Source organism: Acomys russatus, chromosome 3, assembly GCF_903995435.1.
Source record: "Acomys russatus chromosome 3, mAcoRus1.1, whole genome shotgun sequence".
Classification (NCBI taxonomy): Eukaryota; Metazoa; Chordata; class Mammalia; order Rodentia; family Muridae; genus Acomys; species Acomys russatus.
Window position 1 is genome coordinate 82,022,311 of NC_067139.1, and position 126,727 is coordinate 82,149,037.

Sequence of the window (126,727 nt, forward strand, 5' to 3'; positions counted from 1 at the left end):
GATGCTCCAGCACACAACAAGAAAATTTGCCCAACCATGTTCATAGCAGCCTTATTCATAATAGCCAGAACACAGAAACAGCCTAAGTGTCCCTCAGTAGAAGAATGGATAAAGAAACTGTGGTACATATACACTATGGAATACTACTCAGCTATTAAAAACAAGGAATTCCTGAAATTTGTGGATAAATGGATTGAGCTAGAAATGATCGTAATGAGTGAGTTAACCCAGAAGCAGAAAGAATCAAATGGTATATACTCACTTATATCTGCATATTAGCCAAGGGGCATGTCCCATGAAAGCCTTCACTTACCAGGAAACTGGGACAGAGGGGAGGACATCCTACTGGGACTCTAGATGAGAGAAGCATGGGAGAATAGCAAAGTAGAAGGATCCAGAGGGTCCTAGAAACCTACAAGTAGAACATTATGATATGCAGATTTGGGCCCAGGGGTCCTGCTCAAACTAAGGCACCAGCCAAGGACAACACAGGCGGTAAACTTTAAACCCCTACCCAGATCTAGCCAATGGTCAGAACATTCTCCACAGTTGAGTGGAGAGTGGGATATGACTTTCTCACATACTCTGGTGCCTCACATTTGACCATGTCCCCTGGAGGGGGAGACCTGGTGGCACTCAGAGGAAGGACAGCAGGTTACCAAGAAGAGACTTGATACCCTATGAGCATATACAGGGGGAGGTAATCCCCCTCAGGAACAGTCATAGGGGAGGGGAGTAAGGGGAAAATGGGAGGGAGGGAAGAATGGGAGGATACAAGGGATGGGATAACCATTGAGATGTAACAAGAATAAATTAATAAAAAAATAAATAAAATTAAAAAACTACTATTTATAAATATTTTAAGGTATAGCAAAACTTTTAGTAGTTATAACTTATTCCAAGCACCAACTTAATTTCTTTTAATAATTTTTTTAAGTCATTTAAAAAGTACACAGAAAGAGATAACAAAAGTCAGGGTTGAAATGAATGAAAAAAACCATACAAAGAACCAATTAGCTAAAGAATTGTTTCTTTGAAAAGATTAACAAGTCAGACAAGTATTTGGATAAAATAACCAACAAACAAAATAGAACAAAACAAAACAAAACAAGCCCAACCAACTAACCAACCAACAAACAAACAAAAAAGAAAAAAAGAGAAGATACAAATCAGTAAAATTAAAAAGGAAAAGAGAGACATTGCAACAGAGACCAAAGACATTTAGACAATTATAAAGATGGACTTAAAGAAATCTATATTCTACCAAACTGGAAAATCTAAGAATAACAGACCTGATAGATAGGTATGATCTACCCAAGTTAAATTAAGACAAAGCAAATAATTTAAATAGATTCATAACATCCGATGGGATAAAAGAAAAAATTAAAAATCTCTACCAAAATATAATCTCAATGACAGGTAGGTTCAGCGCAAAATTCTATCAGACCTTCAAAGAAGAACTAACACCAGTACTCAAACTATTCTGCAAAATAGACAAGGAAGAGACATTTCCAAATTCTTTTACAAATCTGGTATTATCTAATGCTAAAACCAGACAAAGACTTAACAAAAATGAAAATTATAGGCCAGTATCTTTGATGAATGTAGGCATAAACATTTATCAACAAAATATTTGCAAAATGAATTCAAGGACATCAGAAAGATTATCCACCATACGGAAGTAGACATCATTCCAGAGATGCAGGGCTGGTTCAAAATATGCAAATCAACAAGCATTATCCACCACAGAAACAGGCTCAGGGACCACATGATTATTTCACTAGATGCAGAAAAGGCTTTCGGAAAAAAAAAAATCCAGTTTCCCTTCATGAGAAAAGTCCTGAGAAGTCTAAGGATACAAGAGACATATATCAATATAATAAAGACAATATACAGGAGACTAGCCAATATCGTCCTAAATGGAGGAAAATCTCAATGCATTTCTACTGAAAATCAGGAACAAGACAAGTGTATTCACTCTCCCTGCTGCTGTTCAGCAGTAGTCTTTGCTAACGCAGTAAGACAATTTAGAGATAAAGGGGCCATAAGTAGGAGAGGAAGAAGTTGAAGTATCCTTGTTGCCAGATGATATAATTGGATACACAAAAGACCTTACAGTCTCCACAAGAAAACTCCTATAACTAATAAACACATCTAGCAAAGTACTATCTTAATTAGGGTTTCTATCTGTGAAGAGACATCATAAAAGTAGACATGGTGCTGGAGAGATAGCCCAGAATTCTACATCCAGATTGACAGGTAGCAGGAAGTGAGACACTGAGTCTAGTTTGAGTGTCTGAAACCTCAAAGCCCACCCCTAATGAATCACTTCCTCCAACAAGGTCATACCTCCTTTTCTCCTCAAACTGTATATTTTGTTTTTTTTCTTGCTCAGCTTTCTTTTTTTAAAATTATAGATCTGCATAATACTATCCACTAATAACCAAGCAACACAGTCAACGCTAGGTCACTGTGAAATATCATCTGCCAAGGTTGTTAATCCATAACTCCTCAACTCAGCCTCAGGCAGATTTTTTTTCTGGACAAAGGCAGAAAGCAGCCACATTCTTTGCCCAAATATCACAAGAATGGTCCCTAGGTCACATAGAAACATTCTTCTCCTCTGAAACCTCTTTAGCCAGAACGGCAGAGTTCAGATCACCCTCAGCACACTGTCTTAGATGCTTCTACTAGGATGGTCCATTGAGCCACACTTAAAGGATTCCACTGCTTTCCCAACTCAAAGTCCCAAAGTCCACAGTCTCCCAAACAAAAACATGAAGAGGGCTATCAAAGCAATACCCTAGTCCCTAGTACCAACTTCTATCTTAGTAAAGGGTTTCTATTGCTGTGAAGAGACAGCGTGACCAAATCAAGTCTTATAAAATAAGATACTTAATTGGGGATGGCTTACAGTTCAGAGGTTTAGGCCATTGTCATCACGGTGGGAAGCATGGCGGCATGCAGACAGACGTGCAGCTGGAGAGGTAAGAGTTCTACATGAAGATTGGCAGGCAGCAGGAACAGAGAGTGACACTGGCCTGGCTTGAGCTTCTGAAACCTTATTAGCTGTTAAGGAAGTGCATATTAAAGCTACTTTGGGAGTTCATCTTACACGAGTTGGAATACTTAATATATAACAAAAAGACTACAAATGCTGGTGTGTGTGTGTGTGTGTGTGTGTGTGTGTGTAATGGGAACATTCGTTTACTGTCAATAGGAGTTCAAAATCATACAGCCATTATGAAAATCAGCATGGGGCCTCCTCAAAGAGTTATTTACCCATTCTTTGGTACATAACCTCAAAGACTCTGTATCCTACAACAGAGATCCATGCTTATTGCTGTTTTACTCACAACAGTCAGGGAATGGGAACAGCATGGATGTCCATCAGTGGATGAATGGTTAATAAAAACATAGTACATCTATACAACGGGATATTATTCATCTGTTAAGAAAACTGGAATCATGAAGTTAATTTGCAGGTGGAGGATGGAGCTGACAATGGCCACTCTGTGTATGGTGGCCCAGGCCCACAAAGTCAAACATCACTTGTTTTTCTCATTTGTTTCTTTGAAGCTTAAGATTTGTGTATTTCATTAGGAAAGCCTACTGATGCCAGAAAATTAATAAACGGCTATGGAGGGGGGATTTCAAGGAGGGAAGAAAGGACACAATTATATAAAAGAGGAAGGGAATAATGGGATAAAAAGGATTAAATGGGGTGGGTAATGGGAGGGCAGCGGGGAGGAGAGACTATGGAGTGGGGAAAGTAACACTAAGAGACCACTTGAAAAAGTCTTATGAAAAACTGACTTCACATAAGCTTCCTACAATATAAACACGTGTCTATATGGAGAACTTGAATGGAGTTATCCTATACTGGGTCAACAGTGGTATACTTGATAACGCAGGCTAACAAATAAAAAAACCCAGTGCTAGGAGTTGATTACCTTTAAGGAGTTGCTGTCTGGTGACATCACATAGAACCACAAATTTTATAGGCTAGTGTCATTGCTCTTGGTTATTCTCCATAACTTGGTGGTAAAACCCCACTGCTGAAAATACCACATACTTGACTAATAGGACATGGAGGAATCAGGCTGTCCCTGACTTGGAAGGCTCATACTGGCTAGCTTTCATAGTGTTGGACAATGCTATGCACACTACTGGATGGGAAAAGAAGAATCATCAGTTTTATGCAGCTATGAACCTCGTGAGCTACAATAGTGACCAGTCAGACAAGTCATGCTCATTGGTGCAATAGTGGCACAAATGTCATGGGAATAACCCTCAACCATCACTCCAAAAGATGGAACTTATTCCTGGAACAGTTACTGGGGCCAAGAACCTGTGGCTAGACAGATCATAGGCGCTAGGGAGGAGCTTACTTCAGTCATGTTACTCTGCTAATGGCACAAAATATTAAATCTACTCCTAACAACTTATCGTTGTTCCCATAGACTTGTGTGCCTTTTGGCCTTCATCATAGGAGAGTTTTTAAAAAATGACTATTAATGCAGAGATGCACCCTGGCCAAGCTGCAGAGAATAAGTAACTGTGGGATGTTCAGTCCTAAAGGCACACATCTTCCTCTTAAGGTTCAGGGATCATTGCAGAAGAGAGGCAGAAAGATTTTTAGAGTCAAAAGTGGTATAGGACTACAAGGAGTCAGAGTTTTCTAGACAGACATAGTAGGGCAGCTTCACATGTGAACTTACAGTGGCTATGAGAGCACGCACACACCTGTGCAAGCTCAAGCCCATCCAAATCCCAATGTGGAGAGGGGAGGCAGGCATGAAACCACACACTCCTAGATAAGGAGCGATTCGTAGTTGCCAGGTGCTGAGGAGGGAGTGTTAGTTTGCTTTATAGGTGTGGCTACTGGTAAATCTAACGCACATCATTGGGTGGGCACATACTCAGAAGTATATAGACAGCAATTATTTGACTCAATAAGTGAAAAAAATAACACAAAGTTGGGTGGAAAGGAGATGTGGAAGCTTGGTGAATATGGCCAAATGTACGAAGTTCTCAAAGAATTAATGAAAACAATAAAAAGTATATTAGAGAAAAAAATCAAGCTTATAATTGGATGATTTATTATCATTGACAGTTTAATAACCTTATTGCTATCATTCACAATGTAATATTTTTTTAAGTATACTCATGAAGTCTTAAAGTCAAGCTTAGTTTTTGAATACCTTCAATATCTCAAAGAGGAACCCGTGCTGTCTGTCTGCTTCATTCCTCTATCTTTTCAGCCCATGGAAACCATTAACGTACTTTCCACGTTTACAGATTTGTCTATTCTGGATATTTCATATACATAGAATTCTACAAAATATCTTCCAGTTCAAGGTTGCTGTTCTACTTGTGAATGGCCTTACCATCCCTAATGTGCAGTGCAATGTTTGGTACCGTGTCCACACAAACTGTTGTCATGGAAACCACAAAAGCTTTGGAACTCTTCCTTGTTTAGAGGCTACTGGGTTTACTGTCCATTTATTAAATTGCTAAATGAGTGAGACTAATAACAGGAAATGCATTACATCATGAAACTTTTAATAATGCCCCTGGGCGTCCACTGATGGCAAGTTCAACTAGAGCCATTCAACCACGACTTCAAGTTCAATCAGAGCCATCCTACGATCACCTGGAGGTCTTGTGTTAGGTGGGTAAAACCCCAGAGCTTGCAAGCCTGAAATATATGCAGTGCAGGGTTCTGTGCCCTGTGCTGCTCTACGCTAGGTATCTGTAACGCGTACAGGAGAGCTGAAACACCAGTGGAGGTATGAAATAGATGCTTTTCTGTTGTCAGCTGGGGGAATTGATTTTAAACAGGTAGATCTTACATAGAAAGATGCATTTATTATTTATTGCTTTGGGCCTTACAGAGAGTTTAACAGAGCTCTTGGGTTGACTGAACACAAGTCTTTCTATATACCCCATCTTTATAAAGAGTTTGCTGTTATTTATTTAAAATGGATGTTGACCAGAGCTGAAAGGAGAGAAGTCATCTTCTGGGGATGGTTCTCTTCCGAGGGTGAACAGGACAGTGCTCTCCCTTAGTGCACTGTCATTTTTCAGAGCATTGAAAGCATCGCAAGAATGGAACTCTATTAGCCAGAGTTCTTCACATAAAAATAGTTAGGTAGGTAGGTACATAGATGATAGATAAATGGTAGATGGATGGACGGATAGATAGTTAATGAATAAGTTGAAGGAGGAATCTTTTCTTCTTCTGGAAAATTTGGCCTTGTAAGGTTTTCCTTGTAAGGATCACCTGAATTTTTTGAAGTCTACTGACTTAATTGTGTATAAAGATTTCATCACAGCAGTAGCTAGGTCACTAACCAGACATCTGGGTTCCGTGGCAGAGCCGAGTTGATGCATAATGCTAGTTATCATAGTAATTTAAAGTATTAATTTTTTCCTACTTTCTTAATCAGAGTAAAGTGACTTGCCCAAGTGTATTTTTAAATATATAAACTCATAAAAATCTTCACTTGATGTTTATGAATTCATCTGGACAATAAAAGAGCCTAAGATTAACTAGATTAGATTTGACATAGATTCCTTAGTAACTTATATTTTACTAGAAAAAAAATTTAAACCTAATGTTGGCATCATGTCATATCTACTCAAGTATGCCACATATTTACATTACCTAGAACAAATACTTTTCTTGTGTTTAAAATTTGCATAATAAGTGTCTTACCAATGAGTGACAATTCTGAGGAGGTATGTAGTGATGGCCATGCTTGCTGACTGCTTAAAATGATACTGACAAGGAGGCTTCATTCTACTTTTCCTGGCCAGAAAGAAGGGGAAAAAAAAAAACAGATGGAAAGAATAAATTAGAATTTTCAGATAAGGAAAATCTTAAAAAAAACCTCAAATAATCAATATTACAATAATGTAATTATTCACTCAGAAGACCAGTTAACCTAAATCAGAGTGTTATTTATTTAAAAATGTTTCACTGTGTTTTAGTTCTAGAAGTGAACAAAAGAGCGTAATTCTACTCAAGAACCAGGCAGAGCATCCCTGGACAGCTGGAGCGCACTGGTAAGTGTCAGCACCTTCATCTACATTGCGTCTCATGCTCTTGTGGGGCTGCACCTGACCACACTGTGGACCAGCACCAAACAAGGCTCTTTTCTAGGTATTTATCTGGTAAAGTATATCCACATGGCTTAGAATCTTAACAGGAGTACTTCCAACTTAGACTGATTTTGATGTGTCTTCCGTATTCAGAATAGGCCATTAAAAATGTGCTGCTTTTTATAAGGACTTGCATACTGTTCAAGATTCCTTGAGATGTTGGAGGCTATATGACTTGTCCCCTTTTTCTATTTCACTGTAGCGATTGCTTCTTTTTTCTGATTATTGAAAGAAACACTGGACAGTGGGGTCTGGGGTAGGGAGGGGACAATACTCTCCTTTCTTTTTGCTTCTTCAGTTTTGAATCTCTGGCACAATTCATAGAGAAGAGTTCATAGAATGAATGCTGAGCTTGACAACATCTTCCAAAGAAGAAGCCTCCTTACTGGCCTGTGGTCACTTATTCTTTGCTTCTTTGCATCATCACCCTAGGAAAGTTCTCCGCTGTGCTCTGAAAGCCAGCTCAGAGATCAGCTTTAGGATGTTCCAGGGAAGATACGGAGGACTAGTTGGGGCATGGTGGCTTACTTTGGCTGCCTGGGCTTCCCTGTGAGGGTCATTCTCTGGGGCTTGTCATGACTGCACCCCTACACGTGGGATGTGAAGTTGAGGCATTTCTCTGTGTGCAGAGTGGAAGGCACTGTGCCTCTTTGAGCGAACTTTTCTTTCTCAGAGGCTTCTTTCCCTGTATTGGTTGCCACCAGGCACATGATCTCATTTATATGGCAGAGTCAAGTCTTAAACAAACAAACATCCAACTCGATACAGCCTATTGTAAAGAATTAAAAAAAAACAAAAAAAGAAACTAAGTACAATCTGGTAAAAGATCTAAGAATTAATTTAACTCAGTTGTCTACAGCAACCGCCAAACAGAGAAGGCCTGTGGCAGAGGTGATGGATGGAGTTCTAATCTTGACATGATGAAGCCAGGCTCAAAGCATTCCTGAAACCTACTGCAGCCCATTAACTAGAATGTGAAACTGCCAGAAGTTTAAAGTGTCTCTCTGTGGTGCCCCGGGTTATTTAACTAGAGCAGGGCGTTCTCTCATACTGGATTCTTTCAAGCAATGCCTTGGCAGCCCAGCACTTTACAGATCTACCTGAAGCTAAGGCAGTAGGCGACTGTAATGGACGCTGCAGCTTCTCTTGCAAATGGGAGCCTCTTCTAAGTGTGTCCTTGCCAAGGTTTTGGTCCTGCAGTGTTCAAATAGTGGCCAGGTGGAAACAGATAAGGCAGAGGACAGACAAATACACTTAAGGGTTTCTGATACAACGACAGATACTAAAACTGGGGAGTGTGGAAGGGAAGGCCTTTGATCTCTGGCAGCTCAGTAGTTTCTTCAGAGGAGTCATGGAAGGAAGAGAAAGTCATCACTGCCTGTGTTTGGGCTAAACAGGCAAGCAAAGGCCCCGAAGACACCGGTTCTCACTGCCTTACTGTGCACACCTTGGCACACGCCTCCCGCGCCATTGTGGATTCTGGCCTTTTGCTTCTCCTGTCCCGTTATAGACGACATGTCTACTATGGCATAGGTCATCTTGTCCACCCCCTCCCCTCCGCGCCCAAAGTTTTGTCTTTTTACATTTAAAAAAATTGTAACATTACTTATTTCCCCAACTATGAAGTATTTAATGAGCCTCACCTCTTTGGTGGCAAACACTTTCCTGTATGGATAGAACAAGAAAATATTTCTCATGCACCCCTCAAGGGGTGCACGCTTAGAGCCCATCGTCCCTCAGAGGCTGCTGCATCTTTGCTTCCTTGCTCCTCACCTTCTGTGCTTTAAGCAGCATGGCGCTGTGTTTTAGCATGCAGGCTTTGGGAAGTCTGACCCCACTCTTCAACTTTCAAAGCGCTAAGACCATAGGCGCACGCGAGCTACAACACCCAGACGATCATTTTTGTTATTTTAAAAGGCCTATCACTAAGTCAATGAAAGAAGAGGAATTCTTCCCTTTCACCCTCTTCATCCCTCTCCTTCCATTTCTTCAGAGTAGCAAACCTAGGGCCTTGTATATGTTAAGTGAATGCTTGGCCACAGGGCTGCACTGCAGCCCCAAAGAGGCATTTCTTAGATGACTTAAAAAAAAAACCTCACTAATTTGAATTTAATGTTTTTTTATTTAACATCCTTATTTTGCAAGGCACTAAGTCTAACTTTTTATGTATTTCAAAGTTTTCATAGGTTGAGGATATAACTTAGTAGTAAAGTCCTTGTCTAGAAGCATACATTAAATAGGTTCAGTTGCCAGTACCATTAAAAAAAAAATACCAAACCAAAATGGCTGTGTGACTTCATGTTTCGGTGATGGTAGAGAAGAGGCTCAGTACAAGTATATTTCTTTATAAAAGAAACAACAGTAGCTAGGTGTGTTTGTGCATGCCTGTAACTCTAGTGCTTATGGGGCTGAGGGGGGAAGGTTGTATGTTCGAGGCCAGCCTAGGCTGCAAAGGGAGTTCTGGGCCAGGCTAAGCAGCATGGTGAGACCATTTCACAGACCAAGACAAAAACTATATACTAATCCCTTAGACACAGACAAGGAAGAAAATTACTCTATGAAGTCACCATATTATATATATATTTTCTCCATGCATTTTAAACATTATCTTTTTAAAATATGCTTAGTATATAAAAATTATAGTAGCATATAAAAATTAATAAAATCTTCATATTCCTTTCAATTCCATGCTTGTGGAGTTAGGCAGTATTAAAATGGATATTCTTCAACATCTACTATTTTAGAAATACATACAAATAAAAATAATGAATACATACATATATTTGCATGTTTAAAAATATATGTCCATCTATGCATGCACAGATGTCTCTTGATACCTTTCTTTGTCCCTTTCTTCATTCATTTCTTTCTTTTTCTCTCCCTCCTTTTCCAAGACTTACAATATATTCATAATAGATTCTTTTATTGAACTTTCTTTGGAATTAGTTGTTTGTGATCTTGACTATATATTAACATAACCAAGGAGAGATGAATTAATTGTTTGAGGTGAGCCTAGACGTCAAAATTTATAAAATAATTTATAAATAAAACTTATAAATAAAATAAAATGTATGGAAAATAATTTAAGTAGGCCTGATCTGTAGCCATGTTGACAGCCACTTGGCCTTAGCTTACTACCCACAAACCTAATTTATTAATGATTCCACTGTATTCCATATTGTTCCCATACCAAAAATTATTTATTCCTGGGGCTGTTCAGCATTTAATAGTGCTGGCTACTCTTTATTGGACACAGGTTCAGTTCCTAGCACCCGTATGGCAGCTCACAACTGCCTGGAACTTGCATTCTTGAGGCTCTGACGCTCTTTTCTAGTCTCCACCCACATCAGGGATGTGTACACATACGCTCAAAACAGCATACCCCTAAAACAGCAAGATAAAGCTAAAGAAACTTATTGATAAGCATTGCTTGTTTCCAACACCCTCCTTTACTACTAAAAAGTATTTGGATAAGGATGTTCCTTATCCTATTAGTTACCAGTTCTATGAAATACAATCTTGATCTAGAAATATAGACATTAAATTCTCTTTGGGGACTGGAGGGATGGCTCAGCCGTTAAGGGCTAGGCTCACAATCAAAGTTCTCTTTGGTCCTGCCAATTTACTTGCCACAAAAGGTCTTAAGAACTAACTTTCAGTAACAGTAAGCGAAGAATGAATCAGTTTTTCTTGCTTTTGTCGATGTGATGAAGAGCAGTGTATTCGGTTTTAGTCTCTAACTTCCGGGGAAGCTGAGCAACTTTCACGCAGATGCACTTCTCCTTTTTGGTTCCATTTCCGTGACCTTTGTGCTTGTATTCTTTGCTCGTTTTTCAATCTGGTCATTTGTATTATGATCAAACTTGAAGGGTCTTTGAATAAGGGACGATTCTCCCTTTTCCATCGTATGTGTTCTGACGTTTCCAGTCTTCTCTTTGTCCTTTGACAACTATGTAGCACCACTTTCTAACAGTTACTGTCAGATATCACCATTATGTACTGTTCAATAGCTGTTGTGGCGGTCATCTCTGTCACCATAATTCCTGATGGCTGGCTACAAGTCTAGTCAAGTTCAGTCATTCGTTCGGCCTCCCCTGACCCCAATTCCATGAGGTTGCTTCAGGTAGTACTAGATTTAATATTCCTTTGCCTTTAGCTTTTTCTGCAGCTTGGACACTGTAAAAGATTACTTTATTAGGTGAGATAATTGGATCAAAGCTACACTTTTTTTTGGTGATTGTGATGATTATGTTACAGTTTATGGTCATGAACAATTAGGAGCAGTGTGATAGTATTTGTACATGATCTTGCCTGGCAGAAAAGCCATACTACAGAATTAAAAGAAGCACAGTTTGCGGCTTACTGGTTCCATTGATGACGGGGCTTACCGTGACTGAGAAGTTTCGTGCAAATAAAATGTTTTTTTTTTTTTTTTGTAAACCTACAATGTACAAGGCACATGCAAAGTGCTGCAAGCAGTAAGTCACATGTGCTTATTACTTTTTAAAAATATATTTTACAATTAAAATTGTGTGATTTTCCCTTCTTCTTTTTCTTTATCCAATCCATCCTATGTACCTTCCCATGCTCCCTCTCAAATTAATGGCATGTTTTTCATTAATTATTTTGGTACATATGTTATATATAATATTTATAAATGAGTACATAGATGTATAAACATGTAAGTGCAACTTGCTAAGTCCATGAGTGTTTAGAATTATCTGTGTATATATATCATTTCAGGGCTGGTCACTTGGTATTGTGCGACCAACAAAGGGGCTCCATCCTGAGGAAGACCATTTCTTCCACTGTCATTATTCCATAGATGCCCGTAGTTCTTTGTTTAGGGCTAGGGCCCCATGAGATTTCTCCCTTTTCATGTTAGCGTATCTACGGGTATTTGTACATATTCATGTTTTCTTTAGGTGGCCATATTCTCTGTCATTTCTAGGAGACAATATCTCACAGCAGGTTTTCCTTTGGTGCTTACAATCTTTCTGTTACTTTGGTACTTTTATTTTATTTGTATTTTTTTATTTTTGGCATTTAAAGATGTTTTTATTATTTTAAAGATTCATTGACAATGAGACAGGTTAATTCCTGGCAACACCCAGCCTACCTCAAAGAGGATGATGAGCATCAAAGAACCTCCTTATAGATATGAATTCAATGTCACAAACAAGCCACTGGGGAAAAATGTCCTCATTTCTACCACAGACAGAATTCTGCCTAAAAAAAGGCAAGCTTGGATGCAGACAGAGTCATGGACAAACTCTGCCAAGACAGAGTAAGCAAGTCCTCAATAGTTCCTGCTTCACAAATATGTCTGACAATGGCCTTTTCTATTGTTAGGCACTACATGTAGTGGGGGGAAAAGTAAAATGCAGCTGTCTCACTTAAAGGCATATAACACATGCTTAAAACAATAATACAATTGCAATGATTAAAATATTAATGCAGGTATTAAGATAAACCCTATATTATGATGAAATAGAATGGATTTTGGTTTCATTTTGTACACCCTTATTAGTTAAAATTTCCTATACTTATTGCGCGTTAATGTCAGATTTTTTTAAAAAATTTTTCCTGACTGCTCCAATTCAAACAATAGCTTCCTGTTTGCAGCTTTGCAGTTTAGTTAACGAGAATAAAAACTAAATCTCTTACTTTCTTTTATAGTTAAGTACCATAAATAATTATGAAAGAGAAGAAGATTTTTGTTGAATCACGGTAGTTTTCCTAAAGTCAATGCCTGAGATAAACAAAGAATGAAGCAAAAGATGAATGAATAGTATTTTAATAGCTGTAAAAAGACCCCACATTGGAGAAAACAAAACACTGTTACGGTTTGGAAAGTCAGTTATCTTAACAACAGAAGTCAAATATGATTGGTCTCAGTTGGGGACTTACAAATTTTGGAATACTGATCTGATACTATTATTGGTGGATTATTCTGAAATGAAAGAAGATAGGTAAAACAAAGGGTAAGGATTTTGGATAACTTATATATTTAGGCCAAGCCTCATAGGAAAACAGCCATTTCAGTTACTCCATCCCTGCATCACTCAGGATAATTTAAAACCCTCCCTTCCCAGATCCTCTGGAACACTCATTAGATGGGAGCTCTAAACCAAACAAGAGTGACAGAATTTGTCTTCCTGGGCCTCACGGACAGCTGGGTGCTGGAGATTCTGTTCTTCATACCATTTACAGCCACTTACGTGTTAACACTTCTGGGCAACATTCTCATTGTCGCTACCATAGCCTTCACTCCGCGTCTCCACACCCCCATGTACTTCTTTCTGAGCAACTTGTCCTTTATTGACATCTGCCACTCATCCGTCACTGTGCCCAAGATGCTGGAGGGTTTGCTTTCAGAGAGGAAGACCATCTCCTTTGACAACTGCATCGCACAGCTCTTCTTCCTACATCTTTTTGCTTGTGCTGAGATCTTCCTGCTGACAATCATGGCGTATGATCGTTACGTGGCTATCTGCATCCCGCTGCACTACCCCAATGTGATGAACATGAAGGCCTGCGTACAGCTTGTCTTCGCGCTCTGGCTGGGGGGCACTGTTCATTCCCTTGTGCAGACCTTCTTGACGATTCGTCTACCCTACTGTGGCCCAAATGTCATTGATAGCTACTTCTGTGACGTACCTCCTGTCATCAAATTGGCCTGCACAGACACGTACCTCACAGGGATTCTGATCGTGTCTAACAGTGGAACCATCTCCCTCGTCTGTTTTCTGGCCTTGGTTGCTTCTTACACAGTCATCCTCTTTTCTCTTCGGAAACAGTCAGCAGAAGGTCGTCGGAAAGCCCTGTCCACCTGCTCGTCCCACTTCATGGTGGTTGCCCTGTTCTTTGGGCCATGCATCTTCATCTATACTCGGCCAGATACCAGCTTCTCCATTGACAAGGTGGTGTCTGTCTTCTACACAGTGGTCACCCCTCTGTTGAATCCTCTCATTTACACCCTGAGGAACGAGGAGGTGAAAAATGCCATGAAACATCTCCGGCAGAGACGAATTTGATCATGAAATTGTGTGTATGTGTGTGTGTGTGTGTGTGTGTGTGTGTGTGTGTGTGTGTGGTATTGTGGTGACAGCCACAGTTGTGGTTGCATCCTTAATGTGGAAGCAACAAGTGGTCTTAAACATTGAGCCATCTCTCCAGCCTTGAAAAGCCATTTTCTTAATAAAATACTCAGAAGATCAAAAGTTAAACATTTTGATTATCAATTTTTATTCTTGTGGTTGATCCTTTCACATCGGAACCTGTCTCCCTCAAAGTCTCAAAGGTTTTTTGGCTGTTTTACTTTACAAATTTTATACTTTTATCTTTAAATTCTAGGTGTATGATCTGTTTGGGGTTTAACTTTGTATGTGGTGTGAAACAAGTTTGACATTCATTTTATTCATCCATTGACTTGGTTTGGCACAATTTGAGATGATTATTTTATTATTAAATTGTTTCTATTAAAATGACTTGATTTTTTAAAGTGTGTAACTCTTTACTGTGCTACATTGACTTACATGTCTATAATTACACACGAGCATATTGTCTTGGCAACTTTAGTTTTATAGTGGGCTTGCAGTTTTATGTGAGTTGTCCCTCATTGTTCCTTATGCTCAAGCTTTTCACAAGTTGGAAGCTTATCTGGGTGGGGTCTTCCCCTGAGGCCACCACTCCATTTATTCCACTTAGCTTCTGGTGGCTTAAACTTTTTGTCTTCTTCAGCACTGGACTTAGTTCCATTATACTTCCTAGTATTCCTTTTCTCTTAAAAAAATACCTTTTGTATTGTTTCTTCTTCAGCTTGCTCCTTTTTTATTATAGATCTGCACAAGAGTGACCACTAATAACCAGTAACACAGTCATTGTTAGGCTGTCTTGAAATATCCTCTGCCAACACTATCAATCCAAAACTCTTCAATTTACCTAAAGGCAGAATTTTTTTTGGACAAGGTTAGAAAGCAGCCACATTCTTTGTTGAAATTTCATAAGCATGATCTCTAGGCCACTTACTAATATTCTTCTTCTCTGGAACCTCTTGAGCTTTGCTGTCATAATCCACTTTGCTCTCAGTACCACTGCCTTCCACATTCCTACTAGGATGGGCCATTAAGCTCCACTTAAATTGTTCAACTGATTTCCTAATCCAAAATCCCAAAGTCTATATTCCACCAGTGAGAAGCATGATCAGGCCCATTATAGCAATACCCAATACTTCTGGTGGCAACTTCTGTCTAAGTCAAAGTTCTATTGCTGTGAAGAGACACCATGATATTAATTCTTATAAAGGAAAAGCATTTAATTGAAGTTTGTTTCAAGTTTCAGAGGTTTAGTCCATTATTGTTATGGCAGGAAGCATGGCAGCATGCAGGCAGACCTCGTGCTGGAGAAGTAGCTGAGACTTCTACATCTGGGGTGCTGGAGAGATGGCTCAGCAGTTAAGAGCACTGACTGCTCTTCCAGAGGTCATGAGTTCAATTCCAAGCAACCACATGGTGGCTCATAACCATCCATAATGTGATCTGATGTCCTCCTCTGGCCTGCAGGTGTATGTGCAGGCAGAGCATTGTATATATAATAACAAATAAATAAATATTTTAATAAATAAGTAAAGGATTATTATTTTTTAAAAAAAGACTTCTATAACTGCATCCACAGGCAGTAGGAAGAGAGAGGGGCAGGGGATAACTAGGCCTGCTTGGGATTTTGAAACCTCAAAGCCCACCCTGAGTGACACACTTCTTCCAACAAGAGCACACCAATTCCAACAAGGCCACGCCTCCTAATCCTTCCCAAATAGTGGCACTTGTGACGACTAAGCATTCAGATGTATGAGTCCATGGGGGTCATGTTTATTCAAACCACCACAATGTTTAAAAGCTTCCCCCCCCCCAGTGTTCTATCCTCCCCTCTTTTAACCTATAATCTACTAGTCTCCCTTCTTTAACGTCAAAATTTCATAAACCTGGTCTCTAGGACATTTACTAATATTCTTCTCCCTCACAGGTGAATTTCTGACTTCCATTTGTGCCCCAAACACACAAAACAAGATTTGATACAAAGACGCTCATAAGACAGAACACGAGACATTAGTCTTCTGAGGCCGAGCTGCTCCCTTGGCTTCCATGCTTGCCACTCATGAGACAGTAGTCTTCTGAGGCCGAGTCGCTCCCTTGGCTTCCATGCTTGCCACTCATGAGACATTAGTCTTCTGAGGCCGAGTCGCTCCCTTGGCTTCCATGCTTGCCACTCATGAGACAGTAGTCTTCTGAGGCCGAGCTGCTCCCTTGGCTTCCATGCTTGCCACTCATGAGACAGTAGTCTTCTGAGGCCGAGTCGCTCCCTTGGCTTCCATGCTTGCCACTCATGAGACAGTAGTCTTCTGAGGCCGAGCTGCTCCCTTGGCTTCCATGCTTGCCACTCATGAGACATTAGTCTTCTGAGGCCGAGCTGCTCCCTTGGCTTCCATGCTTGCCACTCATGAGACAGTAGTCTTCTGAGGCCGAGTCGCTCCCTTGGCTTCCATGCTTGCCACTCATGAGACATTAGTCTTCTGAGGCCGAGCTGCTCCCTTGGCTTCCATGCTTGCCACTCATGAGACATTAGTCTTCTGAGGCCGAGCTGCTCCCTTGGCTTCCATGCTTGCCACTCATGAGACAGTAGTCTTCTGAGGCTGAGCTGCTCCCTTGGCTTCCATGCTTGCCACTCATTTACCAGCAGGTTCATTATCTCGTCTTTCTTTATAATTGAATAATGTCACATTACCCGTCTATACATATGCACGCATACACATATTTATCTTACTTTTCTTATCCATCCAGTTGTTAATGAACATTTCTTTTGATTCCGTTTTCTAGCTATTGTTAGTTGAGCCTTGATGAACATATATGTGCAAGTGTCTCTTTTTAGGACATGAAGTCCTTTGGGCACATGCCCAAGAGTTGCACTGAAGAGTCACATGTAAATTCTATTTCTAGTTATTTTAAAACAATTTATTCATTTTTATGTGAATGGGTTATTGCCCACATGGGTGTTTTTGTACTAGTGCCTGTTGCCTCTGGAGGGCAGAGGAGATTGTTGGATCCCTTTGAATTGGTGTTACAGATAGCTGTGAACCACCATGTAGGTGCTGGGAACTGAATCCAGGTCTTTCACAAGAGTAACAAGTGCTTTTAACTGGGGGAAAAAGATGCAACCAGGAAAGATACCAGGAGGGTCACCATCACTGGCTTTGAAGATGAAGGGACCAACAGCTCTGAAAATGGCCTCTAGAAATTGGAAAAGGAAACGGAACTTTCAGAAAACACAATCCTCCTGACACCTGGTGCCAGGCCAGGTGATGTGTGTTGGATGTCTGTATCACAGAAGCACTGCAATGCAATGTTTATGATGTTTAAAGCACTCGTTTGTAGTAGCATCAATACAAACATAAATGTCAGTACTTACCACAAGAGCACACATGACATTTCAGGTAATGTTCGCAGTACCATTTTATAGTTTTTTGGGAAAAGTCAACAAATCAAAATAGTTAAGATGGGAACATAGTTTTGCTCAAATTCAGAGCCTGACTTCTTGAACTTGTTGATCTATTATCGAATAGTTTTAATGGCACATTTTGAGATGCAGGGTCAGAAGTATGAGGTGCATTTGGAGGATTTTGCTTATTTTGAAAATCCAATGATATTACCTGACACTCTAGTAACTTGTGGAAATGATACCCAAGTGTATTCTGGAAAATTGGACCCAGATGTTGTGGGCATAGGCACACCACAGACATACACGGTGCAGAGTTCCCAGATAGTGTGGGCATAGGCGCACCACAGACATACATGGTGCAGAGTTCCCAGATAGTGTGGGCATACGTACACCACAGATATACACGGTGCAGAGTTCCCAGATGTTGTGGGCATAGGTACACCACAGATATACACGGTGCAGAGTTCCCAGATGTTGTGGGCATACGTACACCACAGACATACATGGTGCAGAGTTCCCAGATGTTGTGGGCATACGTACACCACAGACACACACGGTGCAGAGTTCCCAGATGTTGTGGGCATAGGTACACCACAGACACACATGGTGCAGAGTGAATGGCCCACCAACTGCAACAAAAAAGGCAAAACATGACTGAAATAGGAGGGCAAAGATGAAGTCTCTTTAAGAAAACCTGGAGCTGTTTATAAAAGTATTAAATATGGAAACCATTACATTGAGAAAAATGTACAAAATATTTTCCACCTCTTAATTATCTTACAAAACCCAAGTCAAAATAGTCTTATGTGATATAGGGTGATGTAAGAAAGTTTGTATATAAATTCTAATCTTAAATTTAAGAATCTAGGAAAAAACAATCTAATTATAATAAATGCATTGCTATTGAGACCCACTGGTATTTATTATATAGAAATAAGACTCTAATACCTTATTTGCTTATTTATTTTGTGGCAATATTAAAATATCAGTTGTTTCATTGCAAAGGATGTTGTCACTGCCTGAGAAATTCAGTGGTTGGAGAAAAAGCAACTGAACAAAAGTCTTTTGAGCTTGTAAGCACAGCTCCTGAGGGGATAGTGAATACAAGGCTAGCCTCAGCTATGTAGTGCATTTGAAGAGAGCCCGGGCTACAGGAGATCCTGTCTCAAAAAAGATTAAAAAAAAAAAAGCAAAAAGTCAATATATTTTCAATTTATTGTTTACCAAGCAACTAAACACATTTTTTGTTTATCTTTTGTCTGAGTCTGAAGTAGTTTCTGTGAAATGGAGAATAATGTTTTATTTTACTTCTTCAGAGAATTGGGAAGATTAACATAATTGATATCAATCGTGACCATTCACAGTTTCAGTGGCTGCTAGGAAACACTGGCTGATGTTGCCTTTCTATCGAACAGCATGTGGTCCTCTGCTGATTGCATACAGGGGCTCTGTGCTCATCGGAAAGCTATTTCATATCTATCATTGCCTAGAAGAAAAGGACATTTGTTTTATACAAACCCCATGATGTTAAAACTTGCCTCAAGTATCACACCAGGCAGAAGAACAGACACAGTATAACGCTATCCAGGGAGTGGTGTTTGGGGAAAGCAAGCATGGAACTAATGAACTGATGTGTCTGTGGGAAATTAACATGTGCTACCTCAAAAGCTCCCCACCTCTACCCAATGCCTGCATAGCTAGAGCTTTTGACGCTTCAATCACCTAACACACATGTTGGCAAAAAGACCATTACAAGTAGAGACAGCTGTTTTGGCCCAGGGGTTTACTGATGGCAGATGGCTCAGGAGAGCCCCGCTGAACTGCAGGATGACCCTGACTGGCGGAGTCACAGTGAATGTCTTATTCCCAACATCTTATGTCCCTTCATACAGGTTCTTATGTAGTCCACGATAACCATAAAGTCAGCGAGTATCTCAGACTGAGTGTGAAGTCCTGATCCCCCTGCCTCTACCTCCCAAGTGCTGGGATGACAGCTGGTGTCACCATGCCCAGCCCCTTACTGTTTATAAATAAGTATATGAGACACAATTCTTTGTTTGCCAATTCCACTTGTCGCATGCCACTTTGCTGTGGTGCATGCCACTCCAAACAAATTAAAGGGGCTGCATACAGACCATGTACTCAACTTGGTGTTCTCTTTGAGCTCTTGAAACAACATTAAGTGACTGGTAGTAGTTTTAGCAATAAACGTTTGGTTGGGTTAATCCTCTGCATGATCAGTAGACCAACCACGACTGGTGTCTCATCCTTTAACTTTGTGCCTGGGACTTGGAGGCAAGAGGATCAGGAATTTAAAGCCAGGCTCAGTTACGTTAAAGTCTATCTCAAAAACAGCAATAAACTGGTGCGATGGTTTACGCCTGTAATTCCATCACTAGGGAAGGCAGGGGTAGGATGATCTCTATAAGTTCGAGGCCCGCCTGGTCAGAGAAACCCTGTCCCCAAAAAACTGACCCCCAAACAACAACAGCAACAACAAGAACAACAACAACAACACAAATCCAACAATAAACATTGGTGGCACACACCTTTAATCCCAGCACTCAGGAGGCAGAGGCAGGTGGATCTCTATGAGTTGGAGGTCAGCCTGCTCTACAGAGTGATTTTTAGCATATCCAAAGCTAAACAGAGAAACCCTGTCTTGAACAGCAGAAACAAACAAACAAACAAACAAACAAACAAACAAACAGAAACCAACCAACCAAATGAACAAAAAACAGCAACAAAAATCAATTTTACCTAACAAAATCCACATGTCACTTCGCATTTCTCTGCTTACCTCATTATGGCATGTTCTCATTGTATGGAAAAGACTCTAAACCCCTTAAGTTTTTTTCCACTTCTCCAATGCCTCTTTTCTGTGAGCCTGCCCCCCTGTGTAGGCTGTAACCACAGTGGTTGTCACTTCTTGGAGCAATCAGTCTCCCTACAGAGCATTTTATACCTGTTATTTCTTATGCTTGAGTGTTTGATGCCTTCGTTTTTTATGGCTGGCTTCTTTTCATGTTTCACACATTATGTGTGAAACCTCTTCCTTTAAGAGTCTTCTCTGTGTTCCAGGCTCTTCCCCACTTTCCTAACTGACTTGGAAGAATGGGGAAATAGAAGGATCCAGAGGATTCTAGAAACCTACAAGAAGAACATTATGATGGGCAGATCTGGGCCCAGGGGTCCTGCTCAAAGTATGATACCAGCCAAGGACAATATGTGCAGTAAACTTCAAACCCCTACCCAGATCTACCCAATGGACAGGACATTCTTCACAGCTGAGTGGAGAGTGGGGTCTGACTTTCACATGAACTCTGGTGCCCCATATTTGACCACGTCCCCTGGATGAGGAGACCTGGTGGCACTCAGAGGAAGGATAGCAGGCTACCAAGAAGAGACTTGATACCCTATGAGCATATACAGGGGGAGGAAGTCCCCCTCAGGAACAGTCATAGGGGAGGGGAGTAAGGGGAAAATGGGAGGAAGGGAGGAATGGGAGGGTACAAGGGATGGGATAACCATTGAGATGTAATATGAATAAATTAATAAAATATATTTAAAAAAAGAGGCTTCTCTGGACTGCTACCCCTGCCTGTCCACGACACTCATCCTGTTCTTTCTCACTGCATCTATAACTACATTTAGTAGTTCACATGTTTGCTTTTTGTTTTGTTTTTTTGTACTAGATTGTATACTCCATGTAGGAGTGTTTATATATTTACAACTACAAATCTAGTCTCCTGCACAAATTTGGTTCTCAGTAAGCTTTTGTAAAATAAGAAATAAAGTGTTCCCAATTACATTAGTCTGATTAAAGATTTCAATAAACTCTTAAGAAAATTAGTTACTTGGCAACCTGCTGTCCTTCCTCTGAGTGCCACCAGGTCTTCCCCTCCAGGGGACATGGTCAAATGTGAGGCACCAGAGTACTCTCCACTCCACTGTGGAGAATGTTCTGACCATTGGCTAGATCTGGGTAGGGGTTTAAAGTTTACCGCCTGTATTGTCTTTGGCTGGTGCCTTAGTTTGAGCGAGACCCCTGGGCCCAAATCGGCCTATCATAATGTTCTACTTGTAGGTTTCTAGGACCCTCTGGATCCTTCTACTTTGCTATTCTCCCATGCTTCTCTCATTTAGAGTCCCAACAGGATGTCCTCCCCTCTGTCCCAGTTTCCTGGTAAGTGAAGGCTTTCGTGGAGGCACTTGATACCCTATGAACATATACAGGGGAGGTAATCCTCCTCAGGAACAGTCATAGGGGAGGGGAATAATGGAAAAATGGGGGGGGGGGGAAGAATGGGAGGATACAAGGGATGAGATAACCATTGAGATGTAACAAGAATAAATTAATAAAAAAAAAAAGAAAATTAGTTACTTCAAAGGTTCAAATTCTTTCTTTGTTGCCAGACATACTTTAATGTTCTTTGGTTCATTTACATGCGTTTGATAAGTCATTTAGGCATCAGGATAAATAGGTGAGCAGGGGAAGGGCATCCAGAAATCTGGTGTTGTTTAGATCGATGGTTAATTGAAAGGCAACAAGAGAATTCAAGTTGGTATTTTCTCCCTTGGAGCAATAGTGGGCTGATGGATCTAGTTTGAAATACAGTCTCATAACTCTTGTGGTGTGTGTGTGAGTGAGTGAGAGAGTGAGTGTGTATGTGTGTGTGTGTGTGTGTGTGTGTGTGTGTGTGTGTGTGTGTGTGTGTGTGTGAATTAGGGAATTGAACCCAGGGCCTCCTGTATGCCAAGTACGCATCTTGCACTGAGCTGCACTCTGAGCCCCTTGAGTCCTGTCTTTATGGTTTTGTAGCAGGGTGACTTTCAGCATGCTATTTGCTCAGTGTGAGCTTTTGTTTCCTTGTAGTTAGATCTTCATGTTACTTCCATAGAGTTAAGTAAGCGCCCACTGCCTATGACAGTTTCTAGAATGAGGAAGATGCTTCCAGTCACAGCACTTACTTTGCTTGTTAGATATAGGGCCAGAAGGAAATGTGACAGGTCATATCATCTGGTGAATACAATATGTAGATGGTTGTTTGATTTGGATCACCAAGAATTCTAAGGACATAAAGTTTTCACTTTTCTTTTCTCCTGATTAACTTGTTTAAGGCGTTCTTCATGTCCTCATTCCTAAGGGTGTAGATTATAGGGTTCAGCAGAGGGGTGACAGCAGTGAAAAATACAGATACAACCTTGTCCTCAGGAAGGCTGGTGGATGGGCGTGAGTAGATGAAGATACAGTGTCCCAGAAACAGTGTGACCACGGTGAGGTGGGCTGCACATGTGGACAGGGCTTTCCTCTTGCCTTCAGAGATCTGTTGCCTGAGACTCACAAGAATGACTGCATAGGACACTACAAGAACCACAAAACATACCACAGAGATCAGCCCACTGTTGGAGACAATGAGAATCTCAATGATGTGGGTGTCAGTGCAAGCCAGTTTGATCACCTGAGGTACATCACAGAAGAAGTTGTCAATCTCATCAGGACCACAGTAGGGCAGCTTGATGGTGAGTGAGGTGAGGGATATAGAGTGGATGGTGCCCCCGATCCACAGGGCCCCTGCAAGCAGGCCACACACCTTCCAGTTCATCACTGTCATGTACTGCAAGGGTTTACAAATGGCCACATATCGATCATAGGCCATGACAGTAAGCAGGAAGATCTCCGTGCAGGCAAAGAGGTGCAGGAAGAACATCTGGACCACGCAGGCATCAAAAGAGATGAGCTTTTCTTCTGACAAGGTGTCTCTGAGCATCTTTGGGACAGTGACAGTGGAATGGCAGACATCAATAAAGGACAGATTGCTGAGGAAGAAGTACATGGGGGTATGGAGCCGGCGGTCGTAAATGATCGTTATGACAATGAGGATGTTACCAATCAGTGTCAGGATGTAGAAAATGAGGAACATGACAAACACAGCCATCTGTATCTTTGGATTCACAGATAAACCTCTGAGCTGGAATGACGTCACCGAAGTTTGGTTGAGGAGGACAGTCTTTTCCATTCTTTTAGTTCTCTGTCAGAAATTAGAGTAAATATGCTCAACCATGTTCATAGCTGCTTTATACATAATAGCCAGAACATGGAAACAGCCTAAGTGTCCCTCAGTAGAAGAATGGACTAAGAAACTGTGGTACATTTACACTATGAAATACTACTCAGCTATTAAAAACAAGGAATTCCCGAAATTTGTGGACAAATGGATTGATCTAGAAATTATCATAATGAGTGAGCTCATCCAGAAGCAAAAAGAGACAAACAGTATATACTCACTTATAGCAAAACACTAGGTCAAGGGATACGTACCATGAAAAACTTACCAAGAAAGTGGGTCAGAGGAGAGGACATCCTATTGAGACTTTAGGTGAGAGTAGCATGGAAGAATGGAGAAATAGTAGGACCCACAGGGTCTTGGAAACCTACAAGAAGAACTTTATGACAGGCAGATCTGGGTCCTGGGGTCCTCCTCAAACTAAGGCACAAGCCAAGGAGAATATAGGCAGTAAGCTTCGAACCCCTACCAAGACCTAGCCGATGAACATATTCTCCACCGTTTAGTGGAGAGTGAGATCTGACTCTCACACGAACTCTGGTGCCCCTTTTCTGACCATGTCCCCCGGATGGGGAGACCTGGTGGCACTCAGAGGAAGGATAGCAAGTTACCAAGAAGAGACTCGATATTCTAAGAGCATATATTAAGGAGGTCTCCCTTAATCACAGACATAGGGGAGGGGAGAAGGGGGGAAGTGGGAGGGAGGGAAGAACGGAAGGAAACAGGGGAAGGGCTAACAATTGAGATGTAATATGAATAAATTAATAAAAAAATTAGAGTAAAAACTTGAGACAAATGTAACATTTAAGATTTGCATCAACCATTTGGTCACCTAATTACTTGGTCACCTATGACTTCATCTATTTCTATAACTTGTAGGTCAAATATATTTTGTTTATTTCCTGTTTTCTTCCCACCTCATTCCTCCCTTGATGCTGGGGATTTGCTAGCAACTCAAACATACGAAGTGCTTTATTTCCCTTTGTATTTCTTAAGAAAAAATTTTCTCTTTCAGCATCTTCACTAGAAACTAAACACATACCTTGGCAACAATGCAATAATGAGCCTTGATTTATTAGGAAGTTAAAAACCACCTTGAAGAGGGAGGTGGAGACCCCAAACACTTATTGAAACAATGAATCAAGTTTCAGATTTAGGTTCTAGGCTTTTTATTTTATTCTTATTTTTTTTTGAAACAGACTCTCAAATAGCCCAGTCTTGCTATGTAGATGAGGGTGCCCTTGAACTCCTGATGCCTCTGTTTCCACTTCCTGAGTTCTGAGTTTGCCATCAGACCCAGCTCACAAATGGATTAAATTTCTCCTCACATTAAGTAGGTACTTGGTCTAAGGTCCATAAACTTGGCCTTTGAAAACGTTTTCATTGTTTTCTCATTGATTGTACTTTTCACTAGCTCCAATCACTTTTTCCCATGTTGCTTTGCCCTGTGCTGAGAGCCTAATGTCCATGATGTCAGTTTCTGAGGGTCAGAGCCATTCACATTGCTGCTGGTCAGCTGGTCATGTAGCTGTGGTGCTTGTTGAGCAGGTCTTTGGGTAAGGCTGCCCTAAGCTCTAGACAGGCTTGCCTGTGAGGGTCCAGGCTTAGCACCATCTGCACATTGACTGCATCAGCCCCAGTTCTTCAGATTCTCAGTCTGTTGCTTGAATTACTACCGGCTTATGAGTAAATCCAGAGGAGTTCTGTCTGTCTGTCTGTCTGTCTGTCTGTCTCTCTCTTTGTATCTATCTCTTTTAATTATCTATTCTATGTGCATGGGTGTTTTGTCTGTACATACTTAATGTGAATCATGTGTGTGACTGGTGCATGGGGAAGCCAGAAGTGGGCATCAGATTCTTTTGGAACCAGAGTTACAGACGGTCATGAACTTTCTGGCGGGTGCTAGCAATTAGATCCTCTGTAAGAGCAGCCAGTGAAGTTAACTTCTGAGATCTCTCTCCGCCTCCACTACATAAAAAATGACAGCTGTATCTTATACATAAGAGCAACAGGATTGCAGTTCTTGAAGGGAGTTGAGAGTTTACTTTTTCCCCATTTTACAAATGGCAAAATTGGGGCATAGAGAGGTAAAGCACTACCCAGGCTCAATGCTACACAGCAGTGCAGCGACACCTGGGTCTAGGGTTCAGGTCTCCTGGCCCCAGGCTTTATCCACTCTACCACCACTCTGAACTTCTGTGGGGTCAGCATAATAGGAGAGTACAGAGGGGAGTTTCCATGACCTCTTTCTTCTCTTGGGTGTTCTGAGTCAGCTTAAGGTATGGCTTTAGGGAACCCCATTTCTCAAGTCTGCTCAATCCTGCCATCTTTGCAGATAGCTTTCCACAGCTCACCCTGTCTCTGTTTGTCCCAAGAGCCCCTAATCCTGTGGTGTCCATCTTATAGCATTCCTCAGGATCAGACTTCTCTGGACAAATGAGTTCTCCCATCATGCCTAAGGGCAGATTCCCCTCTGTTCCAGCCATTTATAATGTTCCCTGTTAGTCATCATGCCAGCCTTGAGCAAACAATGGCCACTTTTGCTGTTCATGTCAAAATAAAGATCAATGGTAGTGTCAAACAGAGGCACTAACCAAACAGAGCTGTGACAAGCAAGATAGTTTTGCACAGAGGTCTTTCAATTAACACCTAGAATTTACAGGAACCTCTTTACTCAAGTATGGATTGACATTACACTTTGTCACTTTTCTTAAAACATGCATTTAACAGTTTTTGCTATAGGAAACTATCTCAATTTTTTATTTAGTGACTTACAGCCATAATTTTCTTGTTTTAAAATGGAAACTTGAAGGGCAAGGGGTTGATTTTTAACTCATCATGTGATATTTTTTCTGTGTCAAAGAATTCTGCTTCCTCCTTGTAGGAAGGGCATGTGCACTGTTAACTCACCCTGTCCTCCTACCAGAATTTTCTTGTACTTCTGCACACTCATAGGAAAAATGCTTTGGAAAACATGGTGTCTAAGGACATCAAATATATGATGTCAAAAACATGGGCTTGAGAGATGGCTCAACAGTTAAAATACTTGTCATTCTTGTAGGGGACTTGAGCTTGGTTCTGAGCACCCGTATTTCCAGTTCCACAGTATCTGATACCGCCATCTGACCTCCATGGGCACCAGACACTCACACGCTACATACACACACATGCAGACAGAACAATTACACACATAAAATGAGCTGAATAAATCTAAAAATATATGGTGCATTTAAACCACACATTTCAGGAAAATGTAGGAGATGATGGTTAAGAGCAAATTAAGAATAAAATTAAAATTATCTTTAAATCTCACCTGAACGTTTTCAGATTCTCTCAGTCTCTTCAAAAATATCTGAATCTTCTGCCCTGTAGTTTGAGTGTAATGACAGTTATCTTCCAGCAGAAGGAAGAACTTCCTTGAGGTTGGACAGTCAGAAGACCTTGTGTGCATTGATTTTCTGTCTGTGAAGAGGGTGAGAAGCCCTGAGGTTCCCTGGAGAGCCTGTTCACACTTGGTCATAAGTCAGGGCACAGAGCACTAGCTTTGAATTTCTGCCAAAATCATATTTTATATCTGTACTTTCGTCCTTCTTTCACTATGCAGGCAATTCTGCAGTCAGAGTCCTGGGATGGTGTGCAGTTGACTGAGGCTGTGGTGTAAAAGCAGTGTGTCTGTTGTGTATTTTTTCAGACCTCCTGATGAGTGGGGACTGAGAGCTATGGGAAACCAGTTTCACAGTCGTCCCAGCTTATCAGGACAATGTACTCGGAACACAGTGCATCCGAAGGGTCCTGTGTCATCTGTGCAAGCTGTATCATTCATTCCAGATGGAATATTCAACGCTTAAGCCCTGAAAGGGAATCATGAGGGAAGCGAACAGCTGTGTCTGGCAGCTGCTGCACAGGTTTCACTCTACCTGAAATGCCCAGGCTTTATTTCTGGGGAGTCATCCAGTGACGTCAGCTTGCTAATTTACTAGTTAGGCGAAGTTAACTTTGTGGCAGCTGATGTAATAGCCTTGGTGTCTGTCGCTGAGAGAGTTTAATGAGGAAAACGAGGACTTGAACTCGTAGCTCTTTGGGGCATATTGTGTACAATTAAATTACCTAGTAGTATTTAGTGATCCGATGTGAAGAGGTAATTTCTAGATGATGGCTCTGGGTTTTCTTACTTAATTTATGTGAAAACACAGATATGAGAAGTGTATGCATATGGATGTGAGGGCTGGTCGGCCCTCTTACGGCGTATGTGCCTCTTCTGGGAGCTAGATTGTCTGGGTGCATTTTTAAAGTCCTAGATATACGAATTTTGGGAAGCGTGTCCCATCTCTGAGACTTACTTTCTTCTCCGTACAACATAGATTGGGCCAGTAAGATGGCTCAGTGGGGTAAAGCCTTGCCATATAAGCTTGCGAAGCTGAATTTGATTCCTGGGACATACTTAAATATGGACAGAGAGAACCAGTGTCACAGAGTGGGAGAACTCTGACCTCTACATGTATGCTACGGCACACCCCCACATACATGCATATAACTGGAACAAAATGCAAAAATTTTAGAACTTTTGAGATATTCGCCAATCATGTGGCATTTGCTGATTACACGAAACATGTATTTCAGGCAAAAAGTGAAACAAAACACAACCTACTGTCAATATTTTTGGCCTCAAATATTTGTCATTTTAGAGAACAGCAAATTTCTTGTGTAGATTGGTATTTCTTGCCTTGGTTCTCCTTTTGCTTCCTCTTTGCTATATGAGGTTGGTGTTTAAAGTGGTGAAGAATACAACGTGGAGAAATGAAGATTGCATGATTAAAAATGTGTTTTAATTTCGGGAATTCCTTGTTTTTAATAGCTGAGTAGTATTCCATAGTGTATATGTACCACAGTTTCTTTATCCATTCTTCTACTGAGGGACACTTAGGCTGTTTCCATGTTCTGGCTATTATGAATAAGGCTGCTATGAACATGGTTGAGCAAATTTTCTTGTTGTGTGCTGGAGCATCTTCTGGGTATATTCCAAGGAGTGGAATAGCTGGATCTTGAGGAAGCCCTATTCCCATTTTTCTGAGATAGCACCAGATAGATTTCCAAAGTGGCTGTACTAGTTTGCATTCCCACCAGCAATGAAGGAGTGTTCCTCTCTTTCCATATCCTCGCCAGCATGTGGTGTCACGTGAATGTTTGATTTTAGTCATTCTGATGGGTGTAAGATGGAATCTCAGAGTTGTTTTGATTTGCATGGATTGAACTAGAAATGATCATAATGAGTGAGCTAACCCAGAAGCAGAGAGACTCAAATGGTATATACTCACTTATAACTGGACACTAGCCCAGAGGGCAGGTCCCATGAAAGTCTGCACCTACCAGGAAAGTGGGATAGAGGTGAGACCATCCTATTGAGACTCTAGGTGAGAAAAATATAGGGGATAGGGAAGTAGGTGGATCCAGAGGGTCCTAGAAACCTACAAGAGGAACATTATGATGGGTGGATCTGAGCCCAGGGGTTCTGCTTGATCAAAGGCACCAACCAAGGACAAAATGTGCAGTCATCATCAAACCCCTACCCAGATCTAACCAAGGGAGAGTACATTCTCCACAGTTAAGTGGAGACTGGGGACTGACTTTCACAGGATCTCTGGTGCCCCATATTTGGCCATGTCCCTTTGTAGGGGAGGCCCAATGGCATTCGGAGGAAGGATAGCGGACTACCAAGAAGAGACTTGATACCCTAGCAACATATTCAGGGGGAGGAGGTCCCCCTCAGTCACAGTCATAGGGAAGGGGGATTAGGGTGAAAGTGGGAGGGAGGAATGGGAGGATGCATGGGATGGGATGGAAAATGAGATGTAATATGAATTATTTTATTTTTCAATAAAAATGTGTTAAAATGTATATTTTAAGAGTTATCATATATATATATATATATATATATATATATATATATATATATATGAATTTCTGCCTGCATGTATGTCTGTGCACCAGACGTATGCTTGGTACCCACAGAATCTGGAAGACGATGTCAGATCTCCTGGAATTGAGTTACTGACAGTTCCGAGCAACCATGTGGCTAATAGGCACAGGGTGCAGGTCTTGAGCAATAGCAGCCAGTGCTTTAAGGATTAAGGTATCTCTCCCGCCCTTTAAATGCATTTTAACTTATTCATGCCACACATAAATTATACATGTTATGAGTTACCATGTCATATTTGATCTGCATGTATTTTATGTAATGTACATATCTAATTATACATATGCACCTTCTCACTAAATATTTATCATTTCCTTATAGTCAAAGCATTCAAAAGTTTTGTCTCCTAACAACTAAAAATATGTAGGATTACCTATAGCAGCTTGGTGTCTGTTGGGGTAGGGGTTGGGGGGCATTTCTCTTGTGCTATGCCACCTCAAGGCAGCTGAAGAGTGGGGTCAGCACTTACACACTCATGTCCTCTGGGCTGGCTCTCCTACTTTGCTGTGCTACACTCCCAACCCATCTCCAGGACCAGCTCTACTCTGCTGCTTAGGTGTGGTGCAGGGCCTGTTCTCCAAAGTGCTGGAGTGCTGCAGCCGCTGAGGGGCAGGGACAGCTAAGGCAATTATTTCTTTACATTCGCGCGTGTGTGTGTCTTATTTTACTTTGGTGTTAGAATAATAGTGTTTTTGTGGAAGAGTTTGGTAAAGTCCCTCCTGTTCTAATTTTATGCAACAGTTTCAGAAGGTGTTCTTTTTAAAAAGTTTTTATATAATTCAGCAATAAATGCATATGGGTGGTCTTTTTGTTGTTAGAAGATTTATTTTATTTAATACAATTCATTTTTATTATTGAGGATCTCATAGATGTATACAATGATTTATGATCATATCATTCCACATTTTCTCCTCTCATTCCCCAAGTATCCCCCAATGTGTCTTCCCAACATCAGTTCTATTTTTTTTTGAGAAGCCACTAAGTTCAGTTAGGTCTACCTATATATGCACATGGGTGTGGGATCATCCACTGGAACATGGGGAACCTACTATTGTCCTCACCCTCTAAAATAATGATTTTCCCTCTTTCAGAAGCTGTGGATGGTTAATAGCCCCTTACTCAGGGTCACGGCCTGGAGATGACCTTGCTTTATCTATGACAGAATTTTAGCTGGCTTGATCTTGTGCAGGTAAGCATAGTCTCTGCGCACTGATAAGAGTATTAGCTATGTCATACATAGAAAACAGAATTTTACAGCACCTCTCCTCATCGTCCCGCTCCTACATTTTTTCTGTCTCTTCTTCTGAGGTGCTCCCTGATGGGATGTGTAATGCTGTCCTATATAGGGTTGGCCCCTTGATCCCTTTTTAGCAGGGCTTTGACTAATTCTACACTTTTGCCTTGACTTCTGCTCACTGTGGAAAGAAGCCTGTCTGACCCATGTTCAGAGCGGCCGTCTCTATGGGTAAAACAAAAAAAAAATATTTGGAAGACAATTAGACAGTATGGCCACTGAGCAAACTAACAACAGCGGGTTCTCCCTTAGGGCCTCTGACCTCTTTGGTCATGAGCTACTTCTCAGGCCATCGAAGCATAAACGACAATGTCTCCTATGGAACTGACATCCAACCCAACCAGAAAGTTGTTACTTATCCCACAGTAGTCATTTCATTATGACACCAGTGGGAACGTCTTGCCTGGAAGATCAATATTGTAACATGCAAGGCTCAGCACTGGGCTAACCCACTGATACTGTTTCTCTGTCACCATCAGGCATAGCATCTTCAAGCACTATGAAGGCTGTCCAGTAAGGAGTAGATTTTCTTATCATTTTCAGATTAATTTCCCTATGTCCTGTAGCCAAAATGTGTGATATTTTCAGCATTAGTTTCTTACCGTGTAGTTATGGTAGGTAGCAAAAGGCTAGTGTTTGTTTTGAGACCTTTGGACTTCCAAGAGTGAAAACTCATGGGGAAGCATACCATGCCTCGCACTGTAATTTAACAATCATGTCTTCTGGGACTGGTATTGCTCACCCATGTAGGCTAATTCTAGTTGAACTTTTAAAAAATTTAAAAAATTTTAAAATTATCTTATAACTAATGGGTTTCTATATAGTTTTTTCATAGATCCTTAGTTACTCTATCCATTACCTCTTCCTCTCCCTACCACCATGTTCCCATCTCCCATATATATATATATGCAGATAAGTACCAAATATATATATTTGGTACTTATCTCACAATAATCTTACTGCTATTTTACCTGTGGGCACATCTTTTCTGGAAGGTGAATATTATATATTATATACACGAGACACAATCTCTCTTTGTTAATTCTATTTGTCACATGCCACTTTGCTGTGGTGCATGCCACCGCAAACACATTAAAGGGGCTGCATATAGACCATATACTCATCTTAGTGTTCTCTTTGAGCTCTTGAATCAACATTAAGTGGCTGTTAGTCGTTTAGCAATAAATGCTTAGTTGGGTTAATTCTCTGCATAATCAATAAACCAACCAGTCTAGTATCTCATGCCTGCAACTCCGGTGCCTGGGACGTGGAGGCAAGAGGACCAGGAGTTTAAGGTCAGGCTCAGCAAATGAATGGAGTTTACCATCTTTTCCATACAATCTGAAGATTTGAAATGGGGTAAGCAGAAAAACTACTTTTTTTGTTTGTTTGCTTGGTTGTCATAAAAATAACAATAAGCCGGGCAGTAGTGGCATTCGCCTTTCATTCCAGCACTTGGGTGGCAGCGGGAGGTGGATCTATATGAGTTTGAGGCCAGCCTGGTCTACAGAGGGAGTTCCAGCATGCCAAAACTACACAGACAAACCTTATCTTGAACAACCAGAAGAAACAACCAAGCAAAATCAATCAACCTAACCAACCAACCAACCAACCAACCAACCAACCAACCAACCAACCAACAAACCAAATAAACAACAACAACAAAATCAATTTAACCTAAGAAAAGCCACATGTCACTTGTCATTGCTCTGCTTACCACATTCTGGCATCTTCTCAGTGTATGGAAAAGACTCTAAACTCCTTAAGTGAACACAGAAATTCTTCTTTTCACTTCTCCAATGCCCCTCTCCTGCCAGCCTGCCCTCCTATCTATGCTGTAACCACAGTGATGGTCACTTCTTGGAACAAGCAGTCTCCCTACAGGGGTCTTTGACCTGTCATTTCCTCTGCCTGGAGTGTTGGCTGCTTCCGTTGTTCGTGGCTGGCTTCTTTTCATGTTTCACACCTCAGGTGTAATGTGACTTCCTCAGTGAGGTTTCTCTGGACTGCTCAGTCAGGGCTCACTCCCGTTGCCTGTCCATGGCACCCAGTTTCTCTTCATCATTCCTCACTGCAGCCATAACTATATTTAGTTGTTCACATTTTTCTTTCTTCTCTTACTAGACTGTGTATTCCATGTAGGAGTGTCTGTATATTTACAACTACAAATCTAGTATCCAGCACCAATTGGTGCTCAGTAAGCATGTGTGAAATAAGAAACAAAATGTCCCCATTTCATTAGTCTGATGACAGATTTGAATAAACTCCCAAGGGTATTACTACGTCAATGGTTCAAAGTCTTCGTTGCCACTCATGCGCTAACGCTCTCTTTCATTTACCTGCAGTTGATGAGTCACTTAGGCAAGCATCAGGATGATGAGTCACTTAGGCAAGCGTCAGGATGATGAGTCACTTAGGCAAGCATCAGGATGATGAGTCACTTAGGCAAGCGTCAGGATGATGAGTCACTTAGGCAAGCATCAGGATGATGAGTCACTTAGGCAAGCGTCAGGATGATGAGTCACTTAGGCAAGCGTCAGGATGATGAGTCACTTAGGCAAGCATCAGGATGATGAGTCACTTAGGCAAGCGTCAGGATGATGAGTCACTTAGGCAAGCGTCAGGATGATGAGTCACTTAGGCAAGCGTCAGGATGATGAGTCACTTAGGCAAGCGTCAGGATGATGAGTCACTTAGGCAAGCGTCAGGATGATGAGTCACTTAGGCAAGCGTCAGGATGGTGAGTCACTTAGGCAAGCATCAGGATGATGAGTCACTTAGGCAAGCATCAGGACACACAACGTAGGTGAGTGATGCAGTCGTTCCTTGGTTGGAAAGCAGTAACAGCAGGATGAGAGGATGAATTCAAGTTGGTGCTTTCTCCCAGTTCTTGGAGCAGTAGTGGATTGATGGATCTGGTTTGAAATCCAATCTCATGACTCTTGTCATGGTGTGTGTGTGTGTGTGTGTGTGTGTGTGTGTGTGTGTGTGAATTAGGGAATTGAACCCAGGGCCTCCTGTATGCCAAGTACACATCTTGCACTGAGCTGCACTCTGAGCCCCTTGAGTCCTGTCTTTATGGTTTTGTAGCAGGGTGATTTTCAGCATGCTATTTGCTCAGTGTGAGCTTTTGTTTCCTTGTAGTTAGATCATCATGTTACTTCCATAGAGTTAAGTAAGCGTCCACTGCCTATGACAGTTTCTAGAATGAGGAAGATGCTACCAGTCACAGCACTTACTTTGATTGTTAGATATAGGGGCAGAAGAAAATGTGACAGGTCATATCATCTGGTGAATACAATATGTAGTTGCTTCTTTTATTTGAATCACCAAGAATCCTAAGGACTTCACATTTTTACTTTTCTTTCATCCTGATTAACTTGTTTAAGGCGTTCTTCATGTCCTCATTCCTAAGGGTATAGATTATAGGGTTCAGTAGAGGGGTGACAGCAGCAAAGAAAGCAGATACAATCTTGTCCTCTGGAAAGCTGATGGATGGGCGTGAATAGATGAAGATACAGTGTCCCAGAAACAGTGTGACCACGGTGAGGTGGGCTGCACATGTGGACAGGGCTTTCCTCTTGCCTTCAGAGATCTGTTGTCTCAGACTCATGAGGATCACTGCGTAGGACACTACAATAATCACAAAACATACCACAGAGATCAGCCCACTGTTGGAGACAATGAGAATCTCAATGATGTGGGTGTCAGTGCAAGCCAGATTGATCACCTGAGGTACATCACAGAAGAAGTTGTCAATCTCATCAGGACCACAGTAGGGCAGCTTGATGGTGAGTGAGGTAAAAGATATGGAGTGGATGGTCCCCGCTGTCCATAGGGCCACACCCAGTATCATACACACCTTCCAGTTCATCACTGTCATGTACTGCAAGGGTTTACAAATGGCCACATATCGATCATAGGCCATGACAGTAAGCAGGAAGATCTCCGTGCAGGCAAAGAGGTGCAGGAAGAATATCTGGACCACGCAGGCATCAAAAGAGATGAGCTTTTCTTCTGACAAGGTGTCTCTGAGCATCTTTGGGACAGTGACAGTGGAATGGCAGACATCAATAAAGGACAGATTGCTGAGGAAGAAGTACATGGGGGTATGGAGCCGGCGGTCGTAAATGATCGTTATGACAATGAGGATGTTACCAATCAGTGTCAGGATGTTGAAAATGAGGAACATGACAAACACAGCCATCTGTATCTTCGGATTCACAGATAAACCTCTGAGCCGGAATAACGTCACCGAAGTTTGGTTGAGGAGGACGGCCTTTCCCATTCTTTTAGTTCTCTGTCAGAAATTAGAGTAAAAACTTGAGACAAATGTAACATTTAAGATTTGCGTCAACTAATGGGAGGATACAAGGGATGGGATAAACATTGAGATGTAACAAGAATAAATTAATAAAATAAAAAAAAGTTTTGCATCAACCATTTGATCACCTAATTACTTGGTCACTTATGACTTCATTTATAGCAGGAGTTTGTGGGTCAAATATCTTGTGTTTCCTGTATTTCCTGTTGCTTCCCTCCTTCTTCCCTTGGTGCTGGGGATTTGATGGCAACTCTGAGCTACAACTTCTGTCTTGTGTTTCCGAAAAAATTCTTGGTAGGGACCAGAGGGATTAAGGACACCACAAGAAAACCCAACCTACAGAATCAACCAATTTGGGGTCACAGGGTCTCAGAGACTGAACCACTGACTAGGGAGCCTGCACGAGACTGGCCTAGGCCCTGTGCACATGCGTTAGAGTCATGCAGCTTTGTCTTCTTCTGCGACTCCTAACAGTGGGAGCAGAGGCAGTCTCTGACTTGGTTGCCTTCCTTTTGAACCCTTTCTTTGCACTGGGTTGCCTTATCTAAGAGAGGAGGTGCTTAGTCTTACTGTAGGTCAGTATGCCAGTATGCCTGGGCTGGTTGATATCCATGGGAGGCCTGCCCTTTTCTGAAGAGACGTAGAGAAGGAGTGAATGCTGGGGGTTGGCAGGGAGGGGAGGTGGAGTGGGAGGAGAGGAGGGAAAGGACACTGCGGTCAAGATGTATAATAAATGAATAAATAAAAAGAGTAAGAGGCCCCTCCCCACTGGAGGCTTCAAGTGGTCTTAGACTAGAAAGAAAAAAGTATTTGTGTAGGTAGATAAAAAGTATTTCCAAAAACGCGTGTGGGATATTCTCCTACGTTTCTGTATATAGTATCTTCTCCTAAGTCTGAATTATGTCCAGATGCTTTGTAACATTAGGATTATCACAGAAAAGCAGCAAAGGAGAAGAAGGGGCTATGACCAAGCTCTTCAGATCCAAAATAGTGTCTTCTTATGCGATAATCAGTTCTAAGACAGACACTCTTGGAAATGAAACAATTAAAAAAATTCTTTTAGTTCTCATTTATCCTGTTAGGGGCCAGTCCTGGCATACTTAAGCATAGACTTTCCTCCATAGTGTAGCAAATATAGCTTTGGCTCTTTGACATCTACTACTGAGTCAAAGGAACAGACTGCAAGGTAAATAAATCCCTGTCTGCAGTGAGTGGGTGCTGTGCTCTGAAGAGACCCTCCCAGGACTGAGAGTTCAATACCAGCAACCGGTATTGGCCTTGGCCCGCCATCCAGCTTTGAGAAGTGTCTTATGTATACACCGCAGAAGGGCAGTCCCAGTTCAGCCACTGGTGGAATAAAGGATGCTCCTCTTGCCCCAAGTCAGGATGACTGTAATGGACCATCCTGGCTCCAGCCCTGTCATGGACCTGATGGAGTCCCTGAGACTGCAGAAGAGGAGGAGGGAAACTCCTCCCTCTCCGCAGCTAAGCTTTCTTCTTTCAAGGATGACAATTCCTAACAAATATTCTGCACTCTAAAAATTTTTTCTTTCAGCTTCTTTGCTCAATTCTAAACCCAGACCTTGGGCGCAATGCAATAATGAATTCAAACAAGCTTTTTCTCCCTTACTGAAGCAATGTGTCAGTGCTTAGATTTAGGTTACAGATTTTTTTGAGACAGACAAATAGCCCAGTCTTGCTATGTAGATGAGGATGCCCTTGAACTCCTGATGCCTCTGTTTCCACTTCCCGAGTTCTGAGTTTGCCATCAGACCCAGCTCACAAAATGGAGTAAGGTTCTCCTCACATTAAGTAGGTACTTGGTCTAAGGTCCGTAAACTTGGCCTTTGAAAATGGTTTCATGCATTTACTTCTCACAACAACACGATCAGATAAGCAGGGATAGTTTTTAATTACTCCCGTCAGAAAACTGAAGCTCAGGCAGAAAAGAGGCAATCTTCCTTCTTTAGAAAGCTTGTAGGGTAAATCACACGGGTGCAGGGGACGGAATCTTCTCTGAGGCTGACCACACCCCACTGTCAGTAACCTGAACCCACTCTACAATCCTAGTAACACAAGCCAAATGGAAGAGTGTCTTACTAATGTACACTGTTAAGAGACCAATGGACAGGACATTCTCCACAGTTGAGTGGAGAGTGGGGTCTAACTTTCACACAAACTCTGGTGCCCCATATTTGACCATGTCCCCTGGATGGGGAGACCTCGTGGCACTCAGAGGAAGGATAGCAGGCTACCGAGAAGAGACTTGATACCCTATGAGCATATACAGGGGGAGGAGGTCCCCCTCAGGAACAGTCATAGGGGAAGGGAGTAAGGGGAAAATGGGAGGGAGGAAGGAATGTGAGGATACAAGGGATGGGTTAACAATTGAGATGTAATATGAATAAATTAATAAAATAAATAAAAAAGAAAATGGTTTCATATTGATTGTACTTTTCACTAGCTCCAATCACTTTTTTCCATGTTGCTTTGCCCTGTGCTGAGATCCTAATGTCCATGATGTCAGTTTCTGAGCGTCAGAGCCATTCACATTGCTGCTGGTCAGCTGGTCATGTAGCTGTGGTGCTTGTTGAGCAGCTCTTTAGGTAAGGCTGTGCAAACCCTAGAAGCCCTAAGCTCCATACAGGCTTGCCTGCGAAGGTCCAGGCATAGCACCATCTGTGCATTGACTGCATCATCCTCAGCTCTTCAGTCTGTTGCTTGATTTACTGGCTTATGAGTAAATCCAGAGGAACTCTTTTGTTTCTTTTATATTAGCTTTCCTATGATCCAATTATCACTGGTACTTTAAAATAATGTATATATGTGTGTATGTATGTATGTATGTATGTATGTATGTATGTATGTATGATCTATCTATCTATCATCTCTCCATCTATCTTTTATTCTGTGTCCATGGTGTTTTGTCTGCACATATTTATGTGTACTGTGTGCATGCCTGGTGCCTGTTGAAGCCAGAGGAGAGCATGAGCTTCTTCTGTAACTGGAGCTACAGATGGTTGTGAACTTCCTTGTGAATAAGGGGAAGCAATAAGGTCATCTGCAAGAACAGACAGTGCTTTTCCTTTTAATAACAATTGTAGGTTATATATAATAGTCACATTCTTGAAGGTAGTTGAAAGGAGGCATAGAGAGGTAAAGCACTACCCAGGCTCAATGCTACACAGCATTGCAGCGACGCCTGGGTCTAGGGTTCAGGTCTCCTGGCCCCAGGCTTTATCCACTCTACCACCACTCTGAACTTCTGTGGGGTCAGCATAATAGGAGAGTACAGAGGGGGTTTCCATGACCTCTTTCTTCTCTTGGGTGTTCTGAGTCAGCTTAAGGTATGGCTTTAGGGAACCCCATTTCTCAAGTCTGCTCAATCCTGCCATCTTTGCAGATAGCTTTCCACAGCTCACCCTGTCTCTGTTTGTCCCAAGAGCCCCTAATCCTGTGGTGTCCATCTTATAGCATTCCTCAGGATCAGACTTCTCTGGACAAATGAGTTCTCCCATCATGCCTAGGGGCAGATTCCTCTCTGTTCCAGCCATTTATAATGTTCCCTGTTAGTCATCGTGCCATCCTTGAGCAAACAATGGCCACTTTTGCTGTTCATGTCAAAATAAAGATCAATGGTAGTGTCAAACAGAGGCACTAACCAAACAGAGCTGTGACAAGCAAGATAGTTTTGCACAGAGGTCTTTCAATTAACACCTAGAATTTACAGGAACCTCTTTACTCAAGTATGGATTGACATTACACTTTGTCACTTTTCTTAAAACATGCATTTAACAGTTTTTGCTATAGGAAACTATCTCAATTTTTTATTTAGTGACTTACAGCCATAATTTTCTTGTTTTAAAATGGAAACTTGAAGGGCAAGGGGTTGATTTTTAACTCATCATGTGATATTTTTTCTGTGTCAAAGAATTCTGCTTCCTCCTTGTAGGAAGGGCATGTGCACTGTTAACTCACCCTGTCCTCCTACCAGAATTTTCTTGTACTTCTGCACACTCATAGGAAAAATGCTTTGGAAAACATGGTGTCTAAGGACATCAAATATATGATGTCAAAAACATGGGCTTGAGAGATGGCTCAACAGTTAAAATACTTGTCATTCTTGTAGGGGACTTGAGCTTGGTTCTGAGCACCCGTATTTCCAGTTCCACAGTATCTGATACCTCCATCTGACCTCCATGGGCACCAGACACTCACACGCTACATACACACACATGCAGACAGAACAATTACACACATAAAATGAGCTGAATAAATCTAAAAATATATGGTGCATTTAAACCACACATTTCAGGAAAATGTAGGAGATGATGGTTAAGAGCAAATTAAGAATAAAATTAAAATTATCTTTAAATCTCACCTGAATGTTTTCAGATTCTCTCAGTCTCTTCAAAAATATCTGAATCTTCTGCCCTGTAGTTTGAGTGTAATGACAGTTATCTTCCAGCAGAAGGAAGAACTTCCTTGAGGTTGGACAGTCAGAAGACCTTGTGTGCATTGATTTTCTGTCTGTGAAGAGGGTGAGAAGCCCTGAGGTTCCCTGGAGAGCCTGTTCACACTTGGTCATAAGTCAGGGCACAGAGCACTAGCTTTGAATTTCTGCCAAAATCATATTTTGCATCTGTACTTTCGTCCTTCTTTCACTATGCAGGCAATTCTGCAGTCAGAGTCCTGGGATGGTGTGCAGTTGACTGAGGCTGTGGTGTAAAAGCAGTGTGTCTGTTGTGTATTTTTTCAGACCTCCTGATGAGTGGGGACCGAGAGCTATGGGAAACCAGTTTCACAGTCGTCCCAGCTTATCAGGACAATGTACTCGGAACACAGTGCATCCGAAGGGTCCTGTGTCATCTGTGCAAGCTGTATCATTCATTCCAGATGGAATATTCAACGCTTAAGCCCTGAAAGGGAATCATGAGGGAAGCGAACAGCTGTGCCTGGCAGCTGCTGCACAGGTTTCACTCTACCTGAAATGCCCAGGCTTTATTTCTGGGGAGTCATCCAGTGACGTCAGCTTGCTAATTTACTAGTTAGGCGAAGTTAACTTTGTGGCAGCTGATGTAATAGCCTTGGTGTCTGTCGCTGAGAGAGTTTAATGAGGAAAACGAGGACTTGAACTCGTAGCTCTTTGGGGCATATTGTGTACAATTAAATTACCTAGTAGTATTTAGTGATCCGATGTGAAGAGGTAATTTCTAGATGATGGCTCTGGGTTTTCTTACTTAATTTATGTGAAAACACAGATATGAGAAGTGTATGCATATGGATGTGAGGGCTGGTCGGCCCTCTTACGGCGTATGTGCCTCTTCTGGGAGCTAGATTGTCTGGGTGCATTTTTAAAGTCCTAGATATACGAATTTTGGGAAGCGTGTCCCATCTCTGAGACTTACTTTCTTCTCCGTACAACATAGATTGGGCCAGTAAGATGGCTCAGTGGGGTAAAGCCTTGCCATATAAGCTTGCGAAGCTGAATTTGATTCCTGGGACATACTTAAATATGGACAGAGAGAACCAGTGTCACAGAGTGGGAGAACTCTGACCTCTACATGTATGCTACGGCACACCCCCACATACATGCATATAACTGGAACAAAATGCAAAAATTTTAGAACTTTTGAGATATTCGCCAACCATGTGGCATTTGCTGATTACACGAAACATGTATTTCAGGCAAAAAGTGAAACAAAACACAACCTACTGTCAATATTTTTGGCCTCAAATATTTGTCATTTTAGAGAACAGCAAATTTCTTGTGTAGATTGGTATTTCTTGCCTTGGTTCTCCTTTTGCTTCCTCTTTGCTATATGAGGTTGGTGTTTAAAGTGGTGAAGAATACAACGTGGAGAAATGAAGATTGCATGATTAAAAATGTGTTTTAATTTCGGGAATTCCTTGTTTTTAATAGCTGAGTAGTATTCCATAGTGTAAATGTACCACAGTTTCTTTATCCATTCTTCTACTGAGGGACACTTAGGCTGTTTCCATGTTCTGGCTATTATGAATAAGGCTGCTATGAACATGGTTGAGCAAATTTTCTTGTTGTGTGCTGGAGCATCTTCTGGGTATATTCCAAGGAGTGGAATAGCTGGATCTTGAGGAAGCCCTATTCCCATTTTTCTGAGATAGCACCAGATAGATTTCCAAAGTGGCTGTACTAGTTTGCATTCCCACCAGCAATGAAGGAGTGTTCCTCTCTTTCCATATCCTCGCCAGCATGTGGTGTCACGTGAATGTTTGATTTTAGTCATTCTGATGGGTGTAAGATGGAATCTCAGAGTTGTTTTGATTTGCATGGATTGAACTAGAAATGATCATAATGAGTGAGCTAACCCAGAAGCAGAGAGACTCAAATGGTATATACTCACTTATAACTGGACACTAGCCCAGAGGGCAGGTCCCATGAAAGTCTGCACCTACCAGGAAAGTGGGATAGAGGTGAGACCATCCTATTGAGACTCTAGGTGAGAAAAATATAGGGGATAGGAAGTAGGTGGATCCAGAGGGTCCTAGAAACCTACAAGAGGAACATTATGATGGGTGGATCTGAGCCCAGGGGTTCTGCTTGATCAAAGGCACCAACCAAGGACAAAATGTGCAGTCATCATCAAACCCCTACCCAGATCTAACCAAGGGAGAGTACATTCTCCACAGTTAAGTGGAGACTGGGGACTGACTTTCACAGGATCTCTGGTGCCCATATTTGGCCATGTCCCTTTGTAGGGGAGGCCCAATGGCATTCAGAGGAAGGATAGCGGACTACCAAGAAGAGACTTGATACCCTAGCAACATATTCAGGGGGAGGAGGTCCCCCTCAGTCACAGTCATAGGGAAAGGGGATTAGGGTGAAAGTGGGAGGGAGGAATGGGAGGATGCATGGGATGGGATGGAAAATGAGATGTAATATGAATTATTTTATTTTTCAATAAAAATGTGTTAAAATATATATTTTAAGACTTATCAAATATATATATATGAATTTCTGCCTGCATGTATGTCTGTGCACCACACGTATGCTTGGTACCCACAGAATCTGGAAGACGATGTCAGATCTCCTGGAATTGAGTTACTGACAGTTCTGAGCAACCATGTGGCTAATAGGCACAGGGTGCAGGTCTTGAGCAATAGCAGCCAGTGCTTTAAGGATTAAGGTATCTCTCCCGCCCTTTAAATGCATTTTAACTTATTCATGCCACACATAAACTATACATGTTATGAGTTACCATGTCATATTTGATCTGCATGTATTTTATGTAATGTACATATCTAATTATACATATGCACCTTCTCACCAAATATTTATCATTTCCTTATAGTCAAAGCATTCAAAAGTTTTGTCTCCTAACAACTAAAAATATGTAGGATTACCTATAGCAGCTTGGTGTCTGTTGGGGTAGGGGTTGGGGGGCATTTCTCTTGTGCTATGCCACCTCAAGGCAGCCGAAGAGTGGGGTCAGCACTTACACACTCATGTCCTCTGGGCTGGCTCTCCTACTTTGCTGTGCTACACTCCCAACCCATCTCCAGGACCAGCTCCACTCTGCTGCTTAGGTGTGGTGCAAGGCCTGTTCTCCAAAGTGCTGGAGTGCTGCAGCCGCTGAGGGGCAGGGACAGCTAAGGCAATTATTTTTTTATATTCGTGTGTGTGTGTGTCTTATTTTACTTTGGTGTTAGAATAATAGTGTTTTTGTGGAAGAGTTTGGTAAAGTCCCTCCTGTTCTAATTTTATGCAACAGTTTCAGAAGGTGTTCTTTTTAAAAAGTTTTTATATAATTCAGCAATAAATGCATATGGGTGGTCTTTTTGTTGTTAGAAGATTTATTTTATTTAATACAATTCATTTTTATTATTGAGGATCTCATAGATGTATACAATGATTTATGATCATATCATTCCACATTTTCTCCTCTCATTCCCCCAAGTATCCCCCAATGTGTCTTCCCAACATCAGTTCTATTTTTTTTTGAGAAGCCACTAAGTTCAGTTAGGTCTACCTATATATGCACATGGGTGTGGGATCACCCACTGGAACATGGGGAACCTACTATTGTCCTCACCCTCTAAAATAATGATTTTCCCTCTTTCAGAAGCTGTGGATGGTTAATAGCCCTTACTAAGGGTCACGGCCTGGAGATGACCTTGCTTTATCTATGACAGAATTTTAGCTGGCTTGATCTTGTGCAGGTAAGCATAGTCTCTGCGCACTGACAAGAGTATTAGCTATGCCATACATAGAAAACAGAATTTTACAGCACCTCTCCTCATCGTCCTGCTCCTACATTTTTTCTGTCTCTTCTTCTGAGGTGCTCCCTGATGGGATGTGTAATGCTGTCCTATATAGGGTTGGCCTCTTGATCCCTTTTTAGCAGGGCTTTGACTAATTCTACACTTTTGCCTTGACTTCTGCTCACTGTGGAAAGAAGCCTGTCTGACCCATGTTCAGAGCGGCCGTCTCTATGGGTAAAACAAAAAAAAAATATTTGGAAGACAATTAGACAGTATGGCCACTGAGCAAACTAACAACAGCGGGTTCTCCCTTAGGGCCTCTGACCTCTTTGGTCATGAGCTACTTCTCAGGCCATCGAAGCATAAACGACAATGTCTCCTATGGAACTGACATCCAACCCAACCAGAAAGTTGTTACTTATCCCACAGCAGTCATTTCATTATGACACCAGTGGGAACGTCTTGCCTGGAAGATCAATATTGTAACATGCAAGGTTCAGCACTGGGCTAACCCACTGATACTGTTTCTCTGTCACCATCAGGCATAGCATCTTCAAGCACTATGAAGGCTGTCCAGTAAGGAGTAGATTTTCTTATCATTTTCAGATTAATTTCCCTGTGTCCTGTAGCCAAAATGTGTGATATTTTCAGCATTAGTTTCTTACCGTGTAGTTATGGTAGGTAGCAAAAGGCTAGTGTTTGTTTTGAGACCTTTGGACTTCCAAGAGTGAAAACTCATGGGGAAGCATACCATGCCTCGCACTGTAATTTAACAATCATGTCTTCTGGGACTGGTATTGCTCACCCATGTAGGCTAATTCTAGTTGAACTTTTAAAAAATTTAAAAAATTTTAAAATTATCTTATAACTAATGGGTTTCTATATAGTTTTTTCATAGATCCTTAGTTACTCTATCCATTACCTCTTCCTCTCCCTACCACCATGTTCCCATCTCCCATATATATATGCAGATAAGTACCAAATATATATATTTGGTACTTATCTCACAATAGTCTTACTGCTATTTTACCTGTGGGCACATCTTTTCTGGAAGGTGAATATTATATATTATATACTCGAGACACAATCTCTCTTTGTTAATTCTATTTGTCACATGCCACTTTGCTGTGGTGCATGCCACCGCAAACACATTAAAGGGGCTGGATATAGACCATATACTCATCTTAGTGTTCTCTTTGAGCACTTGAATCAACATTAAGTGGCTGTTAGTCATTTAGCAATAAATGCTTAGTTGGGTTAATTCTCTGCATAATCAATAAACCAACCAGTCTAGTATCTCATGCCTGCAACTCTGGTGCCTGGGACGTGGAGGCAAGAGGACCAGGAGTTTAAGGTCAGGCTCAGCAAATGAATGGAGTTTACCATCTTTTCCACACAATCTGAAGATTTGAAATGGGGTAAGCAGAAAAACTACTTTTTTTGTTTGTTTGCTTGGTTGTCATAAAAATAACAATAAGCCGGGCAGTAGTGGCATTCGCCTTTCATTCCAGCACTTGGGTGGCAGCGGGAGGTGGATCTATATGAGTTTGAGGCCAGCCTGGTCTACAGAGGGAGTTCCAGCATGCCAAAACTACACAGACAAACCTTATCTTGAACAACCAGAAGAAACAACCAAGCAAAATCAATCAACCTAACCAACCAACCAACCAACCAACCAACCAACCAACCAACCAACCAACAAACCAAATAAACAACAACAACAAAATCAATTTAACCTAAGAAAAGCCACATGTCACTTGTCATTGCTCTGCTTACCACATTCTGGCATCTTCTCAGTGTATGGAAAAGACTCTAAACTCCTTAAGTGAACACAGAAATTCTTCTTTTCACTTCTCCAATGCCCCTCTCCTGCCAGCCTGCCCTCCTATCTATGCTGTAACCACAGTGATGGTCACTTCTTGGAACAAGCAGTCTCCCTACAGGGGTCTTTGACCTGTCATTTCCTCTGCCTGGAGTGTGGGCTGCTTCTGTTGTTCGTGGCTGGCTTCTTTTCATGTTTCACACCTCAGGTGTAATGTGACTTCCTCAGTGAGGTTTCTCTGGACTGCTCAGTCAGGGCTCACTCCCATTGCCTGTCCATGGCACCCAGTTTCTCTTCATCATTCCTCACTGCAGCCATAACTATATTTAGTTGTTCACGTTTTTCTTTCTTCTCTTACTAGACTGTATATTCCATGTAGGAGTGTCTGTATATTTACAACTACAAATCTAGTATCCAGCACAAATTGGTGATCAGTAAGCATGTGTGAAATAAGAAATAAAACGTCCCCATTTCATTAGTCTGATGACAGATTTGAATAAACTCCCAAGGGTATTACTACGTCAATGGTTCAAAGTCTTCGTTGCCAGTCATGCTCTAACGCTCTCTTTCATTTACCTGCATTTGATGAGTCACTTAGGCAAGCAAGCATCAGGATGATGAGTCACTTAGGCAAGCAAGCATCAGGATGATGAGTCACTTAGGCAAGCAAGCATCAGGATGATGAGTCACTTAGGCAAGCATCAGGATGATGAGTCACTTAGGCAAGCGTCAGGATGATGAGTCACTTAGGCAAGCATCAGGATGATGAGTCACTTAGGCAAGCATCAGGACACACAACGTAGGTGAGTGATGCAATCGCTCCTTGTTTGGAAAGCAGTAACAGCAGGATGAGAGGATGAATTCAAGTTGGTGCTTTCTCCCAGTTCTTGGAGCAGTAGTGGATTGATGGATCTGGTTTGAAATCCAATCTCATGACTCTTGTCATGGTGTGTGTGTGTGTGTGTGTGTGTGTGTGTGAATTAGGGAATTGAACCCAGGGCCTCCTGTATGCCAAGTACACATCTTGCACTGAGCTGCACTCTGAGCCCCTTGAGTCCTGTCTTTATGGTTTTGTAGCAGGGTGACTTTCAGCATGCTATTTGCTCAGTGTGAGCTTTTGTTTCCTTGTAGTTAGATCATCATGTTACTTCCATAGAGTTAAGTAAGCACCCACTGCCTATGACAGTTTCTAGAATGAGGAAGATGCTACCAGTCACAGCACTTACTTTGATTGTTAGATATAGGGCCAGAAGAAAATGTGACAGGCCATATCATCTGGTGAATACAATATGTAGTTGCTTCTTTTATTTGAATCACCAAGAATCCTAAGGACTTCACATTTTTACTTTTCTTTCCTCCTGATTAACTTGTTTAAGGCGTTCTTCATGTCCTCATTCCTAAGGGTATAGATTATAGGGTTCAGTAGAGGGGTGACAGCAGCAAAGAAAGCAGATACAATCTTGTCCTCTGGAAAGCTGATGGATGGGCGTGAATAGATGAAGATACAGTGTCCCAGAAACAGTGTGACCACGGTGAGGTGGGCTGCACATGTGGACAGGGCTTTCCTCTTGCCTTCAGAGATCTGTTGTCTCAGACTCATGAGGATCACTGCGTAGGACACTACAATAATCACAAAACATACCACAGAGATCAGCCCACTGTTGGAGACAATGAGAATCTCAATGATGTGGGTGTCAGTGCAAGCCAGATTAATCACCTGAGGTACATCACAGAAGAAGTTGTCAATCTCATCAGGACCACAGTAGGGCAGCTTGATGGTGAGTGAGGTAAAAGATATGGAGTGGATGGTCCCCGCTGTCCATAGGGCCACACCCAGTATCATACACACCTTCCAGTTCATCACTGTCATGTACTGCAAGGGTTTACAAATGGCCACATATCGATCATAGGCCATGACAGTAAGCAGGAAGATCTCCGTGCAGGCAAAGAGGCGCAGGAAGAATATCTGGACCACGCAGGCATCAAAAGAGATGAGCTTTTCTTCTGACAAGGTGTCTCTGAGCATCTTTGGGACAGTGACAGTGGAATGGCAGACATCAATAAAGGACAGATTGCTGAGGAAGAAGTACATGGGGGTATGGAGCCGGCGGTCGTAAATGATCGTTATGACAATGAGGATGTTACCAATCAGTGTCAGGATGTAGAAAATGAGGAACATGACAAACACAGCCATCTGTATCTTCGGATTCACAGATAAACCTCTGAGCCGGAATAACGTCACCGAAGTTTGATTGAGGAGGACGGCCCTTTTTCATTCTTTTAGTTCTCTGTCAGAAATTAGAGTAAAAACTTGAGACAAATGTAACATTTAAGATTTGCGTCAACTAATGGGAGGATACAAGGGATGGGATAAACATTGAGATGTAACAAGAATAAATTAATAAAATAAAAAAAAAGTTTTGCATCAACCATTTGATCACCTAATTACTTGGTCACTTATGACTTCATTTATAGCAGGAGTTTGTGGGTCAAATATCTTGTGTTTCCTGTATTTCCTGTTGCTTCCCTCCTTCTTCCCTTGGTGCTGGGGATTTGATGGCAACTCTGAGCTACAACTTCTGTCTTGTGTTTCCTAAAAAAATCCTTGGTAGGGACCAGAGGGGTTAAGGACACCACAAGAAAACCCAACCTACAGAATCAACCAATTTGGGGTCACAGGGTCTCAGAGACTGAACCACTGACTAGGGAGCCTGCACGAGACTGGCCTAGGCCCTGTGCACATGCGTTAGAGTCATGCAGCTTTGTCTTCTTCTGCGACTCCTAACAGTGGGAGCAGAGGCAGTCTCTGACTTGGTTGCCTTCCTTTTGAACCCTTTCTTTGCACTGGGTTGCCTCATCTAAGAGAGGAGGTGCTCAGTTTTACTGTAGGTCAGTATGCCAGTATGCCTGGGCTGGTTGATATCCATGGGAGGCCTGCCCTTTTCTGAAGAGACGTAGAGAAGGAGTGAATGCTGGGGGTTGGCAGGGAGGGGAGGTGAAGGGAGTGGGAGGAGAAGAGGGAAAGGACACTGCGGTCAAGATGTATAATAAATGAATAAATAAAAATAGTAAGAGGCCCCTCCCCACTGGAGGCTTCAAGTGGCCTTAGACTAGAAAGAAAAAAGTATTTGTGTAGGTAGATAAAAAGTATTTCCAAAAACGCGTGTGGGATATTCTCCTACGTTTCTGTATATAGTATCTTCTCCTAAGTCTGAACTATGTCCAGATGCTTTGTAACATTAGGATTATCACAGAAAAGCAGCAAAGGAGAAGAAGGGGCTATGACCAAGCTCTTCAGATCCAAAATAGTGTCTTCTTATGCGATAATCAGTTCTAAGACAGACACTCTTGGAAATGAAAGAATTAAAAAAATTCTTTTAGTTCTCATTTATCCTGTTAGTGGCCAGTCCTGGCATACTTAAGCATAGACTTTCCTCCATAGTGTAGCAAATATAGCTTTGGCTCTTTGACATCTACTACTGAGTCAAAGGAACAGACTGCAAGGTAAATAAATCCCTGTCTGCAGTGAGTGGGTGCTGTGCTCTGAAGAGACCCTCCCAGGACTGAGAGTTCAATACCAGCAACCGGTGGGGGAGCTGCTAGCAGACAGCCTTGGCCCGCCATCCAGCTTTGAGAAGTGTCTTATGTATACACCGCAGAAGGGCAGCCCCAGTTCAGCCACTGGTGGAATAAAGGATGCTCCTCTTGCCCCAAGTCAGGATGACTGTAATGGACCATCCTGGCTCCAGCCCTGTCATGGACCTGATGGAGTCCCTGAGACTGCAGAAGAGGAGGAGGGAAACTCCTCCCTCTGCCCAGCTAAGCTTTCTTCTTTCAAGGATGACAATTCCTAACAAATATTCTGCACTCTAAAAATTTTTTCTTTCAGCTTCTTTGCTCAATTCTAAACCCAGACCTTAGGCGCAATGCAATAATGAATTCAAACAAGCTTTTTCTCCCTTACTGAAGCAATGTGTCAGTGCTTAGATTTAGGTTACAGATTTTTTTGAGACAGACAAATAGCCCAGTCTTGCTATGTAGATGAGGATGCCCTTGAACTCCTGATGCCTCTGTTTCCACTTCCCGAGTTCTGAGTTTGCCATCAGACCCAGCTCACAAAATGGAGTAAGGTTCTCCTCACATTAAGTAGGTACTTGGTCTAAGGTCCGTAAACTTGGCCTTTGAAAATGGTTTCATGCATTTACTTCTCACAACAACACGATCAGATAAGCAGGGATAGTTTTTAATTACTCCCGTCAGAAAACTGAAGCTCAGGCAGAAAAGAGGCAATCTTCCTTCTTTAGAAAGCTTGTAGGGTAAATCACACAGGTGCAGGGGACGGAATCTTCTCTGAGGCTGACCACACCCCACTGTCAGTAACCTGAACCCACTCTACAATCCTAGTAACACAAGCCAAATGGAAGAGTGTCTTACTAATGTACACTGTTAAGAGACCAATGGACAGGACATTCTCCACAGTTGAGTGGAGAGTGGGGTCTAACTTTCACACAAACTCTGGTGCCCCATATTTGACCATGTCCCCTGGATGGGGAGACCTCGTGGCACTCAGAGGAAGGATAGCAGGCTACCGAGAAGAGACTTGATACCCTATGAGCATATACAGGGGAGGAGGTCCCCCTCAGGAACAGTCATAGGGGAAGGGAGTAAGGGGAAAATGGGAGGGAGGAAGGAATGTAAGGATACAAGGGATGGCTTAACAATTGAGATGTAATATGAATAAATTAATAAAATAAATAAAAAAGAAAATGGTTTCATATTGATTGTACTTTTCACTAGCTCCAATCACTTTTTTCCATGTTGCTTTGCCCTGTGCTGAGATCCTAATGTCCATGATGTCAGTTTCTGAGCGTCAGAGCCATTCACATTGCTGCTGGTCAGCTGGTCATGTAGCTGTGGTGCTTGTTGAGCAGCTCTTTAGGTAAGGCTGTGCAAACCCTAGAAGCCCTAAGCTCCATACAGGCTTGCCTGCGAAGGTCCAGGCATAGCACCATCTGTGCATTGACTGCATCATCCTCAGCTCTTCAGTCTGTTGCTTGATTTACTGGCTTATGAGTAAATCCAGAGGAACTCTTTTGTTTCTTTTATATTAGCTTTCCTATGATCCAATTATCACTGGTACTTTAAAATAATGTATATATGTGTGTATGTATGTATGTATGTATGTATGTATGTATGTATGTATGTATGATCTATCTATCTATCATCTCTCCATCTATCTTTTATTCTGTGTCCATGGTGTTTTGTCTGCACATATTTATGTGTACTGTGTGCATGCCTGGTGCCTGTTGAAGCCAGAGGAGAGCATGAGCTTCTTCTGTAACTGGAGCTACAGATGGTTGTGAACTTCCTTGTGAATAAGGGGAAGCAATAAGGTCATCTGCAAGAACAGACAGTGCTTTTCCTTTTAATAACAATTGTAGGTTATATATAATAGTCACATTCTTGAAGGTAGTTGAAAGGAGGCATAGAGAGGTAAAGCACTACCCAGGCTCAATGCTACACAGCATTGCAGCGACGCCTGGGTCTAGGGTTCAGGTCTCCTGGCCCCAGGCTTTATCCACTCTACCACCACTCTGAACTTCTGTGGGGTCAGCATAATAGGAGAGTACAGAGGGGGGTTTCCATGACCTCTTTCTTCTCTTGGGTGTTCTGAGTCAGCTTAAGGTATGGCTTTAGGGAACCCCATTTCTCAAGTCTGCTCAATCCTGCCATCTTTGCAGATAGCTTTCCACAGCTCACCCTGTCTCTGTTTGTCCCAAGAGCCCCTAATCCTGTGGTGTCCATCTTATAGCATTCCTCAGGATCAGACTTCTCTGGACAAATGAGTTCTCCCATCATGCCTAGGGGCAGATTCCTCTCTGTTCCAGCCATTTATAATGTTCCCTGTTAGTCATCGTGCCATCCTTGAGCAAACAATGGCCACTTTTGCTGTTCATGTCAAAATAAAGATCAATGGTAGTGTCAAACAGAGGCACTAACCAAACAGAGCTGTGACAAGCAAGATAGTTTTGCACAGAGGTCTTTCAATTAACACCTAGAATTTACAGGAACCTCTTTACTCAAGTATGGATTGACATTACACTTTGTCACTTTTCTTAAAACATGCATTTAACAGTTTTTGCTATAGGAAACTATCTCAATTTTTTATTTAGTGACTTACAGCCATAATTTTCTTGTTTTAAAATGGAAACTTGAAGGGCAAGGGGTTGATTTTTAACTCATCATGTGATATTTTTTCTGTGTCAAAGAATTCTGCTTCCTCCTTGTAGGAAGGGCATGTGCACTGTTAACTCACCCTGTCCTCCTACCAGAATTTTCTTGTACTTCTGCACACTCATAGGAAAAATGCTTTGGAAAACATGGTGTCTAAGGACATCAAATATATGATGTCAAAAACATGGGCTTGAGAGATGGCTCAACAGTTAAAATACTTGTCATTCTTGTAGGGGACTTGAGCTTGGTTCTGAGCACCCGTATTTCCAGTTCCACAGTATCTGATACCTCCATCTGACCTCCATGGGCACCAGACACTCACACGCTACATACACACACATGCAGACAGAACAATTACACACATAAAATGAGCTGAATAAATCTAAAAATATATGGTGCATTTAAACCACACATTTCAGGAAAATGTAGGAGATGATGGTTAAGAGCAAATTAAGAATAAAATTAAAATTATCTTTAAATCTCACCTGAATGTTTTCAGATTCTCTCAGTCTCTTCAAAAATATCTGAATCTTCTGCCCTGTAGTTTGAGTGTAATGACAGTTATCTTCCAGCAGAAGGAAGAACTTCCTTGAGGTTGGACAGTCAGAAGACCTTGTGTGCATTGATTTTCTGTCTGTGAAGAGGGTGAGAAGCCCTGAGGTTCCCTGGAGAGCCTGTTCACACTTGGTCATAAGTCAGGGCACAGAGCACTAGCTTTGAATTTCTGCCAAAATCATATTTTGCATCTGTACTTTCGTCCTTCTTTCACTATGCAGGCAATTCTGCAGTCAGAGTCCTGGGATGGTGTGCAGTTGACTGAGGCTGTGGTGTAAAAGCAGTGTGTCTGTTGTGTATTTTTTCAGACCTCCTGATGAGTGGGGACCGAGAGCTATGGGAAACCAGTTTCACAGTCGTCCCAGCTTATCAGGACAATGTACTCGGAACACAGTGCATCCGAAGGGTCCTGTGTCATCTGTGCAAGCTGTATCATTCATTCCAGATGGAATATTCAACGCTTAAGCCCTGAAAGGGAATCATGAGGGAAGCGAACAGCTGTGTCTGGCAGCTGCTGCACAGGTTTCACTCTACCTGAAATGCCCAGGCTTTATTTCTGGGGAGTCATCCAGTGACGTCAGCTTGCTAATTTACTAGTTAGGCGAAGTTAACTTTGTGGCAGCTGATGTAATAGCCTTGGTGTCTGTCGCTGAGAGAGTTTAATGAGGAAAACGAGGACTTGAACTCGTAGCTCTTTGGGGCATATTGTGTACAATTAAATTACCTAGTAGTATTTAGTGATCCGATGTGAAGAGGTAATTTCTAGATGATGGCTCTGGGTTTTCTTACTTAATTTATGTGAAAACACAGATATGAGAAGTGTATGCATATGGATGTGAGGGCTGGTCGGCCCTCTTACGGCGTATGTGCCTCTTCTGGGAGCTAGATTGTCTGGGTGCATTTTTAAAGTCCTAGATATACGAATTTTGGGAAGCGTGTCCCATCTCTGAGACTTACTTTCTTCTCCGTACAACATAGATTGGGCCAGTAAGATGGCTCAGTGGGGTAAAGCCTTGCCATATAAGCTTGCGAAGCTGAATTTGATTCCTGGGACATACTTAAATATGGACAGAGAGAACCAGTGTCACAGAGTGGGAGAACTCTGACCTCTACATGTATGCTACGGCACACCCCCACATACATGCATATAACTGGAACAAAATGCAAAAATTTTAGAACTTTTGAGATATTCGCCAACCATGTGGCATTTGCTGATTACACGAAACATGTATTTCAGGCAAAAAGTGAAACAAAACACAACCTACTGTCAATATTTTTGGCCTCAAATATTTGTCATTTTAGAGAACAGCAAATTTCTTGTGTAGATTGGTATTTCTTGCCTTGGTTCTCCTTTTGCTTCCTCTTTGCTATATGAGGTTGGTGTTTAAAGTGGTGAAGAATACAACGTGGAGAAATGAAGATTGCATGATTAAAAATGTGTTTTAATTTCGGGAATTCCTTGTTTTTAATAGCTGAGTAGTATTCCATAGTGTAAATGTACCACAGTTTCTTTATCCATTCTTCTACTGAGGGACACTTAGGCTGTTTCCATGTTCTGGCTATTATGAATAAGGCTGCTATGAACATGGTTGAGCAAATTTTCTTGTTGTGTGCTGGAGCATCTTCTGGGTATATTCCAAGGAGTGGAATAGCTGGATCTTGAGGAAGCCCTATTCCCATTTTTCTGAGATAGCACCAGATAGATTTCCAAAGTGGCTGTACTAGTTTGCATTCCCACCAGCAATGAAGGAGTGTTCCTCTCTTTCCATATCCTCGCCAGCATGTGGTGTCACGTGAATGTTTGATTTTAGTCATTCTGATGGGTGTAAGATGGAATCTCAGAGTTGTTTTGATTTGCATGGATTGAACTAGAAATGATCATAATGAGTGAGCTAACCCAGAAGCAGAGAGACTCAAATGGTATATACTCACTTATAACTGGACACTAGCCCAGAGGGCAGGTCCCATGAAAGTCTGCACCTACCAGGAAAGTGGGATAGAGGTGAGACCATCCTATTGAGACTCTAGGTGAGAAAAATATAGGGGATAGGGAAGTAGGTGGATCCAGAGGGTCCTAGAAACCTACAAGAGGAACATTATGATGGGTGGATCTGAGCCCAGGGGTTCTGCTTGATCAAAGGCACCAACCAAGGACAAAATGTGCAGTCATCATCAAACCCCTACCCAGATCTAACCAAGGGAGAGTACATTCTCCACAGTTAAGTGGAGACTGGGGACTGACTTTCACAGGATCTCTGGTGCCCCATATTTGGCCATGTCCCTTTGTAGGGGAGGCCCAATGGCATTCAGAGGAAGGATAGCGGACTACCAAGAAGAGACTTGATACCCTAGCAACATATTCAGGGGGAGGAGGTCCCCCTCAGTCACAGTCATAGGGAAAGGGGATTAGGGTGAAAGTGGGAGGGAGGAATGGGAGGATGCATGGGATGGGATGGAAAATGAGATGTAATATGAATTATTTTATTTTTCAATAAAAATGTGTTAAAATATATATTTTAAGACTTATCAAATATATATATATGAATTTCTGCCTGCATGTATGTCTGTGCACCACACGTATGCTTGGTACCCACAGAATCTGGAAGACGATGTCAGATCTCCTGGAATTGAGTTACTGACAGTTCTGAGCAACCATGTGGCTAATAGGCACAGGGTGCAGGTCTTGAGCAATAGCAGCCAGTGCTTTAAGGATTAAGGTATCTCTCCCGCCCTTTAAATGCATTTTAACTTATTCATGCCACACATAAACTATACATGTTATGAGTTACCATGTCATATTTGATCTGCATGTATTTTATGTAATGTACATATCTAATTATACATATGCACCTTCTCACCAAATATTTATCATTTCCTTATAGTCAAAGCATTCAAAAGTTTTGTCTCCTAACAACTAAAAATATGTAGGATTACCTATAGCAGCTTGGTGTCTGTTGGGGTAGGGGTTGGGGGGCATTTCTCTTGTGCTATGCCACCTCAAGGCAGCCGAAGAGTGGGGTCAGCACTTACACACTCATGTCCTCTGGGCTGGCTCTCCTACTTTGCTGTGCTACACTCCCAACCCATCTCCAGGACCAGCTCCACTCTGCTGCTTAGGTGTGGTGCAAGGCCTGTTCTCCAAAGTGCTGGAGTGCTGCAGCCGCTGAGGGGCAGGGACAGCTAAGGCAATTATTTTTTTATATTCGTGTGTGTGTGTGTCTTATTTTACTTTGGTGTTAGAATAATAGTGTTTTTGTGGAAGAGTTTGGTAAAGTCCCTCCTGTTCTAATTTTATGCAACAGTTTCAGAAGGTGTTCTTTTTAAAAAGTTTTTATATAATTCAGCAATAAATGCATATGGGTGGTCTTTTTGTTGTTAGAAGATTTATTTTATTTAATACAATTCATTTTTATTATTGAGGATCTCATAGATGTATACAATGATTTATGATCATATCATTCCACATTTTCTCCTCTCATTCCCCCAAGTATCCCCCAATGTGTCTTCCCAACATCAGTTCTATTTTTTTTTGAGAAGCCACTAAGTTCAGTTAGGTCTACCTATATATGCACATGGGTGTGGGATCACCCACTGGAACATGGGGAACCTACTATTGTCCTCACCCTCTAAAATAATGATTTTCCCTCTTTCAGAAGCTGTGGATGGTTAATAGCCCCTTACTAAGGGTCACGGCCTGGAGATGACCTTGCTTTATCTATGACAGAATTTTAGCTGGCTTGATCTTGTGCAGGTAAGCATAGTCTCTGCGCACTGACAAGAGTATTAGCTATGCCATACATAGAAAACAGAATTTTACAGCACCTCTCCTCATCGTCCTGCTCCTACATTTTTTCTGTCTCTTCTTCTGAGGTGCTCCCTGATGGGATGTGTAATGCTGTCCTATATAGGGTTGGCCTCTTGATCCCTTTTTAGCAGGGCTTTGACTAATTCTACACTTTTGCCTTGACTTCTGCTCACTGTGGAAAGAAGCCTGTCTGACCCATGTTCAGAGCGGCCGTCTCTATGGGTAAAACAAAAAAAAAATATTTGGAAGACAATTAGACAGTATGGCCACTGAGCAAACTAACAACAGCGGGTTCTCCCTTAGGGCCTCTGACCTCTTTGGTCATGAGCTACTTCTCAGGCCATCGAAGCATAAACGACAATGTCTCCTATGGAACTGACATCCAACCCAACCAGAAAGTTGTTACTTATCCCACAGCAGTCATTTCATTATGACACCAGTGGGAACGTCTTGCCTGGAAGATCAATATTGTAACATGCAAGGTTCAGCACTGGGCTAACCCACTGATACTGTTTCTCTGTCACCATCAGGCATAGCATCTTCAAGCACTATGAAGGCTGTCCAGTAAGGAGTAGATTTTCTTATCATTTTCAGATTAATTTCCCTGTGTCCTGTAGCCAAAATGTGTGATATTTTCAGCATTAGTTTCTTACCGTGTAGTTATGGTAGGTAGCAAAAGGCTAGTGTTTGTTTTGAGACCTTTGGACTTCCAAGAGTGAAAACTCATGGGGAAGCATACCATGCCTCGCACTGTAATTTAACAATCATGTCTTCTGGGACTGGTATTGCTCACCCATGTAGGCTAATTCTAGTTGAACTTTTAAAAAATTTAAAAAATTTTAAAATTATCTTATAACTAATGGGTTTCTATATAGTTTTTTCATAGATCCTTAGTTACTCTATCCATTACCTCTTCCTCTCCCTACCACCATGTTCCCATCTCCCATATATATATATGCAGATAAGTACCAAATATATATATTTGGTACTTATCTCACAATAGTCTTACTGCTATTTTACCTGTGGGCACATCTTTTCTGGAAGGTGAATATTATATATTATATACTCGAGACACAATCTCTCTTTGTTAATTCTATTTGTCACATGCCACTTTGCTGTGGTGCATGCCACCGCAAACACATTAAAGGGGCTGGATATAGACCATATACTCATCTTAGTGTTCTCTTTGAGCACTTGAATCAACATTAAGTGGCTGTTAGTCATTTAGCAATAAATGCTTAGTTGGGTTAATTCTCTGCATAATCAATAAACCAACCAGTCTAGTATCTCATGCCTGCAACTCTGGTGCCTGGGACGTGGAGGCAAGAGGACCAGGAGTTTAAGGTCAGGCTCAGCAAATGAATGGAGTTTACCATCTTTTCCACACAATCTGAAGATTTGAAATGGGGTAAGCAGAAAAACTACTTTTTTTGTTTGTTTGCTTGGTTGTCATAAAAATAACAATAAGCCGGGCAGTAGTGGCATTCGCCTTTCATTCCAGCACTTGGGTGGCAGCGGGAGGTGGATCTATATGAGTTTGAGGCCAGCCTGGTCTACAGAGGGAGTTCCAGCATGCCAAAACTACACAGACAAACCTTATCTTGAACAACCAGAAGAAACAACCAAGCAAAATCAATCAACCTAACCAACCAACCAACCAACCAACCAACCAACCAACCAACCAACCAACAAACCAAATAAACAACAACAACAAAATCAATTTAACCTAAGAAAAGCCACATGTCACTTGTCATTGCTCTGCTTACCACATTCTGGCATCTTCTCAGTGTATGGAAAAGACTCTAAACTCCTTAAGTGAACACAGAAATTCTTCTTTTCACTTCTCCAATGCCCCTCTCCTGCCAGCCTGCCCTCCTATCTATGCTGTAACCACAGTGATGGTCACTTCTTGGAACAAGCAGTCTCCCTACAGGGGTCTTTGACCTGTCATTTCCTCTGCCTGGAGTGTGGGCTGCTTCTGTTGTTCGTGGCTGGCTTCTTTTCATGTTTCACACCTCAGGTGTAATGTGACTTCCTCAGTGAGGTTTCTCTGGACTGCTCAGTCAGGGCTCACTCCCATTGCCTGTCCATGGCACCCAGTTTCTCTTCATCATTCCTCACTGCAGCCATAACTATATTTAGTTGTTCACGTTTTTCTTTCTTCTCTTACTAGACTGTGTATTCCATGTAGGAGTGTCTGTATATTTACAACTACAAATCTAGTATCCAGCACAAATTGGTGATCAGTAAGCATGTGTGAAATAAGAAATAAAACGTCCCCATTTCATTAGTCTGATGACAGATTTGAATAAACTCCCAAGGGTATTACTACGTCAATGGTTCAAAGTCTTCGTTGCCAGTCATGCTCTAACGCTCTCTTTCATTTACCTGCATTTGATGAGTCACTTAGGCAAGCAAGCATCAGGATGATGAGTCACTTAGGCAAGCAAGCATCAGGATGATGAGTCACTTAGGCAAGCAAGCATCAGGATGATGAGTCACTTAGGCAAGCATCAGGATGATGAGTCACTTAGGCAAGCGTCAGGATGATGAGTCACTTAGGCAAGCATCAGGATGATGAGTCACTTAGGCAAGCATCAGGACACACAACGTAGGTGAGTGATGCAATCGCTCCTTGTTTGGAAAGCAGTAACAGCAGGATGAGAGGATGAATTCAAGTTGGTGCTTTCTCCCAGTTCTTGGAGCAGTAGTGGATTGATGGATCTGGTTTGAAATCCAATCTCATGACTCTTGTCATGGTGTGTGTGTGTGTGTGTGTGTGTGTGTGTGTGAATTAGGGAATTGAACCCAGGGCCTCCTGTATGCCAAGTACACATCTTGCACTGAGCTGCACTCTGAGCCCCTTGAGTCCTGTCTTTATGGTTTTGTAGCAGGGTGACTTTCAGCATGCTATTTGCTCAGTGTGAGCTTTTGTTTCCTTGTAGTTAGATCATCATGTTACTTCCATAGAGTTAAGTAAGCACCCACTGCCTATGACAGTTTCTAGAATGAGGAAGATGCTACCAGTCACAGCACTTACTTTGATTGTTAGATATAGGGCCAGAAGAAAATGTGACAGGCCATATCATCTGGTGAATACAATATGTAGTTGCTTCTTTTATTTGAATCACCAAGAATCCTAAGGACTTCACATTTTTACTTTTCTTTCCTCCTGATTAACTTGTTTAAGGCGTTCTTCATGTCCTCATTCCTAAGGGTATAGATTATAGGGTTCAGTAGAGGGGTGACAGCAGCAAAGAAAGCAGATACAATCTTGTCCTCTGGAAAGCTGATGGATGGGCGTGAATAGATGAAGATACAGTGTCCCAGAAACAGTGTGACCACGGTGAGGTGGGCTGCACATGTGGACAGGGCTTTCCTCTTGCCTTCAGAGATCTGTTGTCTCAGACTCATGAGGATCACTGCGTAGGACACTACAATAATCACAAAACATACCACAGAGATCAGCCCACTGTTGGAGACAATGAGAATCTCAATGATGTGGGTGTCAGTGCAAGCCAGATTGATCACCTGAGGTACATCACAGAAGAAGTTGTCAATCTCATCAGGACCACAGTAGGGCAGCTTGATGGTGAGTGAGGTAAAAGATATGGAGTGGATGGTCCCCGCTGTCCATAGGGCCACACCCAGTATCATACACACCTTCCAGTTCATCACTGTCATGTACTGCAAGGGTTTACAAATGGCCACATATCGATCATAGGCCATGACAGTAAGCAGGAAGATCTCCGTGCAGGCAAAGAGGTGCAGGAAGAATATCTGGACCACGCAGGCATCAAAAGAGATGAGCTTTTCTTCTGACAAGGTGTCTCTGAGCATCTTTGGGACAGTGACAGTGGAATGGCAGACATCAATAAAGGACAGATTGCTGAGGAAGAAGTACATGGGGGTATGGAGCCGGCGGTCGTAAATGATCGTTATGACAATGAGGATGTTACCAATCAGTGTCAGGATGTAGAAAATGAGGAACATGACAAACACAGCCATCTGTATCTTCGGATTCACAGATAAACCTCTGAGCCGGAATAACGTCACCGAAGTTTGATTGAGGAGGACGGCCTTTTTCATTCTTTTAGTTCTCTGTCAGAAATTAGAGTAAAAACTTGAGACAAATGTAACATTTAAGATTTGCGTCAACTAATGGGAGGATACAAGGGATGGGATAAACATTGAGATGTAACAAGAATAAATTAATAAAATAAAAAAAAAGTTTTGCATCAACCATTTGATCACCTAATTACTTGGTCACTTATGACTTCATTTATAGCAGGAGTTTGTGGGTCAAATATCTTGTGTTTCCTGTATTTCCTGTTGCTTCCCTCCTTCTTCCCTTGGTGCTGGGGATTTGATGGCAACTCTGAGCTACAACTTCTGTCTTGTGTTTCCTAAAAAAATTCTTGGTAGGGACCAGAGGGGTTAAGGACACCACAAGAAAACCCAACCTACAGAATCAACCAATTTGGGGTCACAGGGTCTCAGAGACTGAACCACTGACTAGGGAGCCTGCACGAGACTGGCCTAGGCCCTGTGCACATGCGTTAGAGTCATGCAGCTTTGTCTTCTTCTGCGACTCCTAACAGTGGGAGCAGAGGCAGTCTCTGACTTGGTTGCCTTCCTTTTGAACCCTTTCTTTGCACTGGGTTGCCTCATCTAAGAGAGGAGGTGCTCAGTTTTACTGTAGGTCAGTATGCCAGTATGCCTGGGCTGGTTGATATCCATGGGAGGCCTGCCCTTTTCTGAAGAGACGTAGAGAAGGAGTGAATGCTGGGGGTTGGCAGGGAGGGGAGGTGAAGGGAGTGGGAGGAGAAGAGGGAAAGGACACTGCGGTCAAGATGTATAATAAATGAATAAATAAAAATAGTAAGAGGCCCCTCCCCACTGGAGGCTTCAAGTGGCCTTAGACTAGAAAGAAAAAAGTATTTGTGTAGGTAGATAAAAAGTATTTCCAAAAACGCGTGTGGGATATTCTCCTACGTTTCTGTATATAGTATCTTCTCCTAAGTCTGAACTATGTCCAGATGCTTTGTAACATTAGGATTATCACAGAAAAGCAGCAAAGGAGAAGAAGGGGCTATGACCAAGCTCTTCAGATCCAAAATAGTGTCTTCTTATGCGATAATCAGTTCTAAGACAGACACTCTTGGAAATGAAAGAATTAAAAAAATTCTTTTAGTTCTCATTTATCCTGTTAGTGGCCAGTCCTGGCATACTTAAGCATAGACTTTCCTCCATAGTGTAGCAAATATAGCTTTGGCTCTTTGACATCTACTACTGAGTCAAAGGAACAGACTGCAAGGTAAATAAATCCCTGTCTGCAGTGAGTGGGTGCTGTGCTCTGAAGAGACCCTCCCAGGACTGAGAGTTCAATACCAGCAACCGGTGGGGGAGCTGCTAGCAGACAGCCTTGGCCCGCCATCCAGCTTTGAGAAGTGTCTTATGTATACACCGCAGAAGGGCAGCCCCAGTTCAGCCACTGGTGGAATAAAGGATGCTCCTCTTGCCCCAAGTCAGGATGACTGTAATGGACCATCCTGGCTCCAGCCCTGTCATGGACCTGATGGAGTCCCTGAGACTGCAGAAGAGGAGGAGGGAAACTCCTCCCTCTGCCCAGCTAAGCTTTCTTCTTTCAAGGATGACAATTCCTAACAAATATTCTGCACTCTAAAAATTTTTTCTTTCAGCTTCTTTGCTCAATTCTAAACCCAGACCTTAGGCGCAATGCAATAATGAATTCAAACAAGCTTTTTCTCCCTTACTGAAGCAATGTGTCAGTGCTTAGATTTAGGTTACAGATTTTTTTGAGACAGACAAATAGCCCAGTCTTGCTATGTAGATGAGGATGCCCTTGAACTCCTGATGCCTCTGTTTCCACTTCCCGAGTTCTGAGTTTGCCATCAGACCCAGCTCACAAAATGGAGTAAGGTTCTCCTCACATTAAGTAGGTACTTGGTCTAAGGTCCGTAAACTTGGCCTTTGAAAATGGTTTCATGCATTTACTTCTCACAACAACACGATCAGATAAGCAGGGATAGTTTTTAATTACTCCCGTCAGAAAACTGAAGCTCAGGCAGAAAAGAGGCAATCTTCCTTCTTTAGAAAGCTTGTAGGGTAAATCACACGGGTGCAGGGGACGGAATCTTCTCTGAGGCTGACCACACCCCACTGTCAGTAACCTGAACCCACTCTACAATCCTAGTAACACAAGCCAAATGGAAGAGTGTCTTACTAATGTACACTGTTAAGAGACCAATGGACAGGACATTCTCCACAGTTGAGTGGAGAGTGGGGTCTAACTTTCACACAAACTCTGGTGCCCCATATTTGACCATGTCCCCTGGATGGGGAGACCTCGTGGCACTCAGAGGAAGGATAGCAGGCTACCGAGAAGAGACTTGATACCCTATGAGCATATACAGGGGGAGGAGGTCCCCCTCAGGAACAGTCATAGGGGAAGGGAGTAAGGGGAAAATGGGAGGGAGGAAGGAATGTAAGGATACAAGGGATGGCTTAACAATTGAGATGTAATATGAATAAATTAATAAAATAAATAAAAAAGAAAATGGTTTCATATTGATTGTACTTTTCACTAGCTCCAATCACTTTTTTCCATGTTGCTTTGCCCTGTGCTGAGAGCCTAATGTCCATGATGTCAGTTTCTGAGGGTCAGAGCCATTCACATTGCTGCTGGTCAGCTGGTCATGTAGCTGTGGTGCTTGTTGAGCAGCTCTTTAGGTAAGGCTGTGCAAACCCTAGAAGCCCTAAGCTCCATACAGGCTTGCCTGCGAAGGTCCAGGCATAGCACCATCTGTGCATTGACTGCATCATCCTCAGCTCTTCAGTCTGTTGCTTGATTTACTGGCTTATGAGTAAATCCAGAGGAACTCTTTTGTTTCTTTTATATTAGCTTTCCTATGATCCAATTATCACTGGTACTTTAAAATAATGTATATATGTGTGTATGTATGTATGTATGTATGTATGTATGTATGTATGTATGTATGTATCATCTATCTATCATCTCTCCATCTATCTTTTATTCTGTGTCCATGGTGTTTTGTCTGCACATATTTATGTGTACTGTGTGCATGCCTGGTGCCTGTTGAAGCCAGAGGAGAGCATGAGCTCCTTCTGTAACTGGAGCTACAGATGGTTGTGAACTTCCCTGTGAATAAGGGGAAGCAATAAGGTCATCTGCAAGAACAGACAGTGCTTTTCCTTTTAATAACAATTGTAGGTTATATATAATAGTCACATTCTTGAAGTTAGTTGAGAGTCTAGTTTTTTTCCATTTTACAAATGGCAAAAAGGAGGCATACAGAGGTAAAGCACTACCCAGGCTCAATGCTACACAGCATTGCAGCGACACCTGGTTCTAGGGTTCAGGTCTCCCGGCCCCAGGCTTTATCCACTCTACCACCACTCTGAACTTCTGTGGGGTCAGCATAATAGGAGAGTACAGAGGGGGGTTTCCATGACCTCTTTCTTCTCTTGGGTGTTCTGAGTCAGCTTAAGGTATGGCTTTAGGGAACCCCATTTCTCAAGTCTGCTCAATCCTGCCATCTTTGCAGATAGCTTTCCATAGCTCACCCTGTCTCTCTTTGTCCACCAGACCCCCTAATCTTGTGGTGTCCATCTTATAGCATTCCTCAGGATCAGACTTCTCTGGACAAATGAGTTCACCCATCATGCCTAGGGGCAGATTCCCCTCTGTTCCAGCCATTTATAATGTTCCCTGTTAGTCATCGTGCCAGCCTTGAGCAAACAATGGCCACTTTTGCTGTTCATGTCAAAATAAAGATCAATGGTAGTGTCAAACAGAGGCACTAACCAAACAGAGCTGTGACAAGCAAGATAGTTTTGCACAGAGGTCTTTCAATTAACACCTAGAATTTACAGGAACCTCTTTACTCAAGTATGGATTGACATTACACTTTGTCACTTTTCTTAAAACATGCATTTAACAGTTTTTGCTATAGGAAACTATCTCAATTTTTTATTTAGTGACTTACAGCCATAATTTTCTTGTTTTAAAATGGAAACTTGAAGGGCAAGGGGTTGATTTTTAACTCATCATGTGATATTTTTTCTGTGTCAAAGAATTCTGCTTCCTCCTTGTAGGAAGGGCATGTGCACTGTTAACTCACCCTGTCCTCCTACCAGAATTTTCTTGTACTTCTGCACACTCATAGAAAAAATGCTTTGGAAAACATGGTGTCTAAGGACATCAAATATATGATGTCAAAAACATAGGCTTGAGAGATGGCTCAACAGTTAAAATACTTGTCATTCTTGTAGGGGACTTGAGCTTGGTTCTGAGCGCCCGTATTTCCAGTTCCACAGTATCTGATACCGCCATCTGACCTCCATGGGCACCAGACACTCACACGCTACATACACACACATGCAGACAGAACAATTACACACATAAAATGAGCTGAGTAAATCTAAAAATATATGGTGCATTTAAACCACACATTTCAGGAAAATGTAGGAGATGATGGTTAAGAGCAAATTAAGAATAAAATTAAAATTATCTTTAAATCTCACCTGAATGTTTTCAGATTCTCTCAGTCTCTTTAAAAATATCTGAATCTTCTGCCCTGTAGTTTGAGTGTAATGACAGTTATCTTCCAGCAGAAGGAAGAACTTCCTTGAGGTTGGACAGTCAGAAGACCTTGTGTGCATTGATTTTCTGTCTGTGAAGAGGGTGAGAAGCCCTGAGGTTCCCTGGAGAGCCTGTTCACACTTGGTCATAAGTCAGGGCACAGAGCACTAGCTTTGAATTTCTGCCAAAATCATATTTTGTATCTGTACTTTCGTCCTTCTTTCACTATGCAGGCAATTCTGCAGTCAGAGTCCTGGGATGGTGTGCAGTTGACTGAGGCTGTGGTGTAAAAGCAGTGTGTCTGTTGTGTATTTTTTCAGACCTCCTGATGAGTGGGGACTGAGAGCTATGGGAAACCAGTTTCACAGTCGTCCCAGCTTATCAGGACAATGTACTCGGAACACAGTGCATCCGAAGGGTCCTGTGTCATCTGTGCAAGCTGTATCATTCATTCCAGATGGAATATTCAACGCTTAAGCCCTGAAAGGGAATCATGAGGGAAGCGAACAGCTGTGCCTGGCAGCTGCTGCACAGGTTTCACTCTACCTGAAATGCCCAGGCTTTATTTCTGGGGAGTCATCCAGTGACGTCAGCTTGCTAATTTACTAGTTAGGCGAAGTTAACTTTGTGGCAGCTGATGTAATAGCCTTGGTGTCTGTCGCTGAGAGAGTTTAATGAGGAAAACGAGGACTTGAACTCGTAGCTCTTTGGGGGCATATTGCGTACAATTAAATTACCTACTAGTATTTAGTGATCCGATGTGAAGAAGTAATTTCTAGATGATGGCTCTGGGTTTTCTTACTTAATTTATGTGAAAACACAGATATGATAAGTGTATGCATATGGGTGTGAGGGCTGGTCGGCCCTCTTACGGCGTATGTGCCTCTTCTGGGAGCTAGATTGTCTGGGTGCATTTTTAAAGTTCTAGATGTATGACTTTTGGGAAGTGCGTCCCATCTCTGAAACTTAGTTTCTTCTCCATAAAGCATAGGTAGGGTTGGCAAGATGGCTCGGCGGGGGTAAAGCTTTGCCATGTAAGCTTGCCAGGCTGAATTTGATTCCTGGGACATGGCTAAATGTGGAAGGAGAGAACCAATGTCACAGAATTGGAGAACTCTGACCTCTACCTGTATGCTATGGCATGTACTTATGCCCCCAAACCAAATTAATAAGAATAAAATGCAGAAATTTTAGAGCTGTTGAGATATTTGCAAAGCAGGTGGCATTTATAGTTCCTTATAAAACATGAGCTTTAGGCAAAAAGTCAAACAAATATTGAAAGCTACTGTCACTATTTTTGGCCTCAAATTTTGTTATTTCAGACAATGGTAAATATCTTGTATAAATCAGAACCTCTTGCCTTGGTTCTCATTTTGCTTTCTCTTTTCTTTAGCTATAATGAAGTTGGTTTTTAAATTTGTGAAGAAGAATGCAATGTGGAGAGATGAGGATCATACTGTTTATAAAATTAAATGTGTGTATTTTTACAATTTATTATTTTTCATGTATGAGTGTTGCATGCATGTATGTCAGTGCACCACATGTATGCTTGGTACCCAAAGCGATCAGAAGAGAGTGTCAGATCCCCTAGAACAGGAGTTACTGACAATTCTGAGCAACCACTTGGGTGCTGGGAACCAAACCCAGGCCCTCTACAAGTAATTAAAATTTTGATTTATCTTTGAACTTTTGAGACAGAGTTTCTCTGTGTTATAGCCCTGGCTGTCCTGGAATTTACTTTGTAACCAGGCTGACATTGAACTCATAGGGATTCTCCTGCCTCTGCCTTCAGAATGCTGAGATTAAAAGCATGTGCTACCACACCTGGTTAATTTACTCTTAGCGCTCTCTCTCTCTCTCTCTCTCTCTCTCTCTCTCTCTCTCTCTCTCTCTCTCTCTCTCTCTCACACACACACACATTCTATTCATGTTATGAGGTACAATGCCATGTTTGGTGTGTGTTTATTTATATAATGTATATATCTGATTATACATATCCACTCTCTTCTCAAGTATTTATCAATTCCTTATAGTCAAAACATTCTCAATTTTGTCTTGTACCAATTAAGAAATATGTGGAGACACAAAGCCCCCCCCCCCAGAGTTCAGTGTATTTTCGGGGATTCCAAGATGGCGTCGACCAGTATGCACCATAGCTTATCTATTCCGAGGAGACCAGGGACATGAATGGAGCCACAGACTGCTGGATTTTGAGAACTGTAGGTGAGTGGGGCCCCAAACTCCGCAGACCACCAGTGGGTCTAACCCTGGGACAAGCAACTGCCCGGAGGTGCTAAATGCACTCCCCAAACTCTGAAACGAAATCCACAGCCAAGCTGCAGCTGGCAATAAAACCCAAACTCGCCATTTGGGGAGGGGATTTTCCGGAACCCCCAACCTGAGGAGTCTTAGCGAATAGGGTGAAACTACCATTGAACCTCTCCATCCATACCACGCCAAACTGCAGAGGTTACCTGCCTAGTCTGAGTAGAAATACAGGTGGTGGGACTCACCAAAAATAGCTAGAGCTGGCGTGTAGCTCGCGGTCCATGCCTGGGCCCAATCTGAACCCAGACACAAAGGACTGACCCTGCAAACAGGGGCAGTTAGAAACCAGCGTGGACTGCTCCCACAGCCCAGTGGGACCGCCCACGTTATCAGGAGACGTGGGTCTTGCTTGTGGTGTCTAACTGCAGACCTAAAGCGAGCTGGGAGCGTTCTGGCTTTCACTGGCAGAAAGAGAAGATACAGGGGATTCTCACCAGCGGTCGGAATCGCCATTTCAATGAAAATGATGGAACAACATACCCAAATTTGTGGGACACATTGAAAGCAGTGCTAAGAGGAAAATTCATAGCACTAAGTGCCTTTAAAAAGAAAATGAAAACATCTCACATAAACAACTTAACAACATATCTGGAAGCTTTAGAAAAAAAATAAGCAGAAACACCGAAGAGGAGTAGACGCCTAGAAATAATCAAACTCAGGGCTGAAATCAATTAGAAACAAAGAGAACAATCCAAAGAATCAACAAAACCGAGAGCTGGTTCTTTGAGAAAATTAAGAAGATAGACAAACCGTTAGCCAACCTAACTAAAAGACAGAGAAACACTATCAAAATAAACAAAATCAGAAATGAAAAGGGAGACATAACAACAGACACCGAAGAAATACAAAGAATCATAAGAACCTACTTTAAAGGCATTTATGCCACAAAATTTGAAAATCTAAGGGAAATGAACAATTTCCTCAACCAATTCCATTTGCCAAAATTGAATCAAGACCAGATAAACAAATTAAATAGCCCTATTTCACCTATAGAAATAGAAGCAACCATTGATAGTCTCCCAACCAAAAAAAGACCCAGGGCCAGATGATTTCAGTGCAGAGTTCTACCAGTTCTTCAAAGAGGAGCTAATACCGATACTATTCAAGCTATTCCAAAAGATAGAAATGGATGGAATATTACCAAATTCATTCTATGAGGCCACAGTCACATTGATACCTAAACCCCACAAAGACCCAACCAAAAAAAGAATTTCAGACCAATTTCTCTTATGAACATTGATGCAAAAATACTCAACAAAATACTCGCAAAGCGAATACAACAGCATATCAAAGACATCATTCACCATGACCAGGTAGGCTTCATTCTAGGCATTCAGGGATGGTTTAACATACGGAAACCCATCAATGTAATCCACCATATAAACAAACTGAAAGAGAAAAACCACATGATCATCTCTTTAGATGCAGAAAAAGCATTTGGCAAAATCCAACACTTATTTATGTTTAAAGTTCTGCAGAGAGCGGGAATACAAGGCACTTATCTAAACATAATAAAGGCTATATACAGCAAACCAATAGCCAATATTAAATTAAACGGAGCGATACTCAAGGAAATCCCTCTAAAATCGGGGACCAGACAAGGCTGCCCTCTGTCCCCATATCTCTTCAATATAGTTCTTGAAGTTCTAGCCAGGGCAATAAGACAGCAAAAGGAGATCAAGGGGATCCAAATGGGAAAAGAAGAAGTCAAATTATCCCTATTTGCAGATGATATGATAGTGTATATAAGTGACCCCCAAAATTCCACCAGAGAACTCCTACAGCTGATAAACACCTTCAGCAAATTGGCAGGGTACAAAATAAACTCAAAAAAGTCAGTAGCTTTCCTATATACAAATGACAAACAGGCAGAGGAAGAAATTAGGAAAATTACTCCCTTCACGATAGCCACAAACAATATAAAATATCTAGGAATAACCCTAACCAAGCAAGTGAAGGACCTATTTGAAAAAAACTTTAAATCTCTGAAGAAAGAGATTGAAAATGACATCAGAAGATGGTGGGATCTACCTTGTTTGTGGATCGGGAGAATTAACATAGTAAAAATGGCCATCTTACCAAAAGCAATTTACAGATTCAATGCAATCCCTATTAGGATACCTACAAAATATTTTGAAGATATTGAAAGAAAAATTCTCAACTTCATAGGGAGAAACAAAAAGCCCAGAATAGCCAAAACAATCCTATACAATAAAAGATCCTCTGGAGGAATCTCCATACCTGATCTCAAGCTGTACTATAGAGCAACAGTAATTAAAACAGCATGGTACCAGCACAGCAATAGGCTAGTGGATCAATGGAATCGAACTGAAGACCCAGAGATGACCCATACACATTTGGTCACTTGATTTTTGACAAAGAAGCCAAATCCAGTCAATGGAAAGATGACAGCATCTTCAAGAAATGGTGCTGGTCTAACTGGATGTCTACATGTAGACCCCTATTTGTCACCATGCACAAAATTCAAGTCCAAGTGGATTAAAGACCTCAACCTAAAACCAGAGACATTAATTCAGTTAGAGGAAAAAGTGGGGAAGAGCCTGGAACATATTGGCACAGGAGACAACTTCCTGAACAGAACACCAACAGCCTAGGCCTTAACGCCAACAAGTAATAAATGGGACCTCATGAGGCTGAGAAGCTTCTGTAAGGCAGGTGACACTGTCAAGAGAACAAAGCGACAGCCTACAGACTGGGAAAAAATCTTCACCAACCCTTCATCTGACAAAGGTATAATACCCAAAATATATAAAGAACTCAAAAATTAAACACCACCAAACCAAATAACCCAATAGAGAAATGGGGCTCAGAACTAAACAGAATTCTCAACAGAGGAATATCAAATGGCTGAGAAACACTTAAAGAAATGCTTGACCTCAGAGATTTGCATTAGAGAAATGCAAATCAAAACGACACTGAGACTCCATCTTACACCCATCAGAATGGCTAAGATTAATAACTCAACTGACACCACATGCTGGCGAGGATGTGGAGAGAGAGGAACACTCCTTCATTGCTGGTGGGAATGCAAACTAGTACAACCACTTTGGAAATCTATCTGGTGCTATCTCAGAAAAATGGGAATAGGGCTTCCTCAAGACCCAGCTATTCCACTCTTTGGAATATACCCAGAAGATGTACTACCACACAATAGGGACATATGCTCAACCATGTTCATAACTGCCTTATTCATAATAGCCAGAACATGGAAACAGCCTATGTGCCCCTCAGTAGAAGAATGGACTAAGAAACTGTGGTATATTTACACTATGGAGTACTACTCAGCTATTAAAAACAAGGAATTCCCAAAATTTGTGTACAAATGGATTGAACTAGAAATTATCATAATGAGTGAGTTCACCCAGAAGCAAAAAGAGTTAAATGGTATATACTCACTTATATCGAGACACTAGTCCAAGGGGTAAGTCTCCATGAAAAACTTTACCTATCAGGAAAGTGGGTCAGAGGGGGAGGACATCCTATTGAGACTTTAAGTGTGAAAAACCTGGGAGAATGAGGAAATAGAAGGATCCAGAGGGTCCTGGAAAACTACAGGCGGGTCTGGGCCCTGGGGTCCTCCTCAAACTATGGCACCAGCCAAGGAAAATATAGGCAGTAAACTTTGAACCCCTACCCAGACTAGCCAATGGACAGGACATTCTCCACCGTTAAGTGGAGAAGGAGATCTGACTTTCACACAAACTCTGGTGCCCCATATTTGACCATGTCCATTGGATGGGGATGCCCGGTGGCACTCAGAGGAAGGATAATAATAGGTCACCAAGAGGAGACTCGAAACCCTATAAGCATATACAGGGGGAGGAGGTCCCCCTCAGTCACAGACATAGGGGGCAATGAGGGAGGAAGCGGGAGGGGGGGAGGAATGGGTAGATACAAGGGATGGGGTAACAACTGAGATGTAATTTGAATAAATTAATAATAAAAAAGAAAAAAAAAGAAATATGTGGAGTTATCTATAGCAACCCTATTGTGCAGACAAGACTTCTTGCTCCTGTGTAAATACATACATTTATTGTTGATCAGTGTCTTCCCACCCCTTCAAACCTCTCCTTTCTCAGACTCTTTAAACTTCCATTCTACTCTCAATTCTTGTGAGATAAACAGTCTAAGACATATTTCAATTGTGAATTAACACAGCATTTACTTTTCTGAGCATGGATTATTTTATTTAACACAATTATGTTGATTTCCACTGATATATCTAGTGACAATATCTCTCTTTTCAAAAGTGGCTGACACACACAATATTTTATTTTATACACATATCACATTAAAAAATTCATTAGTTGATGAACACTTAAGTTGTTTCCATTTCTTGATTTTGATGAAAATGCTCAACAAACATGCAAGGGCATCTGTCTCTTTGAGGGACTGATTTATTTCTTCTGGTATACCCACAGTGTGCTTGAAAAAATTATATGGTAGTTGTATTTTTAATTTTGAGGAACTGTTTACATATTATTGGCTTAATAAAATAGTAGGTAATGATTTCCTTTTCTCCAAATCCTTGCCAGCACAGTTAATCTTTATTTGTGTGTGTGTTGTTGAAAGATTATTAATATTTAATATTGAATTATTATTTTAGTAACATCAGAGGCTACTCCTTAACCAGCTTTACATCCAAACACCCACACAGAGAGAGTAGGGTCTATATAATTAGCCTATAGCACAATGCTGCACAATAATTACTCCATCTTAAACCTCCATGCTAGGATAGCTTCCTCCCATTCTCATTTCCCACTTTATACTTGTTTTTTACTCCTAACCTCCTAGTGCTTCCTGCTCTTCTCCTTGTGGCTCCATCTTCTCCTTCCTTCTCTTTCTCCTGCCCCTCCCCCAGGATCAGAATGTCCCACTCTATTCTCTGTTATTGCTCAGTATTATCTACTTGGTTTTTATAGGCAATAGAGAGAACAAATGGTGACATGTTTACACAAACTTGAAACAGGAGATATTTAGAGTAAACATCACAGTGCAATGCCTGGATTGATCCAGAGAGTGGGATGGAGAAATAAACACTTGAATGAACAGAGGTAAATTGTACGCGGTCCACAAGAACAATCTGTCAACCGTGTGTAAACAGTACTGGAGAGAAAACTTATGACCTTCTACAATACCAACAACACCTTTTATTTGCATTTGGAAAATCTTTTATTTTGAAACAGGATTTCAAAGTTTTTGTTTTTAAATTATTTTAATTTTATTTTATATTTTGTCTTTTGATTATTCAAGACAGGGTTTTTCTGTGTACCTCCTGCTGTCTTGGAACTCACTTTGTAGAGCAGGCTGGACTCAAACTCAGTGATCTGCTTGCCTCTGCCTGCCAACTGCTGGGATTAAAGGCCACCACCCTGTATCTATCTATCTATCTATCTGTCTGTCTGTCTGTCTGTCTGCCTTGTCTGTCTGCCTTGTCTGTCTATCTATCTGTTTATGGGTTTTTTGAGACATGGTTTCTTTGTGTAGCCCTGACTGTCCTGGAACTCACTCTGTAGACCAGGCTGGCCTTGAACTCAGAGATCCACGTGCCTCTGCTTCCCAAGTGCTGGTATTCATGATGTGTGCCACCACTGCCTAATTCTTATCTTTATTATTAAGATAGTTTTAAAAAATTCATTCTTTGAGAATTTTATACAATGTATTTTGACATTATTATTTACCCTCTTCTCACTCCTCACAGATTCTACACTCTTCCTTTTCCACAAAACTCCATGTTTTTTCTCTCTTAAACAAACAAACAAACAAACAAACAAACAAAGCAAAACCATACCAAACCAAACCAAACCAACCAACCAACGAACCAACCAACCAAAGTAAAGCAAATTCAAATCCAAATCTAAATCATGGAGTACAATCTATTTGACTCACAATTGTTCCGCTAAGCCCCTATCTTGGCAATAATCTAATTTTACCTTACTGGTTTCTGAAGTTATTTCAGGCTTGTTCACGTATGAAGATTTGGCACTAGGAGCTTCCAGTAAGAGAGAACATGTGATGTTTGTTTTCTGGTCTCGGTTACCTCTCTCAGTATGATCACTTACCTTCAAAATTCATGACTACATTTTTTATTTACGGCTGAATAGTGTACATGCACCACATTTTCATCATACATTTATGAGCGGTAGAACATTTAGTTTTCCCCCAGTTCTTAGCTATGGTGAATAGAGCAGCAGTGAACACGGCTGAGTAAGTATCTGTGCAGTAGAATGGCCAGTCCTTGAACATGTGCCAAGGAGTGGTACAGCTGGATCATATGGTAGATGAGTGTTCAGCTGTTTGAGAATTCGCCACACTGATTTTCTTAGTGGCACCAACAGTGACTGAGAGTTCCCTTTTTCCTGCATCCCTCCCAGCATTTGTTATTGCTTGTTATTGTTGACTTTTGCTTTTCTGACTGGGGTACATGAAATCTCAAAGTTATTTTGATTTGCATTTCCTTAATTACTAGGGAAGATAAATATTGAGACATTTCTTAGCCATTTCCCCCCTTCTTTGGAGAGCAATATATTCAGGTTTCTGGTCCATTTTTCAAATGGGTCTTTTTTTGGTTAGTTTTATTTTTTGACTCTTTGCCTTTTGAGTCCTTTGTATACTCTGGGTATTATTCCTCTGTCAGATGTATAGCTGGCATAGATCGTCTCCCACTCTGTGGATTTCCCCTTTACCCAGTTGTTTCTTTAGCTTTGAAGAAGCTTTTTAGCCATATAAAGTTCAACTTGTCAGTTGTTGCCCTTGATTCTTGGGCAATAGAGTCTGACTCAGGAAGTCCTTTCCTACAATGCTACCATGTAGGGTGCTGCATGTGTTTTCTTCTTGTAGTTTCAGTCCTTCAGGTGTGAGGTTTATGTCTTTCATCTATTTGGAGCAAGTTTTTGTGCAAAGTGATAGGTATGGGTCTAATTTTATTCTTCTGCATGTGGGCATCTAGTTTCCCCAGCACCATTGGTTGAAGATACTTTCTTTTTTCCACCATGTGATTTTGACATCTTTGTCAAATATTAAGTGGTTAAAGTTTTGTGTATTCATGTTTGTGTCTTTGATTTTGTTGTATTTATCTACATGTCTGCTTTTGTGCTAGTACCATATTGTTTTTAGTACTGTGAAATGTATCTTAAGATCTGGAGTGGTAATTATTCGGCATTGCTGTTTTTGCTCAGGATTGTTTTGGATATCTAAAATATGAATTTTAGAGTAGTTTTTTCTGTTTATATGAAAAATGAGGTGAGAATTTTCATTGTGTTGCATTGAATCTGTAAATACTTTTGGTAGAATGACCATTTTTGGCAACGTTAAGTCTACCAATCCATGTCCATCAGAATGTCTTTTTCAGATTCCAGTGTTATTCCTCCCTTTTTCTTCAGAGGCTTAAAGTTTTTGCTGTAGAGAGTCTCCACTTCCTTGGTTAGGTTTACTCATGGATGTCTTATTTTTGTGAAGCTATTGTGAATGAAAGTGTGCCCTTCCATAACCTTCTCTGCATGTTTGTTGTTGGTACATACAAACGCTATTGATTTGTTAGAGTTGATTCTATATCCTGTCATATTGCTGAATTTATTCATCATTTCTAGAAGTTTTCTAGTGAAATTTTAGGTATCTGAAGTGTAAAGAGTGGTGGTTTGAATAAGAATGGGATATGTACCTATATTTGAATGTTAGCCATCAGGAATGGCGCTATTTAAAAGTATTAGAAGTTAGAAGAAGTGTGTCATTGGATTTGAGGTTTCAAAAGCCCATGCCAAGCCTAGTGTCTCTCTTTGGATTGCAAATCAGGATGTAGCTCTCAGTTACTGCTCCAGCACCATGTAACCCACCATGATGATACTATACTAAGCTTCTGAAGCTGTGAGCAAGCCCTCAACTAAGAGCTTTCTTTTGTAAGAGTTGTCATGGACATCGTGTCACTTTAAAGCAGTAGAACAGTAACTAAGACAACCAGTCTTACCCAGTGGTGGCCTACAACAGTGACCATCCTGGAAAGACATGGCCAGTGGTCAAATAGGAGCACTGATGTCGTGGGAATAATCAACTACACTCTCATTGGGCTTATGGCCCACTTACGGCCCACAAGTCAAACTTCACATCTGGCATGGTTACCAGAGCCAAGAACCTGTGGCTAGAAAGGTCTTGGGGCCTAAAGAGGAACTTACTGGTAAATGGACATAGTATTAACCTGACCCCTAGTGATTTATTGTTGCAGCCAGAGATTAGTGCAGGTGTCCACCCTCATCCAAGAAGCTTCCTTTTGCAGTATATCATGATGGACACAGAGATCTGAAGGGCTAAGGTGCAGAGAATAAAAGACTGTGGAATTCTCATCCCTAAGTGGGACATCTTTTATATTCCTTCTTTCCATGACTATAGGATTTAGGAAGAGGGGAAAGAAAGATTATAAAAGCAAGAGGTGGTAGACAACTACAAGGAATGTATTTTCTAGATACAGGAGGGCAGTTACACATATGGACTCATAGCATTGCACATGACCCACGCAAGCTCCAGTCAGAACAGTTCCAGTAGAAAGAAGGAAGGCCCTACCCCTAGCAAGAGAGCTATTGGCAATTGATAGCTTCTGGGTGTGGGGAAGTCAATTTTCTTTAAGGATATGGGTTGACCATGCTTTAGTGAAGGCTACGTATCCAAGAGTAAACAGACAGCATAAACTATACTTGGTGGCTTCAAAATATGACACAAGGTTAGGTAGGTAGGCAAGGTGGGATGGATCTTGGAGGAGTAGAGGGAGGAGATGAGTTTAATAAAAAATATATTATGAAAGTTTCAAGAACTTATACAACAAGAAAATAGAAAGATGGATTTTTAAGCGCATTCTTCAAAAATCTAAGTGAATTAAGTAAGGTAGATAAAAGGTAAGACTACAGTGACACACATATAATATTAAAATTTCTAATGCCAAACTTCAATACTTCAATATAAAATTTCTACTTAAATGGATTTCTAAAATATATGTCTAATTGAGGATTACTTAAAGGTATTTGTTTTCTTTTCAAGCTTTATTAAAATATAACACAGTAGTTAAATGTACCAGACTGGTATAGTCAACTTTTAGGTGTTCAGTTACTGTACTTGGAAGCCTATACTGATGTGGAAGGAGAGATTTAAAGGGACAATGGTTTGCACCTTACCCTCCAAGGTCAACTAGGTCCCAGAGACCAAATGGGTATCTTCCAAAATGCCCTGTAGCTACAGCACATCACTTGTTCTCTTCTCCAGGGAGGCCATGGAGAGTGCATTGGGTGGACTGTAGCCACTGTGCAGTCTGCAAAGTAAAGGCTCAACACTCCATACTTTTGAGTGAAGTTGTGGTTAAAAGCCTTTGATTTGTTCTCACATAGATTGAACAACTTAAAAGGAAGGCTAGAGAAGCAGGAAGTTCATCCTGAAGACCAGGAACCTCAAGGGGCATTAAAAATATCATCATCATCATCACCACCACCACCATGGCCACCACCATCATCAAACAACAAACAGCATCAGCAATAGCAACAGTCACAACAAAAAGTAATTACTTTTGGACACCTGCAGGACCTTAAACACCCAACGGGAAAGTATAACCAAAGATTAAAGTGACTAGATTAATTTCTTCAACATTCCAGGGGATCTCAGTCCCCAGACATTAGGTTTAAGTCTGTACAAGGTGTTATTTAAACAAACATTCTTCATTGATGAGGAAAGTGCTACCCAGATAAGAGAACGTGGCCTTGTGTCAGTTCAGTACTGAAGTGCCCACCTACAGCCCAGAGAGATAGGGCCACTACTGTTTGAAATTGATGGGTACTCTTTTCAGCTAATCAGGAAATTCTAATAGAGCTTAATTTAGACATTGAAAAAAATCCTGTCTAAGCTCTATTGGTTCCCTAACTAAAATTTGTAACCCCCCGCCCCAACTCCATCTCTTGCATGATAACCAAAACCCACCTATACTTTTTATGGTCCTTTGACCTTCCTTTCTCAAAAGTTCTCCTCCTTACCATGTAGCTGACCTCCATGCTGATACTCAAATGGCATGGCTTCTTTCTTCTCTCTCATGTTTTCCTCCTCCAGGAAGCTGCTGCAATGGATTTTCCCCTTTAAACACAAATGAGAGACTGGGGAGATGGGGGAGCAGGGGAGGGGGAAGGTGGAGGGAGGAAGGGAGGAAGAGAAGGAGGGAGAGAGGGAGGGGGGAAGAGGGAGGCTGGAGAGACAACTTTGTAGTGAGAACACTGACTGCTCTTTCAGAGGGCTTGGATTTGTTACCCAGAGCCTACGTGGTAGCTACATCCAATACCCTCTTCTGGCCTCTGTGGGCATTGAGTACATGTGGTGTAGAGACATACATTCAGGCAAAGCATTTGTACACATGAAATAAAACTAAACAAATTGTGGGAGGGGAGGAGAATAAATGTGGTAAAGTATCTCAAAATTCAAATAAAAAGGTTTTAAACTAAGACTTTCAAGTAATCAGCTTTACATTTGTCTTTTCTTTGTCCCTAGAATAAGTATATTTGATGAAGACTTGTGAGTACTGAGGCAAGAAAGCAATGGAGAGAATAAAACATTGTTGAAAGGAAGATGAGTGTCAGGATTCATGCTGGACCTGAGTTTAAATTTTAAGCCTTGTTAGTCAGAGAGTTTTCAATGTAAGTCCTGAACAGTGGCTCTCAAGCTTTATAATGCATTTGAATCACTCGAAAGACTTACTGAAACACAAATATCTACCAATTCCTCTGTTTCAATATCACCTAAGTTAGGGGCTAATGAGTTCAAGGCAGAAATAGGTAGGTGAATGAGACATTGTGTCAAATTAAAAAGTAAGAATATGGTTGAAGATGTGGTTCTGTGGTAGAACATTTGTTTAAGATGGAACATTTATGTTAATTTCCCAAAACTCCTGTGGTGAAAGTTTTTGTTTCTTGAAAAAAATTATGTTGTGTGAATTTTTTGCTTTAATTTTTTTTGTTTTAATTGTAGCAGTGGGATAAGAGGCTGCTTCACAGCAGGTGATTTTGATTTACCTCATGTACTGGTAGGGGTATGATATTTGCTAGCTGCACATAGTTTGTATGTGGAATTCTAGGGACTCTGGAGAGATTATAAATGGTAGAACAGTGATGCTCCAAAGAAAAAGGAGGAGAAGAAGGAGGAGAAGGAGGAGGAGGGGGAGGAAGAGGAAGAGGAAGAGGAAGAAGGAGGAGGAGGAGGAAGAGGAAGAAGAGGAAGAGGAAGAGGAAGAGGAAGAAGAAGAGGAAGAGGAAGAGGAAGAAGAAGAAGAAGAAGAAGAAGAAGAAGAAGAAGAAGAAGAAGAAGAAGAAGAAGAGGGCGGCTATGCTCTTGGTTGCTGCTGTTGTGAGGTTTGTCAAGTGGCTGTGAGCAAAGGGATGAAGCAGAGGAAGTTGGAGAAATCCTGTCAGTGAAGATCAGCCGTGCAGAGGAAGTTGGAGAAATCCTGTCAGTGAAGATCAGCCGTGCAGAGGAAGTTGGAGAAATCCTGTCAATGAAGATCAGTCGTGCCCCAATGACATACCCAATTGGCAGGAAATAGTCTAAAGAGGTCTAAGTCCCTTTCCTCCTCTAATGTTCTTCTTTTACTACCTAGTGTTGGGGGGGGGGTGGAAGGAATAAAGGTTGGAAGGGAGGTAGAGGTATAAGAACTCAATAAAATAGACTAAAAATAAATGCCAACAAACCCTTTATAAGGTTCCAATTAATTTGATCTAGGGTAAGATCCATGAATCAGTATTTTAAAAAATTTCTGACCTATGCTTGGCTGGAGGACATACTTTAGAAACTATTAGTCTAAAATAATTGTTTGCTTTTTTCATGTATTACAGGACAAGCTTGAGAGAGAGCAGAAAAGCCAATGTAGCTATGGCCATTTGTTTCTCAACAAAGATAACAAGACCTTTCAGTGGGAGGAAAGAGTGATCTTTGACAAACAGTCTTGGGACAACTGAATATATTCAACAAAGACATCTCCTGAGAGTTGTCACTAGCAGCTAAACTAAAGAGATCAAATATAAAGCTCTTAGAGTAAAGGACAGGAGTACTTTTCACAACCCTTGATTTAGCAATGACTTCTTAGAAAAGCCACCAAAAGCACAAGCAATAAAGGACAAAGCAGATATATTGCCTTCAAAATTAACAATATGAATACACAGGACAATATCAAAAAAGCAAAAAGAGCTCTCTGGGTCCTTCCACTGCCCCCACTCTTCCATACAGCTCTCAGCTCTCCCCCCAGGGTCCAGCTGCAAGTTGTGGTATTTGTCCTGAACACCCTGTTGGGTGAAGTTCTCAGAGGACCTCTGTGTTGGGCTAAATCCACTTATAAATGAGTATGTACCATGAGTGTCTTTCTGGGTCTCCGTTACTTTACTCAGGATGATCTTTTCTAGTTCCATCCATTTGCCTGCAATATTTAAGATCAGGAGCTCCACAGGGCGACCACCAAGGTCAGCGGATCTAGACCTAAGGGGCCCTGCACAAACTGATGCACCAACCAAGGACAATGCACACAGAGACCCTAGACCACTGTTCAGATGTAGCTGATGGACAGCTCATTCTCCATGTGTGTGGGGAGGGGGGAGAGAGGGGACTGACTCTGACATAAACTCTGGTGCTGGTGATTTGATCACTGCCCCTTAGTGGCGCAGCCTTGCAGGCCCACAGAGGAAGGGGATGTAGCCTACCTTGATGAGACCTGATGGACTGTGATTAGATGGTGGTTGAGGAGCTCCCCTCCCACATCAGAGGTCTAGGGGAGGGAATACAGTGGAAGAGGGAGGAGGGAGGGTGGAAACTGAAAGATAAGAGTGAGAGAATAACAACTGGGATGTAATGTGAATAAATTATAGTAAGTAAACATATTTTAAAAAGCAAAAAGACAATCTAAAGAATGGAAGAAAATATTAGAAGATCATATTTCTGATAAAGGCTTAGCTTCTAGAAAACACTTTACAAGTTCCTGCATGGCTATTGCTAAGGCTATTGGTTATTCTCCAGTACCTGACACCACTGACTTATGTTATCAGAATTGGAGAAATTGATCTGGTGCCCAAGCAGAAGTTTCTTTTCTACGTCCTGACTAGCATCCATGGTGATGGAGTGTACTTTGCACTCTACTAGAGGAGAAAAGTAATTGTCATTATCACTCAGCTACAAACACTGCAACATATATCACAATCCAGTGCAGACCTCATGCCCAGGAGTAGTTAGCCAACAGAGAATGGGCTCCATTATTTCTTGTGTGCGTACTTTTCCTTTTGTTGTAGTATTTATTAGATGATTGATGCTTTGTTTGTTTGATTTGACCTTTGGTTTTTGGAGGAATTGAGAAAGGGGAAAGAATATGATTAAAACACATTGTCAGTAAAAAAAATTTCATTGAAAAAGAGAAATAAATACTCTCTTTCCTGTATACAATATTCTATGACCTGGACCCCAGCATTTTCAGGACTTATCCCCTACAGCCTTGGCAATCTGTTTAGGCTTGGTTTCCATGAGATCATCCCTAACCACCTGGATACCTGCACAAGCTGTGATTGTTTGCCATGCTTCCTAGTTGTCCTGGTCAAAGGGGTCTTCGACATACACCACTCGATACTCCTGGATGAGGAACTTATATAGGTCAGCCATCTGGTCAAGGGTGATGAACTTGATGGAGTCCAGGTTATACTTGCCTGACCTGAAGAACTCAGAGGCAGCCCCAGCCATGCTGATGATGACCTGGTCAGTGTAGCTGGCCTTTTTAATTAATTAATTAATTTTTTATTTTATTAACTTATTCAGATTACAACTCAATTGTTATCCCATCACTTATATCTTCCCATTCCTTCCTCCATCTCGCTTTCACTCTATTCCCCTCCTCTAGGTCTATGACTGAGGGGGACCTCCTCCCCCACTATAATATGCTTGTAGGCTATCAAGTCTAATCTTGGTAGCCTGCTTATTCTTTCTTTGATTGCCATCAGGCCTCCCCACCAAGGGGAGGTGATCAAATATGTGGCACCAGAGTTCATGTCTAAGTCAGTCCATGCTCTCCACATAACTGTGGAGAATTTCTTGTCCATTGGCTAGATCAGAGTAAGGGTTCGATGTTTACTACTTGTGTTTTCCTTGGATACTGCAATAGCTTAAGTAGACCTGCCTGGACCCCGAACCACCCATCATGAGTTCTTCTTGTAGGTTTCTAGGACCCTCTGGGTTCTTCTATTTCCCTATTGCCAATATTTGTCTTACCTAGAGTCCCAGTGGGATGTCCTCACATATATCCCAATCTTCTGGTAAGCGAAGACTTTCATGGGACATGCCTTTTAGGCTAGTGCCCAATTATAAGTGAGTATATACCATGTGAGTTTTTCTGCTTCTGGGTTAACTCACTCAATATGATTATTTCTAGTTCTATCCATTTGTCCACAAATTTTGAGATTTCCTTGTTTTTAATAGCTGAGTAGTAGTCTACGATGTAAATATACCACAGTTTCTTTATCTATTCTCCAACTGAGGGGAATTTAAACTGGTTCCAGGTTCTGACTATTATGAATAAGGCTGCTATGAACATGGTTGAGCATATTTCCTTGTTGTGTGGAGGAGCATCATCTGGGTATATTCCAAGGAGTGAGATAGCTGGGTCTTGAGGAAGCCCTATTCCCTGTTTTCTGAAATAGTGCCATATAGATTTCCAAAGTGGTTGTCCAAGTTTGCATTCCCACCAGCAATGAAGGAATGTTCCTCTTTCTCCACATCCTCCCTGTAGCTGGCCTTCTTAATTGCAGTCTTCAGCATCTCTGGCACTTCTTTGTTCTCCAAAATGTTAGGCACAAACCGACCCTCCTTATTCACATTGGTTTCACCCTTCCTGTATTTCTCCTTGATGGCATTCTTCAGGTTGTGGTAAACCTTTGGTTTAATTCACAGGGCTTCCTGGAAACTAGAGGTCCCCACAGAAAGGATCATGAACTCTTGTATGGCCAGTATGTTTCCAGCATAATTGCTGATGATCACATTGAAAACTGGGACTGGCAGGATACTATTTACAGCAGCTTGGAGGAGAACTTTTGAGGTACACAGATTAATCTCAATAGTGGGATTACCATGAAAGTCAAAGATATCTCTGGCATGAATCTTGAGAATGCACATGGTGAATTTCAGGCTTTCCAATTGCTTCACATAAGAGAAACAGGTTTCTGAAGACACCAAAGAAAGCATTCAGTAGAAGTTAACAACAACAACAACAACAACAACAACAACAACAACAACATAATTACTAAAGAAAGCCCAAACAAATAAAAATGGAAATGAAAAAGTTAGATTGTCAAACAAAAGACCTCATAGTTAAGCCTCACACCAACCGAGTACAAAATGTGGAAGAGAAACTCTACAAACTAAATAACTTGATAACTCAACCAAATAAAATGTTAAGTCTAAAACAATTCAGGCAAAAATACACAGAAAATCTAGAATATTAGGGAAAGACAAAATCTATAAAAAATAAAAGAAGAAAAGAAGAAATGAAGAAGAAGAAGACTATGTCAAAGGCACAGAAAATATTTTCAACAAACCATATATAGAAACATTTCCAAACCTAAAGAAGGTGGTGCCTAACGAGATACAAGAAGCATGCAAAACATCAAATAAACAGGACCCGGAAAGAAATTCCCCATGATAAATAATAGTTAAAGTGTGAAATGTATACAACAAAGAAAGTATATTAAAATCCACAAAGGACAAAGACCAAATAATATATAATGCCAGATTTATTAGAATTACATCTGACTTCTCAGTGAAGACTCTGAAAGCCAGAGGACCTGGATGGATATTCTACAATTCTTAAGAGACCTCATATGCTAGCTCAGACTAGCATACCCAACAAAACTATCAATTATAATTAACAGGGAAAGAAAGCTTTCCATGATAAAACAAAATTTAAACCATTTCTAATTACCAACTTGGATGTATAGAAGGCACTAGAAAGAAACTTCGGTCTGAAGTGGTTAACCACACCCAAGAAAACACAAGAAATGAATAATTCAGGTAAATCAAAAGAGGAGAGAAAAAGCTCACACCACAACAAAAAAATAATAGAAACTAATAAACACTGTTCACTGATAGCTCACAATATTAATAGTATCAATTCTCCAATAAAAAGGCACAGACTAAAAGTTTGGATTAGACTATATGATTTATCTTTCTGCTGCATTCAAGAGACACACTTCATTATCAAAGATAGACATCACCTCAACGTAAAAAGAGAGAAGAAGATATTCTAAATAAATTGCTCCAAAAAGCAGGTAGGTACAGTCATTTTAATAGCTGAGAAAATAGAGTTCAAAACAAAGCTAATCAGAAGACATTGGAAAGGATACTATGTACTCATCAAAGGAAAAAATCCACAAAGAGGACATTGCAATTCTAAATATTTGTGCACCAGGCACAAGCACAAGGATATCCAAGTTCATAGAAGAAACACTACTACAGTTAAAAATCACATCTCAACCCTCACACAGTGATGGTAGGAGACTTCAATCAATACCCCACTCTTGAAAATAGACAGATCATCCAGACAAAAACTAAGTATAACATCATAAATCAAACGGACATAGCAGATATCCGCAGAACATTTCACCCAAACACTAAAGAACATATTTTCTTTCAGAAGCTCATGGAAGAAAAGATCATCAACAAAATCTGACATCTCTTTATGGTAGAAGTCCTGGAGATATTACATATGCAATGGGAAACCTCAACACAATAAAGGCACTTTCTGCAAGCCCATTCTAAACTGAGAGACACTGAAAGCATTTCCACTAAAACAAGGAACACCCCAAGGATGTTCACTCTCTATATCTAGTCAATATTCCACTTGCAGTCCTAGCTAGATCAATAAGACAACTGAAGGAGACCAAGGGGATACAAATAGGAAGGGAAGAAGTCGAAGTGTCTTTATTTGTAGATGATATGAATCCATACATAAAAGACCATACAAGCTCCACCAGCAAAGTTCTACAGCTGGTAAACACTTTCAGCAAAGTAGCAGGATACAAAATTACACAAAAATAAATATTATTCCTATATTCAAATGAAAAACACACAGTAAAAAATTAGAGAAACAATACTTTTTATAATAGCCTCAAAATATCTCGGTGGTAACTCTAGCCGTGCAATCTAGCACATGCAATAAAGGGTCAATATCCAAAATATATAAACAAATCGTCACTTGCACAGCTAGAGTTACCCCCAAGATAAGTTGTTTAATAAAAACTTTAAGCTACTGAAGAAATAAATTTAAGACTCCACACAATGGAAAGATTTCTTAGTTTCACGGATCTATAGAATTAATGTGAGAATGGCCAATCCCACCAAAAGCAATCTACAGAGTCAATCAATCCTTATCAAAATTACGACACAATTTTTTCCACAGAAATTAAAAAACAATTTTCAGCTTCATAGAAACACACACACACACACACACACACACACACACACACACACACACACACACACACCTAGAAACTAAAACAATCCTGAATAATGAACTGCTGGATGTATCACCATACCCAATCTCAAATTGTACTACAGAGCTGTAATAATAAAAACAACATGGTACTAGACCAAAAGAAGGGACATATTGATCAACAAGATAGAACTGAAGACCCATAGATAAGTCTACACACACATGAACACCTGAATTTTGATAAAGAAGCCAAAAATACACACTAGAAAAAGACAGCACCTTCAGCAAATGGTGCTACATGGCTGCATGTAGAAGAATGCAAATAGATACATCCTATCACCCGGTACAAAACTAGATACATCCTATGACCCAGTACAAAACTAGATACATCATATGACCTGGTACAAAACTAGATACATCCTATGACCTGGTACAAAACTAGATACATCCTATCACCCTGTACAAAACTAGATACATCCTATCACCCTGTACAAAACTAGATACATCCTATCACCCTGTACAAAACTAGATACATCCTATCACCCTGTACAAAACTAGATACATCCTATCACCCTGTACAAAACTAGATACATCCTATCACCCGGTACAAAACTAGATACATCCTATCACCCGGTACAAAACTAGATACATCCTATCACCCGGTACAAAACTAGATACATCCCATCACCCCGTACAAAACTAGATACATCCTATCACCCGGTACAAAACTAGATACATCCCATCACCCGGTACAAAACTCAACTCCAAACTGATGAATGAGCTCAACATAAGAGCAAGTACACTGAAGCTCATTAAGGAGAACGTGGGGAATAGTCTTGAACTCACTGCCACAGGCGAAGACTTTCTGAACAGACATTGCTAGCACAGACACTAACAATAACAATTAATAATCTGGACCTCATGAAACTGAATAACTTCCATATGGCAAAGGACACCATCATTCAGACAAAGCAGCAGCCTACAGAATGGAAAAATACCTTTACCAATTATACATCCAATAAAGGGTCAATATCCAAAATATATAAAGAACAAAACACCCTTGTACATTGAGAAAACTAATAATCTAAGTACAAATATGGGCTACAGAATTAATCAAGTTCTCGAACGAGAAAACACAAATGGCCAAGTTGACACGTAAGGAAATGTTTATCTTCTTTAGTCATTGGGGGAAAATACAAATCAAAATTACTTTGAGATTTCATTTCACACCATTCAGACTGACCAAGATTAATAAAACAAATGACATCTCATGTTGGTGAGGATGTGTAGATACGTATTCATTGTTAATGGGAGTACAGGCTTGTACAGCCACTGTGGAACTCAGTGTGGCTGTTCCTCAGGAAGCTGGGGATAACTATATCTCAAGATTCAGCTATCTCACTCTTTGGGATTTACCGAAAGGACGCTTCATCGTACTACGGAGATACTTGCTCAACTATGTCCATGGCTGCTGTATCCATAACCACCAGAAATTGAAAATAGCCTAGATGTCTATCAACAGATGAGTGAATAATGAAAATACGGTACATTTAAACATTGGAATATTTTTTGGCATTTAAGAATGTTTTTATTCTGACAAAGGTCTAATATCCAAAATATATAAAGAACTCAAGAAATTAAACACCACCAAACCAAATAACCCAATTGAGAAATGGGGCTTGGAATAAAACAGAGAATTCTCAACAGAGGAATATCAAATGGCTGAGAAACACTTAAAGAAATGCTCAACCTCCTTAGTCATCAGGGAAATGCAAATCAAAACAACTCTGAGATTCCATCTTACACCCATCAGAATGGCTAAGATCAAAAACTCAAGCGACACCACATGCTGGCGAGGATGTGGGGAGAGAGGAACACTCCTTCATTGCTGGTGGGAATGCAAACTAGTACAGCCACTTTGGAAATCGATCTGGTGCTATCTCAGAAAAATGGGAATAGGGCTTCCTCAAGACCCAGCTATGCCACTCCTTGGAATATACCCAGAAGATGCTCCAGCACACAACAAGAAAATTTGCTCAACCATGTTCATAGCAGCCTTATTCATAATAGCCAGAACATGGAAACAGCCTAAGTGTCCCTCAGTAGAAGAATGGATAAAGAAACTGTGGTACATATACACTATGGAATACTACTCAGCTATTAAAAACAAGGAATTCCCGAAATTTGTGGATAAATGGATTGAGCTAGAAATGATCATAATGAGTGAGTTAACCCAGAAGCAGAAAGACTCAAATGGTATATACTCACTTATATCTGCATACTAGCCCAAGGGGCATGTCCCACGAAAGCCTTCACTTACCAGGAAACTGGGACAGAGGGGAGGACATCCTATTGGGACTCTAGATGAGAGAAGCATGGGAGAATAGCAAAGTAGAAGGATCCAGAGGGTCCTAGAAACCTACAAGTAGAACATTATGATACGCAGATTTGGGCCCAGGGGTCCCGCTCAAACTAAGGCACCAGCCAAGGACAATACAGATGGTAAACTTTAAACCCCTACCCAGATCTAGCCAATGGTCAGAACATTCTCCACAGTTGAGTGGAGAGTGGGATATGACTTTCACACGTACTCTGGTGCCTCACATTTGACCATGTCCCCTGGAGGGGGAGACCTGGTGGCACTCAGAGGAAGGACAGCAGGTTACCGAGAAGAGAGTTGATACCCTATGAGCATATACAGGGGGAGGTAATCCCCCTAAGGAACAGTCATAGGGGAGGGAATAAGGGGAAAATGGGAGGGAGGGAAGAATGGGAGGATACAAGGGATGGGATAAACATTGAGATGTAACAAGAATAAATTAATAAAATAATTAAAAAAGAATGTTTTTATTCTTTTTCCCTTTTTTCTTTTTATTTTATTAATTTATTCATATTACATCTAAATGGTTATCCCATCCCTTGTATCTTCCATTCCTCCCTCCCCTATGACTGTGTGTTCCTCTCTCTCCACATCCTCGCCAGCATGTGGTGTCGCTTGAGTTTTTGATCTTAGCCATTCTGATGGGTGTAAGATGGAATCTCAGAGTTGTTTTGATTTGCATTTCCCTGATGACTAAGGAGGTTGAGCATTTCTTTAAGTGTTTCTCAGCCATTTGATATTCCTCTGTTGAGAATTCTCTGTTTTATTCCAAGCCCCATTTCTCAATTGGGTTATTTGGTTTAGTGGTGTTTAATTTTTTGAGTTCTTTATATGTTTTGGATATTAGACTTTTGTCAGATGTAGGGTTGGTGAAGATCTTTTCCCATTCTGTAGGCTGTCGCTTTGTTCTCTTGACAGTGTCTCCTGCCTTACAGAAGCTTCTCAGCCTCATGAGGTCCCATTTATTAATTGTTCACGTTAAGGCCTAGGCTGTTGGTGTTCTGTTCAGGAAGTTGTCTCCTGTGTCTATGTGTTCCAGGCTCTTCCCCACTTTTTCTTCTAAGTGACTTAGTATCTCTGGTTTTATGTTGAGGTCTTTGATCCACTTGGACTTGAGTTTTGTGCAAGGTGACAAATATGGGTCCAGTTTCATTTTTTTACACATAGACCTCCAGTTAGACCAGCACCATTTGTTGAAGATGCTATCCTTTTTCCATTGAATGGATTTGGCTTCTTTGTCAAAAATCAAGTGACCATATGTGTGTGGATTCATATCTGGGTCTTCGATTCGATTCCACTGATCAACCAGCCAGTTGCTGTGCCAGTACCATGCTGTTTTAATTACTATTGCTTTATAGTTCAGCTTGATATCAGGTATGGAGATTCCTCCGGAGCACCTTTTATTGTACAAGATTGTTTTAGCTATTATGGTTTTTTTTAAAACAATGGAATATTATCTAAATGTTAAAAATTGTTGAGGCCTGCTCCTTTTGGTTAGCATAACTCTAGATATTTTTATTTCAGGTCCACCTGCTCCACATCTCAGTCTGTTGTTGATATAAAAGAATTCCCTATGCCAGGTCAGGCTGATCATAAACTATGTTTATGCTCAAAATACCCTATGTCCTATTAATCAGCAAAAACCCCTTAACCACAAGCCCAGCTGCCCCAACCGCCAGACACACTTTCAAAGTTAGCTAGAACTTCTTGTTAACAAAGTAACTTGTGTCAAGAGCTGATCACCTTGTTCTGCTATCCACTCCCCTTTATGAGCTAATTGCAGTTTTCATTTTTAAATATGCAATACAACTTCACCTCAAGGACGTGGTTCAGATCGCGAACTAGCCACCTCCTTGAGCTCAGAAAGTAAAGCTTTCATTTTAAGCTTCTACAGTTGAAGTGAGTTTTCTTACTTCACTATCCTGAACTCAATGCATATATGAAAGGAATCTAAATGATGTCACCAATAATAGGAAAAACAATGCCCCAACTAGACAGCTTATGCTACCAAAGAAAGCCTCCAGTGCCAGAAATTGGCTCCATCTTGTTGAGTCATTGCAAACAGGAGTCCATGGATCCCCTAAACATTATAGGTTATTTCCAAGGCTACTGGCTACTCTCTACAAACAGATGGTCAGGCCCTATTGCTGAAGACAACATTTGTATATGTCATCTAGGATGACAAAGTTGATTTGGTGCCTGACTAGAAGCTTTACCCATAGTGACTAGTGTTCATGGTACTGAAAGGTACCCTGAAAATTTGAAGAGAAGGTAATCAATCCAGCTAGAAGCCTTGTAAGCTACACTAGTCACCTGTCTGCAAGGTAGTAATCACTCCAGCTGGAAGCCTTGTAAGCTACACTAGTCACCTGTCTGCAAGATAGTAATCACTCCAGCTAGAAGCCTTGTAAGCTACACTAGTCACCTGTCTGCAAGGTAGTAATCACTCCAGCTAGAAGCCTTGTAAGCTATACTAGTCACCTGTCTGCAAGGTAGTAATTACCCCAGCTAGAAGCCTTGTAAGCTACACTAGTCACCTGTCTGCAAGATAGTAATCACTCCAGCTAGAAGCCTTGTAAGCTACACTAGTCACCTGTCTGCAAGGTAGACTGGTGAAATAGTGGCAACACATCATGGACATAGCCAAACATGTTTTGATTGAATTTAAGGCCCACCACGAGATGGAATCCATACCTGACAATGCTTATGTGGTCAAGAACCTGGGAATGGACAGGCCACGGACCTGGGGGAAAAGCAAATACTACTGTCTTGATAAATAAAAATAGCAATAAAATGACTCCTAATGCCATCCTGTTATATTCAAAGATCAGTATCTCACTCAGCCATCATTAGAGAAGCTTATTCTTTCAGTAAATGGATAAATAACACAGAGGCCCACAACTGGACAATGTGCAGAGAGTGAGAGACCCTTGAACACTCAGTCTCAAATGGGATGTTTTCATAAAACCCTTCCCCACAATGCTCAGGGGTCTATGTATCCTCACAACGCTTAGGGGTCTACATAGAAGAGGAGGTTGAAATATTATAAGAGCAAGAGGTTATGGGTAACTCTAGGGAAACAGTATCTTCCAGACACAACAGGACAGGATTATATTTGAACCCATAGAGTCTTTTGCAGCATGCACAGGTCTTACACAGGTTCAAGGAAGACACAGTCTTATAATTGAGAGGGGAAAATGGACATGGGCTCCCATTCTTCCCCAAGAAGTTATTTGCATTAATACCTACTGGAAGAAAAATATTAATTTTTTTGTCTCATTTTAATTTGGGAATTTTTGCTTAACTGGTCTTTTGTTTGTATATTTTTGTTTCTGTTTCTGTGACATTTTTTGTGTTTTATTTTATTTATGTTTTTATTTATTTGAGAGGGGAGAGAGAGAGAGAGAGAGAGAGAGAGAGAGAGAGAGAGAGAGAGAGAGAGAGAGAGAGAGATCAAGCCGGATGAGTAGGGAGGTAGTGAGGATCTTGGAGGAGTTGGGGGAGGGAAAACCTGATCAAAATACATTGTATGATCAAATCACTTTTGATTAAGTAGACTTAAAGCACTGTAGTAAAAAAGATATACAAAGGATTAAGAAATTTATTGAGTGGAGAGTGGGATCTGACTTTCACACGTACTCTGGTGTCCCATATTTGACCACGTCCCCTTAATGGGGAGACCTGGTGGCACTCAGAGGAAGGATAGCAGGCTACGAAGAAGAGACTTGATACCCTATGAGCATATACAAGGAGAGGAAGTCCCCCTCAGTCACAGTCATAGGTTAGGGGAGTAAGGGGAAAATGGGAGGGAGGGAGGAATGGGAGGATACAAGGGAGGGAATAACCATTGAGATGTAATATGAATAAATTAATAAAATAAAATACCCCCCCCCAAAGAAAATATAATTAACATCTTTAATTATTAGAGGACTGAATATCAAAAGTGTGATATTGCTTTGAACCCAAGTAGGATAAAAGTGATAATGATTATGAAAATTATAATCATAATCATAATCACCATCATAGTAATAATATGTGCTGGTAAGAATGTGGAGTAATTCTATCCATTCTGGGGAAGTCACATGGTTCAGCCACCTTCAAAGAGAGTTAGTATTCTCTCAAAAAGTTAAACAGCATTGCAACATGGCTCAACAACTGATTCTTAACGTTATATATAAACACTGGGAGTTGTTTTTGTATTACTTCTCTCTTCAATTTATTTCATGCAGATTTAGTGGTATTAACCACTTTTTTAGTGATTAACATATAATTTCTTACTTGTTTGACATGTGCCAGAATAAGAAGTCCAAGATATAAATGTCTTGTCCGGTATTCTGAAACAGCAGAATTTTATATTACTTTATGGGAGTGCCATCTACAATTAAAAGTTCAAATAGTCTCTTAGTTCATGTTAGATATAAGAACTTCTTCTTAAGAGGCCTCACATGCTTCAGGCTAATTTTATCTCTATATCCTATCATGCAATTGTTGTGTATGGTCTGGAGAGTGAGCTATGATGGTCAGTCCTACTCTCTTTTTATTTATTTATTTATTTATTTTTTATTTTTTTTGTCAGTCCTACTTTCAGTTTTGAATGAATATGATTAGTAAGTATGAGGCAAACCAAAGTAAAGAACGAATAGCAAGTGATAGATAACTAGACAGACAGGCAGCAAAATGTGACCAAATCAGGAGCTCAAAACATTCCACAAAAATCGCCAGGGGGCTGGAGGAATGGATCCATAGCAGGAGTACTTGCTGCTCCTGCCGAGGTCCAAGTTCTGTTCTCAGCACCCTCATGACAGCTCACAATTATTTCTAACTCCAGTACCAGGGGATCTAATGCATTCCTCTGGCCTCGGTGGGTACCTGACATGCACACTGTGCTCACATATGTATGCAGAAAGAACATTCATACACGTAAAATAAAACAAATTGAAAAATACGACTGGGGAAGTATTATTGAGGCAACCAGTGCAAGCCTCAATGTCGAGAATGCCAGGAGCAGAGAGTGGCACCTCAGATGACAGCTCTGGGGAAAGGAACAAATAGCCACAGATAAGGTGACATCATCAAGTTGGGAGCCCAAGACATCTCGCAGGTTCTGACTGTGGAAGCTGAAGCAGTCAGCCGGAGCTCGGGACTGAGTCTTCTCTCTGTGGCTGAGCTTCCCTTATCTCTTTCCCACTGCAGGCACTTTTCTGCCATGGGACAAACCACTGTGACTGCTGTTGAAAATGGTTCCGCTTCCAGGTGTTCTCAAAAGAACAGTGTTTTCACGCTTGGACTGTTCGGCTGTTTTTTTTCCTCCCTGTTACAGAGTTCTGGGCCATCCCATGCCCAGACAAGGGTTCTTGGAGGACACTTGATATAAACATGCTTGGGGATAAAGTGTGTGCGTGTGTGTGCGTGTGCGTGCGTGCGTGTGCGTGTGTGCACGCGTGTGTGTGCACGCGTGTGTGTGCACGCGCGTGTGTGTGCGTGTGTGTGTGTGTGTGTGTGTGCTAGGAGCCAACACAGCTCACAGCTTTCAGAACAAGGTTCTCAGTATATCACATCCACCAATAGATGTTCTTTTACTAGCTCTTTAAAAATTTATTCCTCCTTTATCTCTTATTCTCTTAGCAACACAGACACACATACCCTTTGGTACTCACATTGTGAACATCTCCCTGTTCTCCTTTCCACTTTTATTGGCTCTTTGAATTGACTTATATTAAGGACTGGTGGCTGTATCTTTTTTTTTTTTTGAGTACAGGTTGTAACCCCAAAGTTTGATAAAAACTGGCTATAGGGACTCGTGTTTTAAATCTTTAAACCTTTGGCAACACGGTATATGTATGTGCGTACATAGGTCTCTGTCTGGCCCTCCCTCCCCACCTCAAATCCCCGCCCCCCGCCATGTGCTTATCCTGTAGGGCACAAACTACTACTAATTTCAAAACGACAGTTGCACCATTTAAACAGACCTTAATCCCAGGTCTGCAGGAACTCTCCCTCCCATTCGATCCTGAGGTTAGCTTGAGACAATGATTAGTGGTGGGTGTTAGACAAGAGACCTTCTACCTCCCTCTTTATCTCCTAGAAATCAGGCCACACTCTCCAGTGGTCTGTTGTCTACAAAGACAACTCCGGCTCTGAGCACTCTGGCTGTGCTGTGTGGATAGGGTGGGGACTAGGCAGTTCTTCTTTCTTAAAGTGACAAGATCAATCCATGGTCCTATCCAGTATCCACCTCTTCCATTTCCCTTGTCATGCTGCTTAGTTTTTTGCCAAAGAGCCACATGAAAAGAAGGAAGTCAATTGAGGAGAAGCTTTCATCAGACTAGTCTGTAAGATGCCTACATACACTTAGGCAGCTGGTTCTGGAAGGTATAAGAAAGACAGTTGAGCAGGAGTTTAAAAGAAAGCCAGTACATAGTTTTCTTCATGGGCTCTGCTTCTGCTTGACTTCCTACACTAGCGTCCCTCAGTGATGGTCTGTGGATGAATAAGTCAAATACACTTTCCTCCCCAAGTTGTCTTTGGTCATGCATTTATCACAGCTGTAGAAAGCAAACCAGTACACATGTAGGCTGTGCCTGACAAGTCAAATGGAGAGGGAGTTCCCGCCCCCTGAAAACCTTTGCTCTGTAGGATGTTTCATGTCATGCCATACCTCACAGATCTCTCTCCTACTGTCCTACTTCAAGCATTTCTCCTAATGAAGGGAAGGCTCACCCTTCATGGCTCCACCATGCTGCCTCTGGCATGAGGCTCTCCTAATGCTCCCCTACTTCCAGGCCTGGTCGGTCATACTCAATTCCAGCTATGGGCACAAGAATCTCTCTCCTAATGGGAAAATCTTGTGTCAGCTCCTTTCTGGAATCTGATGCTCTCACATCCTGATCTCTGATTCATAACAGTGAAGGACGTAGAAGGACCATTTTCCAACCTATGTGACAGGCTTTGTGGCTGTGTGGAATTGTTGTCCCCAGCTTGTTTCCTGTGAGGGAGTTTACCTCACTTCAGAATGAGACACAGGGAGACTCAACTTGGGGAAGCACTGATGGTGTTGTTGTCTTAGAGAGCTATTGACGCTCACTAACTTTCTTGGTAATGCATGGTTACTTTAGTTAGAGAGAGTTGGATGAAGAAATGTATTTAAAGTGGAAAATTTACAAAAATAAAATAAACTGATAAGTTTAAAGATGACAGAATGGCATATGGACCTAATGAATCGATTCTAGTCTTAATTCTGGTCACAAATGCCACCAGAGGAGATGTCCACTCTGAAAACTATGTCCACACTTGAATACTATATAATAAACAGTATATCTTTCATCTACATCTACATTTTCAGTATCATTTACAAAGGCTTCTCTGTGATAACAATGTTTAGAGAAACAAATTAAAATAGGATGTAAATCCTCTTCTTCTTTCCCTTGTTATTTGCCTCTCCAAAAAGATAATGTCAACTGATTTGGAAATAAAATAACTGAAATTTTTTTTCTTTGCAACTACTTTTGTTAGTTTTAGGACCTCAAAAAGCTAAATTTTTTGTATTTGACTTCTGCTTTTAATTTTTGAGACTTAGTATTCTTGAATATGGACACTATCCAAGGATAGAAATGATAAAATCGATAGAACTTGTAATTGCCTAAAAATTTTAAAACTGGTTTACACAGACACTTATGAACATGAATATTTTTGGACACAAATATTCAATCCAATATAAATTCTCTACTTACAGGTGAAGATTTATACCAGTGTTTATGTAGTAGAAAATCAAATGTAAGTGCGGGGGAGTGAAGAAATTGACACTAACAAAGAACTGGATTCAGGTTTTCTTGCTAAATTGTCCAATTTTCAGAAGCTGGATTAACTTCTTCAAACTTCATTATTCAACCTGAAAACTGAGACTAATAATTTATATGTCAAAAGTGTGATATAAAGGTTATGGTATTAATTCAACTATATGCATTTGTTTATAAAAACTAGAACAAATTTAGTGAAATAGTTAGACTTTTCATTTACTAATCCTCCCTCTGTGTCCCTGTCACTCTCTGACTGACTCTACGGATAAAGCATAAGGCCTGCTATTGTCATCCTGACACTGTCTTCTGGCACCAGCATTCCAAGGGAATTTGGGATACCTCTTCTTCTAAATGACTCAACTGGTGGATCTGTAGCAGCTGGAATTTTTCTAACCCAAACTAAAATGTCCTATAAATATTGATGCTCTTTTGGGCTCAGGTGGGATGAGGTGAGGGGCACTTGTTTTTCACCTGTGACAGTTATAGTGAGAAGACCTGAGAGACTGCCACACAGAAAGACCCTTTATGTCAAATTCTACAGGAGACAGGGTGGGAGCAATGAGGAGGACTTAGAAGGAATTTGACTTAAGTGTGAAGCAGAATTTATGATACAAATTCACATGGGATTTAAAGATTTCAGTAGACTTGTGCTGCAAGGCGGAGTTGGTTAAAGGTGTAGAACTTTGGGAAAGACTCTCAGAAGGTAGAGTTAGTGTTAAAGACAGCCGAGAAATGCACACAGATTTCAGGGTTGCTAAGGAGCCCTTCAGAGCCGTTCCTAACTTTGGGTCTTGTAAATCCTTAGGGAGGAAGTTCTGAATTTTTGTGATTATTATTTATTCTCCTGCTCCATTAACTGCCTTGTACTTTGTCATCTTCCACCCGACTCTCATGGAATCAAAGCCTTCAGCTTAAAAATGCCTAAAAGCTGTTCAGTTAAAAAAGTCCCAAGACCTTTTAGGTGATTGGCCACTATCTTATTTATTTATATCACAAACATTATTTGCTCACTTCCTTCTTGTAGTTGTATATCTATACTTAGAATGTGTGGAAGTTTTTCTCTTAAAGGTCACTCATCACCTCACAATGGTCAGTTCAGAAACATTTGTTTGTTTGTTTGTTTATTCATTTATCTCCTTCCAGTCTCCCCTTGCCTCCCCTCTTTGCCCTTCCATCCACTTCTCATTTCTCTTCAGAAAAGAGCAGCTCTCCCATGGATATCAACCAGCCATGGCATATTAATTTGCAGTAAGACTAGGGATCTCTTTGTAGAACAAAAGAACCAGACACTGATGCTGGATCAGACCTGGCAGGATCCATTCCTCTCAGGATGCTGGATGCTGACATCCTGCAGGATCCATTCCTCTCAGGATGCTGGATGCTGACATCCTGCAGGATCCATTCCTCTCAGGATGCTGGATGCTGACATCCTGCAGGATCCATTCCTCTCAGGATGCTGGATGCTGACATCCTGCAGGATCCATTCCTCTCAGGATGCTGGATGCTGACATCCTGCAGGATCCATTCCTCTCAGGATGCTGGATGCTGACATCCTGCATCCTCCTTACTCCAGGCCCTGATACCTCTATTGATGCTGCCCATCAGATTTGGACAGCTTCCAGGACAGCATTGCAGAAAGCTTCTGACCCAATTTGGACCAGCATTTCAACCTCCTATTAAGCCTGGAATCTCTCAACATTTAGAAACGGGATCACAGATGCAATCCCTGGCTTGCTTAACCATTTCCCCATTTTTTTTGGCCTCTTCTAAGATGTTATTCTCCCAAATTCAACCTGAAGAAACCTCAAAAGAACAACATCCCATTCCCTCTAAGGGGGTCGGCTAGGTTTCTGTTTGCTCTCTTGGTCTACAAATGCTTATTTTCATCAGGAGGTGGTTATAAGTTATTATTGGTCTTATATAGAGGAAAAACTAAGCAGAACTCAGGGGCATCTCTCTTTTCCTTTACCTTTCATCTGTAGGTAAGGAGATAGGAGCTGAAAAGAAAGAAATGGAAACATGGGAACATAGAGGGAGGACAGAACAAAAGGCAGATGATTGGACCTACTCCTTAACCCAAGGCCTTAATTGTTACTCATGATCAAAGTTATGCCTAAGTCATTGGTATAGAATTTAGTATATTGATACAAAACATGGGCATGTTAAGTACTTGTCAGATTCTAGGACAAGAATATATATCCTAACAGACAGATATGACTCTATAGGTACATGAGGGAAAAATAGTTAGATAAGGTCTTCAAAAGCCTCAGAGACACACAGAATATGGCATTTAAAGATGTTTTATTATGCTAGAGTTTCTTTGACAACAAGATAAGTTAACTCCTGACAACACCCAGCCAACCTCGAAGAAGATGATGAGCATCAAAGAACCTCCTTATGGAGATGGCTTCAAATGCGGCAAACCAGCCACTGGGAAAAATGTCCTCATTCTTGTCACAAACAGAATTCTGCCTAAAAATGGGCAGCTTAGATGCAGGCAGAGTCGACGCTGAACTCTGCCAAGACAGGGTAAACAAGTCCTCAATAGTTTCTACCTTGCGAATAAGTCTGGCAGAGACGTTAGGCCAGAAGGCCGAAAATGAGGCTCCAACGTTATAAAGTGTATTGGGTGACTGTTCAGGCAGTAAACTGTCTCGGTTATTTTGTTCACTTTGGTAGCTGCTAACCTGCACTGCAGTTCACTCAGGAATTTAAGTCTTATTTCCTCTCAAGTCTCTGAGGGGTGTCGAAGAACATATTGTTTAGTTCTACAATCAAGTTTAGTTGGTTAGGGGATAAGATCTTTTTAGATCAAAATAAAGAAGTTAAGTTATTAGAGTTGAGATAGGATAGATATTGAATTTCATTCAAAAATTTAGACCCAACAAGACAGGAAAGATGTTTACTTCAAGTTTAACCAAATACAAATAGCCAAATCACTATGAATATAACATTTGTAGAACTCATAATTGTCACATGCCCCTGCGGTATGTAATTTGTTTTATGCATGTGCTACTTCCTTGGTAATTTTTCATATAACAATAATAACAAAAAAAAAAAAAAACTACGTACCTCCTCTCCTACTAAGGCTAGACAAGGCAACCCAGTAGGAGGAAAGGCAGGCACCAGAGTCAGAGACAGCTCCTGCTCCCACTGTTAGCTGTAACCTAGGCCAGCCCCATGCAGGCTCCCTGGTTGACAATTCAGCTTCTGTGAGTCCCTGTGAGGCCAGGTTGTTGATTCTGTGGGTTTCTTGTGGTGTCCTTGACCCCTCTGGCTCTTATAACCCTTTCTCCCTTTTTCTGCAGGATTCCCTGAGCTCTGCCTAATGAATGTTTTTTTAACAATAATATTTTTATTTATTGTTATTATTTTTTTAGAAAATATTTATTTTTTACATCCTGGTCTAGCCCCATCCCTCCTCACTTCCCGGTCTAATCCTCCCTTCCTCCATCCCCCTTTCCTCATTCCTCAGAAAAGGGGAGCCCCACTTCCAATCCATTCCAGATCATCAAGTTGCTTCGTGAATTTTCATGTCATCCATGTTCAGGGGCCGTGCTAATCTTCTCTGTATCATCCTAATTTTAGTACCAAAGTGAGCACCATAACTATTTTTATTGATTATTTTGGAATCTCATATAATGCATTCCAACTACCCATACTTCCTAGCATCCCCCACCCTGGTGGTCTCCCCCACAAAAAAGGATTAAAAAAAAAGAGAAACAAGTCCAACTTGTGTTGTCCATGTAGTCACTGAAGTGTGGCCAAGCTCCAGTGGCCAGTCCCTTAAAGAAGAGTGAATCCTTCCCCACCGCACTCATGGCAGTCATACTTCATCATTCATATCACAGTCGTTAAAAAAGATTTATTTATTTATTTATTATGTATGTATACAGTGTTCTGCCTGCATGTACACCTGCAGGACAGAAGAGGGCACCAGATTTCATTACAGATGTTTGTAACCCACCACATGGTTGCTGGGAATTGAACTCAGGACCTCTGAAAGTGCAGTGAGTGCTTTTAACTGCTGAGCCATCTCTCCAACCCTCCTATCATAATTTTTAAAAAGTTCTCTTTGATGGTTTCCTGTCTAGGTTGTTACTGTTTTGGGCGTGGGGGTGGGGGTTGTCACAGAAGCCTTCTCTGTCCCTCATGCTCAGCTGTGACTCTGCAGTCATGGAAACCGCTGCAGAAACAGCTTTCTGTCCTTTATGGTCACAGGGAGCATGGAGCATGGGCTTTCACATGGTATTTGGCCATAGCATGGACCACAGACATCTGCCTGGTGGCTGGAGTCCACATGTGATATGGCCCTCAGCATTGTCTCTGGTGGCAGTATGGGCCATGGACACCAACACGGTCCCCAGCAGTAGCCTGGCCCATGGACACCAATATGGTCCCCAGTGGTAGCCTGGCTCATGGACACCAACACAGTCCCCAGCAGTAGCCCATCCCATGGATAGCAACATGGTCCCCAGTGGTAGTCCAGCCCATGGATACCAACATCATTTCAGGTGGCACCACAGACCATGGACATCTGTATTGCTTTCAACAGTAACACCATGAGCATGGACATCATTGTTGCCTTAGGTGGCAATACAGGCTACTCAGACCTTGATGGCTACCAGTGCACCATGACCCACAGGCATCAACATGGCCCCAACAGAAAAACTTTTTTAAAATATAAACTTACCAGGGTATGTGCTATTTTGGGTTTTCAACTTGACTACCCACGGAATTGAGTAAAACCCATGGTGTTTTAGTTAACAAAATTATCAGGACAATTGATTATCCTGATTTACCTATTGCGAGAAACAATGGATTTAGTGACTCTATGTATAAAACTTTTGACACTGTGTGGAAAAATCAGGAAAATAATGATGCTGGCTGGTAGCTTTTAGCACTGCTGGATAAACTGACAAAAGAAAAAGATGAGCTCTGATAAAAACATACAGCTGTTAGCATCTCAGAGTATGGCGAAGGACAACAGTGAACTCAGCGATAAAACTGACCGGCTCCAGAGGTGTGTAAACAGTCTAAAGTTTTCTAAATGTTCCCTGGAAGAGAATCTTCTCACCAGCAGCCACAGAATTCATGTCTCAGAAAATTAGACCAAAATCTTTATAGTAAGAGTGGCTGAATTACAGAGTAAATTCAAGCCCCAGTCTCAGAGGTTGTCAGCATTAATTGGTAAAGAAAGGGATCCGGTAACTCAGGGTGAAGATGTGTAGGAAGAGCCTCCTTTGTCTGAGAACTTGAAGCCCAGATTCTTTTTAAAAAAAAATATATATTTTATTAATTTATTCATATTACATCTCAATGGTTATCCCATGCCTTGTATCCTCCCATTCCTCCCTCCCTCCCATTTTCCCCCTACTCCCCTCCCCTATGACTGTGGCTGAGGGGGACCTTCTCCCCTGTATATGCTCATAGGATATCAAGTCTCTTCTTGGTAGCCTGCTATCCTTCCTCTGAGTGTCACCAGGCCTCCCCATCCAGGGGACGTGGTCAAATATGGGGCACCAGAGTTCGTGTGAAAGCCAGACCCCACTCTCCACTCAACTGTGGAGAATGTCCTGTCCATTGGGTAGATCTGAATAGAGGTTCGAAGTTTGCTGCATGTATTGTCCTTGGCTGGTGCCATAGTTTGAACAGGACCCCTGGGCCCAGATCTGCATATCATAATGTTCTTCTTGTAGGTTTCTAGGACCCTCTGGATCCTTCTATTTCCCCATTCTCCCATGCTTCTCTCACCTAGAGTCCCAATAGGATGTCCTCCCCTCTGTCCCACTTTCCTGATAAGTGAAGACATTCAAGGGACATGCCCCTTGGGCTAGTGTCTGAAGCCTAGATTCTTAAGGTTTGTCTCATTTGGAGGAAGTCTTTCCACCTTTAAAGAAAGATGTCCCTGACAACTTCACCAACTGAAAGTCCTTTTTGCCTTTCCCTGTGATAATTAATCCTTCATTGTCTCATAAACAAACAATGGCTTTCCCTGGAGATTCCAGGCAAGACAAACTGATGTTCCTCGTGGCCCACCAATAGTTTCCTTTTACTTTTTAAAAATATATTTTATTAATTTATTCATATTACATCTCAATTGATATCCCATCCCTTGTATCCTCTCATCCCTCTGCCCCTCCCATTTTCCCTTTACTCCCCTCCCCTATGACTGTGACTGAGGGGGACCTCCTATAAACTTAAGGTTAAGAAGGCTCCTCGACTCAGATTTGTTGGCTCTGTTGATCTTCCTGTCGAGCCCCTGTCCCCTCTAGGTCCTTCTGTCCCCACACTGTTCCACAGGACTCCCTGCACTCTGTTCAAGGTTTGGTTGTGAGACTCAGCTTCTACTTTAATCTCCTGCTGGGTGGAGTCTTTCAGAGGACATCTATGGTAGCTCCTGTCCTGTTCCCTCTCTTCAACCACTTCCACTGACTATTCTGTTTGCCCTTCTCAATGAGGATTAAGCATTCCCCTAGGGTCTTCCTTGTTACTTAGCTTCTTTAGGTTTGTGGATTGTAATATGGTTATCCTGTATTATATAGCTAATATCCACTTATAAATGAATACATACCCTGCATGTCCTTCTGGGTCTGGGTTACTTCACTCAGGATGATCTGGCAGAGACTTATGTACCAAACAACGACTATGCATGGAGAGGACCTAGGCCTCCCACTCAGATGTAGCCAATAGGCAGCTTAGTCCCCATATGGGTTACCTATAAAGGGGAGCAGGGCCTGTCCCTGCCATGGACTCTGTTGCCTGCACTTTGATCACTTCCCCCAGGTGGGATGCCTTACCATGCCACAGAGGAAGAGGATGCAGGCAGTTATGATGAAACTCAATAGGCTGGGGTCAGTTGGTGGGGGAGAAGGGCTCCCCCTCTCTGAGGACCAGGGGAGGCGAATAAGAGGGAAGAAGGAGGGAGGGTGAGACTGAGAGGAGACAGGGGAGGGGGATACAATTGTAATGTAAAGCAAATATAAAGTAAATTAAAATTTTAAAAATAAAATTAAATTAAAAAGAAGGCTCTTAGGAGGAAGATGGAGCATGTAGTCTGTGAAGAGATATGCTACACTGCTAAAGAGCTTAATGATTTTACTAATTTTTTCAAGCAGAAGTCTTGGGAATGTGTGGGGATGGATTTTGAGGGTGTGGAATAATGGCGGAAGGCATATACAACTGGGTCAGGCTGAGCTTACTGACATAGATTCATGGGAGGCTCTAGGTTTAATATGGAAGCTCACACAGTTAAAAAAAAAAAAAGGTGCCAAAAGCTTGCTTGATTGGTTGGTAAAGCATTTGTCTAAAGATGGCCTCCTGAAAAGGAGCTGGAGATACCTGCTATCTCTTGGCTTAGTGTTAGAGAGGGGTTTTTAAAGCGCAGAGGAACTGCAATGTTGGAGTGTGTGCACTGTGTAAAACCTAATCCTCCACAATGGAAGGTCCAGAAGACATGCCCTTCACTAATTCTACAAGACACAGAATGATGAGGGGGCACCAGAACACTGGAGGAACTTTGTCTTTGTCCTTTCCCTTGGGGCAAACCTTATGGACGAAGCAAATGTTATAGGTTTAAATGGGCCCTGAAGTAGCAGGGGCCAGGCAGCAGAATTGGATTGCCAAAGGCAAGGGAATTGTAAAGATCATAATGGGCAATACAGGCAGAACACTGTCTCTAATAGCCTGTTTGTCATTGTTCTATTGCTATGAAGAGACACCATGACCAAGGCAACTCTTATGAAAGAAAGCATTTAATTGGAAACCTGGTTAACAGTTTCAGAGGTTTAGTCTGTTATCATCGTAGCAGGGAGCAGGGTGGCATGCAGGCAGGCATGGTACTGGAGAAGCAGTGGACAGTTCTCTATCCTGATCTGTACAGGGGTTGGGGGAGAGAGGGAGGGAGGGACAGAGGAAGAGAGGGAGGGAGGAACAGAGGGAGAGAGGGAGGGAAGGACAGAGGGAGGGAGAGGGACAGAGGGAGGGAGAGAAGGAGACACACACACAGAGGGAGGTAGGTAGGGAGGGAGGGAGGGAGGGAGGGAGGGAGGGAGGGAGGGAGGAAGGTGGGTAGGTAGGTAGGGAGGGGGGGAGGGAGAGAGAGAGAGAGAGATTCTGGGCTTAGAATGGGCTTTTGAAACCTCAAAGCCCACCCCCAGTGACACACTTCCTCTAAAAGGGCCACACCTCCTAATCCACCTTAAACATAATTTTTATTGATTCTTTGTGAATTTCACATCAGGCACCCCGATCCTACCCATTTCCCAGTCCTTCCATATCTGTCCTCTACCCTTGTAAACCCCTCTGCCCCCTTCCCCCACCCCTCATCCCCCAATGGCTCTTAGGCTCCTCTATCAACTGCAGCCTTCTCTTACACCTGTCACAGCTGATGCCTCTCCAGTTCTGCTGTGCATGCACCATCATCCACATCTCTGTCTTTCCCACCTCTCCATCACCTGTCACAGTGACATTGGAAGCTGCAGTATACCATTTTGCCCAAACAGCTTTACCTGCAAATGTTCATTTCAATGAATCAGTCTGGTTCAAAGCCTCTGGTTTCTGCTACACCATCCATACTGGGCCCTCACTGAAATATCTCTTCATAGGGCCCAGACAGCTCTGCTTCTCTTTCTCTTCCACCTCTTTACCACATACTTGCTCATTGTAGTGGTGCCCATGGTGGGCAGACCTCTGCCTGTCTTCTGCCCAGTCTTACAGCAGCAGGTGGGCCCCTCCTCCTAATCCTTTTGATCCTTTCAAATAGTGCCACCTCCTGTTGACCAAGCATTCAAATATGTATGCTACACCACATGACCGCCACAGGCAGCACAGGCAAAGGGATTTTTTTAATGGTGACACGACTCATATGAAACTTGGATACTGGCTAATCAGTCATGATGTGTCCAGGCATGAAATAAATAAGAAAAATATTGTATTTTGTTTGATCTGTATATGAAGAAAAATTTTTAGGCAAATGGAAGAAAAGTTACATTGGGTCAGGGCGAGAGGAATCTTAGCCTATGAAATAATTTCCAGACTTGATCCAGTTTGCAGACCCAAAGCCCCTTGAATAAAGGAAGACCGAGTCTTCCTGAGGAAGGCCTTGCTAAAATACCAAAGAGTTTTACTGTTAGTCTTTCTCCCATCCTTCCTCAGAGGGACCAGTGACCTTTACAAGGGTAGCTATACACTGGGAGAAAGAAAACAGACATTCCAGGGGTTATTGGAGACTGGTTCATAACTCCTTGATTTCAGGAGACTTCAAGGAATATTGTGGACATCTAGGTAAAGTAGGGGCTTCTGGAGCTCAGGTGATTAATGGTGTTTTGACTGAAGTCCAAATCATAGTATGTGTATGCATACATATATACATATATTCATATATACATATTTATGTTAGCAGAATTCCCACAGTATACTTGGGCAATATGTCAAAAATATTAAAATATATGGCATGACAAATGACTATGTATACATTCATGAAACTACTATTCTAACCAAATTAACTAACTTAAACATTTCCAAAAGCCTTCTGTGTCCCTTTAGAATCTCATTTTCTGCTAAGATTGGTAGATTATATCTATGTTCACTTGGGAAACTGATGTACCATGAGTACAGGGTGAGCTCGGGCTACTGTGCAAGACCCTGGCAAAAAAAAAAAAAAAAAAAAAAAAAAAAAAAAAAAAAGAATATCCTTTGTCTCTGTCTCTGATTTCTTTATAGGGAAGTAATATTACATTTTATGTTAATAGATTAATTTTCATTTCTAGACTTTTATGTAAAAAGGTAAAATTTACTTTTGGGGGATTTAGTTTCTTTTACTAAGTGTAATTATGTTAAGAGTAATTTCTCTTTATCACTAAATAGCACTCAGTTATGAATATATCAAAAATTTTCCAATTTTAATGTCAAAGATATTTATTAAAATGATGTGAAAAATATACAATTAATAAAAAGATTCATGGAAGAACACAAAATGTGAAATCTATTTTACAGAAAAACTGAGAACATTAGTCAAAGATTTAGAAATATTTAATAAAAATTATTTGGGGCATCACACTTTTACTAAATGCAATCTCTTCTTAACACTTTCCCCATCAGGCTTGTCTTCAGGCAGAAGATACTTATATGTTTACCTGGAAGATCACTGAGCTAGGAGACTGAAGTCCTAGCTATTGAACTCATTAAATATCTTATGATTTTAGGCAAGTTGTATATCTCCAACACTTGCTTCTGTCCCAAGAAATGAATGACTTGCTACAGGTCAACTGCAAGGTGTCTTTCAGCTCTGAAGCCCTCACAGTTTTAGAACTGTAGCTGTATTCCTGACTGACCTTAAGAGAGAAAGTCAAGTGTGAAATGGAAAGAGTTGCTGCACTGAACAGACTAACTCCCCACACAATGGCCACTAGACTATCAGTTTTCTGTGTACACTGTTTTCTCTTATTGATGAAGGAAGCTGGCCACAAAGGATAGATGACACCTGCCTCTGCTCTGCCAGGTCTACTGACACTCAGGAGGTTAGGCATTTTAAAACAAGACGTAAAGTTTTCGGCAGCTATAAGCCTAGAGTTGGTTACTTTCGACAAGTTATAGACCCAGAGGGATTGTCTGTTAAGATGAACATCCCAGAGGAAAACATAACTTTTTAATTAATCTCTTGTGTTTTCCTGGCTCATGCCAACATGGATGATAAGACATAGGATGCCTCTAGTGGTTCATTATAGCTCTTTTCTCATTAATTGTCCTCTGCTTTCAAAATGCTTCTCTGGGGGGAAAGAGAAGCTGACTTCCTCAGGGGACCTCATTAAATGTATCATAGTTTTGAGGTGATTAATTCACATAAACGAATTAGTATTATCAATGAACCCTGCATCATATGCACACAGAAGAACGAGAGAACCATAAAGGCTAGTCATACCCAGGAGAGCACTGTTTGTCAGTCAAAAGTTAATTCTGGAAAAAGAAAGAAAAAAGGAACCCTGAGGTCCATAGCTGTAATTTCAGATATATTAAACATTAAAGGATAGAATATTAGATCTTTGCAGAATTTGAACGTGATGTTGTTTTAGAATGTATTTCTGGAACAAAAGAAAAAGTGCCTTGTCATTTAGGGAGGCTGATCAGCTTCAAAAGCTCTTCTAAGTAGCCTTTGTCTCCCTGTTGGAATTGTGTCAACATCGTGAAGTCCCTTATATGTGTTCAGAGGCTGAGTGCTTTTAGTCTGCTGTGTAGAGCAGATGGGATGGAGGGTGGAGCTAGGCTAAGATCTTGAACCTAGGTAAATAGTAGTAATAAAAGTGGATACCGAAAGTCAGAAAGATGCAGCTGTTTATGTCAAAATTTAGACTAGATTTTGGCTTGTTGAATGACAAGATGTTCTAAGGAAAGAAAATTGAGTTTGTTAGGAAGTCATTAGTTTTCTTTGTGCTCTCGAGTTATTAGAAGTGTTAACAAGGGACATTATGGAATTTTTGTATGAGTTATAATGAATTGTAATATATTTACAACTTGCTGATTTTTAGGTGAGAAAGTTGTTTTAGCAAGTTCCTCAGAAAATTATAATGGAGTTTTATATCTGTGAGTTCTCAGTGGGAATCATTCTCTTAGGATTGGGCAGTGCACACGTGCATGACTACATGCAGGTCTTCTCAGGGGAGAGACTCACGTGACGATAACCAGAGGCTGGGGATGTAGCCCAGTGCACACGTGTATGACTACATGCAGGTCTTCTCAGGGGAGAGACTCACGTGATGATAAACAGAGGCTGGGGATGTAGCCCAGTGGCAGAGCATGTGTTTAGCATTACCTGAGTTCAATTCCAAACACCCAAACCAAATGAACAAGTAATAAAATAAAGCAAAGAAAAAACAAAAGATTTACATGCTCCCTCAGAGTATATATTAATACATGACAGAAACGATTACCAAAGACAAGCAGTGCCACTTTAAAAAGAACAAAAGTATAAGGCTGGAAATGGAGTCTTAGAGAATGCGAATGGAAAGGAGAAACGTAATGGATGGATGAAAAGATACAGTTTTACAAGTAGTAGGTTTTAATGTAAAAAAAAAAAAAAACTATTCTCCTTTCAAATAGAGTATAACATAGTTTATTCTAGAGCCAAATAAGAATGACTATGGCAGTTTCTTTATCCATTCTTCTACTGAGGGACACTTAGGTACCCAAACTAGCCGATGGACAGGACATTCTCCACCGTTGAGTGGAGAGTGGGGTCTGACTCTCACACGAACTCTGGTGCCCCATTTTTGACCACGTCCCCTTGATGGGGAGGCCTGGTGGCACTCAGAGGAAGGATAGCAGGCTACCAAGAAAAGACTTGATACCCTATGAGCATATACAGGGGGAGGAGGTCCCCCTCAGTCACAGACATAGGGGTGGGGATTAGGGGGAAAGCGGGAGGGAGGGAGGAATGGGAGGATACAAGGGAAGGGCTAACAATTGAGATGTAATATGAATAAATTAATAAAGTATTAAAAAAAGAAAGTAAAAAAAAAAAGAATGACTATGGCCTGGGAACACAGATTTTGGTTACTTTAAACACCATTTTACAACACAGTAATGGTTTCAATAACTTTAAAAAAATTTTTATTTTATTAATTTATTCATATTACATTTCAATGGTTATCCCATCCCTTGTATCCTCCCATTCCTCCCTCCCTCCCATTTTCCCCTTACTCCCCTCCCCTATGACTGTGACTCAGGGGGGCTTCCTCTGGTGCCTCATATTTGACCACGTCCCCTGGATGGGGAGACCTGGTGGCACTCAGAGGAAGGATAGCAGGCTGTCAATAACCTTTTATAGTAACCTAATGAAGAAAGACATAAGTAAAGACACTTTAAAAACACATTGATGACTCCTGTTCTTAAGGTAAGAACCCTAGACAATGGAAGTAGAAAGTCTATGCTCTTAGCACAAACCCCACTTTGCCTATCTGCCTGAGAATCATATACCCTGTGCCAAGTCCTCTTTACATGTTGGGAACTTGGATTATGACCACCAACCCCACCCATCCTCAAAGCCTCCCTTCTGGCCCTGACCGTCACCTAGGAACCCTAGACTCCACCAATCCCATCACCAACTTCTCAGCCACCCTTCTACAGGTGGCTTAGACTCACCACCAGCCCCACAGTCTGCCCCAGGGCTTCTGTTTAGAGATAAGAATCCTAGACTCCTGCTGTCAACTCCTCAAATCCTGTGGCCCACCCTCCAGCTTGCCCTCTCTAGCTAGGGACATTAGACTCACATGACTAAACTGTATTAGCCCCTGTTGCATAAGAAGGAGTCCTAAGCCCATCCCCAAGATTCCTCTAGATTAGCTGTGGGACTCTTCTGACTCTATAGAAGATCTATTCCTGGGCTGAGAAACTCTACCTAGACTGAGTTGAGCAAGGATTACTTCTAGTACCCCATTTGAACATCATCAAAAAATTGCCCCAAGACTGAACCCCAAGTTTTATTCAGTTGATCTACAACTTTACAAGTTGAGGTAACAGAAAACAGAGATCAACAAAGGAAATGTCCATTCAACAAAGAAGAGACAAGATTCCCATACCAAAAAATACTACTGAGAGCCTAACTCCAGATGCCTAGGTCCCATTACAGAAACATGCATAATCAAGACAACATGTTACTGTAAAAAAAAAAAATCAGTACTCTCATAGTACTGTTTCTTGAGAAAAGCAGCTTGGATGTCATACAAACTATGATTTCAAAACATCAATAACAAATATTATGAAAGAACTCAAAGAGGATATTAATAAATATCAGGGTGAAGACTGAAAACACAGTTGAATAAAATAGCTAAAATTTCAAGACATGACATAGAATTTAATGAAGAGATAGAATCTCTGAAGAAAAGCAAAACTGAAATAAAACTTAAATAAAAAATTTAGTAATTCAAGTAAAATTTTCAGCAGAAAGCTTTATTAATAGATTGGGTCAAATGGAAGAGAGAATATGAGTTTTTTCCAGACAAGGTTATTAAGTAAAAGGAAATATAAAGTCCACCCCATGAATATGATATATAATAATTCTGGGAAAGTATAGAAAACCAATCTTGTGATCCACAGATATAAAGGAACAAGAAGAAACCCAGGTCAATCAATGGCCCCAAAAGTATTTTCAACAAAATCATAGAAGAAAATGTCTCTAATCTATGGAATGAGATATCTATCAAGGTCTAAGAGGCATTGCAGAAAATTAGATAGACAGGATCAGAAAAAAATCTCTCCATATTTTAAAATATTCAAAGCAATAAATAAAATTTCTATGATAAAAATAGCTTAAAAATTCATGACCACAATAGAGGACACTGAAAGGAATACTTAGATCTGAAGATAAGGTTGAAAATACTGAAGAAGGCACAAGAAACAAATAACTCGAGGGCATTAAAATGAAAGTGGTCTAATAAAACACTACAAAGCAATTATATGATAGGAAATAATAAACATTAGTTAATGATAACTTTTAATATTAAAGTTATTAATGAATAACTTTCAACTTTCCAACACAGGCTAACAGATTGGATTAGAAAGCAGGATTTATATTTTTCTAAGAACCGTACCTTATAAAAAATAACAGATACTACCTCAGGGTAAAAGAATAAAAAACTGGTATTCCAAGTAAATGAAACTACGAAAAAAGCAATATAGCTATTCTAATATCTGACTAATAGGCTTCAAACTAAAACCATCTAGAAGAGAAAATGAGGGATGCTTTATACTTAATAAAGGAGAAATCTACAAACAAAATATCACAATCTTAAACATATGTGCACCAATCACAGGATGTGCAAATAATTAAAAGAGAAACACTATTAAATGTAAAACAACAGATTGATCCCTGCACATTGATAATGCATGATTTTAGTACCCACTCTCACCAATATATAGGTCATCTGAAAAAAAGTAAACAGAGAAACTCTGGGTTTAAATGACATCATAAATCAAACAGACCTAAGAGGCATCTTCACAGTGTCACATCCAAATAGTCAGGAATAAGTATCCTTTTCTATGGAACCTTCTCCAGAACAGACTACATATTAGGACACAAGCAAAATCTCAGTAAGTATAGGAAAACTGAAACTACACTCTGCATTCTATGTGACCACAACGAAATAAAGCTATATATAAACAGCAATGCAAACCACAAGAAGTTCACCAACTCATGGAAATTAATCACCATAGAACTGACTGATAAATGAGTCAAGGAAAAAATCAAGAAAGATAATATCAAAAAGTCCTGCAATTGAATGAAAATAAAAGTACAACATACCAAACTATGGAAACAATGAAGACAATCCTAAGAAGAAAGTTTACAGCACTATATGCCTACTTAAAACTATTAAAGTTTCAAGTTAATAACTTAATGATGCTCCAGAAGGCCTTGGAAAAAACAACAAAAGCCACACACCAAGAAAAAAGTAGATGGGAAGACAATAAAAATTAGGGTTGAAATTACAAAGAATCAATGAAACAAAAGTTGGTTCTTTAAAAAAAAGTTGGTGGTTTAAGCTAGGCAGCGGTGGTGCATGCTTTTAATCCCAGCATTCAGGAAGCAGAGGCAAGAAGATCTTTGAATTCAAGGCCAGCCTGGTTTACAGAATGACTTCCAGGACAGCTTGTGCTACACAGAGAAGGCATGTCTTAGAAAAACCTAGGGAAAAAATCAAAAGTTTAGCAAGACTGACAATCCTTTAGTCAGAATAACCAAAAGAAAGATGTAGAGAATACAAACTAATACAATTAGAAATGAAAATGGAAGCATTACAACAGATATTGATGAAATTCAGAGGCATGTAGATTTCTATAAATTCAAGGCCAACCTGGTCTACAAGATGAGTAGTCAAGGCTACTTAAACGAAGCCCTGTCTCAAAAAACCAAACCAACAAAATAAATGAAAAAGGAGATGCATTTTGGATGTATACCACCTACCAAACAAGTCAAGAGGAAGTAGATAATTTAAATATACCCATAACATCCAAAGGATAGAAGCAGTAATTAAAAATGAATTTTTCTTACAATTCAAAAAGCTCAGGGTCAGATGGATTCAGCATAGAATTCTACAAGACCTTCAGAAAACTAACACTAATACTTCTAAAACTATTCTACAAAACAGAAAAGGAAATATTATTTCCAAATTTTGTTTACAAAGTTAGTATTATACTGATACTATAAACCAAAGACCTAACAAGAAATAAAATTATAGGTCAATATCTCTGATGCAAATAGATAAAATTCTCAATAAAATACTTAGAAAATGATTCAAGAAAATGTCAAAGAAATTATCCACCATGATGAAATTAGTTTCGTCCCAGAGACGCAGGGATGGTTCAACATCAGCAAGTCAGTAAATGAAATCCAGCACAAAAAAATACCCAAGGACAGAACTACATGATCATCTCATCAGATGCAGAAAATACCTTCAACAAAATCCAACATTCATGATAAAAGTCCCAGAAAATTGAGAAAAACAGGGCACACATTTCAACATAGTAAGGCTATTTAAAATAATGTCATAGACAACAATATTCTAAAACTCAAAGCATCTCCATGAAAACCAGGAAAGGGCGTCCATTCTCTCCCTTCCCTTCTACATGGGTTTTGATGTCTGAGCTAAAGCAATAAAACAAGCAAAGGAAATTAAGAGGAGTCAAAATATTCTTATTTGTAGATGATATGATTCTGCACATAAAAGATTCTGAAGACTCTACCAGAAAACATCTATAACCAATAAGTATAGTGTGCAAAGTAGCAAGATACAAAATCAACATACAAAAATCAGTAGCCTTCCTATATACAAAGGACAAACATATTGAGAAAGAAATCAAGGTAAATGAAGAATTTTCAATTACCTCAGCAAATCTTGGAATAAGTCTAACCAATGAAGTAAAAGACTTGTACAATACAACCTTTTAGACACTGAAGAAGCTGGGCATGGTGGTGCACACCTTTAATCTCAGCTCTCGGGAGGCAGAGGCAGGTGGATCACTGTGAGTTTGAGGCCAGCCTGGTCTACAAAGTGAATCCAGGACAGCCAAGTCTACACAGAGAGACCTGTCTTGAAAAACAAAACACAACAAAACAAAACACAACAAAACACAAAAAACTACAACACAACAAAACAAAAAAGGCACTGAAGAAATAAAACTGAAGGTGAAAAGATGTCCCATGCTCATAGATTGGTAGGAATGATATTAGAAAAATGGCCATTCTACCAAAGCAACCTACAGACTAAATGCAATCTCCACCAAAATTCCAGTGCAATTCTTCACAGAAATTGAAGAAAAATCCATTTTAATCTTTATAAGAAAACAAACAAAGAAACAAAAACCGCTCATGATAGCCCGAACAATAAAAGAACTGCTAGAGGGCTCACCATTCGTGATTTTAAGTTACGCTGCAGAGTTATAGTAATAAAAACAGCAGGGCAGTGGCATAAAAACAGATATGTTGATCAGTGGAATAGAATTGAGGAATTGGAAATAAGTCCGCATACAGACACAGATTTTTCACAAAGAGGTGAAAAAATATACATTAGAGAAAAAACCTAGATTTTTCCACAAATGGTACTGGTTTAATTGGACAGCTTCATATAGAAGGATGAAGTTAGATGCTTATCTCTCACCCTCCACAAAGATCAACTTTGAATGGATGGATCATGGACTCCAGGTTATCTCGAACCTGACAGAGGAGAAAGTAGCAAGTAAGCTGAAACTTATAGGCACAGGAACGAACTTTCTGAATAGACATTGCATAGGCTTTGAGAACAAAAATTGACAAATGTGACCACATAAAACTAAAAAAAATTAGAGTAACAAAACACACCATCTTTTGAGTGAAGAGCAGCCTATGGAATTGGAGAAAAGTCTTTACCAGCTGTACATCTGACAGAAGATTAACATCTAGAATATACAAATAACTAATTAAACTAAACATAAAAAACAAAACAAACAAGCAGACAATACAATTACAAATGTGGCATGGAGTTAAACAGATAGTTCTTAAAATATGAAGTGCTGATGCTGAGAAACTGTGAGATCCTGCTGTTAAGATCAAAGTCTGCCATTTTCAGAGAGCGAGCATCTGAGCTCTGTAGAAGATTATGGACTCCTGTGGTCAGCTGAGCTCCCTCTCCATCTGTTCTGGGGAACCCCATATCTTCTTATTCTTTTTTTTTTTTTTTTTTTGTTCTTGTTTTTTCGAGACAGAGTTTCTCTGTGTAGCCCTGGCTGTCCTGGACTCACCAGGCTGGCCTCGAACTCACAGTGATCCGCCTGCCTCTGCCTCCCGAGCGCTGGGAATAAAGGCGTGCGCCACCACGCCCGGCCTCCATATCTTCTAAGAAGCATCAAATAGCCCTCAGCCCAACCCTTTCCTGATAAGAAACCTGTTCAGCAAGCACCTGGGGATTCCTGGAGACAGCCATCCTATGGTAATAAAATGTCTTGGTGTCTTGGCTTTCAGTAAAGGACCTTTAACCATACTTGGAGTTCTTCCCCGACCCATAGGATAATTAATTACTGCTTTCCACCTCTTATGATAGGTCTGTATTACTGTATATATGGCACCCCTAGTTGTACATTTACCCTCAAAACCCCTCCCCCTTCCCAAGGTTAATAAGTCCCCGTTTCACGCAAAATAAACGGGCCTGTATCATCTATTTCCCCACAACCGGCTGAGACTTATCATCCATTCCGGGGAAGGATGAGCTTCCCTTATCCCCAAAGAATTCATCTCTGGACCCCTCTATCTTCTCCTGTTCACCAGTGTGTCAGTGTGGATCACTGCCATCATCTTCCTAGTACCACTCTGCCCACTGCAGTACACCACTTGGGGGTCCTTAAAAGATACCCATGTATCAGGAGATGGAAGGTCCCATTCAGACTTTTCATCTGTTTTTTTGGGATGAGATAGGGTTTTGTGGTTTATTTTATTTATCCATAGAGGCCAATGGGGGCATATTTCAGGCCATAGTGTGCTAGACAGAGAAGGCTTTGCTTAACGATATGATTCTCCATGAGTCTTGCTTTATGATCATCTAACGGCTCTCACCAAGCATTTAAAGAGAAAGCAAAACTGCTGCCCTCAGAGACGAGACGCCCTCCCTCCCCCAACTTCCTTTTGCTTTGGGGCTTTTGAATTTTGAAAGGAAGTCTCACTCTGAGCACTCTGGCTGGTCTCTGGGGCGGGGGAGAGGCATACACACGTGAGAGCAAAAGAGTGGTACCTGGCAGTGTCTTCTGTATCTCTTCCTTGGTTTCTACCCTCGTCTCAGCTCAGACTCCACAAAGGAACTGGACTCTGGGCCTGTGCTTACAGAGAGAATATGAAACAAGTGGCGAAAGTGACTGTGCTCCTGATCTTGGGTGAGTTCTTTTTGGACTAAGATGAATTGGGACTCGGGGCTTATAAATGCTGGACAGGGATCTTCAACTAGGCAGGCCAACGGATCTTTATCCAAGATGTCCAGGAACGCTTTGTGAAGTTATTTAGTGCTGGCATTTACTCAACCTTTATGTGAAGCATGTGTTGGGGCTGGTAAGAGGTGTTCAGGGTTACTGATCACTCACATCCATTCAAGGGAGGGAGAAAGGAGACTGACTGGCATCTCTTGAATTAGAGGAAAGGATAATTTTGTCCCAAAACACAATTGGGAAGTAAACTGGGTAACATACATATGGTTGCCAGGAAGAGTAAGGGGTATAGTAGGTCTGGCAGAGAAAGCCATGGGAACTGCCTGGGGCTTCTAATCTTGTTTCAGGAGAGGGATGAGGGTATGTTTACTCCCACAGCTACGTCAAGCCTTGCTAAGACCACTCAGCCCCTCTCCATGGACTCCTACGAAGGGCAAGAAGTGAATGTGTCCTGTAGCCACACAGACATCGCTACAAACGAGTACATCTACTGGTACCGGCAGCTCCCCTTTCAAGGACCACACCTCATTATTCAAGGATATAAGGTCCATGTGGCAAATGAAGTGGCATCTCTGTTTATCTCTGCTGACAGGAAGTTCAGCCCTCTGAGCCTGCCCATGGTTTCCCTGAGAGACAGTGCTATGTACTACTGCATCGTGGCTGACACACAGTGAGACAGATGGATTTGCACCTGTGCAGTAACCTGTAGCGAGATCGAAGTCACAGTCTAGACAGAAGCACAGACCCAGTGATTTCCAAAATCCTATGGTATTTTTATTTTCATGCATTCATGTAAACATGCATTCTTATGTTACCTAATTTTTCCTGTCATTTAATTTTAAGTAGGCATTTCAGTTAGATGGTGTAAAATTTAGCAAGAGGCACGGGCTGGAGACTTGTTCAGTGGTTAAGAGCACTTGCTGCTCTTGCAGAGGATTTGTTTTTTTTCTTTTCTTTTTTGTTTTTGTTTTTTTTAACCCAGCACCACATGGTGGCTTACAACTGCCCAAAATCCCAGTTCCAGGGGGGATCTAGTGATTGTTTTTTCTAATTTCTGCAGGTACCAAGTATATGGTGATTGTACATACATACAGAAAAGCACTCATACAAATACATAAAAAAGAAGTAAGAGAGGGCGTAAACTGCAGTGTTGTTATCTCACAAACAGCCTGACCACTTGACTGCTCTCAGTAAGGTCATGTACGTGACAGTGCTTGTGTCCCTCTTCTTCTTAGCTAACTCGGATACATTGGTTTCGTGGTGTAGATATGAACGCATGCACACACAGAGACATTAATACCCACATTGCACATACCTATTAGCCATGTAGAGTTTTAGTCACCATACACGATATGTAAAATATACATCTCCAGTTTTGTAAAATGGAGCCTTCCAGGTCGGTATGTACAGCCACACAGACTCTGAACATCTTACGTTTAATGTGTTTTCCCAAGTTTGATCTCTCTCCCTTCTCCTCCTCCCTCTTTTCCTCCCTCCCTTATGTTGTTTGTTCCATGACACTTTGCAGTTGGTTACATAAAGGAGACTGAGCATGTTCGTAGAGCAGGGGATGGAAAGAGTTTTGTATGTGATTAATAAACAGATGATGATGATGATTATTATTATTTGCATGTGACAGTGTCTCACTATGCCAAGCTGGCCCTGAATGTGTCATTTTCTTTCTTGCCCCAGCCTTCTGAGTGCCTGGTGCAGAGTGTTTGCTGACACATCCAGCTCTATAGATTGTTTTTGTAATATAAAGTCAGAAACAGATTCTGGGTCATTATTGTTTTACCATCTTGTTAGAGGTCCTGTGACTTCATCAAGGGTCACCGGTTTTGATAAGAAGGAAACAATATGTGGTGGTGTTTTCTGTTCCTCTTGGTGAAGCTAGGCCTTGGGTGGGAGGATGTTTCTATCTAGACCTCAGAAATTGATGGTGAAATGCATGAAAAGAAAAAAAATTACGTTAGCATGTCAGAGACTGAAAACTCATTTTTTGTTATCTTCTCTCTCTCCTCTGTCTCCCTCTTTCCCTCTGTCTCCCTCTCTCCCTCTCTCCCTCTCTCCCTCTCTTTCTCTCTCTCTCTTTCTTTCTTTCTTTCTTTCTTTCTTTCTTTCTTTCTTTCTTTCTTTCTTTCTTTCTTTCTTTCTTGTGGTGTCCTTGATGCCTCTGGATCTTACAATCCTTGATCTCCTTCTTCCACAAGAGTCACTATGTTTTGCCTAATGTTTGGCTGTGAGTCCCGGCATGTGTTTCCATTTGTTTCTGCATGGAGCCTTCTTTCTACAAGTACAGCAGAATACCGTTAGGAATCATTTCTTTACTTTTTTTGACAGGCGAGTTTTGTTCTATCTGAGGTCTGTGGGCCGTGTCATGGGTGGGCTCCCACTCACGGCATGGGTCTCCAACTGGACCAGTCATTGGTCACCCACTCCCACAGTTCCTGTACCAGCTTTCCCCAGCAAATCATGCTGGCAGGGCAAATTATAGATTGAAAGTTTTTGTCTGGGTTGATGTCCCAGTCACTCTACTGGAAGTCTTGCCTGGTTATAGAGATGGCTGTTCCAGGCTCCCAATCTCCCATAATTAGGAATCTGAGCTAGGGTCACCCTAATAGATTCCTGGGAGTTTCCATTGCACTTGACTTCTACCTTGCCTCCGAATTGCTCCCTCCCCTCCAATTCCAGTTGTCTCTCCTAGAACACTTTCCCTTCATCCTCCCACACCTAGTCCCTTCTCTTCTCCCCAGTCCACCCACAATATATATTCTACTTCCTATTCCCCGGGGGACCCATGCATCCAGGTTGAGCCCTTCTTGTTACTTAGCTTCTCTGGGTCTGTGGATTATAGCATAATTATCCTTTACAGTTAATATCTACTTATAAGTGACCAACTAGCATGAACCTTTTCTTTCTTTCTTTCTTTTTTTTTTTTTTTTTTTTTGGTTTTTCGAGACAGGGTTTCTCTGTATAGCCTTGGCTGTCCTGGACTCACTTTGGTTCAGACCGGCCTCTAACTCACAGAGATCCACCTGTCTCTGCCTCCTGAGTGCTAGAATTAAAGGCATGCACTACCATGCCTGGCTCAGTATGCAACTTTTTTAATAATTTGAGATTGTACCCGTGAACTATGATATCCACCCACATTTAAATCAGGGGTCAGAGGAAATTTAAACAACAATGCTAGAAACAGCCAAGTTATGCCACTCTCATGGAGCTGAATGTAGGTTATAATTATATATCGCATTATTTATATACTGAGTAGTAGAAATATAGGATATGTGACCAGAGTTGCAGGATAAAGTTTTACTCTTAGAAAGTCATACAGGATGAACCTGAGGTTTATTTTCTTTTTTCCCTTTTTCTCCCTCCCTTCCCTTCCTCTCTTCTTAGTCTCATTCTGTTTCCCTTCTTTCTTTTATGCTTGCCCTGCTGCCTTACCTATCTTCCTTTTCTTTCTTTCTTTCTTTCCTTCTCCTCCTCCTTTTTCTGTTTTCTCCCATAACCTCCTGCCTCTTTTCCTTTTCTGTTATTGGCTAGAACTTGCTGTGTAGATGGGCTGGCCTTGGACTTGTGGTGATTCTCTTGCCATTGCTTTTCAGAGTACTGGAAAGACAGCCATTACCCCGGTATCCATTTCCAATTTAGTTTATTTTTTAAATAAAATTTTTTATTAGTACTTGTGGTGGCTTGAGTGAGAATGGCCTCCATAGGTTCATATGTTTTAATGCTTTGTTTCCAGGTAGAGCTAGTTCCCCGTTAGTTGGAGCTGTTTTGGGAAAGATTAGGAGGTGTGGCCTTGTTGGAGTAGGTGTGGATTTACTGGAGGATGTGTGTCACTAAGGATGGGCTTTGAGGTTTCAAAGGCTGAAACAAGGCACTGCTTAGCTTTCTGTCTGCCTCCTATTTGTGGATGAGATGTAAACTCTCAGCTACTGCTCCAGCACCAAGCCTGCTGCCATGCTCCTTGCCATGACTCTCATAGACTCGCCCTCTGAAGCTGTAACCAAGGCCTCCCCTCAATAAATTCTTTCTTTCATAAGGTGCCTTGGTCATGGTGTCTCAACACAGCAATCGAAAAGTAACTAAGATGGCACTAATTATACACAATACAGATTTGCTCATGTGTGTTTATTCTTTTGTCTCTGTCCATCCTTCACTTCTTGTTCCCAACTAGTCCCCTTGTATTATTATTTAAACAATTTTTTGATTCAGTTGCATTCATTAGGACTGCTTACAGGATCATAAATGGGAGATTATTTGCAGGAACATGAACAATTTTACCAGGCTGGATTACTGAAGAAAATGTTTTTAGAAGCCAGGAACCACCAATACATCCTCAGGTAGTGGCATGGCCTCATGGATCTCTTCCCCTCATGGCTGGATGTTGACAGGCCCAGGTTTGTGCAGAGAGTCAGAGCAGCTGTGAGTTTAAGAGTCCCAGGGCCACATTGTGACCAGAAGGCAGTGTCCCCACAAACTGCATCCTGTCCTTGAGCTCTTTTATTCTGTCTTCTGTCTGCTGAGCTGTCATTTGAGCCGGTAATATTGATGTGTCATTTAGGGTGGGGCACTCACAGTCTCTGCTCTGGTCAGCGATGGGTCTCTGTGCTACCAATGCTCACTGAAAAGAAAAGGAAAAAGCTGCTGCGGCCAAGCTGGCAGCAGCACTAATCTGGTGAATAACAATAGTCTTCTAGATGAAAATTTAAATTGCACACCATGCCCATTTCCAGCTTGTTTTAATTTTGATTTCATAGAAGTCCATCCTCATTATTTTTCAGCTTTCAGTGAAAATATAACTACCTTGAGTCTGATTAAAATAAATTAGGATCCATTCACTCTTTCTTAACGAGACCAGACAAAGCATTCCCTTTTTCATAATTTAAATTTTATTCATTTATTTATTTTAGTTCACATGTGTGCATGTATATGTACATACAACTCTTCCTGTGCTTTCCCCCCTGTTTCCTTCTCTTCATGAGTCTGGGAAATGGTGGGAAGAGCAAGTGAATTAACATGGGTTATCATATGATGGGAAACAGCACAAAGTGCATTTTATGCATCACTTCACTTGAGTTCAAATACATATGTTTAAAAAATATTGTGGTATTTAAAGATTTAAAAAATTAATGAAATAAATTCTGTATAGTTCAATGTGAAAAATGAACTAATTTTTTAAATCAGATTTTGAGCCGCTTCCTAATAATAGTCAAGCATGCTAAGTCGAATGAGCAACTTTGTAAAATTAGGACAAGCGTATTTAAAAATGCCGTTTTAAGGCTGCAGAGAATTACCTTAGTGAAGCATACACTGAGGGGATCAAGCTCGGGCAGAGCCTCTGGAGTGACCTGAGCTTCCACCTGTGTGGGGTTCATGGAAGGTTAGTTCCTGTTGATGTCTCCCCTGGGCTGAGAAATGAAAGCTTGGGACTTCATGCTCCCAGATGATTTTATTGGTGGAGGATCCAAGAAAAGATAAAAAAAATAGACTATGCTATTTGTAGATGACTCGATTCTATATTTAATGGACCTAATAGACTCCACCAGAAAACTTCCGAGTCTGATAAACATTTTCAGTAAAGTTGAAAGATTAATATGCAAAGCCAGTAGCTTTTATATATGGCAACAACGAGCTTTACTGAGGAAGGAACTAGAAAAACATTGAGCTCACAGTAGCTTGGAAAAAATACGTAGGGAAAAAAAAAGTCAAACCAAAGTGGAGAATTTCAAGAAAGGAAACTTTATAACACTGAGAAATGAAACTGGACAATGAAGAGAGACATGATCCTGGGTTGACAGAACTAATATTGTGAAGATGAGCATATTACCCGAGCCAGCGATAAACAGATTCAGTGTACTCCACATCAAAATCACAGTGATAGTCTTCATGGAACTGGAAGAAAGTCTTACAATTCATATGAAAACAAAACATTGGGAATGGCAAACACATTATGAAACAGAAATAACGCTGTGACAGGTATCGCAACACCCTACTACAGACCCTGTTGCCGAGCCACGGTAATAAAGGCAGTGTGGTTCACAGACAGAAAAGACACAATGGAGCAACACAGGAGAATAAACCAGCGAATCTGCTGGGACCTAACTTTCGACAAAGGTGCTAAAAGTCATGAGGAATTAAGTCAGGCTGTACTGGGCAATAGGCCCTTGCCATAAAGAAATTCTCGGCAGTGGGGTGTGGTGGCTCACACCTGTAATCCCAGCATGTGGGGACGCAGAGGCAGGCAGATCTCTGTGAGTTCTAGGCCAGCCTGGTCTGCAAAGAGAGTTCCAGGACAGCCAAGGCTACACAGAAAAACAGTCTTGAAAAGCCAAAAACAAACAAACAAACAAACAAAAAACCAAGAAAAATATGTTTAACTTACTTTTCCTAAACAGCCTGCAATAGCACTTTCAAGCTATTGGAGGTAAACCTTGTATTCTATTCGAGTGGTATGGGTACAATAGCTCATATTAGAGTAGAAATATATATATATAATGTGTGTGAAGAACAATCTTAAATTTGAATTCTATAACAATGTATCAAAATTAAACTTATTTTGCATCAATATACAAATTTCTATACCAATGAATTAAAAATAACCTATAAGCACATAGTTAGGGCTTTAAGTTGGGGAGTCAACTCAATAATTTATTTTTTGCCCTATATATTCCTATGTTCCCCCTTCTTTCTTTTCAGCCTCTATCTCCAAACCTAAGGAAGAAAGATAAAGGAAAAGAGAGACATCTCATCTCTGAGTCCAACCTCATCTTCTCTTTGGGTAAGACCAATAGTATCTTATAACCAACTCTCAATGAAGATAAACATCTATATCCCAAGAAAGCAACCAAAAATCTACCCAACCCCTATTAAGGGAAATGGGGTATCATTCTCTTAGGGTTTCTTCAGGCTGATTTGGGATGAATAATACCTTTGTGGAGGCCCAAAAATGGGGAAATGGTTAAACAAGATAGGAATAGCATTTGTGGTCCAGTTTCTAAATGTTGAGAAATTCCAGGCTTCACAGAAGTCTAGTGTGTGACACTCTGAAATGGTGGACCAGTTGGGAATGGAAGCTTTCTTCGAAGCTGTCTTGGGGGCTGCACTGTTCTGATGAGGAACAGCAACTGAAGCACTTGGGCTTGGAACATGAAGGACGCAGGACATCAGCGTCCAGCATGCTAAGAGGAATGAATCCTGTCACGTCTGATCTAGCTTCAAAGTCTAGTTCTTTTGTTCTGAAAACATATAACTTCTCACAAGCATGATACGGTCCAAAAAATAAAAAGTGTATGAGGTGTGCAGGGAGCACATAACAGTTAAGGCTACTTCTCTGCTCTTTGCATGAGCAGAAGAAAGACACCTGTAAACTTCATTCATGCCGTATGAAGAACGGCACCTAATCCTAAATCACAGGGATTCTGTAACCAATAAGAAACATTGTCTATGCATAGTCATTCATGTCTCAGCCAGTCTCAGAGCTATTCCCTTGTAGTGGGATTAGGAATATAAATTACCTGCTTGTTCTACAGTTTTAATTCTTTACATCCTGTTTGTAGTGCCCTCCCTCATACTCTCCTGATCCCACCCTCCCTCACTCCCTCTCCCTCCCTCACCCCCTCTCCCTCCTTCCCCTAGCCCTCAGAAAGGAGGGCCCTCCTCCCCTAATATCTGACCTCAGCTCATCAAGTTTCATCTGTATGATCTGTATCTTCGTCTTTTGTGGCCTGGCCAGGCTGCCCAGCCAGGGGAAAGTGGTCCACACTGGGGGACCAGAGGCCATGTCATAAGTAGTCCCTACTCCCTATTTTGTGGGACCCACAAGGAGACTGTGATGTCTATGTACTGCCACTGAGCAGCGTGTCTAGGTCCTTACTGTGCATGGTCCTTGGTTGGTGCATGATTCTCTGCAGCAACCCCCTCCTCCACCTGGACTTTTTAAATGTATATTTATTAATTATTATTTATTCACATTACCTCCCAATTGTTATACCTCTCCCTCTTATCTTCCCATTGCCGCCCTCCCTCCCTCTTCTGGTTATTCCTCTCCCTCTCCTAGGCCTCTGGAAACAGCCTATTATGTCCCACCAGCATAGTCTGCATCCCCTTCCACTGTGTGCCCACTAGGCCATCTTGCCAAGGGGCAGTGACCAAATAGTGGGTGCCTGAGTGCATGTCAGAAGCGCGGCATCAGCCCTCCCTTTCATTGGCTACATCTGAAAAGGGGTCTTGGTTCTCTGCGGGCGTCGTCCCTGCCTGGTGCATGAGTTTGTGCAGATCCCCTGTGCCCTGACACCCAGGCCTCTATGGCCTCCCTATGGAGACCCTGCTCCTTCCCAGAGAAAGGAAGCTCCTTATGATGCTGTACTATAGCCGAGTCATTAAATACACAGGAAAATAAAGGATAGTGAAATCTGAAGGGAAACCAAGTCATACATACAGAGACAGTTCATAATAATAATGGATTTCTCAACGGGAGTTTTAAAAGCCAGGAGAGCTTGGAATGATACATTTCAATCAGTCCCACCATCAGCTACCAATCAAGCCTACTCTAGCCATCAAAACTCTGTGTCATGATTCGGGAAGAGACCGTTTTATAAAATAGGCAATCTAATTGAATTTGTGACAATTAATCCAGCTCCACAAAGAAGATGAATTATTTCACTAAAGAGAAAGATAAATACAAGCAGAGGCTGAAGAATGGAATAAATCATACAATAATAGTAGCTGAGTAAATTAATAAAGAAATTACAAATTAACAAAATGACATGTATTCTCACCCTCCAATACAAAATTTGAATATTACTCAACTGAACTATCCCTTGAAATATACAGACAAGATCCATATGTTTGTCATCACCAAAACACCTCAAAATCAAATATAGACACTCCCTTACCAAAAACACCTCAAAATCAAATATAGACACTCCCTTTCCAAAACCACCTCAAAATCAAATATAGACACTCCCTTACCAAAAACATCTTAAAATCAAATATAGATATTCCCTTAGGGTAAAAGGATGGAAAAAAGTGTTTCAATGAAATGGGACTGGAAAATAAAACCCCAAGCATATGTTGCTGTTATAACATCTGACAAAACAGGCCTCAAGCAAACAGGTCAGAAGTGACAAAGAAAGTTACTCCATACTGATTGCTGGAACTTACCATTGGAAGGCTATTCCTGTGCCAGAGAGCCAGAGAGCATTGTGTAGTCAGACCCCTGGCCTCTGTGTGACTGGAGAGCACTGTGTGAACAGGCCTCTGGCTCCAGTGTCCTCAGACGTCAGTACAGTGCCTGACATTCAGCTCCAGTGTCCTCAGGGTCCTCTGAGAGACTAGGGATTTGTTTCCAGTGGTCTCTAAGGCCAGCGTGGGGACTGTGTTCTGGTTTCTAAGATTTTGGGAGTCACAGCACACCTGGGAGCAAGTGGCATAGCATCATTCTATTTACTTGTGTATATATACACACAAATATGTTTTATGTAACTTGGGCTAAATAGAATGTAATGACTGTCTGTGGCTTTTACAAATACTCTTAACGCTGTTTATCCCCTCTCTCCCTCTTCTCAGGCATTTATCTCTGTTCCCACTCTCTACTTAAAGCCGTCACTTTTCCATTTCTCATGGCACAGCACCTGTGTCTTCCTGGTGTCCTCTCCAGCACTTCTTTTTCCCCATCTCCTGTTGGTCCCTTTTTACTCTCCTTTGCTTACTCTCCACGTTACACAATCTAAACATTTGGAACTAGGAACCACAACTAAGAAAGAAGATGTGGAATTTGCCTTTCTGGGTCTGGGTTACAATAGAATATTTTCAAGTCTTTGCAAGTTTCATTTTTCTTTACACTTGAAAATATACCGCTGTGTATACTAACCTCATTTTCATTGTCTCTTCTTCAGCGAAGGACATTTAGGCTGTTTCCATTCCCTGGCTAATGTGTGTAGGGCAGTGATGAACATGGCTGGGGGAGTGTCTATGGAGCAGGATGTCGTGACCTCTGGGTACATGCTAAGGACCACTGGTTCATATGGTAGAATTAACTTTGGTTCTCTGAGGATTTTCCACATTAGATTCAAGTGTGGCTGGCTGGGCCAGCTTGTATTATCACCAGCAGTGAATGGGGTTTCCCCCTTCCACACATCCTGGCCAACATTTGTTGTTTTGTTGATTTTTATCTATTCTGACTGGGGTAAGATGAAATCTCAAAGTAGTTTTAAGTTATATTTTTCCAAGTTGCTAAGGATGATGACTACTTGTGAGCTACTTCTTAGCCATTTTCCTATCTTTTGTTGAGAAGCCTTTGTTCAGATCCATTGTTTGCCAGACCTTTTGTGATTGAGACTCCTGTGGATTCTGGCTATTCGTCCTCTGCCAGATGTGTTGCTGGCCCAGTTTTCTCTGACTCCATGGCCTTCCTTTTCACTCAGTTGTTTCCTTAGCTGTTAGAAGTTTTACGAGGTCCCATTTGCCAGCTATTTCAGGGCAAATGGAGCCCTGTTCATAAAGTCCTTTTCTGTATCAATGTCATGGAGGGTACCACCTATGTTTTCTTGTAGCAGTTTCGGGGTTCACACCGAGGCCTTTGACACTTAATGGTTTAGTATTTATGTAGAGTGATAGACATGGGTCTATATCCACTCTTCTATATGCCAACACCCAGGTTTTCTAGTAACATTTTTTTTTGTTGTTGTTGAAGGTGCTATCTTTTCTTCAGTGTGCGTTTTTGGCATCTTCATCACCTAGACGATGGCTGTGGTTGTGTATGTTCATGTTTGTTTGTTCCATTGATCTACATGTCTGTTTTTGTGCAAGTGCATGTTTTTTATTACAGTAGATCTGAAAACAGCTTTAAATCATGTATAATGTTTTGCAGCATTGTTATTTAGTTTCTCAGGATTGTTTTAGTTATCCTGGGCTTTTTATGGTTTTATATCAGTTTTAGGATTTTTTTTTATTTCTGTGAAAAATGTTCTGGAGAATTTGATTGGGATAACATTGAATGTCTAAGTCGTCTTTGGCAGAATGGCCATTTTTACAGTATTATTTGTACGAATTGATGGCTATAGGAGATCTTTTCATCTACTGTTTTCCTCAATCTCTTTCTTTAAATATTTAAGGTTTTTATTGTAGAAGTATTTTACCTCCGTGCTTAGTTTATTTCAAGATTAAAAATATTATATATCTATTGTTAATGAATGTGTCCAGGGTCTTTTTCTCAGAATTTTTGTTGTTGGCATATTGAAAACTTCTCTTGAGTTGATTTTTGTTTCCTGCCACTTTCCTGAAATTCATGGAACTCTTCGGATGTCATATATAATAGCATAACGGCAGCAAATATGGATAATGTGACTTACCTTCCCATGTGTATTCATTTAATTTCCTTCTCTATAAAGCTGCATTAGCTAGTATTTCATGCACCATATTGAAAATGAGTCTTGACAGTAGTGAGTCCTGTCTCACTCCTGGTGTTAATGCATTGTTTTGAGCTTTTCTCCACTTAGATGTTGGTCAAAATGATATATGGCTCTTATTTTTTTAAAGTATGTTTCCTCAGTCCTACATTCTCAGGACTTTTATCATGGAAATTTACTAGATTTTTGTCAAGGAATATTTTTACATATGTTGGTACAATCATGTAATTTAAAAAAAAAATATGATTTATTTTACATACTGACTTTTTTCCCCCCATGGTAGAGTTTCTCTGTGTAGCCCTGGTTATCCTGGACTCACTTTGTAGACCAGGCTGGCCTTGAACTCACAGAGATCTGCCTGCCTCTGCCTCCAGTAATGCTAGGATTATAATATTGCCTTATGAATGTTGAACCACCTCTGCATGTCTGGGATAAAGCCAACTTTATGTTAGCGGATGATCTTTTTCTTATGTGCCCCATATCTGGCTTGCATTATTTGAGGGTTTTTGCATATGAGTTCATGAGGGATATTGGCTTGCACTTTTATGTCTTTGTTTATCCTTTCCCTGGTTTTGGTATAAGAGTAATGCCGGCTTTACATAAGGAGTTTTTATATATTCCTTCTGCTTTGATTTTTTGAGTCATTTGAGTAGTCTTGGTTGTAGGTCTTCTTTGGAGTCTGGTAGAAATCTATAGTTAATCTATATGGGCCTGGACTTTTTTTTATTGGAAGACACAGGAATCCCTCTGCATAGGAACAGTGTTAAAGTCCAAAGAGACACCAGCTTTGTTTTAAGGCTGCAGTAGCGGACACAGCATCTCCTTGCTACTGTCCAGCCTTCTCTGTGGAGCACAGAGATACATCCAGAAGCCTGCTAGCTCGCAGGAGGTTTGGACCACTTCTCCACTGGCTCTTCACCTGCTCAACGCCTGTCATGCCTGTGGCTGGCAATGGGAACATTTAAGGTTTTAAAGGTAAATGGCCAAAAAGGGGGGGGGGACGGGGCTTGCAAAAAAAATAATATTAATACAAATACGCTTTCGTCTTGAAGTTTTGGGGAAATTTCCCTAGTCACCCACTGCCTGATGAGCTCTGAAATGCTGCAATTCCAAACGTGGCAGAGGTGGCTGGAATCCCCGGGTGGCTGCCAGTGTGGTGGCTGGCAGTGCTCTGCCCTTTAATCATCGTGGTGAAAGTAAGAGACTCAGCTTAGTCACTCTAACATCAGGCAGCACTCCTCTGTGGGTTCCACGCAGAAATGTTTCACTTTTCCTAAAAC

The 126,727-nt window shown here is 41.2% G+C and overlaps 5 protein-coding genes, 1 non-coding gene, 1 pseudogene and 1 gene segment (V, D, J or C); 2 read left to right on the plus strand and 6 right to left on the minus strand.

The window, feature by feature from the left end:
* Positions 1 to 13,283: 13,283 nt before the first annotated feature.
* Positions 13,284 to 14,204, plus strand: LOC127187229 (olfactory receptor 1509). Its single transcript, XM_051143403.1, has one exon. The coding sequence runs from the start codon at positions 13,284 to 13,286 to the stop codon at positions 14,202 to 14,204; it is 921 nt and encodes a 306-aa protein (XP_050999360.1).
* Positions 14,205 to 22,748: 8,544 nt separating this feature from the next.
* LOC127187230 (olfactory receptor 4E1) lies at positions 22,749 to 23,681 on the minus strand. The gene has a single exon (XM_051143404.1). The coding sequence runs from the start codon at positions 23,679 to 23,681 to the stop codon at positions 22,749 to 22,751; it is 933 nt and encodes a 310-aa protein (XP_050999361.1).
* Positions 23,682 to 34,352: 10,671 nt separating this feature from the next.
* On the minus strand, positions 34,353 to 35,285 carry LOC127187231 (olfactory receptor 4E1-like). The gene has a single exon (XM_051143405.1). The coding sequence runs from the start codon at positions 35,283 to 35,285 to the stop codon at positions 34,353 to 34,355; it is 933 nt and encodes a 310-aa protein (XP_050999362.1).
* An 11,441-nt stretch (positions 35,286 to 46,726) lies between these two features.
* LOC127187153 (olfactory receptor 4E1-like) lies at positions 46,727 to 58,108 on the minus strand. Its single transcript, XM_051143364.1, has 2 exons — positions 58,062 to 58,108; positions 46,727 to 47,651 (listed from the first exon to the last, which is right to left on the minus strand). Exons 1-2 carry the CDS (start codon positions 58,106 to 58,108, stop codon positions 46,727 to 46,729), a joined length of 972 nt encoding a protein of 323 aa, XP_050999321.1.
* Positions 58,109 to 59,134: 1,026 nt separating this feature from the next.
* Positions 59,135 to 60,067, minus strand: LOC127187232 (olfactory receptor 4E1-like). Its single transcript, XM_051143406.1, has one exon. The coding sequence runs from the start codon at positions 60,065 to 60,067 to the stop codon at positions 59,135 to 59,137; it is 933 nt and encodes a 310-aa protein (XP_050999363.1).
* Positions 60,068 to 80,417: 20,350 nt separating this feature from the next.
* LOC127187154 (alpha-enolase-like) lies at positions 80,418 to 82,106 on the minus strand (annotated as a pseudogene).
* Positions 82,107 to 98,101: 15,995 nt separating this feature from the next.
* On the minus strand, positions 98,102 to 98,206 carry LOC127187339 (U6 spliceosomal RNA). Its single transcript, XR_007830484.1, has one exon. It is a non-coding gene; the product is annotated as a U6 spliceosomal RNA (small nuclear RNA).
* A 15,635-nt stretch (positions 98,207 to 113,841) lies between these two features.
* Positions 113,842 to 114,866, plus strand: LOC127187234 (T cell receptor alpha variable 4-like). The segment is given in 2 exon segments: positions 113,842 to 113,985; positions 114,412 to 114,866. Coding segments are annotated over 2 exon segments (336 nt in total).
* Positions 114,867 to 126,727: the final 11,861 nt, after the last annotated feature.

Coding starts and splice junctions, on each gene's coding strand:
- LOC127187230 (XM_051143404.1), bottom strand. CDS start 23,681: ATGGAAAAGACTGTCCTCCTCAACCAAACTTCGGTGACGTCATTCCAG.
- LOC127187232 (XM_051143406.1), bottom strand. CDS start 60,067: ATGAAAAAGGCCGTCCTCCTCAATCAAACTTCGGTGACGTTATTCCGG.
- LOC127187231 (XM_051143405.1), bottom strand. CDS start 35,285: ATGGGAAAGGCCGTCCTCCTCAACCAAACTTCGGTGACGTTATTCCGG.
- LOC127187153 (XM_051143364.1), bottom strand. CDS start 58,108: ATGGCTGCAGTGAGGAATGATGAAGAGAAACTGGGTGCCATGGACAG. Junction 47,652..58,061: donor AAACTGGGTGCCATGGACAG/GCAATGGGAGTG, acceptor AGAATGAAAAAG/GGCCGTCCTCCTCAATCAAA.
- LOC127187229 (XM_051143403.1), top strand. CDS start 13,284: ATGGGAGCTCTAAACCAAACAAGAGTGACAGAATTTGTCTTCCTGGGC.